At 45.0% G+C, this 122,072-nt stretch overlaps 1 protein-coding gene, 1 long non-coding RNA gene and 1 other non-coding gene across 6 annotated transcripts; 1 reads left to right on the forward strand and 2 right to left on the reverse strand.

The window, feature by feature from the left end:
• The first annotated feature begins 9,522 nt into the window (after nucleotides 1-9,522).
• LOC130600599 (uncharacterized) lies at nucleotides 9,523-19,772 on the forward strand. Its single transcript, XR_008972494.1, has 2 exons — nucleotides 9,523-10,022; nucleotides 19,111-19,772. It is a non-coding gene; the product is annotated as an uncharacterized LOC130600599 (long non-coding RNA).
• A 417-nt stretch (nucleotides 19,773-20,189) lies between these two features.
• On the reverse strand, nucleotides 20,190-121,107 carry LOC130600586 (AP-1 complex subunit gamma-1-like). Of its 4 annotated transcripts, none has more exons than XM_057412039.1 (23): nucleotides 120,968-121,107; nucleotides 94,089-94,292; nucleotides 83,141-83,265; nucleotides 80,473-80,614; nucleotides 77,477-77,573; nucleotides 73,931-74,007; nucleotides 70,714-70,809; nucleotides 70,143-70,223; nucleotides 62,894-62,992; nucleotides 53,426-53,481; nucleotides 52,685-52,798; nucleotides 48,298-48,438; nucleotides 46,639-46,693; nucleotides 45,686-45,808; nucleotides 45,269-45,358; nucleotides 44,635-44,762; nucleotides 43,890-43,964; nucleotides 33,775-33,916; nucleotides 26,361-26,487; nucleotides 25,824-25,919; nucleotides 25,421-25,581; nucleotides 23,721-23,819; nucleotides 20,190-21,412 (listed from the first exon to the last, which is right to left on the reverse strand). In XM_057412039.1, the coding sequence occupies exons 2-23, from the start codon at nucleotides 94,287-94,289 to the stop codon at nucleotides 21,311-21,313; spliced, it is 2,427 nt and encodes an 808-aa protein (XP_057268022.1). In that variant the 5' UTR covers nucleotides 94,290-94,292; nucleotides 120,968-121,107; the 3' UTR covers nucleotides 20,190-21,310. The 4 variants fall into 4 exon arrangements, with proteins under 4 accessions (XP_057268022.1, XP_057268013.1, XP_057268032.1 ...); XM_057412030.1 differs by having other exon boundaries at nucleotides 43,890-43,994; XM_057412049.1 differs by lacking the exon at nucleotides 70,714-70,809 and having other exon boundaries at nucleotides 43,890-43,994.
• On the reverse strand, nucleotides 50,553-50,635 carry LOC130600606 (small nucleolar RNA SNORD71). Its single transcript, XR_008972495.1, has one exon. It is a non-coding gene; the product is annotated as a small nucleolar RNA SNORD71 (small nucleolar RNA).
• Nucleotides 121,108-122,072: the final 965 nt, after the last annotated feature.

Below are 122,072 nucleotides of genomic sequence, written 5' to 3' on the forward strand. Positions count from 1 at the left end.
CAGTTTGTTTCGGTTGCTCAGTAGCCGCTACTGGCTCCCGAGTATCAGCTGGAGCTACTGCCGATAAAGGCGTTGTCGACACAGGATAGGGGAAAGGCGCAGGGTCCTCAATCTTTTGTACTGTACTGCATGCCGGTTTTTGACCAGAATGTTTTATGCCTGAAACAGACGACACTACCATGGCTGTAGCACCGGGTGCTGAATCTAATGTAGGTGCCGAGCCCTGCTGTTTTGAAAGAGAGAGCTCTAAAGGAGGATTTTGCCGCCTGTTTCTCAGCCTTCATTGCAGCCAGAGTCCCTTTTAGTAGTAACCAGGGGGCAGCAAGAGACTTCGCCTCCTTAAACCCACAAGTAACTTGAACCCACAGGCGTGCCCCAATTTTTTTACAAGTCCCGAGATCAAAAGCTTCATTAACCCCCTGGATCAGCTCTTTTTCTTTACTCCAGAGCAACAATCTTTTTAACAGATTATCATCATGTTCTGTCCCTCTCACTGAGAGGATATGCTGGAAGAGCTTAAGGATGACCATAATGTACCAATTATCCATTCTCCTGTGAGAACACTGTCTCCACACCACAGTATGTTTATACAGTTGCCATTTAAAGTCACTGGTATATCGCAAGTTATCATTCATCATTTGTGACTTCCTGCCTATTCTACCACCTATGTAAAATATATTAGTGTAAATCAGTTTTCTAACAGATATTAGTTGATTTTGCCTATTTTGGAGTGTCCAAGGAAGACACTTAACAGTCATTTTTAATGCCTTCAATCACAGGTGCCACCTTGCTGAAGTGGAGTAAATTTGAAAGCTTCTAAATATACGAGTATGCTCTCATTTAAAGTTTAGTAAACTTCAAGCTTTTTATTTTTTATTTGCCATGTGTGTTTTGGGGGGTTGTTTTTTGTGTTGTTTGTGGGGGTTTTTGTTGTTTTGTTTTGTGGTTTTTTTACTTTGGGGTGACTTGTATGATTTCTTGTGGGTTTATGTCCTTTTTTTTTATGTAAATTTGAATGTATCTATCTTGTTCTTTTTGCTGCTGTATTGCATTCCCTTACCTGCTCTCTTGTTGTTTCCTTCCTATATTCTCTTGTAAATTTTTTTTTTTTTACCTACTTCTATGGTGGTACCTTATCAGTTAAACATCAATATTGTAATGTTTCCATAAAACAGCTAGGAGTTTCTAAAAACGATGCTGACAGGGCATTTCCAGAACTGCAGATGAGTACATTGGAACATCTATGGAGATCAGCAGGGCTTTGCAGAACTAGGGAAGAATAAACATGCCTCTCAATTTCAGAGGCATAGCCTGTGGACCTTATTTATATGAGTAAGAGCATGCGGCTTATACTGCTGCAGTATTCAGAAATGTCAAGTGCAAAAGGGATTGAAAATTTCTTAACTGTATAAGGGTACTTCATAAGACTGAAGACACTCAGGTGTAATTCCTTAATCACTACTATGAAAACATTACAGCTGCTGATGTAGAAAAGATGAAGAAACATGGTGTAGATGAAGCATTGTCTGAAGACAATTGTATTGCTTCTCAAATAAGTTAATGTGCGTTTTTCTGCAGCTGCAGAGATGTGACTTTCTGAATTTCTGTTTATGATTTGCATTTAACATTTTCAGTACTTATGCAGTTTCTGCTAGACTTTTTAATTATTATATAAAATTTTTCTGTGGTAACTTCTTGCAGAGGTCAAGTGACTTTTGTCAGCACTAGTATGCTTTGATAGCTTTCTATAGAATTGGTTAGTATTTGTGTTAGAAAGAGGGTTTTAACATGGAAATACTTGGGCAATCCCCTCTAAAAATTTTGTCTTAAAGTGTTTATTGGAATAAAAACATTATCCATTGTCCCCAGTAGCTACCCAGAATACATAAAAGCTTAAGATTAGGTTTATGAATCATTTCATTCACTGTTAGTGGTACTATGTCATTCCAGGTTACTGTTGCCAATGAATGGGCATATGATGACTGTGCATTCCGTATAAATTTCCGCCACATGGGTCATGTACATTCGACTTCACCTGGATCAATGGGTACATCCCTGTTATTTGGCTTGATGTGATAGATCATCTCTACAATGGCTGATTCCCTCAGAGACTGGATGGCTTTCTCTAGAGTAGTCTACTTGGCCAAACGACTTATAACATCATCCTTGTATGGAAACCTTTCTTTCACAGCTGCCAAGAGCCACCTCCAAAGGCTGAGGGACTTCTCTCTTGCAATTGCTTTGTCAATTCCCCCTTCCCTAGCAAGTGATCCCAGCTGCTTGGCTTCCCTGCCATCTACTTTGTGACTGTCGGCCCTATTGTCCCAGCATCTAAGCAACCAGGTGATGATGTGCTCGCCTGGTTGACAGGTAAAATCTTTTTGCATATTCTGTAGCTCAGTTGAGGTCCGGGGTCAAGACGTCACATCTTCTTCATCTTCTTCCTCTGATTCACATACTAATAACGCCCGGTCAGATGCTGTCCCGGGTGGTGGGTACATTGTTTCTTCATCTTTCTTGCCTCTTTTTTGCTTTTCCCCTTGCATACAGGGGCAACTGATAGTGGCACGAATTGGTCCTCTGGTGTGGTTGATGTACTTGGAGTTGGATTAGCTGTGCTGTCTGCTGCGGTCGAAGTTTGGGTAGCTACTGTACTTGTCGCTGGGGCTGGTGTAGCTGCCATACTTGGAGTTGGAATAGCTGTGCTGTCTGTTGTGATCAAAGTTTGAGTAGCTACTGTACTTGTTGCTGGGGCTGGTGCAGCTGCTGTATTTGGAGCTGGAGTAGCTGCGCTCTCTGTTGTGTTGCCATCAGATCCAGGGATGTTTTTTTTATTTTGAAGGTGCTGGATAGCATTGAACAGGGATCTGTAAGCATAGGCCAAGCCCCAGCATGTTGCTATGATTTGTCCTTCCCTGGTATGACCAGTATGATAACACACCTCATTTAAGTGTTTTACTAGCTTTTCTGGATTGTGCACTTGTTCAGTGGTGAAGTTCCAAAGCACTGCAGGGGCCCACTGGCCTAGATACTTGGCCATACTATCCACACACCCTGCCACTCCTGACGGTCCAGCCTCAGGGAATATCTCTTGGACCTCCTATATCATCATCTAACCCTAGACAAGACCCAAACTTGACTCAGCTTAACTTTTGAGATCAGACAAAATGGTCGTGGCTAAAACACACTCTGCATGTGTGCAAACATGGTGATCCCCATCACAATCAGCAGGCAGGTCTCAAAGGCCATTCAAAACATTCTGAACTCTCAAATGATGCTGTAAATAGTCTGTTGGGGGAGCTGGGAGTGTAAGGGAATGCCTCCTTCATAGGTTGACCACTCAAGGAGGGAAAAAAAAGATGTGTAATTGCTAAAAACTTCCATTATAAATCTCCCAAAGTAAAGAGGTGATGACCACCCTGGGAACGCAAGCCAAATCACTTTCATGATCAATGAGTCTATTGTATTAAAAGTCATTACTATAAAGTACAGTGAAACAACAACCTTAGCCCAAGGCCTCCAGCCGATAAAGACTAACACAGAAAATACCGGCTGTAAGAAAGGTATGACATACTGGAACTGTAAGATCAAGAGCAACAACTTTGAGAGCCAATAAATCAGCATTGTGACGAGTGACTATTAATCCAAAACAATAAATGCTTATCACAAATACGATTACGCACACTCCAGTCAGATCTGGCGTTATCTCAACCCTTCGTGACCCATGTTGGGTTCCAAAAAGAACTGTTGTGGTTTAATGTCAGACAGTAACTCAGAACCATGCAGTCTCTCTCACTCCCTTCCTTCTTCCCCCCACTCCCGGAGGGATGGGGAGTGTAATGAGTAAATTCCTGTTTGTTAATCAAATCTTGCTTGCTTAAGAGTTACTGGAAAATTACGACACTTTGACATTTTGCTTATAGACCACAGGTGTCCGGTAAAGTAAACGATGTATGGGGGAAGGAGATAAGGAGCCTTCCTCCCCACACCCACCGGGAGGCAGAATGAGACTCCTTATCAACAGGCCAGAGCCTTCCTCCCCACACCCACCGGGAGGCAGAATGAGACTCCTTATCAACAGGTCACACAGACGCAGAGTACGCCAGGAAGTGACACGTATATCGGATGAAGAAGAGTATAAAACCAGTGACTTTGGGGAAGTGGGTTGCGCGCCGTTGGCGGAGCAGAGACTCCCCGGCCGCCCAGCGCTGTTTTGCTTGATGTCACTTGCTCAATAAACCGATTTGATTCATTGGTCTGGCTCTCGTCAATTTATTTGAGCCACATTCTATAACAGGGAGGGGAATCGAAAGAATGTTACTCCCACGGGCTGAAATAAGAGCAGTCCAGTAACTAAAGTATAACAAAAAACTGTGGGTGACAGATAGAAATAGTTAACGAAATGGATGTGCATCTCAAAGACAGACCAAACAGTGTGAATATTTGTAACCCTTAGTAGTTTTGCTAAAGCAGGATGATAAGGGAGTAAAAGAGTGGAAAGTTACTGCTTAGCATTTAGTAGACTATAAAAGGATGGGAGGTGACCAATCAAGGAATGTGTGATCGTGTGTAAAGGAAGTAGAACGATATAAATATGTGCTTGTCACACAATAAAGGATCTTATGCTGGATTCACATTGGATCGTGCATAGTCCATTTCTTTGTTCCCTCACAAAACCACTATTGTTACCATTGAGACAAGGAGGCACAAAAGTACAAAATGTAATCAGTTCTAAGTAATGTTAAGTTTGATGGCTTTGTAATGGAAAATAACCGCGGTACTTGAAAGTAGTTGACGTAGTTTCAGGGCCTCAGGGCCTCAATACAAAAGGTGTGAGAAAAGCAGAATAGAAGGACAGGACCTGGGATGGGGAGTATCCCAGACTAGCAGATGTCCAGGATGAGAGCAGTTAAACTAACTGAGAAGTAGAAGGCCAGGATGATTGCTATGTCTGTAATGTTAATTTAGCTTGTTGGGAAAAGTAAACGACCCTTAAAGACCACCACATTTTTGTATGCATGCTGGAAACTTTTTGGAAAATGATGTAATATGCTCAGCGACCATATAAGGATGACCTGTATAGCAATTCGGGGACACACGTTAGGAGGAGCTATCCCCTGTGTCTCCCGGCGCCGCAATAAAGAATACCTGCTTGTCAGCTTGAAACTCTGCTGGCAAGTTTGTTCCTGGAGTTTTCTCCGAATCAATTTGGCACCCCAGATGGGTCCCTCTCTGCTCGGCTGCAGGACCCGCTGAGGACAGGGCTCCCTAGGGCCCTCGAGAGTTTTTCCTGGAGGGACCCCTCGACTCATTCAGATCGCTGCGGGAGCAGACAAGGACCATCTCATAAAAGGTATTCTTTTCCTTTGTATAGTCTGTAAGGTACAGGGGGCATCTCGGTTTGGTAAATCGGTTTGGTAAGCCTACGCAAGGTTTGGAAGCCTTCTGTATATCAAGATAGGAAATCTCGTGGGTAAAGGCGTATACCCTGCTGCTAGCGTCCGTTTGGTATACGCCTACAAGAAGCAGTGGGCATCTTGTGGTTTGGGTCCGACAAGACGCAGTGGGCGTCTTGCACTACGTTTTATTATACGCACAAGAAGCAGAGGGCATCTTGTGGTTTGGGTCCAACGAGACGCAGTGGTCGCCTTGCACTAAAGGTTTTACGTTTTATTACACGCACAAGAAGCAGCGGGCATCTTGTGTTTTGGGTCCGACAAGATGCAGTGGGCGTCTTGCACTAAAGTGATACAGAGGGTTGACCAATGTACAGGGGGGTAGTACAGGGGGTTGTACAAGGGGGTTAGAGGAATTTGCTTGTCCATCTGTTGTAAATGCCTGCTAAGCAGGACAGAGACCTCCGGTCCTATTGATAAGGATCTATCTGCTTTAGATACCTGGTCCTGGAATTTGCTTGCTTAAACAAAAGGACTATCTGTTGTAAATGCCTGCTAAGCAGAACAGAGACCTCGGGTCCTGTCTGTTGATAACCAGACGCCTGAATCTACTGATAAAGGGGAGAAGCAGAGGATTTACGGCTGGGACACTGACCAAACTCTAAGGCCACACGTGAAGACTAAAAAGGTGAGAAGTGCAAGAAGAGGAAGACTCATTCATCTTGAAGACCCCTACCCACAGGAGGAAGACTCATTTACTTCATCTTGAGACCCCTGCCCATGACCAGAGGGGGCACTGCGCAGACGCAGAGGACCTTCTGGCTCATTATAATATGAAGCGGGGATAGGACATGAATATGTATAGGTGTGTTGTGCAACCTTGAATAAATGTAGAGGGAAACAACACTGAGGCACGCATGACTGAGGAATTATCCCCGTGCGTCTCAGCGCTGAATAAAAAGCATACCTACTTTACAACTTTAACGAGTTGTGGAGTCAATCCGCGCATCAAAAGGTTCTAGGTTTTATTATATGCACAAGAAGCAGAGGTCATCGTGTGGTTTGAGTCCGACAAGACGCAGTGGGCATCTTGCACTAAAGGTTTTATATGCACAAGAAGCAGAGGGCATCTTGTGGCTTGGGTCCGACAAGATGCAGTGGGCGTCTTGGACTAAATGTTTTACGTTTTATTGGTATATATGCACAAGAAGCAGAGGGCATCTTGTGGTTTGGGTCCTGCAAGAAGCAGTGGGCGTCTTGTAGAAAAAGTTTTGGATTTTACTGGTATGTGACTTGTGTTGTGACTTGTTATATTTATGATTTTGGTCTTGTGATTTTGGTATTGGTGACAGACTGTTATAAATGCATATTAATTGTTGTCTTTGTTTCAAGTATGTTCTTGTGATTTTGATGATGGTGATAGAACTGTTAATTGTTAGTTTGATACAATGTTAGTCTCTGTCTCGAGTGCTGCAACTGTGTGGAGTGTGTCTGTGGGATCTCCTGTGTGTGTGAGAATGCGAGACTGATACCAGGAAATCAGCAGAGTGGAGAGATCTTGAAAAAGAGTCCTTTAGAGTTCATTTTGGCACACTGAAAAGAACTGGGTTTCCTTGGGGGCTCGGTACATGAGATAACATTGATAAAATATTGTAACCAATGATGGCCTTTGTATACTTTGGAAGATCAGGAAAAATAGCCTAAAAATGAGATTTTGAACTATGATACAGTTACAATTAACGTTGTTTTTGAGGGGGCAAGGAAAATGGAAAAGGACAGAAAAAAAAACCACCAAAAACCTGAAAGCTAAGCTGGAGAGATGTTCAGATTGTGGTACCGGGGAAAGATGCTTAAAGTGAAGGAAAACCAAGGGGGAAAGGAGGGGAAGTCAGGCAGCTCCTGTGTTTGAGCATGGGATGAGTGCTGGGGAGGCAGAGATGGAGGGATGTCGGGCGGAGGGGGAGTGGGTTCTTCTCCTATGGGACCGAATCGGTGTGTGTGTGTGCTGTGGGGAGTTTTGGACATTGGAAGTGAGACTGCCCTGGGGGGGAGAGTGCCATGGGGTGGCTCCGGTGGCTGAACTGGAACTAGACTGACAAGGGACCTGGGGAATCTACCCTAGCAGATCCACTGGTTAAATTAAAACTAGGGACTAGAGAGAATAAAGTGGAATTTTAGTGGATACAGGAGCAACTTATTCAGCGTTAATTCAGAGGGAAAAGAATTTGTTACAGATGTGGGAGCTACTGGCCACCAAAGAAAAAGAAAAAAAAAAAACGGGGAAAAAAGAGGCATTTTTTCTGAAACTCTTAAAGTACAAATTGTGAAAACAAATAGGAATGCTTAAAATTTTTATGCATGCTAAATTCTCAAAAATCTTTATTAGGGCAAGAAGCAACATTTAAAGAAGGCAAAATGGAATTAAGAGTTAAAAATCAATTAATTGCAGTTTTCAGTTTATCTTTAATTCAACAGAAAAGCGAACAGGAGGACCTGCCTGAAATAGAAGAAATCCTTAATCCAGGTATATCTGGGAGTATGGGCACCTGAAGTTCCAGGTAAGGCAAAAAATACTTTGCCTGTTAAAGTAGAAAGAAAAAAGGGGGGGGGGGGGGCTGCCCAATTAGAATAAAACAATATCCCCTAAAATTGCAGGAAAGGGAATTAAAAAATAATTGATAAATTTTAAAATATAAATTCTTAATTAAATGTGAATTGGAATATAGTATTCCTATCTTGCCAGTAAAGAAAAGTTGCAGATTGGTTCAAGATCTCAGGAATCAACAAATTTGTAGAGGATATTCAGTAATAGCTAATCCGTATACCTTATTGACTAAATTGAATCAGAAACGGTTTGCCGTCTTGGATTTAAAGGACACTTTCTTTTGCTTACCATTGGCCAAAGAAAAACAGAATTTATTTGCTTTCGAATGGGAACAGATTAGTAAAATATGTCAAGATATTGATACTAAGCTTTACCACTGGCTCTATTGAGAATTTGAACTAAACCTCAGTCGGAAGAAGAGGCTATCCCATGTAAAATTTTATATGGAAGACCATATCAGTCCCAGTTTAAAGGAGAAAGTCTTCTGGAAGTGGGAGAAGGTTATCTCCTGAGTTTCTGATCAATCTGGGAAAGCAGTTAGAAGAAATAAGAGAATACTGGGGACAAGAGCGAGAGCCATGGATTATCCGACTCACCCTTTTAGATCCAGAGACTGGGTTTATGTTAAGAATTTTTTAGGAGAAACCTCTACAGGAGAAGTGGAGCGGACTGTACCAGATAATATTGACCACCTTTACAGCAGTGAAGATAAAGGAACAACCCTTCTTCAAAAATGAAGACAGCACCAGAACCAGAGAAGACATGGCGGATCAAACCTTCAGGACCTTCACATATGAAATTGTATCAGTCGCAATTTGGATTTACGTGATAACTGATATACCAGCTTGGGACCAATACTTACCTGAAATTAATGCAGAATGTTACTAAAGTTGTTAACTGTAGTGACTGTTGGGTGTGTGCACAGTTGCCTAAATCAGGAGAAGATCAGGGCCTTCCATTAATTAGCGTTCCAATTTCCAACACTATCTCATGGAGACAAATTTAAGATTTGGAATAGTGAATCCTAATCGAGGTAAAGGATATTATACCTGTGTACAAAGATGTGTTACACCAGGAACCAGAGTATGAGGCTTGTTTAAATGCCACAGGTGTAAGTCACTATTCAAATTGCAATCACACTATTAATATAGATGGTATCGTAGTTCAGTGGTAGCCCATTCCTGAAGGGAAAAAATGGTACTTTTTATGTGGGAAAAATACTTACAAGACCGTACCCCCCAGCTGGAAGGGGGCATGCACCTTAGGTGTTGTGATACCAAATCTTACTATTATTGACATGCATCCTCCTGGAACCTGGGTTAGAAGTTTTGCTAAATGGATTGAGGGTTTAACCCCATCGCTGAATGAAACACTGCATTTCATAGTTTTGTGAGATGGCTAATTCCATCTTTGGGAGTAAGTGAATTAAAGAAGGCAGTTGTAAATATCTCAGCAACTAAGAGGAAATAGAAAAGAGGACCATTGATATAACCCAAGCTGAACAAGAATAGATAACTAGCCTATCTAAAATGTTATTGCAGAACCAAATGGCCCTAGACATGTTATTGGCTTCACAAGGAGGGGTCTGTTCCATAATCAATGAAAGTTGCTGTTCCTATATAGATCAAAGTGGAAGGATTGAAACGGATCTGGAGGAAATTTGGAAACAAACTAAGATATTTCATGAAATGGCCAAGGCTGATACCTCCTGGGGGTTTGAAGAGATATGGAAAAAGTTAACCTCATGGTTACCTAATCTCTCCTGGTTAAGGCAACTGGTTGCAGGAATATTAATATTAATTGTTTTAATATTGATTACTTGTGCTATGATACAATTTTCTGGTATTGTAAACTATCTATGATAAGTTATGAAGATTGGAAAAGAAATGAAATCAAGCATCAAGTAGAAACAGGAAACTATTTCAGAAAGACTCTAGATGGTAATGGTAGTATAAAATGTTGCAAAAGAATTTGCAAAAGGACAGAAAAAAAGGGGGGATTTGAGACAAGGAGGCACAAAAGTACAAAATGTAATCAGTTCTAAGTAATGTTAAGTTTGATGGCTTTGTAATGGAAAATAACCGCGGTACTTGAAAGTAGTTGACTTAGTAGTTTGACTTAGTAGTTTTAGGGCCTCAGGGCCTCAATACAAAAGGTGTGAGAAAAGCAGAATAGAAGGACAGGACCTGGGATGGGGAGTATCCCAGACTAGCAGATGTCCAGGATGAGACCAGTTAAACTAACTGATAAGTAGAAGGCCAGGATGATTGCTATGTCTGTAAGCTTGTTGGGGAAAAGTAAACGACCCTTAAGGACCACCACATTTTTTGTATGCATGCTGGAAACTTTTTGGAAAATGATGTAATATGCTCAGTGACCATATAAGGATGACCTGTGTAGCAATTCGGGGACACACGTTAGGAGGAGCTATCCCCTGTGTCTCCCGGCGCCACAATAAAGAATACCTGCTTGTCAACTTGAAACTCTGCTGGCAAGTCTGTTCCTGGAGTTTTCTCTGAATCACCATGAATAATAATGATAAGGGAAATAACAAGGGAAAAGAATACAACCGCTCACCACCCGCCGACCAACATGCTGCATCCTGTCATCATCACAGTTCTTTCTTGCTGCACCAGTTCCTGGTCTCAACTCAGCACTATAGTCCAGACATACTTTCCAATAATTACTGCGCCAAACACTTCCAGTTCTATCACGTGTTTCCTTTAATCAGCTATAGACTTTCCCCTGTGTGGAGGCAGTGTTCTCTCAGGAGAATGAAAAATTGGTACATAAACTCTGAATAATCTTGAAAGATACAGCAAGGCCATGAGAGGCCTGAGGAAGCTTAAGCAAGCAAGATAAGAAGAAGCTGGAATTCACTGATGTAATGAGAACTGTGGACTGTTGGCAAGCTTTTGAGGTCAAGTTCCCACACCTGTGCTTAACCAATTATATGCTAGTTGCAAAGGGTCTTCAAGACATGTATCCAATCATAATATGCCAAATCACTGTAAGTGCATGTAAGAAATAGTATTTAAGGGGTTAAGGCTTTGTAATAAATGGCTTTTGTCTGATCATATTGATCTCTGACTGAGTCCATATATTTTCTGCGGCAATTGGTGCCCGAACAGTGACCCTCCATATTTTCCATATTGAAACTGAAGGAATTAAAGCGCGTGGCACCGAAGAAAGTGGAAAACGCGGAGCTGCAGGGACATCGGCTGGGTTCGATCCGGCAGGACCAGGATCAGGAGGTAGACGCCTCAGAACGGAGCCTTGTGAGCCCGGAACACACTGCACAGTGCAAATAAGGTAACAGCCGACGGGGTCTGGAAGAGGGTTAGGATGGGGAATCAATTAAGTAAAGAAAAAATGGTCATCCTTAAGCTCTTCCAGCATATCCTCTCAGTGAGAGGGATAGGATATGACAATAATCTGTTAAAAAGATTGTTGCTCTGGAGTAAAGAAAAAGAGCTCATCAAGGGGGTTAATGAAGTTTTTGATCTCGGGACCTGGAAAAAAATTGGGGCACGCCTGTGGGATCAAGTTACTTGTGGGTTTAAGGAGGCTGCTCCCTGGTTACTACTAAGAGGGACTCTAGCCACAATGAAGGCTGAGAAACAGGTGTCAAAATCTGTTTTTACAGCTCTCTCTGACTCGCCTTCACAACAGCAGGGCTCAGTACCTACATTAGATTCAGCACCCGGTGCTACAGCCATGGTAGTGTCATCTGTTTCAGGCATAAAACATTCCAGTCAAAAACCGGCGTGCAGTACAGTACGAAAGTTTGAGGACCCTGCGCCTTTCCCCTATCCTGTGTCGACAACGCCTTTATCGGCAGTAGCTCCAGCTGATACTAAGGAGCCAGTAGAGGCTACTGAGCAACCAAAACAAACTGATGTTAACCCTTTTCATGCTGCTACTGCCCCTAAACTTAATCTCCAAGAATTTTTGCCAGGGTGGGAGTCTCCTAAGGAGGAGAATGTAACTCCAAATAAATACCCACCTCCGCCACATACACCACCGCTTGCATTGCTCCCACTGGAGCTGCAAAATGAGTGGAACTGGGGACAATGGACAAAATCCTTAGATAAGCAATTGCAGGACTTGCGGGACCGCCTGGACAAGTTGGGGGAGGAGAGGGAGCAAGCTCCAGAAAAAACGGGAAAAAACAGATAAGATCAGTCCGTGTGATGTGTCGTTACCACGGACTCCTACATCTAATAAAGCCAATCCGAGTGCCATGAGATGGCGAGGCTGCATTCAGGATGCAATCATAGGCAGTACTATTTTACCGATAGATGTTCCCGCTGCATTCCCTGTTATTATAAATTCTCAGGGACAGTCTGTCTGGACTCCTATGGACTGGAAAGCTACAAAAGAAATTAAGGGAGCAATTACTCAGTATGGGTTGTCTTCCTCATATACACAGCAAATGTTATCTGCTTTCTTTTCTAGTAATGTTACTCCAAATGATTGTCTCAGAGTGGCTGCAATTTTATTAACTCCTTCACAGCTCCTATATTTTAAAAGTGGGTTTGAGGAGCTTGCTGCAAGGGCTGCAGATGAGAATTTAGAGTGTAATCCTCATCACCCTTTGCACGGTGTTTCATCTGAAATGTTATTGGGAAAGGTACAAGCTTGTATGAAAACTGAAGTTTTACAGCAAGCACAGCAATTGGCTTTAGCTGCTCTGAAAGCTGTGCCGGAAGCGGGAAAACCTAATCCTTCATATACATCAGTAAAGCAGGGACCTACTGAGCCATATATGCAATTTATTGACAGATTGACAGAGGCTATCGAAAAGAATATTGATCTGGCATCTAATGCTAAAGAATCGATGCTTATGTCTCTGGCTATGGAAAATGCTAACCCAGCTTGTAAGCGTATTTTGCATGATGGATGCATGTTCTAAAGTGGGCACAGCAGAGGAAAAGGCTGGATACATGGCTACTGCCTTCACCGCTGCTGTTAAACCCCTTCTACAACAAGGTCAGGGTGATCGTGGGGGTACTAAAGGACAAACTATTATTGAACGAACACATCAAACTTTGAAACAACTGTTGGAAAAAACAAAAAAAACAGGGGAAGAAGGAGGTACACCAGTAGCAAGGATACAGAAAGCTGTATATGTTATGATTTTTTTTGCGATTGACAGGAGACTTTAATGACCCCCCTGCCATAATACATGCTCAGGCATTAGGTTCAGGTTATATGACTAAAACTCAGGGTATTCGGGTCCAGTATAAGGACTTGGAAACTGGCATTTGGAAAGGTCCTGCAGAAGTAAAACTAACTGGTCAAGGTTATATGTGTATAATTACAGATTCTGGTCTGCGGTGGGTGCCAGCACGATGGGTGAAACCCTGGAAAGAACCAGCACCACCCCGGAACAACCCCCCTTGTCAGTGATTGAATTAATTGAAATGTCAGCTTAGGACTTCTGTTTTATGGATGTTTTTCAGTCCTTCTTATAGTGAAGAGAGCAAACAATTTTACGTTAAAGTAAAAAAAAAACAAACAAACAAACAAAAAAACCCAAACAAACAAAAACATCCACCACCCCCCACCCACCCACCCGAATCTACAGCGAGACAAACATGGGATACAGGGGTATTGTGTGTGTTTTCGCTGGTGGGAAGGTCTTACATATGTTCTTATCAGGGGTATTGGGCAAACTGTGACTCATTTAATACAGTCTCTCTGTCATACTTATGAACCAGAAGTTGGTAAAAATGAATATGTCCAGGTTTCTATCAACCTTTGGAGACCTTTGTAGATATTGCTGGCCACTTCTTCCAGCACAGGCTGGCCACCTGTGTCGGAATGAGTGTGCATTTTGGTCAGTATAAAAGCCCAAGCCTCATGCGCTGTGGGGGAGGCAGAGCCTCTGCAGGGACACCCGCTAAGGTTGAGCCTGCCACCTCGCCCTGCAATGATGCTTCTCGGAGCTGTTTCTTTGTTAGTCTCCACGGGGTCCTTGTGCCACATTCTGTACATGGGACTGTGTAGTGGGAATAATAATTGTCTTTTTGTGTTTCAAATATTGTACTTGTGTGGAGTGTGCTTGTGGAATCCCACATGTGTGTGTGTGTTGAGGGCAATCAGTGTTTTGTGTATTGTTGAGTTCATGTAAACGTTTTTAATGGGTAACTGTTTAACATTTCGGGCGTGAAATAGTTAATGTAAAAGTGCGGCTCCCAGCAGGTATTTATAGTTGCTGCTGAAGCAGGCAGGCGGATGTAGCTGCTGCCGAGCACGCCGACTTTTGCAGGAATAAAAAAAAAAAAAAAAAGGGGGGGGGGGGGGGGGGGAAGAGTTGATGCAGCAAACTCCACGACAGTTAACAATGTGCAGTTTAACCTGTCTGCTTCTCAAGAACTGATAACATGTGGGAGGGGGTATATCTGTGTCCTCCTGCCTACAGGTCCGTGATGACTGCCTGCAAAGTTTGTCAGGCCTTGCCATGAGCTGGACAGACGAATGGAAAAATCTGATGCCTCAGCTACAGGAGCTGACCGTGAATACCCCAAGCAGAATGAGATAGAGGAAGAGAAAAAACAAATACCTGCAAAACATCACTTGGGGGCAACTGAAAAGTAACATCCTGAATATGTGTGCTTGTAAAGTAGCTATTATTAGAGGCTGTGATTTTGTGTATAAAATCACCTGTATTTACCAGCTAGTTGCTTATTCGCAATTAGAAACTACACCTTGTATTGTATAGATTTGTCACTTGTAAAAGAGATGTTAGAGTTTGGAAATTTGCAGTAGCTGCTAGAAAATGCTAAGGCAAAAGCTGGGAAGATTTTAATACAATGGTAGTGTTATAAAGCAGATGATGGAACAAATTAAGAGGGTGGGAGAATTCCACTGGTAAGAAATTTCTTTGGCTAGTCCCTCACTGCCATCAGCATCTTCAACATGCTGCTGCACCCTGTAATAGTTACTCTGCTAATGTAAATGTGTGTTCCTTCCTGTAGTAGTGACTTGTTACTGGATGAAGCAGGTGAAACTCTGCATTGACAACAAGGTGCAAGGACTGAGGCTGACAAAATGCCTGCTACCACAATCAGGGGCAAGACTGGGTTGGCCTCTGTGTTTGCCACCAAGAAGAACCTTTAGCTCCGATGTTGGCTGCAACCCAGCAGGCGTGGAGCGGTGGGGACACATGCCATGCCAGACCTTGATGTGAAGGATGGCCTCCCCTGCTATCAGAGAGCCATACAGGAGAAAAAAGGGGCAGGCCCAGCAGCCTGTAGTTGGCATATATTGGAGATATGATCTAGGCCAAATCCCCTGCTCAAGTAGAGTCATCCAAAACATATATAAAACAAAAAGGGGGAGATGTGGAGGCAGTGTTCTCTCAGGAGAATGGATAATTGGTACATAAACTCTGAAAATCCTGAAAGATACAGCAAGGCCCTGAGAGGCCAGAGGAAGCTTACGCAAGCAAGATAAGAAGAAGCTGGAATTCACTGATGTAATGAGAACTGTGGACTGTTGGCAAGCTTTTGAGGTCAAGTTCCCACACCTGTGCTTAACCAATTATATGCTAGTTGCAAAGGGTCTTCAAGACGTGTATCCAATCATAATATGCCAAATCACTGTAAGTGCATGTAAGAAATAGTATTTAAGGGGTTAAGGCTTTGTAATAAATGGCTTTTGTCTGATCATATTGATCTCTGACTGAGTCCATATATTTTCTGCGGCACCCCTGGTCTGAGCGCTTTGCTGTGCAGCACTGCGGATCCACTACTGGACATACGATGTGCTGCCAGGATGGTCCATGAGGAACACCAAGAGAAGTTCCCAGCAGCCTGTCCTACTCCAGAACCAGGGCTGACGACTGAACTTCCTGCCATGCAGACTGGCAGTTCCTGATGCCATTTCTGAATTCCCCAGTATCTGGAAGGCTCTTCTATTTAAAAACAGGGAACGCATAGACAACTTGTCTTAGCAGCAAGGTTAAAAGTGCTCCCCAGCAATCTGTACTCATTCATGCCATTAAACCAAGGCAGTCCCAGGAAAGGACACCTAGTTCTTAACACTTCCAGATGATACAAGATGAGACAACTTTAAACATAAATCAAGTTTCTATTGAGTTTCGCCTACAGAAAGGTCTGATTACAGTGCACATCTGGCTGCAGCTTTGGAGTTCTGTAACTACTTGCCCTGAAGAGAATTTCCATAAGGAAGGATATGTGGCAATACAGAGGAGATAGTACCTGGCAAAGAGAAGTGCAGTTATGTGCTAGAAAACAGGAAAAGTTATCTAATACAACATGCCTGTGACAAGAAAACACAAGGAGGAACCATTCAGCAGGCACATGCACTGCTCTGACAGGCAAACGAGGTTACAACAGGCCTTGTCACAGGAATGTGGAGTATGGAATGGGGCTTATTAAGCAGCATGCGAATTGTAACCAGATCCAAGGGCAGGCTGCAGAGGCCAAGGGAAAACACTTATCCCACTCAGATGTCATCATACCCTTCTACCACCTAACAAGTACTGCTGCTGTGGATGGACCAGCTCTCCTTCAGGGTGGCAGTTCATATTCACCTGGGTTCAGCAGTAGCAATCATTTTTCTCCTTAGTAGCTGGTGCAGCGCTGTGGTTTTGACTTTCAGGCTGGGAACAGCGCTGATAACACCAATATTTTTAGCTGTTGCTAAGTAACGTTTACTCCGACAAAGGACTTTCTGAGTCTCATGCTCTGCCAGGGAGGAGGGGAAGCTGGGAGGAAGCAGAGACAGGACACCTGACCCAAACTAGCCAAAGGGGTATTCCACACCACAGCATGTCATGCCCACTATATAAACTGAGAGCAGTTATCCAGAAGGGCTAGATCACTGCTCGGGTTGGGCTGGGTATTGGTCGGCAGGTGGTGAGTGGTTGTATTCTCTTCCTTTGTTATTTCCCTTATCATTATTAATATTGGTGGTAGCAGTAGTGGTTTTGTGTTATACCTCAGTTACTGGACTGTTCTTATCTCAACCGTGGGAGTTACATTCTTTCGATTCTCCTTCCCATCCCTCCAGGAGCAGGGGGAGGAAGAAGTGGGGGGAAGGAGCAAGCAGCTTCGTGGTTCTGAGTTACCAGCTGGGCTTAAACCATGACACACATAAACTGCTCAAGTGTCCTGTAATTGTCTACTCTGTTTTCAAAAATTTCCTGGAAAATTTTTCAAATTCTGTCATTTCACATCATCTGTCACACCCAAACATTAAGAATCAGTAAGTCCTATCCCACTGCACTTGCAAAAAGCAACAAGGCACAGTTTAAAGTCATTGAATATTGACTAATTTTATTAGTCACTTCATAATTTGTTCAACCAAAAGACAATACACACAGCAGAGGTCTAATGAATCCCATGGAAATGTTTACATCTGTTATGCTCCTCACTCACCTAAGACTCAGCATTTAGTGTTTTCAAGTCACAAAGATAGACCTATAAAAGTTGGAATGCCACAAGGCTCCCTGCTCAAATGGCATGGCTTCACTTGGAATTTGTTTGGGTTTGCTGAGGTTTTTGTGTTTTGTTGGTTTTTTGTTGTTTTTTTTTTGTTTGTTTTTAGCTTGCTTCCCCTCCCACTATACTGTCTAAAATGTGGGATGAGCTCTATGTAAATTACAACATCAGAAAAGTGAATATACAGAAGGGTGAAAGTTCAGAGGGAAGTAGTCCAGCAGCCCCTTCCCTCACAGCCCCCAAGTAGAAAATAAACACACAGAAAGCACACCAGCAAGCCATCTTTGCTGCTCCATCTTGCAGCTAGTCCCAGCCTTAGGGAAGCACAAAGTCACCTTCCCCAGCTGTTTCATTATCTTCTGCATTTCAAACCCAAGGTACTGTATAGGTGCCAGTACCCTCACTCTTATTGCTTCAAAAGGTTATTCAAGGTCATATTTTGCCACATCAAAACCTGAACAAAGTTGAATTTTAGGACCTTCCCATGTCTCCTCCCCCTTCAGGCCCATTATGGACGCTATTCTCTCTGTCATTTTTTGACTCAAAATACATTCACTTGAAAAAACCCAGATGTTCAATCTCTCCCAGTTCCAAAATTTCCAATGCAGATATGAGTGAGATTAGCCATGAAGTCTGTATCTTGCTCCCTTTACATTCCCCTTAAACTGAAGCAAGGAAGATGTTGACCAGACCTGTAAGAACTGTTGCAGTAAACTAGTGGAAAAAAGACTTGCCCTATCTATCCTCAGAGTGCCTCAGACATGGACACACAAATACTCCACAGCAAGAAAACAAAGCAGCACAGAGCTTGAAATGCAGTTCGGGGTCAAGGAACAAGCAATGGTATCTAGCACTGCAGACAGGGGAACATATAAAACCCACCTGCGTGCCTGCACAAAGTTAGCACCCAGCCCTTAGCAGGAAAGGGAAAAAGCTCGGAGGATTATAGGAATGTTCAGCTGCTACAAAGCAGTACTTCACAGCCAAGTGATGGCTTCAAGCAAAAATCATTTCAGGTACATGCACTGTCTCCTCCAGCTCCACTCAGAAATTCTGGGGCCAGCACCCATTTCCCTGAACACATACACTGTGACAGAAGCTGAAGGAGCCAAGAACATAGCATGAAATTACACACTTACCAGACAGAGACCAACAACAAGCCTCAGCTGCTCTAGGAGATGGAAAACAAGTGCATTAAGAGGGACATGGTAAGCTGTTCCCAACTATGCTACAACAAAGAGGCCATTTGTTGAGAGACAAACAGTGAGAGACCATTTACTTCCTTCTCCCTATCTAATCTGCAGCAGTGCTCTACTTGCTCTACTACACAGACCAGCACTTAAGTCAGTGACAGTCAGTCCTATGCGATATTATTTAATGCAGTTAAAACCAAATTTAACAACCTTTAGTGGCCTCCTGCTCCCAGTTCAAGGGCAGAAGAAGTCTTAAATTTTCCAAGTACACTGTGCACCACACTTGCGGTGGTTTTGGCTGCAGAGGCAAAAAGCTGTGTCTAAGCTTGCCATCAGAGCACTGAATGTTCACTATCTGAAAAGCACTAGAACAGAAATAAAGCAAATGTGTCATTTCTTTTGAGCAAGCACTGGGTTGGAAGGTGAAGTACTGAGACAAGGAGGCACAAAATGAAATACAAACCTTTGTAAATAAGCATAATCAGTTCTAAGTAACGTTAAGTTTGATGGTTTTGTAACAGTAGCAATGGAAAATAACTGAGGTACATGTTTCACAGAAAAAAAATAGAGTGCAGCTAGAGAACATAATGAGAATCCTTGTATAAGATAAACCACTGTAGCTGGCATAGTTTTAGGTCCTTAGGACCTTAGTACAAAAGCAGGCGTAAGAAAAGCAGGATAGAAAAACAGGACGTGTAGATAAAGAGTAGCTGAAACTAGCAGATGTCCAGGATGGGCTGCAGCTAAGCTAAATGATAAGTGGAAGGACAAGATGATTATGTCTGCAGTGTTACCAAACCAATTAAGCTAGTGTAAGCATTATCTACAGCACATGCTTCAAAGACTGCCAGAAGTGATGAAGATTGTTGGAAGAAGTAAACAACCCCCAAAGACCACCACTGCATTTTTGTATGCATGAGGGGAAACTTTCTAGAAGAATCTTGTAATACATAAGTAGCCTCATGAATATGCATGTATGTACATAACGAATATGCATGCTTAGTGACTATATAAGGATGGTTTGTTTAGCAATTTGGAGAGACACACTAGGAGGACCTATCCCCTGTGTCTCTTGGCGCTGCAATAAAGAATACCTGCTTGTCAATTTAAAATTTGTTAGCAAGTTCCCGGAGATTTCTCCAAATCAGTACCTTCAGCTTGCCAGCACACTCATGGATGAAGATCCAAGATACATCCTCCTCTCTTCCTCCCTGAAGAGGGCTCAACATCTGAACAGTTTTGTCACACCATGCTTTATGTCCTACACATCACCTCCATGAGAACTCACAGAGCTGTACTACATCGATAACAGTTCACCCTAGGAAGCAGAACTGAACTCAGCTTTCTGTAAGCTTGGAAGAGTAGTGGACCTCACATCTTTGGATCCAAATACTCCAACAACTGGCTTCCATTCAAAATACAGTTTAGTGACTTTCAGTCTGAACCTGAATTAGCACATTTCTCTGAAAGGGGAACAAGGAGCAAACTACAAAGATCAATTAAGTAACAAAATGGGAAAAGGTCTCTTTAAACCACATGGTCTTTATTTCAGTGCCAATATTACAGATACAACACAAATATCCCAGTCAGAAGTAACTCAAACAGAATCCAGGGGGTCTACAACAGGTTCTGGAAATTAAATTGCAGAGAATGTCTGGAATAACTGGGAAGAGCAACTTTGCAGCACAGTCTCTGATGAGTCTCCCAGCAGGAACAGAGCCCTTGCTCAAAGACTGATCTACAAAACTGAATGTCTTTTCTACCCATAAATCGCAACTAATGGGTTAAAAAGGCTTTGAAACCATCTTTGGTAAAAAAACAGCTGCTCCTTGGATCTCTACATCTCATACATCACCACACTTTTTGGGAACGCTTGTCTGAATCTGCATGGCTGTAGCTATTGATGTAAAGAAAGAAAATTCAGGTGTAAGGTCTTAATTCCCAAGTACAGCACCAAAGCAATTTTATCAACTCTCACCAACACCTCTTTTCCTGCACTGTTTTAGGTCTGCAGATGAACTCCCGATGCCTAACTTGCTCTTGATATGTATCACATAACTAAGAGGTGGGTGTATACAACAATGCATTGAATAGGCCATAAGCAGTCCCCAGTCCCTTCAGACATAGGGGATACAAGAATAAAGAGGCAGGGCAGCCTGGTGTTCCCCAAGTCCCCAATCTGAGCCCCAGATGAAAGTGCCTGAAGGAATCCAGCTAGTAATGAAGGACAACACGCCTTGCCCATCCCAGGGGAAAGAGACAGCAGAAAGAAGGGGCAGCTGTTCACTTGCTGCAGACAAGAAAGTTTCCCTGCTAGAAATTCCAGACTTCTCTTCCAACCAGGCTGTGTTTCTTTGCAGGGGGCAGAGATAAGGGGAGAAGGGAATGTTGCTTCTGGCTGTGAATGCATGTGTGAGGGAATGCACAGTAGCCTCCACAAGCCGCCAGCCTCATCAGCAGAGGAAAGGAGATTAGTCTTAACAGATATGCTTCAAAGTCAGCCATCACTTCAGGAAAATTCCTCCTCATCAGCAGGTCTCATCTGTTCCCCATGCCCATGGTGCAGTTTGGGGGATTGCCAAGGATCACAACCTTCTTCCCAGAGTTCTTTTGATTGGGTGGGGTGAGAATAAGAATGGAGCCTCACTGCCAAGACTGAGGGGGGAAGTTGTTGACTTCTGCTAGATCTTGTATCGCTGAGCCCTTGTGATTATATGTCAACTTGATCCGCATACGTAGTTGTTGCTACAAGAGAAAAGGAAAAAAAAAACCAAAACAAACAAACAAACCAAAACAAAAAACAAATTCAGGTCTTTATTAATGACATCAATGAATCCCCCTACATCTAGCTTCCCTCCCTTACCCCATGAATACAAAACATGTACCTTTCCTCACCACAAGAGCTTGCTGGAAGGATGTGCAGGATAAGCTATGACACTGCAGATTAATGCTTAATCAGACAGGATGTTGATTGATCACTGTAGTTCTCAGATAGGTACAAACTCTCATAAAAGCTATAGCACAGCTCCTACCCACATCTGTCTCTGCACTGGCCCTGTTCTCACAAGCACTGAAGTCCTTAAATACAAAAATAGCTGCCTTAAAATCCCACTTAACAATGGAAGAAAGCACGAGGCAGATCCAGACTCTGCTGCTCTGCACTCAGGCTTTCAGGGAAAGGTGTCATTTCCCATACTAGCTGTTCATTCAAAACAGTGGTCTGGGAACTTTGCTCCATAGCACTGTGAAGGAAATAACCTAAGAAAGACTGAAAACAGAGTCTCTAGGAATATTTCCTCCTGCTGTTAAAGATGGAATAGCTCAGAAGTTTGTCATTTGGCTGTCATCCAGATACTAGGTGGCCCTTAATAATAGCTATAGGACAGCATGCTCCAGTTAAGCTCCCTATTCTCCTCACTCAAAAAAACCTGTTTCCCCAAAACCCTAAAAGCAAAAAGTTGGCTATTTCTGTCTCTTTTTCATATTGTCCTGTAGGTATAGGGAAAAGGGACAGCAGAGGGAGGAAAGGAGGACAATGACTGTTCCAACCAGCCTTAGGATAAAGAAACTATGCCTTATCACTGATAGATCAATATGATCAATAGCAGTTTTTGCTATATTTAGTGTTGCTTTGGAAAACTGGCCATCACTTTTGATCCAGCAGTCCATGTCCAGGTGAACAGACTTTTTTTACAATACTGACAGCTACCTCCTAAGTAGCAAAGCAACATTCCAAAGTTGCCTCCTCTGGAGTATTCCAGGCAAATACATTATCTCATGGAGAGGGCTCTTGCGAAGCTGTACTTTCAGGCAGTAGCAACTGAAAAGACAGTAAGAGATGCATATGTGCCTGAAGTGGAAGAGTTAGAAAAGAGTAGGCAAGAGAAGAGGGTAGGAAAATAATATTTTTCACCTCTGTGTTCTGAAGTGTTCTGGTGTTCCAACAAGAAAGCACCCCATTATCTGCGGGTACTTCACCTTGTGGGTCCTACCCAAGGTGGATATACTGTGACTTCTGCCACCCTACAGGAAAGCTCATAAACTCTCTGACATTCAGAAAATAACTTTCAAGGTGATCTTTGAAAGGTTCTCTACAGCACCACAAATAAATTCTTATCAGTTGCATAAAAGACAAAGAGAATATTCTTCTGCCTTTTAGGGAGAGGGGAGCACACTACACAGAGATAAGGGGAGATGCATGGAAGCCACAAAAGCTATGTACTAAAACCCAGCCATTTCAGTAAAATCTTAGGCTGAGATTTGAGAATTTTTCTGATCTGCACATCAGCCCAGCAGCAACACTTAGCATCTACAACAGTACATAAATGTTGACCTACAAAAAACTTAAGATGTCTTAAGTTCTTAAAGATATTGAAAATCTTAAGAGCTTTCCACAAAGCAAGAAATAAGTGATCACAATTTTATTTTTCTTTCTGATGCTATCTGAACACTTGCAAAGCCTCTTAAGGAGGACATGTGGGCCACCCCTCACACTCCCCTCAAGTCTGTTGTATCCCAGTCTTGAAGCCCATCTATGAAGGCTGTAAAACAAATGGAATTATGATTAAATCACACCTAAAGAATCTTTCCATCTGCTGTTTAAAAATACACTAATCACATTAAAAACAAGTAACACCACTGGAGAAACAGACAATTTTGTTAAGATTATGGATCAAACATTTCAACTAACACCACTGCAGACAGCAAGAATGAACGTTGTTACAACACAAACACCAGGTTGAGCTCCTCTAGAAAGGCCATCTAAAAACTTGTTTAACAACCATTCCAACGCAAAAGACGTTCATGAATTCAAGAAGCTACCAAAGCTGTGAATCTGTTTTATCAGTATAACCCAATAGAAGGCCAAACCTGTGCCCAGTACTTCATGTCTTTTTCATAACTTTTTCCTAAACCTAACCAAGATGGCTGCCATTAAAAACACATAATTCACTACCATCACTCCCTACCTCTCAGAGATGCATCCCTAACTAACTGCCACTAAATGCCCAATTCCAAGACAATATCTTTAATAACTGTTCCTGGAATCACTTACCTTTTGTGGATTCAGGACTTTAATGACCTGTGTGATGGTCCCCGAATTAAATGCAGGGATGACACTGCTACTGGGAGACAGGAGCTGCAGCTGGAATGTCTGAAGAAAGAGCAGAGAAAACAATTTCACGCTTAATCACGTAAGAACATGAAGTGATTTGTTTGCACTGAGTGAAAGCAAGGAAACATTAAGAGTTCAATTCCCAGCTCTGAATAATCAGTTCTTTCAATTCCCTACCTGTAAATAACAAAACATTCATTGGTCCACCTGCTTTCTACATAAATAAGATCCAGGTAGCACAAATACTATGGGGTGAGGGCTTACTGTAGTGTACCAAAATAGCAAAGATGCATTGTTTCCAGTGTCACACACAGAGGAACAAGTGCCCTGGGTTCAGCTGTAACAGTTACTTTTCTCTTTCCCAGTAGCTGATGAAGTGCTGTGTTCCAGCTTTAGCCTGAGAACAATGCTGATAACACACCAATGTTTTAGTTGTTGCTAAGTAATGCTTAATCTGATCAAGGACTTTTCATTCTCAGGCTCTGCCAGTGAGGAAGGTCACAGGAAGCCAGGAGGAAGCAGAGACAGGACACCTGACCCAAACCAGCCAAAGACAGCATGTCGTGCCCAGTATATAAACTAAGGGAAGCTACCCAGAAGGCCCAGATCACTGCTCAGGTCGGGCTGGGTATCAGTTGGTGGGTGGTGAGCAATTATATTGTGCATCACTTGTGTTTATTGTTTTTTTTTCCCCCCTTCCCTTTTTAATTTTATATTCTCTCCCCTTGTTATTTCCCTTATCATCATTATTACTGGTGGTAGCAGTAGTGATTTTGCGTTATACCTTAGCTACTGGACTGTTCTTATCTCAACCTGTGGGATTTACATTCTTTTGATTCTCCTCCCTGCTGGGGGGGGTGAGTGTGTGTGTGTGTGAACAGCTGCATGGTCAACCAAGAGGGCCAAGAGGGTCAACCATGACAATCAAAACTGTTCAGCACATTTGCAACTTCGCAGGAGGTCCATTCTTTCCTCAATTCCCTCCTATGGCAGGTATGAAACCAACCCCAATTAGAGCATTACCAATTCCTAGAGGTGAATCTCCCAGAAGTGAATCTATTTTCCCAAACTTGAAGAACAGTCTAATCACACCCTGCTTAAATGGTCTGCTCTACTATGAACTAGTCAATATCTGTCTCCCATATTTTGTGCTGCAGGTAAGTGCAAGGGGAGATGATTCACTGCTTAAAGGAGGACCATCACTGATCATGTGGGGACTCATTTAAACTTTTATAAGCAGCTAAGGGCTTCAAAGGATTTTTTTTTTCCAAGTATTTAGAACTGCAAAGAGCATGGTATATTTCTTAGAAACTAAGAATAAAGGGAAAGATTAGTGCCTTCACTTTTATTTTGACTTAACATTTTTCTGCATATGGTTTAACAACTTTCCTAGGAAGTGGTGATTTTAAAACAAGATTTTGTCCAAGCAGAAGTAGCCCAATCTGATAGGAATCAGTGTTCTACTGCATATATAACGTTTACTTTCAGACTAGAGATGACCAAACTGAGCACTAGGAGAAACTATTAATAGCTTTTATCCTTGTTTACCTTGCCAATTTCTGTCTACATGAAAGCACCAATCAGGAAGTATTTGCAGCTGGCCCTCAACCTATCCCTGTAGTTGCCCTAAGTGGCTCTACCTTTGGTACTGCAGCTTGGAAAACAAAATCTGTCATATCCAGCTCTGTGCTGTTGGAGGCCTGTATTGTGATTACAGTGACACTAGGGTTGGTGTTTGACCTCTCAAAGGTGAAGTCAATCTTCATCCCGTTCTTGTTGTACGCAGTAATTGAGGGGATTCCTGTAGAGAACAAACCAGCATGGAATCCATGAATCTCCAGAATCTGGAGATAATTCCCAACATCATAGAGTGCATTTACTTTACCCCAGACATGAACTCTTCTGAAAATAAAACACACCCCCTCCTCCTGGCTCCAGTGTCTGTGCCACACTTCCAAATCCCCCCCTTTTTTTACTACCCCTTGTTTACTCTTTTAGTTGGCTGCTGTGTCACCTTAGGCTAAGGATTTACATGTCCCTAACCTGCAGCAATATCACTGAAGAGAGGCTGTGCTGGAAGTCCATCAAGCAGGAACGGAGGCTGTGCTATCTGGGGCACAGAGGCAGATACTGGAGAACCTACAAGAAACATTGAAGGATTATTAATTAGCTGTCATGAATAGTAATTACTCCTTCTCCAAAGACTGCTGCATATCATATTCCTTTACATGAAGCTCTACAAATCATCTGTGCTGACATCCTCCCCTTTTCTGCTTTCACTAATAAGGACTGGCTCCTCTTGAGCTAGGAGGCATTCAGATGGAATTCATTCCTCACATCTCCCTGTCCTCCCTGGAAAGGCTCACAGCATTCCCAAGCTGGAGTGTGAAAATGCTCAAGTCTCACCAGCTAATCACACAGAGTCAACCTGTGACTTCATTCCCTGACTCCCACTTGTATGCTATTATGGACCTTGGTAAAAATAAGCATGAAGTCTAGGATTTTGTAGAAAGTGAACAAGCCAGCTCATCCCACCCCAGGACTGAGAACACAGACTTTTAAGAGATGCAGCCTGCTCACCTGTCAGGTTGAGGTCTCCCAGGAGGTCAAGGAGCTCCCCACCGGTAGAATCTGGCTTGCTTGTAGGTGCAGTGGGGATTACAGGTGTTATATCACTTCCCCCCAACAGGTCCAATAAATCATTTGCCTAATAAGAGAGTAGATGTAATAGTTACATATTCAGCTTCCTGCTGCTTTCCCTTACAAATGGAATGGATTCTACTTGCTCTTGGATTGAAGACCAACACAGCTGCTGGCCAGTCAGAGAGGTTCTTAGTTTGTCTATGGTCCCATGCCCCAGAAGAGATCCAGTTTTCATGCTCTTGGGACCACAGAGATAGTGAAGGACTAAGTTTGTGCACACCAAGACAGGTTGGGAGATATATGGCTTTACCTCACCCTGCTCTTGCCCTTCCCACAGTAATCACTCCCACACACCTGTTCTTGACACTAGAGTCATCAGAGTAGAGATGATGCAGCCATCACCATGCCAGAACAAGCAAAGAGATAGAGAAGAAGGAGGGAGACTGTCTCAAGCTTACTGTTGGCAGTGGTTAGTAAAATGGTCTGATAGGCAGTTGTCCTGGGTTCAGCAGTAGCAGTCATGTTTTTTTTTTTCCTTTGTGCTAGCTGGTGCAGTGCTGTGTTTTGACTTCCAGCCTGAGAACAGTGTTGGTGAAGTCGATGTTTTCAGTTGTTGCTAAGTGATGTTTGCCCTGACCAAGGACTTTGTGAGGCTCATGCTCTGCCAGGGAGGAGGGGAAGCCAGGAGGAAGCAGAGATGGGGCGCCTGACTCGGGCTAGCCAGGGAGGTATTCCATACCACAGCACGTCATGGCCGGGGTGGGGGGTGACTGGAAGTTACCCGGAAAGACACGGGGCTTCCGGGTGGAACTCGTCTTCTTGGCCGGTGGTATCGTATTCTCTTCCCTTGTTATTTTCCCTTATCATTGTTGTAGTTGATAGTAGCGGTGGTGATTTGTGTTGTACATTGGTTGCTGGACTGTTCTTGTCTCAACCCGTGGGAGTTGCACTCTTTCGATCCTCCTCCCCATTCCTCTGGGAGTGGGGGAGAACCCCGGTGGGGGGGGGGACACGGACCTCGATTGTTGTCAGCTCGGCACCACTCACTGGGAGTGAGTGAACAAGTTACCTGACTGGGTTTAAACCACAACGGTTCTTTTTGGCGCCCAACGTGGGGCACGAGGGGTTGAGATAAGAACAGATCTGACTGGATTGGTAGTCACTCGTCACAATGCTGATTTATTGGCTCTCAAGGTTGTTCCTCTTGATCTCACAGTTTCAGTATATCGTATCTTACGTCCATCCGGTATTTGCTGTATTAGTGTTTTTCAAGTGTGGGGCTTGGGCTAAGGTTTTTGTCCCATTGTACTTTATGGTAATGACTTGTAATACAATAGAATCATTGATCATGAAACTGATCTGGCTTATGTTCCCAGTGTGGTCACCACCTTTATACTTTGGGAGGTATACGATGGAGGTGCTTAGCAATTACACATCTTTTTTCTCCTTCTCAGGTGCTCAACCTGTGAAGGAGACATTCTTTTATCCTCCCAGTCGTCCCCCCAGACCATTTACATTTGAGAGTTTTGAATTTTTTGAATGGCATTTTAATGCTGTTGAGACTTGTTTGCTGATGGTGATGGGAATCACCATGCTAACACGCATACAGAGTGTGTTTTGCCCACTACTGATTTCAAGCAGAGTCAGCTTTGGGTCTTGTCTGGGGTCAAACGACGATGTAGGAGGACCGAGAGATTTTCCCTGAGGCTGGACAACCATGAGTGGCAGGGTGTGTGGGATAGTATGGGCAAGTATCTAGGTCAGTGGGCCCCTCCAGTACTTTGGAATTTCACTACCGAACAACTGCAAAATCCAGAAGAATTAGTAAAACACTTAAATGAGGTGTGTGGTCATTCTGGCCATACCAGAGATGGACAAATCACGGCAACGTGCTGGGGCTTAGCCTATGCTTACAGGGCCTTGTTCAACACTATCCAGCACCTTCAAAAGGAAAAGAATGTCGGCGGATTTGAGGGCAAAGCAACAGTCGCTACTCAAACTTTGGCCTCAATGAACAGAGCAGCTACCCCGGTGGCAAGTACAGCAGCTGCTCAAACTTCAACTGCAACAGACAGCGCGGTTACCCCAGCTCCAAGTACAGCAGCTACACCACCCCCAGCAACAAGTACAGTTGCTACTCAAACCACAGTGATAATCACTGCAGCCAAACCAGAGGACCAATTCGTACCAATATCGGTTGCCCCTGTACGCAAGAGAACAAGCAAAAAGGAGGCAAAAAGGGTGAAGCGAGATGAAGAACCAATGAATTCACCACCCGGTCCAGAATCTGATCAGGAGTCATCATCACATGACGAAGAAGAAGAAGAAGAGGTAACTTCTCGACCTCGGACCTCAACCGAGCTGCGGAATATGCGAAAAGATTTTACCTGTCAACCAGGGGAGCACATCATCACCTGGTTACTCCGATGCTGGGACAATGGGGCCGATGGTCACGAACTAGAAGGTACAGAAGCCAAGCAGCTGGGATCACTTGCTAGAGAAGGGGGAATTGACAAAGCAATCGCAAGAGAGAAAACGTCCCCCAGCCTTTGGAGGCGGCTCTTGGCAGCTGTGAAAGAAAGGTTTCCGTACAAGGACGATGTTACAAGTCGTTCGGCCAAGTGGACTACTATAGACAAAGGCATCCAGTCTCTGAGGGAATCGGCCATCGGAGAGATGATCTATCACATCAAGCCGAATAACGGGGATACACCTATAGATCCAGATGAAGTTGAATGTACACGACCCATGTGGCGAAAACTTACACGGAATGCACCGTCATCATATGCCCATTCATTGGCAACAGTGACCTGGAATGACATAGTACCACTAACAGTGGATGAAATGGTTCATAAACTCCGAGAGTTCGAAGACAACCTCACCCCTTCCATCATCTCAGCTGTGAAAAAACTGTCCCAGGACCTCAAACAATTGAGGGACGATCTATCTGATTTATCCAGCTCCTCACGTGTACCAACACACGTCTCAGCTATTAACAAAAGGTGTCCTATTGTTCAAGAGAGGAGATACAGGAGGTATACGCCACGGGGTACCCTATGGTTTTACCTGCTGGATCACGGAGAAGACATGACAAAGTGGGATGGAAAACCTACTTCAGCTTTGGAGGAACGGGTGAGTGAACTGAAGAGGGGAGCAAGGGCCAAGACTGATCGTCCCATGAGAGCTACGGCTTCAGTCTCTGGTGAGCAGTTTCCCAGATGGAATGGAAGAGCTGATTTTACTCCAGCTCCTGTGAAGAATAATCCCTTTCACCACGACTTAAGTGTCCAAAGCTGTGACGACCATTAGAGGGGCCCTGCCTCCAGCCAGGTGGAGGTAGGGGGCAATCGGATTTACTGGACTGTGTGGATCAGATGGCCTGGCACATCAGTCCCACAGAAGTATAAGGCTCTAGTAGATAGCGGTGCACAGTGTACCCTGATGCCATCAAGCTGTCAAGGGGTGGAACCCATCTATATTTCTGGAGTAACAGGAGGATCCCAAGAGTTGACTGTGCTGGAGGCTGAAATCAGCCTGACTGGGAGGGAGTGGCAAAAGCACCCTATTGTGACTGGTCCAGAGGCTCCATGCATCCTCGGCATAGACTACCTCAAGAGAGGGTACTTCAAAGACCCAAAAGGGTACCGGTGGGCTTTTGGTATTGCTGCTTTGGAGACTGAGGAAATTGAGCAGCTGTCCACCTTGCCTGGTCTCTCAGAAGATCCCTCTGCTGTGGGGTTGCTGAAAGTTGAAGAACAACAAGTGCCAATTGCGACCACAAGAGTGCACCGGCGGCAATATCGCACCAACCGAGACTCCCTGATTCCCATCCATCAGCTGATCCGTAGACTGGAGAGTCAGGGGGTGATCAGCAGGACCCGCTCACCCTTCAATAGCCCCATATGGCCAGTGCGAAAGTCTAATGGAGAATGGAGACTAACAGTAGACTATCGTGGCCTGAATGAAGTCACACAACCCTTGAGTGCTGCCGTACTGGACATGCTAGAACTTCAGTATGAACTAGAGTCAAAGGCAGACAAGTGGTATGCCACAATTGATATTGCCAATGCATTTTTCTCCATTCCTTTGGCAGCAGAGTGCAGGCCACAGTTTGCTTTTACTTGGAGAGGTGTCCAGTTCACTTGGAACCGACTGCCCCAGGGGTGGAAACACAGCCCTACTATTTGCCACGGACTGATCCAGACTGCACTGGAACAGGGGCAAGCTCCAGAACACCTGCAATACATTGATGACATTATTGTGTGGGGTGATACAGCGGAAGAAGTCTTTGAGAAAGGGAGGAAAATAATCCAAATCCTGCTGAAAGCCGGTTTTGCCATAAAACGGAGTAAGGTCAAGGGACCTGCACAGGAGATTCAATTTTTGGGAATAAAATGGCAAGATGGACGTAGACAGATCCCCACAGATGTGATCAACAAGATAACAGCAATGTCTCCACCAACTAATAAGAAAGAAACGCAAGCTTTCTTGGGTGCAGTGGGGTTCTGGAGAATGCACATCCCAAATTACAGTTCGATTGTAAGCCCTCTCTATCATGTGACCCGGAAGAAAAATGATTTTAAATGGGGCCCTGAGCAGCAACAAGCCTTTGAACAAATTAAACGCGAGATAGTTCATGCAGTAGCCCTTGGACCAGTCCGGACCGGACCAGATGTAAAAAAAGTGCTGTACACTGCAGCTGAGGGAGAACGGTCCTACCTGGAGCCTCTGGCAGAAAGCTCCAGGGGAGACTCGAGGTCGACCCCTCGGCTTTTGGAGTCGGGGATATAAAGGATCTGAGGCCAGCTATACCCCAACTGAGAAAGAGATACTGGCAGCCTATGAAGGGGTTCGAGCTGCTTCAGAAGTGATTGGCACTGAAGCACAGCTCCTTCTGGCACCCCGGTTGCCTGTGCTGGGCTGGATGTTCAAAGGCAGGGTCTCCTCTACACATCATGCAACTGATGCTACATGGAGTAAATGGGCTGCACTAATTACACAACGAACTCGAATAGGAAATCTCAGTCATCCAGGCATTCTAGAAGTCATCATGGACTGGCCAGAGGGCAAAGATTTTGGAATGTCACCAAAGGAGGAGGTGGTGCGCGCTGAAGAGGCCCCACCATATAATAAACTGTCAGAAAGTGAAAAGCAGTATGCCTTGTTTACTGATGGCTCTTGCCGTATTGTGGGAAAGCATCGGAGATGGAAGGCAGCTGTATGGAGTCCTGGACGACAAGTTGCAGAAACTGCTGAAGGAGAGGGTGAATCGAGTCAATTTGCCGAGGTGAAAGCCATCCAGCTGGCCCTGGACATTGCTGAACGAGAAAAGTGGCCAGTACTTTATCTCTATACTGACTCATGGATGGTGGCAAATGCCCTGTGTGGGTGGTTGAAGCAATGGAAGCAGAGCAACTGGCAACGCAGAGGTAAACCCATCTGGGCTGCTGCACTGTGGAAAGATATTGCTGCCTGGGTGCAGAACCTGGTGGTGAAGGTACGTCATGTAGATGCCCATGTACCCAAGAGTCGGGCCACTGAGGAACACCAGAACAACCAACAAGTGGATAAAGCTGCTAAGATTGAAGTGGCTCAGATGGACTTAGATTGGCAACATAAAGGTGAATTATTTTTGTCCCGGTGGGCCCATGACACTTCAGGCCATCAGGGCAGAGATGCAACATATAGATGGGCCCGTGACCGAGGGGTGGACTTAACAATGGACACTATTGCCCAGGTTATTCATGAGTGTGAAACATGTGCTGCAATTAAACAAGCCAAGCGGTTAAAGCCTCTTTGGTATGGAGGACGATGGTTGAAGTATAAATATGGGGAGGCCTGGCAGATTGACTATATCACACTGCCACCAACCCGCCAAGGCAAGCGCCATGTGCTTACCATGGTGGAAGCAACCACCAGGTGGCTGGAAACATACGCTGTGCCCCATGCCACTGCCCGGAACACTATCCTGGGCCTTGAGAAACAGATTTTGTGGCGACACGGCACCCCAGAGAGAATTGAGTCAGACAATGGGACTCATTTCCGAAATAACCTTATAGATATTTGGGCCAAAGAGCATGGCATTGAGTGGGTATATCACATCCCCTACCATGCACCAGCCTCTGGGAAAATTGAACGGTACAATGGGCTGTTAAAAACTACACTGAGAGCAATGGGTGGGGGAACTTTCAAGCATTGGGATACACACTTACCAAAGGCCACCTGGTTGGTCAACACCAGAGGATCTGCCAACAGGGCTGGCCCAGCCCAGTCAGAACTTTTACATATTGTAGAGGGGGACAAAGTTCCCGTGGTGCATATGAAGAATTTGCTGGGGAAGACAGTCTGGGTAATTCCTGCTTCAGGTAAAGGCAAACCCACTCGTGGGATTGCTTTTGCTCAGGGACCTGGATATACTTGGTGGGTAATGCAGGAAGATGGGGAAGTCCGATGTATACCTCAAGGGGATTTGATTTTAGGGGAAAACAGCCAGTGAACTCAATTGTATGACGTTGCCTGCTGTGTAATGCTTTTATAGCCCATCAACTAGATGTCTCCAGGTCACCAGCGACTGGCCCTGACTTCCCTCCAGCCATCATCCCAACAGAGAATGAACTTTGAACATCATGGACCGAATGGACTCGGCAGCATTATAGGGATTGGTCCATGCACTAAGAAAATGATCTTTTCCTCTTGGTCTGTATGTATATGGATGTATATATATGGGAGAGCGATGGTGTATTGAAAATGTGGGATCTGAGCACGACGTGAATGGTATGGAATAAGGGGTGGATAATGTCCTGGGTTCAGCAGTAGCAGTCATGGTTTTTTTTTTCCTTTGTGCTAGCTGGTGCAGTGCTGTGTTTTGACTTCCAGCCTGAGAACAGTGTTGGTGAAGTCGATGTTTTCAGTTGTTGTTAAGTGATGTTTACCCTGACCAAGGACTTTGTGAGGCTCATGCTCTGCCAGGGAGGAGGGGAAGCCAGGAGGAAGCAGAGATGGGGCGCCTGACTCGGGCTAGCCAGGGAGGTATTCCATACCACAGCACGTCATGGCCGGGGTGACTGGGAGTTACCCGGAAGGACACGGGGCTTCCGGGTGGAACTCGTCTTCTTGGCCGGTGGTATCGTATTCTCTTCCCTTGTTATTTTCCCTTATCATTGTTGTAGTTGATAGTAGCGGTGGTGATTTGTGTACATTGGTTGCTGGACTGTTCTTGTCTCAACCCGTGGGAGTTGCACTCTTTCGATCCTCCTCCCCGTTCCTCCGGGAGTGGGGGAGAACCCCGGGGAGGGGGGGGGGGGGACACGGACCTGGATTGTTGTCAGCTCAGCACCACTCACTCCATTACCTGGCTAAGAGGCTGCAATCCAGAGGGTGGAGATTTGGTTTCTAGTCCCGCTGACTCTCTCTCTCCGTTGGACTGTACAATCTCAGTAGGGCCATTTATGGTGACTTTCTCCATTACTGGCATTCTCTCAAGCAGGGCTGGCCTGAAAGAAGCTGACATAGTTACACTGTGCCATCTTCCTGAATCCCAAACCAAATACTCAGACATTCAGGAGGCAAAATAAACAGGGCGACCTGCTTTTCCTTTTAGCACGGAAGCTGTAAAACTGTGACAGCTTGAGGTGGTCAGAAGCAATTGTGGCATTCTGTGCCAGTGCAAATACATTAGTTGACAACTGAAAAACAAACCAATCCTCTTGCCTCCCATTTTCCCCCAGTACCTGACACACTTTCCATTGTAGTGCTAGGATAACAAACCTAAGAGAAAGATTAAATAATTGAGCAAAAGTGGACAAACTGCAGACATGGGACACAACTGCTCTGTTCTGTATGCAGCTGAGTCAGTCAGCTCATTTGATTTGTCTCTGCAGAAGGGTTAACCACTTAGAACACACAACAAAGTTGGACAAGCAAATCACCATGCTCTCAAGTGGACAAATTAAGTTTGCAAAGACATTAAGTTCACCCCTTGAGAGTACCCTCCTGTCATGGGTTCAGCTCTAACAGTTATTTTTCTCCTTCTTAGTAGCTGGTGCAGTGCTGCATTTTGACTTTAATCGGAGAACAATACTTATAACACACTGATGTTTTTAGTTGTTGCTAAGTAATGCTTCATCTGATCAAGGACTTCTCAGTCTCAGGCTCTGCCAGTGAGAAGGGGCAGGGGAAGCCAGGAGGAAGCAGAGACAGGACACTTTAGCCAAACTAGCCAAAGGGGTATTCCATACCCCAGCACATCATGCCCAGTATATAAACTAAGAGAAGTTATACAGAAGTCCCAGATCGCTGCTCAGGTCAGGCTGAGTATTGGTCAGCAGGTGGTGAGCAATTGCACTGTGCATCACTTCTGTCCATTGTTTTCTTTTTCTTTCCCCCCTTTAGTTTTATGTTCTCTCCCCTTGTTTTTTTCCTTATTATTATTAGTGGTAGTAGTAGTAGTTTTGTATAGTACCTTAATTATTGGACTGTTGCTCTCAACCAGTGAGATTTACATTCTTTTGATTCTATTCTCCATCCCTCTGGTAGCAGGGGGAGATGAGGGAAAAAGGGGGGGAGTGATTGAGTGGCTGTGTGATGCTGAGTTACCAGCTGGGCTTAAACCACAACAGTCCTTTGCGATAGACAACACGGGGCACTAAGGGTTGAGATAACGACAGATCTGACCAGAGTGTGTCTAATCATATTTGTGATAAGCATTCACTGTTTCGGATTAATAGCCACTCATCACAGTGTTGATTTATTAGCTCTCGGAGCTGTGGTACTTGGTATCAGGGTTTCAGCATGTCACACCTTGCTTACAGCCAATATTTGCTGGTTTAGTGTTTATCTGCTTTGGGGCCCAGGCTAAAGTTCTCTTTTCGCTGTACTCCAGGGCAGTGACTTGTAACAGAATAGAATTGTTGATCATGAAACTGCTCTGGTATGCATTCTCAGCGTGGTCATCACCTCTATACTTCAGGAAGAATGTAATGGGAACTTTTAGCAATTACACATCTTCCCCCCCCCCCCCCCCTTCCCCGAGAGTCAACCTATGAAGGAGACATTCCCTCACACCCTCCGCTCTCCCACCAGGCTATTTACAGCAGCATTTGAGATTTCTAAAGGTTTTGAATATCATCTTAAAGCCCTTGAAACCTGCCTGCTTCTTTTGCTGGGAATCAGCACGTTGCTGCATATACTACATGTGCATTACCCACGGCCATGCCACCCTGAGAACGCCCAATAGCATCTGATCTGAGAAGCTAAGCAGGGTCAGGATCGGGTCTTCTCTAAAATTAAATAAGGATCTAAGAGGACCACCAAGAGATCTTCCCCGAGGCTGGACAGTCATGAGTGGCAAGCACTTAACCAGTGCTTTGGAACTTAACACTCCTGAACAAAATGTGGAACCCCCAAAAATTAGCAGAACACTTTGTTTAAGCGTGCTGTCGTTCTGGCAATAGCAAAGAGGGACAAGTCACTGCAACATGCTGGGGTTTCCCCTATGCCTACAGAACTGTGTTCTGCAAGGAGCAGGAAAAAGAAGTCTCTGGATCTGATGGCAAAGCAATAGACACAGCAGCTACTCAAACCCTGACAGACACTGACCCCACTCTAACCCCAGTGACAGACACTGCAGCTAAACCAAAGGACCAACCTGTGCCAATATCAGTTGCCCCTATAAGCAAGGGGAAAAGTAAACAAGAGCCATGAAGAGCAACTCGGGTAGTGAAGGGAGATGAAGACCCAATGTGCATACCAGAGGGGGTGACATCTGAACAAGAGGAATTAGTACAGAAATCAGAAGAAGACGTAACTTCTCGATCCCTGTCCTTGATTGAGCTGCAGAATATACGCAAACATTTCAGCCATCTTGCAAATGAGCACATCATCACCTGGATGCTCCAATGCTGGGAAAACAGGGCCAACATTCACAAACTAGAAGGTAGGGAAGCCAAGCAGCTGGGATCACTTGATAGGAAAGATGCACTGATAAAGCGAGTGCAAAACAGAAATGAAGCCTCAACCCCTGAAGGCAGCTCTCAAGAGCTGTGAAGAAAAGGTTTCCATACAAGGACGATGTTCTGTGTCACCCAGGCAAGTAGACCACAAATGAAAAAGGCCTCCAGTCCCTAAAGGAATCAGCCATTCTAGAGATGTTCTACCATAGGCCAGAGACCAGGAATGCATCTGTAGATCCAGAAAAAGTTGGATGTACACAACCCAATAGGTGGAAATTTACACAGAGTGCAACATCAACATGTGCCAACTCATTGGCAAGAATAAGCTAGAGGGAGGCAGCAGCACCAAAAGTGGATGAAGCGAGTCATCAGCTCTGAGAGTTTGAAGACAAAGCCATCCCTTCCATCATTTCAACTGTGGAAAAACTGTCCCAGGAGTTCAAACAATAGAGAGATGATCTATCCAGCTCCCCAAATGTACAGACCCACATATCGGCTATTAACAGAAGGTACACTATTGCCTGAAATGGAAGATATAGAAGGTACACACCATGGGCCACCATACGGTTTTACCTGCATGATCACAGAGAAGACATGAGAACAGGGGATGGAAAACCTACCTCGGTTCTGGAAGAATGGGTGTGTGAATGAAAAGGAAAAAAAACGGTCAATGATGCTCCTCCCAAGAAAGGTGCTGCTCCAATCTTTGGTGAGCAGCTTCAAAGACAGAGTGGAAGAGCTGATTTTATTTCAACTCCCATGGACAAGGAATTCTAATTTCTTTCTACAAGATGTAAGTAGAGAACCTAATGATAGCTATTAGAGAAGCCCTGCCTCAAGCCAGGGGGAAGGACAATCAGGTTTACTGGACTGTGTGGATCAGGTGGCCTGGCACATCAGTCCCACAGAAGTATAAGGCTCTTGTAGATACTGGTGCACAGGCTACAGTTCGCTTTTACATGGAGTGGCATCCAGTACACTTGGAATCAAAAGACCCAGGGGTGGAAACACAGCCCTACCATCTGCCATGGACTGATCCAGACTGTACTGGAACAGGGGCAAACTCCAGAACACTTGCAATACATTGATGACATCATTGTGTGGGGCAATACAGCGGAAGATGTTTTTGAGAAAGGTAAGAAAATAATCCAAATCCTGCTGAAAGCCTGTTTTGCATCAAGAAGAGAAAGGTCAAGGGACCTGCACAGGAGATTCAATTTTGGGGAATGACAAGACACACATGACTAGATCCCCATAGATGTGATCAACAAGATAACAGCAATGCCTCCACCAGCCAATAAGAAAAAAACACAAGCTTTCTTAGGTGTTGTGGGGCTCTGGAGAATGCACATCCCAAATTACAGTTTGATTGTAAGCCCTCTCTATCAGGTGACCTGGAAGAAGAATAATTTCACATGGGGCCCTGAGCAACAACAAGCCTTTGAACAAATTAAATGAGAGATAGTTCATGCAGTAGCCCTTGGACCAGTCCGGACAGGGACAGATGTGAAAAATCTGCTCTACACTGCAGCCGGGGAGAATGGTCCTACCTGGAGCCTCTGGCAATAAGCTTCAGGGGAGACTCGAGGTCGACCCCTTGGCTTTTGAAGTCAGGGTTACAGAGTACCTGAGGCCAGCTATACTTCCACTGTGTCCTGGGTTCAGCAGTAGCAGTCATGTTTCTCCTTCTTGGTAGCTGGTGCAGTGCAGTGTTTTGACTTTCAGCTTGGGAACAGAGCTGATAGCGATGTTTTGGTTTGGCCAAGGACTTTGTGAGCCTCACGCTCTGCCAGGGAGGAGGGGAAGGCGGGAGGAAGGCGGGGGAAGCAGCAGGGCGGGACGGACGTGGCCATGGACTTGTACCTGGCCGTCAGGCTGCTCTTCACCGTCCTGGCCCTCACCCTACTCTCCATCTTCGTGAGGATGCGGGGAGCCGAGGGGGAGCGGCCCCGGGAGCTGGCGGCAGCCGAAGCGGCCCGGGAGAGCGGCCCCGGGGACCAAGCGGCGGCGGGAGCGGGGCCTGAGGCCGCGAGGGGACGGCTGCCGGTGGAGGAGGTCGGGGCGGTTGAGGAGAGGAAGGAGGCGGCTGCCGAGCAGCGGGAGAAGGCGGCGGAGGAGCCGAGCCCCGCGGAAGAGCCGAGCCCCGCGACGGCCGAGAGCATCCCCCGGAAGCCGCCTGCCGAGCCCCAGGAGGATGCAGGAGACCACGCAGCATTTCCAAGCAAGGCAGAGGAGGAAGAGCTGGACTCAGGAAAAGAGAAGCTGGCGGTGGGAGAGCCGGCAAGCACAGCAGCTACACCAGCCCCAGTGACAAGTACAGCAGCATCAACTGAGAGTTCTGAAGGTTTTGAATGGCCTTTGGGTATCCTTGGGACCTGCCTGCTGATTGTGATGGGGATCAGCATGTTGGCACACACACAGACTGTGTTTTACCCACAACCATTTTGTCTGATCTCAAAAGTTAAGCAGAGTCAGGTTTGGGTCTTGTCTGGGGTTAGACGACAATGCAGGGGGACCAAGAGATTTTCCCCAAGGCTGGACAGTCATGAGTGGCAGGGTGTGTGGGACAGTATGGGCAAGTATCTAGTCCACTGGGCCCCTCCAGTGCTTTGGAAGCGTCGGAGATGGAAGGCAGCTGTATGGAGTCCCCAGCAGCAAGCTGCAGAAACTGCTAAAGGGGACAGTGAATTATTTTAAGCCTGGTGGGCCCATGGCACTTCAGGCCATCAGGGCAGAGATGCAACACAGAGATGGACTCATGATCGAGGGGTAGACTTAGCAATGGACATTATTGCCCAGGTTATTCATGAGTGTGAACACTGCACACAGTCCTGCTCTGGAAGACTGTTACAAGAGATGGAGCCTGACATCATGGACCAGATGGACACAGCAGCTTTATAGGGACTGGTCCGTGCACTAAGATAAGAGTGCACTGAGATAAGAGTGATGGCATATTGAAAACGTGGGATCTGAGCATGACGTGAATGGTATGGAATAAGGGTTGGATAATGTCCTGGGTTCAGCAGTAGCAGTTATGTTTCTCCTTCTTGGTATCTGGTGCAGTGCAGTGTTTTGACTTTCAGCTTGGGAACAGAGCTGATAGAGATGTTTTGGTTTGGCCAAGGACTTTGTGAGCCTCATGCTCTGCCAGGGAGGAGGGGAAGGCGGGAGGAAGCAGAGACAGGACACCTGACCCAAACTGACCAAAGAGGTATTCCATACCACAGCACGTCATGCCCAGGATGTAAGTGGGAGTTAGCCGGAAGGGCTGGGAGACTGCAGGGTTGGAGGAGGTATGGGTGGGTGCTTGGTCAGGCTGAGGGGGGCGAGTTATCGGTCAGCTGGTGCTGAGGTGTTGTATTCTCTTCCCTTGTTAATTCCTTTATCATTATTATCATTGGTGGTAGCAGTAGTGATCTGTGTTATACCTTAGTTACTAAACTGTTCTTATCTCAACCCGTGGGAGTTGCATTCTTTTCGATTCTCCTCTCCGTCCCTCCGGGAGTAGGGGGAGGGAAAGAAAGGGGGGGGGGGGGTGAGTTAACGAGTTACCTGACTGGGTTTAAACCACGACACACTGAAAAAGAAATTCTGGCAGGCTATGAAGGGGTTCGAGCTGCTTCAGAAGTGACTGGCACTGAAGGCACAGCTCCGCCTGGCACCCCCGCTGCACACACTGGGCTGGATATTCAAAGGCAGGATCTCCTCTACATGCCATGCAACCGATGCTACATGGAATAAGTGGGCTGCACTAATTACACAAGGAGCTAGAACAGGAAATCCCAATTGTCCAGGAATCCTAGAAGTCATCATGGACAGGCCAGAGGGCAGATTTTGGAATGTTCAAAATAGGAATGATGAAGGAGAGTGTAAACTGAGTCAGTTTTCAGAGGTGAAAGCCTTCTTGCTGGAAGAGAAAAACAGCTAGTACTTTACACTGACTCATGGATGGTGGCAAATGCCCTGTGGGGGTGGTTGAAGCAATGGCAGCAGAGCAACTGGCAACACAGAGGTAAACCCACCTTGCTGCTGCACTGTGGCAAGATACCGCTGCCCAGGTACAGAACCTGGTGTGGTGGTAATGTACACCAAGTAGATGCTCCTGTACCCAAGAGTCAGGCCACTGAGGAACACCAGAACAACCAACAAGTGGATAAAGCTGCTAAAAATGAAGTGGCTCACATGGATTTAGATAGGCAACATAAGGGTGAATGGATCAAAAGCAGATTAAAGGAGATGATCCTGCCCCTCTACTCTGCTCTTGTGAGACCCCCCCTTGAGTACTGTGTACAGTTCCAGTGTCCTCAACATAAAAAGGACATGGAACTGTTGGACCAAGTCCAGAAGAGGGCCACAAGGGTGATCAGGGAACTGGAGCAACTCCCATATGAAGACAGGCTGAGAAAGTTGGGGCTGTTCAGCCTGGAGAAGAGAAGGCTGCATGGAGACCTCATAGCAGCCTTCCAGTATCTGAAGGGGGCCTATAAGGATGCTGGGGAGGGACTCTTCATTAGGGACTGTAGTGATAGGACAAGGGATAATGGGTTCAAACTTAAACAGGGGAAGTTTAGATAGGATATAAGGAAGAAGTTCTTGACTGTAAGGGTGGTGAGGCACCGGAATGGGTTGCCCAGAGAAGTTGTGAATGCTCCATCCCTGGCAGTGTTCAAGGCCAGGTTGGACAGAGCCTTGGGTGACATGGTTTAGTGTGAGGTGGCCCTGCCCATGGCAGAGGGGTTAGAACTAGATGATCTTAAGGTCTTTTCCAACCCTAACTATTCTATGATTCTAATAAAGTCATGTGAAAAGCCAGCAGCAACAACAGGAGTCTACCAGAACTCTCCTCAGGTCAGCCACTGGCTGACCCTGACTTCCCTCCAATCATTACCCCAACAAAGAACGAACTTTGAGGAAACCAGGCGAGCTCAGCAGTGACCAGATGAGTTCAGCAGTTATGTCAGCAGGCAACAGTCCAACATTACACACCATCTCTCCTGCCCTCAAAGACTGTTACAACTTATGGAGCCTCACATCATGGGCTGAATGAACTAGGCAAACTTCATAGGGATGGTCTATGGATTAAGGAATGATATCTCTCTCTTTGTGTGTGTGTGTATGTATATATGTGTGTGTGTATACATATAAATATATATATATAGACAGAGACATAAAGCCATGGTATATCGAAAAAAATGTGGTATATGAACACGACTTGAAGGGTTTTGGCATACGGGGTGGCTACTGTCCTGGGTTCGGCTCTAACAGTTATTTTTCTCCTTCCCAGTAGCTCGGTGCAGTACTGTGTTTTCGATTTCAGTCTGAGAACAATGCTGATAACACACCAATGTTTTAGTTGTTGCTAAGTAATGCTTCATCTGATCAAGGACTTCTCAGTCTTTCATGCTCTGTCAGTGAGGAGGTGCACAAGAAGCCAGGAGGAAGCAGAGACAGGACACCTGACCCAAATCAGCCAAAGGGGTATTCCATACCACAGCACATCATGCCCAGTATAGAAACTGGTGGGAGTTACCCGGAAGGCCCAGACTGCTGCTCAGGTCAGGCTGGGTATTTGCTGGCGGGTAGTGAGCAATTGTTTTGTGCATCACTCATGTTGATTTCTTTTTCCTTTTCCCATTTTAGTTTTACATTCTCTCCCCTTTTTCCCCCCTTTTTCTTCTTATTATCGGTGGTGGCAGTAGTAGTTTTGCATTGTATCTTAGTTACCGGACTGTTCTTATCTCAAACTGTGGGATTTACATTCTTTCGATTCTCCTCCTCATCCCTCCGGGATCAGGGTAGAGGGAATAAGCGGGAAAGTGAGTGAGGGGCTGCGTGGTTCTGAGTTACCTGCTGGGCTTAAACCACTACACCTCCTGAAATGATACAGAGACTGAATATGAGGCATGGGATCCAGAATCCTGACATCAAACCAAAAAACAAGGAAAATCTGTATCGAGACAACTAGTCTGTAATACAAGAAAGGCCATATACCCTTGCAGATCAAGCTGTAGAGCACTGCATGCAATAGGCTTAAGCCACACTGTCTACAGATCTTTTGGGCTGAAAAAAGTGTTCCAGTACCAATAAACCTAACAGTGGGACACATTTTTGACCACGGACAAAGTCTTATTAAGCAGAAATTATTAAACATTGACCCTTACACTATAATGAACACCAGAATATATTGGAGGAAAATACAGGTGCTTACTTGTAAATTAAATGAAGTTACATGTTTTTCTTAACTGCACCACCTCCCAAAATAATTAATAGCATACACTGCCATGTAATCAAAAGCCAGCTGATCACCAGACACTGCTGTCTGCAATGGTCAACTCAGATCAAAATCTTCTATGCTAGATTTTTCTCAACCTTCTCATAAGGTTTTACATGAAGCCCTAAGCAGCTCACATGCCCATGCTCATTAACATGATGTATCCAAGAACAAATCTGAGTTGCTGCATGGATCCCATGGGAGGAGAGAAAAGTGGAAATCACAAGGATGTTGTGCTCTACACACAGTGAATAGGATGGTACCTACTGAAAAAGGGATTGTGAAGTCTTTGAAACAAGGCTTGGAGGCCCCTACAAACACAGGCAATATTTAGTCAAATGGCATCCATTTTATCTCTGTCCTCTCATCTAAACTCTAAAATGAATGCTCCTCCATCCAATGGAATTTCATGGAAAGTTTTCAAGAGTAGATGAAGTCAATCCCCACAAGATCTCCTCCAATCTTATGATCCACACTGAACAGATGAATCTGTGGTGCTCCTATGTATCAACAATTAACTACCACACATGGCAGATTAATGATTATTCTGCAAAGAATTATGGCTTTAGTTACTGCAATAAAACAGGGTTTTAATTTTCTCATAAAGAAACAATCACTTGAGCAAAGCAGTGATGAAGGGGGACCTCTCAATGATAAGGTGTAAGGAGATTAATATGCTCACAAATTGTAAAACACATATGCTGAGTGGTGCAGTGAAATAGCATGCCTTTGCATGCAAAATCTGAGATTTTAAGCAGATACTACAAGAAGATACAGTAAATTTAAGAGATATTCTGAAAAATGGAAACAATAACAATTGGTAGAATTGCCTCACATTCAGAGCACTTTAGAAGGACAGGTCAATAGACCTCGGCATGTTTATTCCAGACATTTTAAAACGAGACTGAACCCAACGACTGTGGCAATTCTAGAATAATAAAAGCTACCTGCAGACATTTACTCAGTTAGCAAATTTAAGATTCAACACTTAGGAGTAAACACTAGTCAAGTTCAAGCTCAAAGCAGGGCAACATTTTTGGCAGAGAAAGTCTCTGAGCACAGAATAATCTCCCAGGATATGCTGAATTCTTAAAGCATTCACTAACTCATCTACAGAGGGAGGGATTATAGTTCCTCTATAAACCTACTAAAATCACCAGACAAAGCTCTCAAAGCACAAAGTGCAGTACACACAGGAGATCAGAGTAGATTATAATGATCCTGTTCAAACTCATCAGCACTTACCTCATGTGATCATATTTCTTGAAAAGTGCATTATATTCCACTGCCCTCTGCTGTAGCTCCACATCGATGCTGCTGCTGTAAATGGAAACTATCTTCTTAACGCGACTGTGTGGGGACAAGGGGGAAACAAAAGAACACACCACACCATGGAATTAGCAGCAATAAGCAAGGGATTAACCTGTCATCCAGAAGACACTATATGTCCTCTGCTTAACAGGTGTTCTGTCTAACTCATTTAAAACAGTATTCTCTGCTGTTTTCCTGGACTATCTTTGCAACCCCATTTTTGAACTGTCCCTTTGTAACAGCATCAGTAGGTGATTAATATACCACCACAAGGTATAGCATAAGAAAGCTCAACTACCCACACCAAGAAGCCATCAGTAAGAAATAAGGCTATTTCCCTCTCCATCACCCACAAAAAGAACTGGAAAGGACAGTCCACTGAAAGTAATGACTTCTCTTCCCCAAAAGGAGTTTTCAAGCAACAGCAACAAGGATTAAGTCCCTACACAGTGGGGACACTGATATGTACTGTTTTCTCTGTGGATATCCACAGAGAAAACAGTACATATCAGCAGAAGTCTTCCACCCTGCAAGCAAAGGAGGACTGTAAAAGCCAACAAATAAGATGACTTTTCTAAACCATGGAAGCAGAGCATGTCTAAGGAATACTTCCACTGAAAACAACCAATGCCAACATGTTTGCAACAAAGCCCTGTGCAGTACATCAATTAGAACTCACTTGACATTGCAGGTAAACCTTGTGGAAAGCTTCATGATGGCAGTGAGAATATAGCCTCGTGTAACAGATGCAGACATATTAGACATCAGGATGCTTTCTAAAATATCAAGAACTTCATCCTCTGTTACCTGAAAAGGTACATAAAGGTTAGGCTGAGGCAGAGAGAAGCCTTGCAGCAAGCCTTGCAGGACCTACTGTAAAAACCTGTCTCTTGCTTAATGGCCGTGTTGTACCTCCTCTGCAACTTGATGAGCCTGTGACATTATGTTCAGAGCATACAAGACACATGCATCTATGTGGAGATCTTAAGAGATTAGTTTTAAAATACAGTTCCTGTTCTACACATGGAACAGCAGATTTATCATCAAAATACACAGCTAAGACCCTAGCAGCTCCCCTGCAAGCTAGGCTAGCACTGAAAGCACACTGCTCTGTCAGTTATAGCTGCACTTGACACAGTGAGTGTTTAGGCAGCCCATGCCTGTAGCATGGGAAGGAGACAACTCCTCACAGTCCATCACCATCATGGACACCAGTGCTAAGTAACTACTGCAAGCATTCCCCTCGCATAGGCAGCAGCAAGCAGCTCCAGCCTCAGCCAGGTGCACAGCTGCTGTTCTTTCTCAAGATATACCTGTATTGGTGGTTCCTCTTCACACTGGCCAGACACCAGAAGATCTCCATACTCTCCTATGCACCAAGAAGCCACTTGCACCAGGGGTTGCTGTTTGAAGAAGAAAAATCAGATACCCAAGATAAATGGATACCTGTATGACAAATTAAGCCATCACCATTTCCCAGAGCAAGCCTAGCCCTCCTTACAGCCAAGGAAGTTCTCAGCAGAACAAACAAGAATATTTGATTTGATCAAGAATTCTATAAGAGAATTAGACAAAATAAAAAGAATATTTATGAACTTATAGAAGACATGTCTCACCTGCAATCTGTCCCTTGGAGCTACACAATGTGATGTTGACATACCTTGAGATGCTTAGTAAACATGCTTATTGCAGTAAACAAGGAAACTGAAGCTGGTCAAGCTTGGTATTACCTGGGAGTAATCACCAAGGATGGCTTTGTAGAGTCTCTGCACAGTGTAGGCATGCATCTCCACACTATTAGTTATTAGCTGAATCAGATTGGGAACAGCATCATCACGAACATAACTTCCTGCCTGCAAGAACAGCTACTGTTAGGTTTCAATATCCAACTTCTCAGTAACACCCAGCATCTCCTGATAACCTTCACAAAGTCACCTGATGTGCATGGAAATAAAAATCAACCTCCTCATCCTCAAGCACTTTATGGTTGATTTTGAGCAGTCTCAGATGGACAGAAGCACAGGACAGTACATTTTCCCAATGAACTCAATTATACCCAGAGATATCCATACTACAGATACCCTGAAATTGTCAGGAGGACAGAGTATGGACATAAGGATCCTGTGCTACAGAAGGAACAAAAAGCAACACAGAAAACTCCTCTGTTAAATAGAAGGCTTTAAGTGAAAGATGCCCTGGGGGCAGAACGCAGCTTATTAACCACTTGGCTCAAAGACAGACTCTATGCCAAATAAGCACAGGATCCAGAATTTTGCCTGCATCTCACTCTTTGGTTAGAGGACAGGAATAATTCCAAGATATTGCTTAACCCCTTTCACTTTGCAAGTTACTTAAGGCTGTATTCAGTCTCCCCTGAAAACACAAAAGCTATCCAAACTTAGAAGCTAATATGATTACTGCATCAGAAAAACTGCTACACACTGTATTCTTGTTTGTTTCTGAAATCATATATTTCTTTAAAAAAAAAAACACTCAGTCATTTATTGAGTGTACATATTTCTGATTGTCTGCCTGGAGTCACTACCATCTAGGTATACTTCCCCTCTGTGTGGTAGCATTTGTTATCTGCCAGCCTTTATAGCCATGTCCAACTTGATGGTGAGTAACTTCCTACAGAAATAAGATTTTGTATATAGTCACAGACAAGAGAGGTAACACTTACCATTGTTAAGACTCTCATAATTGTGTCTATGTGCCAGCGTTTGGAAGGAGCATATCTGACAAGATTAAGAAAACAAGTTAGAGAAATAACTACTAGCCTTCAACACCAGCAAGAAACCCATCATCATCAGAACCTCCCAATTCAGTTATTCCTGGCCCACTGTTTCCTGGGGGGGACGGGACGATGGGACACACCCAAAACAGATACACACCCCCCCACACCCCCAACAAAACACATTTCACATTCTTAGACTTTTTTTTGTATTAATGCTGACATTGGAAAGATGAATAAATACACAAGGCTGTACAATATAGCACAGCCATACCTTGCACATAGAATCATAGAATAGTTAGGGTTGGAAAGGACCTTAAGATCATCTAGTTCTAACCCCTCTGCCATGGGCAGGGCCACCTCACACTAAACCATGTCACCCAAGGCTCTGTCCAACCTGGCCTTGAACACTGCCAGGGATGGAGCATTCACAACTTCTCTGGGCAACCCATTCCGGTGCCTCACCACCCTTACAGTCAAGAACTTCTTCCTTATATCCAATCTAAACTTCCCCTGTTTAAGTTTGAACCCATTACCCCTTGTCCTATCACTACAGTCCCTAATGAAGAGTCCCTCCCCAGCATCCTTATAGGCCCACCTTCTGTAGGAGAAGAGGAGCTTGAACTTGGTCAGAGTATGCTGAGTGACCTTAATTCTTTGGGGAATTATCTTTGAGTCAGACTCTGTAATTTTAGCTCTGTGGGGAACTAACCTCAAGCAAGAAAAGTAGAGCAAAAGAAACAGAACAAAAGGGGATGAAAACGAGAAGTAGAAGAAGGAACTGAGAAATGAGGAGAAGGTCGAAAGGATGGTGTTGAAAAAGCAGACTAATCAATTATAATTTTAGATTATGCGCATGGACAGCAGCAACTAACCAACTGTATTGTAGCTTTAAGCATGTGGATATGATCAAAAACATATATAAACCATGTAATCTAAAGTAAAAAGCTCTTTGACCAGCAATCGGAGTCCATGCCTTAAATCCCTTCATCCTTCAGATACTGGAAGGCTGCTATGAGGTCTCCACACAGTCTTCTCCAGGATGAACAGCCCCAACTTTCTCAGCCTGTCTTCATATGGGAGGTGCTCAAGCCCCTTTATCATCCTTGTGGACCTACTCTGGACTTGCTCCAACAGCTCCATGTCCTTCTTATGTTGAGGACACCAGAACTGCACACAGTACTCTAAGTGGGGTTGCACAAGAGCAGAGTAGAGTACACATACAGTACTTCAAAGTCAGGCTGATGTGGTTCAGCAGTAATGAGATCATCTTGGTTGTACAGCTAACCAGAGAAGTTGTGTGTGCGGAGAGGGGCAGGGAGGCAGGGCCAGGATGTCAGCGCAACATGTGTTCCAAAGTGCAGTACACAGTAGGCAGCAATCAGTACACTAGACTGATTTAGGAATAAGAGGACTATCCATATGGGACACACTAGTGTGACCTGTTCCTCAGAGTCAGTTAAAACTGACACACCACACAGATCAGCAAACAAGAAGACATGATCAACATCTTCTCTCCTGGGGGATGAGGAAGGGAAGCAGCAACACAAAATGCTCATAATTCTGAGAATATACAAAAAATTAATAGCAAATAAATTGGCCCCATACTTTTCAGATGCAAGAAATATTCCAGATGCACAGTCTGCTTTGAACTCTGGTTCACAGGAATCTAGGAAATACAGTAACTCCTTCATCATTCCACGGACATTATTCCCATTAACAAGAGCAAAACTCAGTTCCATTGCACGCCTAGGGCAAGAGACAAAAAACAGATCAAGTATCTTCCCCTAGTGAAGTAAAAAAAACAACCAACCCCCCTCCCCCCAACCAAAAACAACAAACCACAAGTCCAGCTACTTCAATGAACTTACATTTTCATTAGGAGAACAGTATTTATTATTCCTGTGAGAACAGCCTTCCACATGAAATGTACCAATGGTTTCCTGTTCATGGGCAGACAACAAATACCTAACCCCCAAAATACTAAGGGGGTGTGGGGTTATTTAGAAATACCTATCCAGATGTCCTAAGGGCTAGAAATATCTTCCACCCAGAGTCTATCAGTATTAAGGTCTGACTTCCCAAGTATTAGTACAAATTACTCGCATGGTAGTCATTTCTGACACACAACTGCAGGAAGTAATCCATCCTAAAACGCACTTTATCCAGCTTTAGGGATCCAGAAGAGACCTGTTTCAATCTCCATATAGTAGAGATTTGAATTCAGTAGAGACTTAAAATATTAACAGATAGGCTTTGTTGTATTCTGTCAGATAGACTACGTTAGACTTCTACAACCCCCAAATTACCCTGATGCTCTTAGAACCCACCTCCAAGTTGACACCACAACTAGACAGAGTACTGGCTCTTTGCTATTTCTTGTTATATTCATGGAGAAGTCAGAGTCTAGTCCTTAGCTCTTCTACTTAAAGCTTCTGCAGCCAATTCTAGCACAGTTCTCCCATTCTTCTGACTTTTTTGAATTCTTTGAAATATCTTCAAATGTGATTTGACTGTTGTACAATGCTGGCAATTAGTTATGTCAGAATGCATTAAAACAGCCTCACTAAAAAACCCTGACTGTTCTTTAAAATTGAGCATTTGGTGTAATCCAGAACCCAACCCTCCAAGTTGTGCCCTCTTCATACTATCAGGAACTTTATTCTCTGCCTGTCATTGAGATACCCTACCAGAAGGCTATAAAGACCCTCACAGCACATCAAAAAATTCCTCCCCCATTTCAGTTATCTTTTGAAATCATCTGGATAGTTGCTGAACTAATTTGTACAGTGATTTCATACTGCTTGTTTTCAACAAGTTACAGCCAAAATTATGCCAAAAGGCCTAAAGTCTGTTTTGTAATACATACTTTCTCAAGGTAGCTCAGACTTCAGTGTGTGTTTGACTCCAGCAGTTCTCATTAAAATCATAATGTTGAGATGTGCAAGTTTTGATGTCATCCTTTCACATATTTACTGGAAGGAACCCCATGATCCCAATGGTTCCCAATGGATCCCAATTGGGTTTCCCAATGTTTGTGAAACATCAACAACTCAGACCAGGCACATTACCCAATCCAATGGTATTGGGCTCAAGCTATTTGTTATCAAGAATCTGAAAGCAGCACTGCTTCTCAACATCTCCCTAGTTATTACTGTAATCATAGAATGATCAGGGTTGGAAAGGACCTTAAAGCTCATCTAGTTCCATTCCCCCCTCCCACAGGCAGGGACACCTTCCACTAGAAGAGGTTGCTCCAAGTCAATGTGTTATTTTGCTTTTTACCCAACTAATACCCAGGGACCTAGAAAACATGGAGGTGTTCAGAATTAAGGTGGAAATACATAACTAATTACCTTTTACCATCTAGATCTGTGCCTGGTTGAAGACCTATACCATTACTGGAATTGCTTTCATCCCTCCAATTAGTTCCCAACTCTTTACACCTAACCCTAACAGGCTACACGTTTTCCATGTTTAAGTTTAACTTTTCAATTGCATTAGAACAGATATCTCAATACTGCAGATGCACAGAGCTACTCTGCAATCTTAATACCAGACATTTATCTCAATACATATAGCTTACCTTCAGTCATATTACATGGCTCATTCCTGTCACGAAGTTCCTAATAATGTAGTTTGATCATATTAAACAGACAGACAAGAAGACTTGAACTAAATAGCAAAGACATTCTGGTTTATACCACATGGACCAAAGATGCACTGCAACAGTTAAATGATGGGAACAGACCATGCTTCAGGTAACCCAAACTAGGTACTGTCTCTTCCCCTCAAGTTCAAGTGCTTGAAACCTGGTAGCTGGGGACCCTGACATCCAGTCGATATACTGCTTCAATTAAGATAGTGCATTGTCAGCAGCATGAGCATCAGCATAGTAACATCATGCTCTGCCGATGGATGAAAGGCTTCATCCTCCAACAGCACTCAGACATGGAGCTCTGTCTTTCGTAGCTTACCTATGCTTTCCTAAGCAGGCACCAACAAAATGCTTTCGTTGCCTTCTACCCAAAACCTAGATGGAGTTCTGCTATTTCACAGCCTTGACTCAGTGCTGGCTCAGGCACTGAACAGCAACAGCAGCCTGACTTGCTCAGCATGTAAGATACAAGTTTATGTTTATGTTTTGATTGCAACTATAAAAACAGATTACACGATACCCACTACACAGCAGTTAAAACCAAGTTTCAGAAGTGAGAGAGATCCAATTTCTTTCCTATTCTGTACATATTAGACTGAGCAGTGCTGTTATAAATCTAGATGTGAATCAAAGATGGGCATATATTTGAAAAATGCCTATCAGAACAAGTATGTGGCATATCTAATCAGTTTCACAAGGGGGGGGGGAAATAGGTTGATCAGTTTTGAAAGTATGTTAATAATATTTGGCCTGCAGCAAACAAATTCCACAAGATGCAACAGGGATGTAACTGTCCCCATGACTGCCATGTCATATGCTGCACTGAGCTCAGACCATCAGTTATGAAAACAGTAACTATGAGGAAGAGAGTTTTGGCAGAAAGAGCAAGCAATTAACAGGCTGAACTCAATTTAGAAGAGCAGCATTCCATATAGGTTGGGCAAAAGTGAGATCAAGAATTCAAGAGTATCTATGAATGCCTGACTAATGAGAAGAAACAGAAGTAGTTTAAATTGTCTTCCTCTAGTGAGAAGTAAGGTTGCAAGCTCTCCCACTGCCCAGAGCAACAGCAACATACTGCTATTTAATTGACAAATCATAGAATTAGAATAGTTAGGGTTGGAAAGGACCACCTAGTTCCAACCCTCCTGCCATGGGCAGGGACACCTCACACACTAAGCCATGTCACCCAAGGCTCGGTCCAACCCGGTCTTGAACACCGCAAGGGATGGAGCATTTACCACTTCTTTGGGCAACATGCTCCAATGCCCACCACCTTTATAGTAAAGAACTTCTTCCTTATATCTAACCTGAACTTCCCCTGTTTAAGTTTGAACCCATTACCCCTTGTCATACCAGCACAGTACCTGATGAAGATTCCCTCCCCAGCATTCTTATAAGCCCCCTTCAGATACTGGAAGGCTGCTATGAGGTCTCTATGCAGCCTTCTCTTCTCAAGGCTGAACAGCCCCAACTTTCTCAGCCTGTCTTCATACAGGATCCCCCAATCATCATTGTGGCCCTCTTCTGGACTTGGTCCAACAGTTCCATGTCCTTGTTATGTTGAGGACACTGGAACTGTATACAATACTCCGAGTGAGGTCTCACGAGAGCAGAGAGGCAGGATCATCTCCTTTGACCTCTTGGTCATGCTCCTTTTGATGCTGCCCAGGATACGGTTGGCTTTCTGGGCTGCGAGCACACACTGCCGGCTCATGTTAAGTTTCTCATCGACCAACACCCCCAAGTCCTTCTCCACAGGGCTGCTCTGAATCTCTTCTTTGCCCAACCTGCAGATGTGCCTGGGACTGCTCTGACCAACACCAAAGAATGAACACCAAGAATGCATAACAGGACACAGATGTAAGCAAATTATTTGAACAATCAAGTCAAGTCTGAATTTTACCACTGCCTAATCAAATTTCATCTAGAATACATTATTTGGACAGCTTAGTGCTGCTTCAAGATAACATGGCACTGTCTGTTCATCTCAGAAGAGCAGCAATATGGAGCACGTCAGAGTATGATTAAGATCATACTTCATGAAGACTTTCCATCTTGTGAGCACACAACCTGATCTCCATTGAGACTCCATTTGGAAAAATTCAGGCAAACTTAATTTTTTTTCTCCAGTCCTAGATGCTCAAAATGTGCAGGCACCTTCTTTGGGAGGCTGCTTTTACATCTTCATTACTTTCTTTGAACTATGAACCATACAGTGCATTAATACTAGTCTCAGAGTTCCCCAAGCTTATTGCCATTTTCCCTCCCCTTTGTCCTGCTCACTTTCCATATGCTGTCAACCTTGAGAGTCTATGTCATGGATATTTCAATTACCTTTTAATGGAGACATCCAGATCCTTTAGGCAGTCAACAATAGTGCTTCTATGCCGCTGTACTGCATTATGGTCTGTCTGCACAGTTTTCAACAATGATGTCAAAGCTACATATCTGAGATAACGATATACAGGAATGAATCCTTGACAGGAGGCATTTAATTCCTATGCACAGAACTCACAGCCCCAGAACTTAATCTTATTTTGAAACAGAACAGGGTTCTCGTACTCAGTAATGGATGGGAATCTTCCAGGGGACTGCCTGGCCTATCTTCAAAGGTGAGTTACCACACTGAACTCTAACCAGCCCAACAACATCCTGCTGCCCAGACAAGCACCCATCCCAACTCCTGGGCTCACGTCAGTTGTCCAGTCTTCACTAAGATTTTGAAAAAACAAGGCAATTAAAGATTAGATCTCTGAAGATTAAGCAACTCATGCTAGTTTGAGTGTAATTCCCAAGGCTGGAGTCTTCTACCTATACCAGGATTTGCAATCAGAATACTAAGAGATGGGATGCCACACACCCAGACTCATCAACTTAGAATGGCAGGTCCACAGTGAAGATTTGCAGAGAAAACCATGCACCAAGAGAGAAGAAAGCTAGACAGTCACACTAACCCCAACAACAGTACTTGCCAAAGAGATCTCCTGAAAAGCTCTACTGCAGCATAATCTTTATGTAATGGCTTCTCATACATTTGAAAGTAGGTGTTGGTAAAACATACTTCATACAACTTACCTAATATTTTTGTCATTGTTTAATAAGAAACGGCCCAGGATGTTAATGGCCAAAACCTACAGAAAGAGTTAAGGAAGGTCAGTGATCAATAAAGGCTCCTAGTCATCTCCATGATTTCAAGATTATCTTAAAAATAATGTGTCCAATTTACCACTACAGTTCTTAGCCAAAAGCATAACAAAGAACTTAAGAGGCTACCTAAACAGAGAAAAAGCTAAGACAAACACAGCACAGGCTCTCTGCTGCTCTCAAAAGAACATAGTCTGCAGGAAGTTTTGCTTTTGTATTTTTTAATTAACAACAAAAAGAAAAAAAGACAAAAACCTACCAAAAACCAATTATCACTTTCTGAACAGGCTACAGTCTTATCTAGAAGCAACTACAGAGCTATGTGTCCCAAGTTGAGCTGTAGCAATGATTTTTCTTTCTTAGTAGCTAGCGCAGTGCTGTGTTTTCAACTTCAGTCTGAGAACAATGCTGATAACACACCAATGTTTTTATTTGTTGCTAAGTAATGTTTATTCCAATCGAGGACATTTTCAGTCTCATGCTCTGCCAGCGAGGAGAGGCACAGAAAGGTGGGAGGAAGGAGAGACAGGACACCTGACCCAAATCAGCCAAAGGGGTATTCCATACCACATCATGTCATGCTCAGCATAGAAACTCCATTATATAAAGCGGAGGGAGTTACCTGGAAGGCCTAGATCGCTGCTCAGGTCAGGCTGGGTCAGCAGGAGGTAAGCAATTGTATTGTGCATCACTTGTGTTAATTGTTTTCTTTTCCTTTTCCCCTTTTAGTTTCATTTTCTCTCCCCTTGTTATTTCCCTTATCATTATTATTATTATTGGTGGTAGTAGTAGTTTTGTATTATACCTTAGTTACTGGACAGTTCTTATCTCAACCCGTAGGATTTACATTCTTTTGATTCTCCTCCCCATCCCTCTGGGAGCAGGGGAAGGAAGGGGGGGAGTGAGTGAGTGGTTGCATGGTTCTGAATTACCGGCTGGGCTTAAATCATGACAGTTCTTTTTTTGCACCCAACGTGGGGCACGTGAAGGGTTGAGATTACAACAGATCTGACCAGAGTGTGTCTAACAGTATGTGTGATAAGCATTCACTGTTTAATAGTCACTCATCACAATGCTGATTGAGTTGCTCTTGGAGTTGTTGCACTTGGTCTCAGAGTTTCAGCATGTTGTACATTACTTGAAAGCCAGTATGAACCAGGGAATTACAGATCAGTCAGTCTCACCTCTGTGCCTGGCAAAATATTGGAGCAGATTCTCCTGGAAGGCATGCAAAGGCACATGAAAAACAACAAGGTGCTTGGCGACAGCCAGCATGGCTTCACTAAGGGGAAATACTGCCTGACCAATTTGGTGGCCTTCTATGATGGGGCTACAGAACTGATGGACAGGGGTAGAGCAGTTGACATCATCTGTCTGGACTTGTGCAAAGCATTCGACACTGTCCCAAACGACATCCTTGCCTCTAAATAGGAGAGACATCAATTTGATAGGTGGACCACTCGGTGGATAAAGAACTGGGTGGATGGCCTCATGCAAAGAGTTGTGGTCAATGGCTCAATGTCCAGATGGAGACCAGTAACGAGTGGCGCCCCTCAGGGATCGGTGTTGGGACCAGTCTTGTTCAACATCTTTGTCAGTGACATGGACAGTGGGATTGAGTGCGCCCTCAGGAAGTCTGCCGTTGACACCAAGCTGTGTGGGTTGGTTGATACGCTGGAGGGAATGAGGATGATCAAGGGACTGGAGCACCTCCCATATGAAGACAGTCTGAGAAAATTGGAGCTGTTCAGCCTGGAGAAGAGAAGGCTGCATGGAGACCTCCTAGCAGCCTTCCAGTATCTGAAGGGGGCCTACAAGGATGCTGGGGAGGGACTCTTCATCGGGGGCTGTGCTGATATGACAAGGGGTTATGGGTTCAAACTTAAACAGGGGAAGTTCAGGTTAGATATAAGGACGAAGTTCTTTACTATAAAGGTGGTGGGCATTGGAACAGGTTGCCTGAAGACGTGGTAAATGCTCCATCCCTGGTGGTGTTCAAGGCCAGGTTGGACAGAGCCTTGGTTGGCATGGTTTAGTGTGAGGTGTCCCTGACCATGGCAGGGGCGTTGGAACTAGATGATCTTAAGGTCTTTTCCAACCCTAAGTATTCTATGATTTGCTGTTTTAGTGTTTATCAGCTTTGGGGCCTGGGCTAAGGCTTTTGTTTTGATGTACTTTATGATAACGACTTGTAATACAATAGACTCATTGATCATGAAACTGGGCTGGCATCCATTCTCAGCATGGTCATCACCTCTATACCTTGGGAGGCATATAATGGAATTTTTTAGCAATTACACATCTTTGTTTTCCTCCTTGGGGGGGTCAAACTGCAGGCTTAAATTTTAAACTAACAATAGTGTGTGTGCCATTAACATAGTAGAACAGGCCAAACTGTTCCAACTTACTAACACCTAGAGAGAAAGGAATGTTTGCCTGATGGGGGAAGGAACATCATGGAACTGATAACAAGTAAGGAGACAATAAATAAGACCAAGGATGCCAGTTTTCAAGATAACAGAATGGTACCCAGCGTGGAATGAGACTGGAACAGGACAGAATCAAGGACATACCAGCTGCTAACTCTGCACTAGGACCTTGCGAGTGTATGCAAGCACTGAGGTCATTCGGTAAACACAGTGAGGAAGACTATTGGTGACCATCATAGACCCCCACTCAGCAAGAGAGCGCATGTGCCATTAGGATGCAAATATTAAAATTAGTTCCTGGAAATGCTCTGAATATGCATGAGTATGCTAAATATACAGCTGCTGCCAGCAACTAACGGGTAAACTCACCTGTGGAAAACAATTCACATGAGCGCCCAGCGCTACAATAAAGAATGCCTGCTTTCTAAAACTGCAAATTGAGTCTTAGAGAGTTTTTCCAACCGAATTTTACTGTAACAAACCTATGAAGGAGACGTTAACTCACACACTCCACTCCCTCACCAGGCTATTTACAGCAGCATTTGAGAATTCTAAAGGTTTATGGATGGCCTTTGAATACCCTTGAAACCTGCCTGCTGATTTTGACAGGAATCAGCATGTTGCCACAAACACTGCATGCATTCCACCCAGGGGATACCACCTTGAGAATGCCCTACTTCATCTGATTTCAAAAGCTAAGCAGGGTCAGCCTCAGGTCTTGCTTAGGGTTAAACAATGATAAAAGAGGACCACCAAGAGATATTCCCCAAGGCTTGACAGTCATGAGCGGCAGCGTATGTGGGACAGCATAGGCAAGTATCTAGGTCAGTGGGCCCCTCCAGTGCTTTGGAACTTCACCCCTGACCAAGTGCGAAAACCAGAAAAAACTAATAAAATACTTAAATGAGGTGTGCTGTCATCCTGGTAATACCAGAGAGGGACTAATCATGGCAACATACTGGGGTTTTGCCTATGCCTACAGAGCACCTCTGGAAAAAGATGCCTCTGGATCTGATGGCAAAGCAACAGAAAACACAGCTACTCAATCCCTAAGCACAGAAGCTACACCAACCCTGACAACAGACACTGCAGCCATTCCAACAACAGTGAAAGACACTGCAGATAAACCAAAGGACCAATCTGTGCCAATATCAGCTGCGCCTATAAGCAAGAGGAAAACAATAGCCCTAAAGAGCAACTCTAGCAGTGAAGAAAGATGAAGACCCAATGCACATACTACAGGGGACAGCATATGAACAATAATTATTAATACAGGAATCAGAGGAAGAAGAAGAGGTGACTTAATGATCCCAGACCTCAACCAAGCTGTGGAATATACAAAAAAGTTTTTGGCCATCTTCCAGGTGAAAACATCATCACCTGGTTGCTCCGATGCTGGGACAATGCAGCCGACAGTCATGAACTAGAAGGTAGGGAAGCCAAGCAGCTGGGATCAGTTGCTAGGAAAGGGGGGATTGAGAGATTGCAAAAGAGAAACCAGTCCTCAGCCTTGACAGCTCTTGGCAGCTGTGAAGGAAAGGTTTCCCTATAATGACAATGTTATGTGTGGCTGAGCCAAGTAGACCACGAGAGACAGAGGCAACCAGTCCCTGAGGAAATCAGCCATTCAAAGATACGATCTATCATAGGCCGGAGGCCAGGAATGCATCCGTAGATCCAGATGAAGTTGAATGTACAAAACCCATGTGGCGGAAATTTAAAGAGTGCGCCATCATCATATACCAACTCATTGGCAACAATGGGAGGGAGGGAGGCAGCACCACCGACAGTGGATGAAGAGAGTGCCCTGCATTCAGCAGTAGCAGTTATTTTTCTCCTTCTTAGTAGCTGGTGCAGTGCTGTGATTTTGACTTTCGGCCTGGGAAAAATGATGATAACACCAGTGTTTTTAGTTGTTGCTAAGTAACGTTTACTCTGACCAAGGACTTTCTGAGTCTCATGCTCTGCCAGGGAGGAGAGGAGGCCAGGAAGAAGCAGAGACAGGACACCTGACCCAAACTAGACAAACAAGTATTCCATATCAGAGCACGTCATGCCCACTATATAAACTGGGGGCAGTTACCTGGAAGGGCTAGATCACTGCTCGGGTCAGGCTGGGCATCGGTTGGCAAGTGGTGAGCGGTTGCATTCTCTTCCCATGTTATTTCCCTTATCATCATTATTATTACTATTAGTGGCAGCAGAAGTGGTTTTGTATTATACCTTAGTTACTGGACTGTTCTTATCTCAACCCATGGGAGTTACATTCTTTGGATTCTCCTCCCCATCCCTCTGGGAGTGGGAGAGGAAGGGGGGGAGTGAGCAAGCAGCTGCATGGTTCTCAGTTGCCAGCTGGGCTTGAACCATGACAGAGAGTCATCAACTCCAAAATTTCAAAGATAATCTCACCCCTTCCACCATTTCAGCTGTGGAAAAACTGTCCCAGGAGGTCAAACAACTGAGAGACAATCTATCTGATCTATCCAGCTTCCCACATGCACAGACTTGTCATAGCTATAAAGGGAAAGTGCCCTATTGCCCGAGAAGGAAGATATAAGATGTACACGCTAAAGGCCACCATACGGTTTTACCTGCGGGATCACAGAGAAAACATGAGAAAATAGGATGGAAAACCTACCTCAGTACTAAAGGAACAGATGCATGAATTGAAGAACAGTGGCCAAGTATGACCCTCCTAAGCTGTTGCTCCAGTCTTTGGTGAGCAGCTTCCCAGAAGGAGTGGAAGAGTTGATTTTATTCCAACTCCTATGAATAAGGAATTCTAATCCCTTTGTACAAGACTTAAGTAGAGAATCTTATGATCACTATTAGAGGAGCCCTGCCTCCAGTCAGGTGGAGGAGAAGGACAATCGGATTTACTGGACTGTGTGGATCAGATGGCCTGGCACATCAGTCCCACAGAAATATAAGGCTCTAGTAGATACCAGTGCACAGTGCACCCTGATGCCATTAAGCTATCAAGGGGTGGAACCCATTTATATTTCTGGAGTAACAGAAGGATCCCAAGAGCTGACTGTACTGGAGGCTGAAATCAGCCTAACTCAAAAGTAGTGGCAAAAGTACCCCACTGTGACTGGTCAGGAGGCTCCATGCATCCTTGGCATTGACTACATAAGGAGAGGGTACTTCAAAGACCCAAAAGGGTACCAATGGGCTTTTGGTATTGCTGTCTTGGAGACGGAGGAAACTGAGCAGCTGTCCACCTTGCCTGGTCTCTCAGAGGATCATTCTGTTGTGGGGTTGCTGAAGGTCAAAGAACAACAAGTGCCAATTGTGACCACAACAGTGCACTGATGGCAATGTCGCACAAACCGAGACTCCCCGATTCCCATCCATAAGCTGATTCACAGACTGGAGAGCCAAGGACTAAACAGCAGGACCAGTTCACCCTTTAATAGCCCCAAGTGGCCAGTGTGAAAGTCTAACAGAGAGAGTGGAGACTAACAGTAGACTATCATGGCCTGAATGAAGTCACACCGCAACTGAGCACTGCTGTACTGGACATGCTAGAACTTCAATATGAACTGGAGTCAAAGGCAGCCAAGTAGGATGCCACGACTGATACTGCCAATGCATTTTTCTCAATTCCTTTAGCAGCGGAGTGCAGGTCACAGTTATCTTTTACTTGGAGGGGCAACCAGTACACTTGGAACCGACTGCCCCAGGAGTGGAAACAGCCCTACGATCTGCCATGGACTGACCCAGAGTGCACTGGAACAGGAGCAAGCTCCAGAACACTTGCAATACATTCATGACATTATCATGTGAGGTGATACAGTGGAAAACTTTTTTGAGAAAGGTAAGAAAATAATCCAAATCCTGCTGAAAACCGGTTTTGCCATAAAACGGAGTAAGGTCAAGGGACCTGCACAGAAGATTCAAATTTGGGGAATAAAATGGCAAGATGGATGTCACCAGATTCCCACAGATGTGATCAACAAGATAACAGCCATGTCTCCAACTAATAAGAAAAAAACACAAGCTTTCTTAGGTGTTGTGGGGTTCTGGAGAATGCACATCCCAAATTACAGTTTGATTGTAAGCCCTCTCTATCAGGTGACCTGGAAGAAGAATAATTTCACATGGGGCCCTGAGCAACAACAAGCCTTTGAACAAATTAAATGAGAGATAGTTCATGCAGTAGCCCTTGGACAAGTCCAGACAGGGACAGATATGAAAAATGTGTTCTACACCTCAGCCAGGGAGAATGGTCCTACCTGGAGCCTCTGGCACAAAGCTTCAGGGGAGATGCGAGGTCAACCCCTCTGCTTTTGAAGTCAGGGATACAGAGGACCAAAGACAGCTACACTTCCACTGAAAAGGAGATACTGACAGCCTATGAAGGGGTTCGAGCTGCTTCAGAAGTGATTGGCACTGAAGCACAGCTCCTCCTGGCACCCCAGTTGCCTGTGCTGGGCTGGATGTTCAAAGGCAGGGTCCCGTCTACACATCATGAAACTGATGCCACAAAGAGTAAGTGGGCTGCACTAATTACACAATGAGCTTGAATAGGTAATCCTAATTGTCCAGGAATCCTAAACATCATCATGGACAGGCCAGAGGGCAAAGATTTTGGAATGTCACCAGACGAGGAGGTGATGTGTGCTGAATAGGCCCCACCATATAATAAACTGTCAGAAAGTGAAAAGCAATATGACTTGTTTACTGATGGGTTCTGCCGCATTGTGGGAAAGCATCAGAGATGGAAGGCAGCTGCACGGAGTCCCCGACAGCAAGTTGCAGAAACTGCTGAAGGAGAGGGTGAAATGAGTCACTTTGCAGAGGGGAAAGCCACCCAGCTGGTCTTGGACATTGCTTAATCAGAAAAGTGGCCAGTAGTTTACACTGATTCATGGATGGCAGCAAATGTCCTGTGTGGGTGGTTGCAGCAATGGAAGCAGAGCAACTGGCAACGCAGAGGTAAACCCATCTGGGCTGCTGCACTGTGGAAAGATATTGCTGCCAGGGTGCAGAACCTGATGGTGAAGGTACGTCATGTAGATGCCCATGTGCCCAAGAGTCGGGCCACTGAAGAACACCAGAACAACCACCAAGTGGATAAAGCTGCTAAGATTGAAGTGGCTCAGATGGACTTAGATTGGCAACATAAAGGTGAATTATTTTTGTCCCGGTGGGCCCATGACACTTCAGGCCATCAGGGCAGAGATGCAACATACAGGTGGGCCCGTGATCGAGGGGTGGACTTAACAATGGACACTATTGCCCAGGTTATTCATGAGTGTGAAACATGTGCTGCAATTAAACAAGCCAAGCGGTTAAAGCCTCTTTGGTATGGAGGACGATGGCTGAAGTATAAATATGGGGAGGCCTGGCAGATTGACTATATCACACTGCCACCAACCCGCCAAGGCAAGCGCCATGTGCTTACCATGGTGGAAGCAACCACCGGGTGGCTGGAAACATACGCTGTGCCCCATGCCACTGCCCGGAACACTATCCTGGGCCTTGAGAAACAGATTTTGTGGCGACACGGCACCCCAGAGAGTATAGAGGCATACAATGGGACTCATTTCTTGAGCAACCTTATCGACACTTGGGCCAAAGAGCATGGCATTGAGTGGGTATATCACATCCCCTGCCATGCACCAGCTTCTGGGAAAATCAAATGGTACAACGGGCTGTTATAAAAACAGTCACTGAAAGCCATGTGTAGTGGGACTTGCCAACAGTGGGATACACATTTACCAAAGGCCACATTGTTGGTCAACACTAGGGGATCTGTCAACAGGGCTGGCCCAGCCCAGTCAGAACTTTCACATACTGTAGAGAGGGATAAAGTTCCTGTGGTGCACATAAAGAATTTGCTGGGGAAGACAGTCTCGGTTATTCCTGCTTCAGGTGAAGGCAAACCCACTTGTGGGACTGCTTTTGCTCAGGGACCTGTATATATTTGGTGGATAATATGGGAGGATGGGGAAGTCCAGTGTATTCCTTCAAGGGGATTTAATCTTGGGGGTAAACAGCCAATGACCTCATTTATATGCTGTTGCCTGCTATATAACACTTCTATAGCCCATCAGCTAGATGCCCATCTCCACCACTCTGGCCTTTGAAAAGGAGAGATGTGCTGTCATGATCATGAGCGGAAAATAAAGTAATGGGAAAAGCCAGCAGCAGCAGAACTGTCCTCAGGTCACCATCGACTGACCCTGCCTTTCCTCCAATCATCACCCCAACAAAGAAGGAACTTTGATGAAACCAGATGAGCTCAGCAGTGACCAGATGAGCTCAGCAGTGTCATCAGCAGGCAACAATCCAACATTACACACCATCTCTCCTGCCCTCAAAGACTGCTACAAGAGATGGAGCCTAATATGGACTGGATGAATTCAGCGGTTTTATAGGTATTGGTCCATGGACTAAGGAATGATATCCGTCTCTTTGTGTGTGGGTGTATGTATATGTGTGTGTATATATATATATATATATATACACCCACACGAGACAAAAAGTAATGGTATATTGAAAAATACGGGATCTGAGCATGATGCGAATGGTATGGAATTAGAGGTGGATATTGTCCTTTGGTTCAGGTGTAGCAGTCATTTTTCTCCGTCTTCATAGCTTTGTTTTTGGTTTGGTTTGTTTTCGGCTTTAGTCCGAGAACAGTGCTGAATAACACATCAATATTTTCAGTTGTTGCTAAGTAATGTTTACCCCAGTCAAGGACTTTTTCAGTCTCATGCTCTGTCAATCATTTACATTCTTTCGATTGTCCTCCCTGTCCCTCTGGGAGTGGGGAGAGGGGAAGAAGAGGGGGGAGTGAGCGAGCGGCTGCATGGTTCTGAGTTAAAGGCTGGGCTTAAACCACAACACTATGTTTGGCAAAACAACTTTGTTTCATGTCCTCTACACAGATTATTCTAATGTAAGCCTGAGGGGTGGGTGGGGGGTGGGGTGGTGGATGTGCATAGTAAAGTCAACTTACTCGGAGCCCACTTTCAGATTTTATGTCCATAATCGTCAGCACAGTTTCATAGAGAATGGCATTTCCAACGTTTTTACTTGTTTCTGTATTGGTGGCAACCTGGAGAAAATAAACAGTATCAGTAACTCCAATGAATCCAAAGCAGATCCCCTTTGTGCTGTTCCGCAGATCATGTGGTGAAATTAACCAACCCCTAGCAACAAGCTTCACACCTATGAACATGTGTATCTTACAGCAAAATTCCACCCAACACAACAAGCCATTGTATCCTCGCCAGTTGTCCTGGGTTCAGCAGTAGCAGTCATGTTTTTTCCTTTGTGTTAACTGGTGCAGTGCTGTGTTTTGACTTCTAGTTTGAGAACAGTGTTGGTGAAGCCGATGTTGTCGGTTGTTGCTAAGTGATGTTTACCCTGACCAAGGACTTTGTGAGGCTCATGCTCTGCCAGGGAGGAGGGGAAGCTGTGAGGAAGCAGAGACGGGGCGCCTGACCCGGGCTAGCCGGGGAGGTATTCCATACCACAGCACGTCATGCCCGGGGTGGGGGGTAACTGGGAGTTACCCAGAAGGACAGGAGCTTCCGGGTGGAACTCGTTTTCTTGGCCGGTGGTATCGTATTCTCTTCCCTTGTTATTTTCCCTTATCATTGTTTTAGCTGATAGTAGCGGTGGTGATTTGTTGCTGGACTGTTCTTGTCTCAACCCGTAGGAGTTGCACTCTCTCGATCCTCCTCCCCGTTCCTCCGGGAGCGGGGAAGGGGAGAGACCCGTTGCAGGGGGGGGGGAGACGGACACGGACCTTGATTGTTGTCAGCTCGGCACCACTCACTGGGAGTGAGTGAACAAGTTACCTGACTGGGTTTAAACCACGACAGTTCTTTTTGGCGCCCAACGTGGGGCACGAGGGGTTGAGATAAGAACAGATCTGACTGGATTGATAGTCACTCGTCACAATGCTGATTTATTGGCTCTCAAGGTTTTTCCTCTTGATCTCACAGTTTCAGTATACCATATCTTACGTCCATCCGGTATTGGCTGTATTAGTGTTTTTCAAGTGTGGGGCTTGGGCTAAGGTTTTTATCCCATTGTACTTTATGGTAATGACTTGTAATACAATAGAATCATTGATCATGAAACTGATCTGGCTTATGTTCCCAGTGTGGTCACCACCTTTATACTTTGGGAGGTATATGATGGAGGTGCTTAGCAATTACACATCTTTTTTCTCCTTCTCAGGTGCTCAACCTGTGAAGGAGACATCCTTTTACCCTCCTAGTTGTCCCCCCAGACCATTTACATTTGAGAGTTTTGAATTTTTTGAATGGCCTTTTAATGCTGTTGAGACTTGTTTGCTGATGGTGATGGGAATCACCATGCTAACACGCATACAGAGTGTGTTTTGCCCACTACTGATTTCAAGAGTTAAGCAGATTCAGGTTTGGGTCTTGTCTGGGGTCAAACGACGATGTAGGAGGACCGAGAGATTTTCCCTGACGCTGGACAGCCATGAGTGGCAGGGTGTGTGGGATAGTATGGGCAAGTATCTAGGTCAGTGGGCCCCTCCAGTATTTTGGAATTTCACTACCGAACAACTGCAAAATCCAGAAGAATTAGTAAAACACTTAAATGAGGTGTGTGGTCATTCTGGCCATACCAGAGATGGACAAATCACGGCAACGTGCTGGGGCTTGGCCTATGCTTACAGGGCCTTGTTCAACACTATCCAGCACCTTCAAAAGGAAAAGAATGTCGGTGGATTTGAGGGCAAAGTGACAGTCGCTACTCAAACTTTGGCTGCAATGAACTGCGCAGCTACCCCAGTGGCAAGTACAGCAGCTGCTCAAACTTCAACTGCAACAGACAGCGCGGTTACCCCAGCTCCAAGCACGGTAGCTACACCACCCCCAGCAACAAGTACAGTCACTACTCAAACCACAGTGATAATCACTGCAGCCAAACCAGAGGACCAATTCGTACCAATATCAGTTGCCCCTGTACGCAAGAGAACAAGCAAAAAGGAGGCAAAAAGGGTGAAGCGAGATGAAGAACCAATGAATTCACCACCCGGTCCAGAATCTGATCAGGAGTCATCATCACATGACGAAGAAGAAGAAGAAGAAGTAACTTCTCGACCTCGGACCTCAACCGAGCTGCGGAATATGCGAAAAGATTTTACCCGTCAACCAGGGGAGCACATCATCACCTGGTTACTCCGATGCTGGGACAATGGGGCCGATGGTCACGAACTAGAAGGTACAGAAGCCAAGCAGCTGGGATCACTTGCTAAGGAAGGGGGAATTGACAAAGCAATTGCAAGAGAGAAAAAGTCCCTCAGCCTTTGGAGGAGGCTCTTGGCAGCTGTGAAAGAAAGGTTTCCGTACAAGGACGATGTTACGAGTCGTTTGGCCAAGTGGACTACTATAGACAAAGGCATCCAGTCTCTGAGGGAATCGGCCATCGGAGAGATGATCTATCACATCAAGCCGAATAACGGGGATACACCTATAGATCCAAATGAAGTTGAATGTACACGACCCATGTGGCGAAAACTGACACGGAATGCACCGTCATCATATGCCCATTCATTGGCAACAGTGACCTGGAATGACATAGTACCACTAACAGTGGATGAAATGGTTCATAAACTCCAAGAGTTCGAAGACAATCTCACTCCTTCCATCATCTCAGCTGTGAAAAAACTGTCCCAGGACCTCGACAAATTGAGGGACGATGTATCTGATTTATCCAGCTCCTCACGTGTACCAACACACGTCTCAGCTATTAACAAAAGACGTCCTATTGTTCGAGAGAGGAGATACAGAAGGTATACGCCACGGGGTACCCTATGGTTTTACCTGCTGGATCACGGAGAAGACATGACAAAGTGGGATGGAAAACCTACTTCAGCTTTGGAGGAACGGGTGAGTGAACTGAAGAGGGGAGCAAGGGCCAAGACTGATCGTCCCATGAGAGCTACGGCTTCAGTCTCTGGTGAGCAGTTTCCCAGATGGAGTGGAAGAGCTGATTTTACTCCAGCTCCTGTGATAATGAAGAATAATCCCTTTCAACACGACTTAAGTGTCCAAAGCTGTGACGACCATTAGAGGGGCCCTGCCTCCAGCCAGGTGGAGGTAGGGGACAATCGGATTTACTGGACTGTGTGGATCAGATGGCCTGGCACATCAGTCCCACAGAAGTATAAGGCTCTAGTAGATAGCGGTGCACAGTGTACCCTGATGCCATCAAGCTGTCAAGGGGTGGAACCCATCTATATTTCTGGAGTAACAGGAGGATCCCAAGAGTTGACTGTGCTGGAGGCTGAAATCAGCCTGACTGGGAGGGAGTGGCAAAAGCACCCTATTGTGACTGGTCCAGAGGCTCCATGCATCCTCGGCATAGACTACCTCAAGAGAGGGTACTTCAAAGACCCAAAAGGGTACCGGTGGGCTTTTGGTATTGCTGCTTTGGAGACTGAGGAAATTGAGCAGCTGTCCACCTTGCCTGGTCTCTCAGAAGATCCCTCTGCTGTGGGGTTGCTGAAAGTTGAAGAACAACAAGTGCCAATTGCGACCACAACAGTGCACCGGCGGCAATATCGCACCAACCGAGACTCCCTGATTCCCATCCATCAGCTGATCCGTAGACTGGAGAGTCAGGGGGTGATCAGCAGGACCCGCTCACCCTTCAATAGCCCCATATGGCCAGTGCGAAAGTCTAATGGAGAATGGAGACTAACAGTAGACTATCGTGGCCTGAATGAAGTCACACCACCATTGAGTGCTGCCGTACCGGACATGCTAGAACTTCAGTATGAACTAGAGTCAAAGGCAGACAAGTGGTATGCCACGATTGATATTGCCAATGCATTTTTCTCCATTCCTTTGGCAGCCGAGTGCAGGCCACAGTTTGCTTTTACTTGGAGGGGTGTCCAGTTCACTTGGAACCGACTGCCCCAGGGGTGGAAACACAGTCCATTTGCCATGGACTGATCCAGACTGCACTGGAACAGGGGCAAGCTCCAGAACACCTGCAATACATTGATGACATTATTGTGTGGGGCAATACAGCCGAAGAAGTCTTTGAGAAAGGGAGGAAAATAATCCAAACCCTGCTGAAAGCTGGTTTTGCCATAAAACGGAGTAAGGTCAAGGGACCTGCACAGGAGATTCAATTTTTGGGAATAAAATGGCAAGATGGACGTAGACAGATCCCCACAGATGTGATCAACAAGATAACAGCAATGTCTCCACCAACTAATAAGAAAGAAACGCAAGCTTTCTTGGGTGCAGTGGGGTTCTGGAGAATGCACATCCCAAATTACAGTTCGATTGTAAGCCCTCTCTGTCATGTGACCCGGAAGAAGAATGATTTTAAATGGGGCCCTGAGCAGCAACAAGCCTTTGAGCAAATTAAACGGGAGATAGTTCATGCAGTAGCCCTTGGACCAGTCCGGACCGGGCCAGATGTAAAAAATGTGCTGTACACTGCAGCTGGGGAGAACGGTCCTACCTGGAGCCTCTGGCAGAAAGCTCCAGGGGAGACTCGAGGTCGACCCCTCGGCTTTTGGAGTCGGGGATACAAAGGATCTGAGGCCAGCTATACCCCAACTGAGAAAGAGATACTGGCAGCGTAAGAAGGGGTTCGAGCTGCTTCGGAAGTGATTGGCACTGAAGCACAGCTCCTCCTGGCACCCCGGTTGCCTGTGCTGGGCTGGATGTTCAAAGGCAGGGTCTCCTCTACACATCATGCAACTGATGCTACATGGAGTAAATGGGCTGCACTAATTACACAACGAACTCGAATAGGAAATCCCAGTCGTCCAGGCATTCTAGAAGTCATCATGGACTGGCCAGAGGGCAAAGATTTTGGAATGTCACCAGAGGAGGAGGTGGTGCGTGCTGAAGAGGCCCCACCATATAATAAACTGTCAGAAAGTGAAAAGCAGTATGCCTTGTTTACTGATGGCTCTTGCCGTATTGTGGGAAAGCATCGGAGATGGAAGGCAGCTGTATGGAGTCCTGGACGACAAGTTGCAGAAACTGCTGAAGGAGAGGGTGAATCGAGTCAATTTGCCGAGGTGAAAGCCATCCAGCTGGCCCTGGACATTGCTGAACGAGAAAAGTGGCCAGTACTTTATCTCTATACTGACTCATGGATGGTGGCAAATGCCCTGTGGGGGTGGTTGAAGCAATGGAAGCAGAGCAACTGGCAACGCAGAGGTAAACCCATCTGGGCTGCTGCACTGTGGAAAGATATTGCTGCCCGGGTGCAGAACCTGGTGGTGAAGGTACGTCATGTAGATGCCCATGTACCCAAGAGTCGGGCCACTGAGGAACACCAGAACAACCAACAAGTGGATAAAGCGGCTAAGATTGAAGTGGCTCAGATGGACTTAGATTGGCAACATAAAGGTGAATTATTTTTGGCCCGGTGGGCCCATGACACTTCAGGCCATCAGGGCAGAGATGCAACATATAGATGGGCCCGTGATCGAGGGGTGGACTTAACAATGGACACTATTGCCCAGGTTATTCATGAGTGTGAAACATGTGCTGCAATTAAACAAGCCAAGCGGTTAAAGCCTCTTTGGTATGGAGGACGATGGTTGAAGTATAAATATGGGGAGGCCTGGCAGATTGACTATATCACACTGCCACCAACCCGCCAAGGCAAGCGCCATGTGCTTACCATGGTGGAAGCAACCACCGGGTGGCTGGAAACATACGCTGTGCCCCATGCCACTGCCTGGAACACCATCCTGGGCCTTGAGAAACAGATTTTGTGGCGACACGGCACCCCAGAGAGAATTGAGTCAGACAATGGGACTCATTTCCGGAATAACCTTATAGATATTTGGGCCAAAGAGCATGGCATTGAGTGGGTATATCACATCCCCTACCACGCACCAGCCTCTGGGAAAATCGAACGGCACAATGGGCTGTTAAAAACTACACTGAGAGCGATGGGTGGGGGAACTTTCAAGCATTGGGATACACATTTACCAAAGGCCACCTGGTTGGTCAACACCAGAGGATCTGCCAACAGGGCTGGCCCAGCCCAGTCAGAACTTTTACATATTGTAGAGGGGGACAAAGTTCCCGTGGTGCATATGAAGAATTTGCTGGGGAAGACAGTCTGGGTTATTCCTGCTTCAGGTAAAGGCAAACCCACTCGTGGGATTGCTTTTGCTCAGGGGCCTGGATATACTTGGTGGGTAAATGCGGGAAGATGGGGAAGTCCGATGTATACCTCAAGGGGATTTGATTTTAGGGGAAAACAGCCAGTGAACTCAATTGTATGCCGTTGCCTGCTGTGTAATGCTTTTATAGCCCATCAACTTGATGTCTCCAGGTCACCAGCGACTGGCCCTGACTTCCCTCCAGCCATCATCCCAACAGAGAATGAACTTGGAACATCATGGACCGAATGGACTCAGCAGCATTATAGGGATTGGTCCATGCACTAAGAAAATGATTTTTTCCTCTTGGTCTGTATGTATATGGATGTATATATGTGGGAGAGCGATGGTGTATTGAAAATGTGGGAACTGAGCACGACGTGAATGGTATGGAATAAGGGGTGGATAATGTCCTGGGTTCAGCAGTAGCAGTCATGTTTTTTCCTTTGTGTTAACTGGTGCAGTGCTGTGTTTTGACTTCTAGTTTGAGAACAGTGTTGGTGAAGCCGATGTTTTCGGTTGTTGCTAAGTGATGTTTACCCTGACCAAGGACTCTGTGAGGCTCATGCTCTGCCAGGGAGGAGGGGAAGCTGTGAGGAAGCAGAGACGGGGCGCCTGACCCGGGCTAGCCGGGGAGGTATTCCATACCACAGCACGTCATGCCCGGGGTGGGGGGTAACTGGGAGTTACCCGGAAGGACAGGAGCTTCCGGGTGGAACTCGTTTTCTTGGCCGGTGGTATCGTATTCTCTTCCCTTGTTATTTTCCCTTATCATTGTTTTAGCTGATAGTAGCGGTGGTGATTTGTTGCTGGACTGTTCTTGTCTCAACCCGTAGGAGTTGCACTCTCTCGATCCTCCTCCCTGTTCCTCCGGGAGCGGGGAAGGGAGAGCCCCGGTGCAGGGGGGGGGAGACGGACACGGACCTTGATTGTTGTCAGCTCGGCACCACTCACTGGGAGTGAGTGAACAAGTTACCTGACTGGGTTTAAACCACGACACCAGTGCTCCTCAATCTGAAGTACTAAGAAACCAAAAGAGAAAGTTTAAGCTGCTCATCGACCTTGCAGACCTCACCTGTGCAAGTATATCATTCATTGCTTCACTAGAATCATCATCATTTCGTCCTAAAATTCTTAGTAACCGCAGGATTCGTACCTGTTTGACAAAATAAAGCAAAACAATTTTCACTGGATAGCAGTGTTTTACCTAGGGGCCATGAAATGCCCAGGACACTTCCTGAGGAGTGGCAAATCAGCAAAATAAGCTGCTGATTTCCATTCCTAAGCAAAACGCTTATCCTTAATATGACCCTTACCAACAAGAACAGTCTTATGCTGTGCTTATTTCCTTCCCAGCAGCCAGAACTGCTGAGTACCCCCACTACCCACTTGGCACAGCCTTGCAAGACAAACATAGGTTGCTGCTTCCCCCCTTATCACAACTTCACATAATATAAGGCACTACAACTGCTGATTAAAGCAGGTGTCTTTCACTAAGGTAGATGAAGAGCATCTGTACAATCAGCTCTAACAAAGACACAAAAATATTAAAATCAACACAGCTGCCCTGAGTTACCCACCTCATCGTACCTAAGCCTCAAAACACAGTGCTAGAATTAAAGCTATCGGTTTGTATCAGTTCTTACCTGCAAAAAGGGGTCACTGATCCCAGACACATCATGCTCTGGTGAATATCCAGACATTATAAGGTTCTTCAGAATACGAACTAATTGAGGAACAAGCTGTTAAGCAGAGAGTTGTACTATTAGGGTGCTGTTTCTTCCCTCACCCCAGCTTTTAAGTACAGGTCCAAGAACAAATCTTATATTTGAAATCAAGTGAGTCTAGGGATTTCTCCACAAAGTTCAACCTGTACACCTAGAGCTGATGTTACATAAATGCCTACAGCTTAGCTAGGGCACAAGAAACAGTTAAGCTGGGTCCTGAGCACCATGTTGTATCTTTAAAGTACTAAATCTGCCAGAGCTTGGCAGTTGAGACCAACTGGGGATCAACTGGGACTATAAAAATGGTATAATTCCAGAACTTTGCCTGGGGGCTCTACATTAGCTCCTGATTAATTCTTAGCATGCATCTCCATGGAAGCATCAGGCATAGTCAAGTGTTTTGATCTTTTCAAGTACTGTTATGATTAAATTACTAATAATTACTTTATTTGACACTCCATCCAACTTAGCTTCTAGAAAGAAAAGCTTTGTGAACTGCTTGCTCTCAAAGAGTTTCCAAAAAGGGCAGAGAATGGATTTCCCTCCAGCCTTCCCCCAGGGCTCTATTGTTAGACCCCCCCAAGTAGTTCCAGGGTCTATTCTCCCTTCTCTTCATCACAAACTTCTTGGCAAGAGCAGCAACACTAAAGTGACCAAATTCTTTGCTTCACTGCTGTTAGATGGGTTCTGCATAGCAACAGAGAAACTGATGGAAGCACTGCTATTGTGCCAGATTTGGGAGCACAAAATTGTATCAACTTACACTGTTCATAAAGTTTCTTTCCAACTGTGTGTTCTCTACAAAACCCTTTCCAATGATTTACCTTTAAGACTTCACCAACTTTCCCATCCTTGAGATGGGCTGCTTCTGCATTCTTGTATGCCTACAAGTCAGGAATTACATTCAGTCTAAATTGTTACCAGATCAGAGATTGCTTATAGTAAAGTGCCACTTCTGACAACATCAAATCACAAAGGTGCTTCAGATTCAGGACAAATAGTAGCAGAAGGTGCCAAAAGCACAATGTGACTTAAAGAGCACAACAGCTGCATGTGGAAATACTAAATAGGCAATGTTTTCTGGGCTGAATTCCTGTATGTTTGAGGTACAGTGCAAGAAGAAAACCAGCAGAATTCCCCCATCATCTCTTTTTATTCCTACCTTCACTGTTCAGGAATTACATACCCCTCTATAAACAAGCATTTCATAAAATACACAAACAGAAAGGAACCATACATTTCTTATTATCTGCCTTAAAGAGGAAACCAAAGGGTGATGCAACATCTTTCCTCAAGAAAAAGACAAATGGAGTGACATGGTAAACATTCCTGGAACCCTGATTAACTTTTTTTTTTTTTTTTTGCCTTCTAACATGCAAGAGTTACCAGGACTGAGGACAGAACAAAGAGAAACATTACAGCCATGGAGACAGGTTGAGGGCCACTCCTCCCCATCTTCTGCTGTCAAATTCCACCCATGAAAAATACCAACAGTGCAGCTGTACTTGGTAGCTCTTTGCAACACAGTAAGCCCACTTACAGGTGGCCAAGTCTCTCCTGCTCCCTTTTGGGAATCACACAAAGTTTCCCCATGATTCAGGCAAAACACAAAGCTCAGGTTTTGATAAGAAAAAAGCCCAGGGCTCCAGTTGGCTTAGGCACAAAAAAAAATTCCTAAAGAAGTTCTCAAATGACAGTGAGCTTGAGGAAAACAAAGTCATGTTTGGAAAAGGCCACAACTGCGAATCATATCTGCCATGGGCATAGAAGTTTAGTGACAAGACCAGTACAAAAAAAGCATTACACAAATAGAGTCAACCTGAGCATATGGCAGTCAATCACAAATGTGGCACTAAGAGGCATTGCCTCAAGTGACAAGCATCTACAGATTCAATGCAAGCATGCATCATCTAGAAGAATTAATTCTTACCTTTTCATTCTACACACAGCAGGATTCCAAACAGACAAGAGACAAAACAGATGAAGCAGGCATTAGGGAGAGATCCATGTAATACCATTCACAGCATAAACAACTAGAAGGGAGAACTAGAAAAGAATGTACCTAGTACCTAAATTTTGTGGACCCAGCTCTTCTCTCTTTTCCCATCACTATCATAACTGAGCAATTAGAAGGCAGTTAGAAGCTACCTTCAAGATGACCCTAGTCCCACCTCCAGTCCTGCTTTGACATATGCAATCAGGGCAAGGGAAGATGCATGCCAAAACGCTAAGATGCATCAATATGTACTGTTTGAGATCCCTAACGATACAGACAAGCCAAGGAAGAAGAATAAACTGGGCATGCAAATAAATAAGCACCTTTAAGACTTTTCAGAGGAGCAAACAGCCAGTTCTGTTGTACCAGCTTTGTTAAATTTCTCCTTCTTTGATCAAGAAGTCAGAATGACAATGCAATTTTCAGAAATTTTGATACAGCAATAATACTGCACAGCAAACTACAGCAAACAACACAAGGAAGCTCAGGGGTGGGGAGGAGAAGCAAACACTCCTAACCAAAGGAGGAAGAGTGACACTGATTATCAAAACCCTTACGTTAGATTGATAAATGATGCAATATAGCATGCACCACAGGTGAGTTACCTACACAACTAGAACTTTCAGTAGTATTTTTGACCTGAGTTTATAAAATTGCATGCCTGTGGTTAAGGTATTCAGGTGTCAGCACAAGCCTCAGTTTTTTATCTTTGCCTCTTTATGTTTAATACATGTGTGATGCCAATGTCACTATGCAATTAGCTACAAAGAGTGGAAAAAAACCTAAGGGAACATAGAGGACATTTTAAATCTAACTTTAGGATGAGCATCATACTGCATAGTCTTAAGACTGATGTTTTGTAACTTACCCAACTTACTGAAGGGGATTAGGACTAGATACACACAAAATAGCTAAATTTAATTATTTTTATTTTTTTTTTAATTCTGATAACAAGCAGACTTCTTCAACCCAAAGAGTTGCAAGAATTTCATTAAAAGACATGCACACTAGGGAGACTAAGAGAACACATTGGCAAAAATGAAACAAAACAAACACCCCCACCCCCAAAAAAAAAATCCTCAACACACCACAAACAAATCCATAAATATTGACTTTACAGTATTATCAGTTCACAATTACCTTTCTAAAGTGTGCAAGCATGTCTGGGCTTCTCTCACACATCTCTGTGAGGAGGACAACTGATGTGTGAAGAACACCTAAAGGTGAAGGGGGGGGAAAAAAGAAAAAAGTATCTCCATTTAAGATAATTTCATTGGCTCCAGATATATTTCAAAGATCATAAGGAAACAACAGGAAATCACAAAAAAAAAAAAAAATTCTTGAATCCAATGTATCCATATTTGGGCTTGCCACTGTGCCAAATGGAAAGCAGATACCAACATGCCAGTGTCTTAAAGCTGCAGGTAAAAGCCAAATGAAAAGAGGAGTGGAACTTTGTCTGCAGAAACCTGAATGCTAAATATACAGTCATATGGTCAGACATAGTTTGACTAGATGATCTTTAAGGTCCCTTCCAACCCTAACCCTTCTATGATTCTATATAAACACAGAAGACTACAAGGACATGTTAATTAGAAACATAAAATGGTTAGGATTGGAAAGGACCTTAAGATCATCTAGTTCCAAACCCCCTGCCTCACATTAGAGGATTCCTCACACTAAGCCATGTCACCCAAGGCTCTGTACAACCCGGCCTTGAACACTGCCTGGGATGGAGCATTTACCACATCTTCGGGCAACCTGTTCCAATGCCCACCACCTTTATAGTAAAGAACTTCGTCCTTATATCTAACCTGAACTTCCCCTGTTTAAGTTTGAACCCATAACCCCTTGTCATATCAGCACAGCCCCCGATGAAGAGTCCCTCCCCAGCATCCTTGTAGGCCCCCTTCAGATACTGGAAGGCTGCTAGGAGGTCTATGCAGCCTTCTCTTCTCCAGGCTGAACAGCTCCAACTTTCTCAGCCTGTCTTCATAAGGGAGGTGCTCCAGCGCCCTGATCATCCTTGTGGCCCTTCTCTGGACTTGTTCCAACAGTTCCATGTCCTTCTTCTGTTGAGGACACCAGAACTGGACACAGTACTCCGAGTGAGGTCTCATGAGAGCAGAGGGGCAGGATCACCTCCTTTGACCTGCTTGTCATGTTCCTTTTGATGCTGCCCAGGATACGGTTGGCTTTCTGGGCTGAGAGCACACACTGAAGCTGGCTTATGTTCATTTTCTCATCAACCAACACCCCCAAGTCCTTCTCCACAGGGCTGCTCTGAATCTCTTCTCTGACCAACCTGTACCTGTTCCTGGGATTGCTCCAATCCAGGTGTAGGACCTTGCACTTTGTATTGTTGAACTTCATGAGGTTGGCATTGGCCACCTCTCAAGCATGTCAAGGTCCCTCTGAACGGCATCCCTTCCCTCCAGCATATCAATTGAACCACACAGCTTGATGTCATCGGCAAACTTGCTGAGGGCACGCTCAATCCCACTGTCCATGTGACCAACACCGATGTTGAACAAGACCGGTCCCAACACTGATCCCTGAGGGACACCATGCGTTACTGGTCTCCAGCTGGACACTGAGCCATTGACCTCTCTGTGTGCAGCCATCCAGCCAATTTTTTATCCACTGAGTGGTCCATCCATCAAGTTTATGTCTTTCCAGTTTAGAGACACGGATGTCATGCAGGACAGTGTTGAACGCTTTGCACAAATCCTGACAGATGATGTCAACTGCTTTGCTACTGTCCATCAGTTCCATAGCCCCATCATAGAAGGCCACCAAACTGGTGTGGCAGGATTTCCCCTTAGTGAAGCCATGCTGGCTGTCACCAAGCACCTCATTGTTTTTCATGTGCCTTAGCATGCCTTCCAGGAGAATCTGCTCCATGATCCTGCCAGGCACAGAGGTGAGACTGACTGGTCTGTAGTTTCCCAAGTCTTCCATTTTCCCCTTTTTGAAAATAAGTTTTATATTTCTCTTTTTCCAGTCATTGGGAACTTCACCTGACTGCCATGATTTTTCAAATATGATGGACAGTGGCTTAGCAACTTCATTTGCCAGCATACAATTGTGTTGTATGTGTTGAGCTTCTGACTCAGAAAGATACCAGAAGCTTGCTTAGTAAGCAACATTTTCTACAGAGATAACAACATTTATATTCCACAAGTTATGCAGCTTTCCAACCTATTACAGGTCCTATTAAAAAATCCGTTTTGAAGTACATAAGTATCTACCTATAAAGCTTATGTCACAGCTTTCTTCACACTGACACTGTTTACTTATCACAAAGACCTCCCAAAAGTCTGCTGAAAGGGTTTCACATATATTATGTTTCGGAGAAAGCTCAACACAAAGCCCATGGCTAAAACCACTGGAAAGGAGATGCTGATTTTTAAGGATGAGGAAAGCAGAAAGGATGATCCAGGTCTTGAATGCAGGTGAACCTAGACTCAATTCTCTGCTTGCCCAAGGCTTGAAGAAGAGCATTCCCATCTTTAAAGGGGGAACAGAAGGAACAGAACAGCTTTAAGCTTTTCAGAGTTGCATAAGACAGAGGACCTCATGCTACCACAAGATGAATCACGTAGGCATCACTTACTGACAAAGAGTCTTACAGACACTGCCTATTTGAAGTAGTGCCTGGTCTAAATGTTCTGATCATCATGTTTTAAACCAAGGTAAACTACCTGCACCACACAAGTCACATTCCACATGCAAACTATCCTGTACCTCAAAGGTTTAGAAGACATTGGGGGGGGGGGGGGGGGGGAGAGAAGAGAGAAAAAAAACCAAAAAACAATAGCTTCTCAGAAAGCTACTGTGGCACATTAGCACTGTTGGCATTTACAACTACCCTGTCTTGAGACAGAACTTCTCCCTGTAGTGGGTTTTCAGCACTGCAAACATCTACTGTACACCCAACTACTTTTTTTAAGGCACATGCTCATTGCATATGTGCCACAGGAGTAAGACTTTGGGACTTTGGGAAGTGAGCATTAGGCTTGATACAAATTAGTCAAGGTGTTAATATTAGAATTTCTCTTTAATATTAGAATTTATCTTTAAATAATCTTCTAGAAACACTTATACAAGAAAATGCATTAAAACAGAATAAACTCACAAAGGAACACTGAAGTGAGAATCTATTTTCTGATGTAGTTCTGATGGAAAACAGCATCAAAGAAAGACTCTTTCTTGACAGTGACAAAGGTATCTCAGTCCTGGGAATGCCTGCTAAAATGATGTCAAAGAATCCAACTGTCCTATGCTAACAGAACATAGATAAAAACACCCCAATCCTAAAAAGTGCACTTTAAAGTCACTTTAGGGAGAGAATTTGATTTAAAAGAAAATAAATAAATAAATAAAAACAAATAAAAATCACAAACTTTCCCATTCCACCTACTCTGAAGTTTATCAAAAAATATTTGAGTGAAAAAGTTCCTTTTGTCACTTATGCCACGTAAGAGTCCTGCTGACTAGTAGTCATACACATCCTTTCCTTCTGAATGATATTTGCTTTCACTGCACAGAAATGGGAAGAAACAAATCATACAAATACACCTCAAAAGTTCCTTCCAAAGACTTAGGTAGCAAGCGCGCCATTCCATAAAGAATGGCATAGCCTGGCTAATGTATTAGCCAGGTATATATAAGCTCAGGTATTACCATGGTTCTTCTCATTCAGCAAGTTTTTGGTGGCTGGCAGGAACATCTCCATGAGTTCAGGAACCTTTCTAATAACATGAACAGCACACAATGCTGCCTGTATAGGAAAAATAGCTCTATTAGTACATACTGTAATGACAATGATACATGCTTTGAGAACATCTAGCACAGTGGGATCTATCACAAATTTCATGATACACAAAGTCCTGGAAAGTTTATGGTACATTTTCCCATCTCTCTACCACAAGAGATACTAAAGAGCATCACAGAGTTCAGTAAAACTGCCATGAGTGAGGGAGGGAAGGCACGGAGCTACAAAGCAATACTCTCACTAGCAATGTCTCATTTTTATATTATTCACTTCAGAAGTGATATCAACTGCAAAGCAGCTCTGCCTTTTAAGGTTACTTCAGTCTCTCTTCCTGTAATGCATTGGAAGCAACCAATTAAATTTATATCAAATTATAGCTCATTTTCTTTCCCTTGAATATCATCTCCTTCCCCACAAAATAACTACAACTTCCTCCTGCAAGTGATGTGACATGTGAAAAACAAAGTATGCTGCAAAAAAATGTGCCTACTTCTTCTAGGGTACAGAAACAACAGGAGTCATTGTGCTTTGCTGCTGCTTGAGGGTCAAGTGCACTGAGGTCCTAGCACTGCTTTCCCTCCAATCTCTCTCTAGATCCAGCAGTATCACAGTATGCTAGAGATTGGAAGGGACCTCAAAAGATCATCTAGTCCAATCCCCCTGCCGGAGCAGGAACACCTAGATAAGGTTACACAGGAATGTGTCCAGGCGGGTTTTGAATGTCTCCAGGGAAGGAGACTCCACAACCTCCCTGGGCAGCCTGTTCCAGTGTTCTGTCACCCGCACTGAGAAGAAGTTTCTTCTCAAGTTTAAGTGGAACCTCTTGTGTTCCAGTTTGTACCCATTACCCCTTGTCCTATCATTGTTTGCCACTGAGTAGAGCCTGGCTTCATCCTCGTGACACTCCCCCTTTATATATTTATAGACACTTATAAGGTCACCCCTCAGTCTCCTCTTCTCCAAACTATAGAGACCCAGCTCCCTCAGTCTTTCCTCATAAGGGAGATGCTCCACTCCCTTAATCATCTTCGTTGCCCTGCGCTGGACTCTCTCCAGCAGCTCCCTGTCCTTCTTGAACTGAGGGGCCCAGAACTGGACACAATATTCCAGATGTGGTCTCACCAGGGCAGAGTAGAGGGGAAGGAGGACCTCTCTCGACCTACTAACCACCCCCTTCTAATACACCCCAGGATGCCATTGGCCTTCTTGGCCACAAGGGCACAGTGTTGGCTCATGGTCATCCTGTCGTCCACTAGGACCCCCAGGTCCCTCTCCCCTACACTGCTCTCTAACAGGTCGTTCCCCAACCTATACTGGAACCTGGGGTTGTTCCTGCCCAGATGCAGGACTCTACACTTTCCCTTGTTATATTTCATCAAGTTATTCCCTGCCCAACTCTCCAGCCTGTCCAGGTCTCGCTGGATGGCAGCACAGCCTTCTGGCATGTCAGCTACTCCTCCCAGCTTAGTGTCATCAGCAAACTTGCTGACAGTACACACAATTCCCTCATCTAAATCGTTGATGAATATATTAAATAATACTGGTCCCAGTACTGACCCTTGAAGCACTCCACTAGATACAGGCCTCCAACTAGACTCCGCCCCATAGACTACAACTCTGGCTTCTCTCCTTCAGCCAGTTCACAGTCCACCTCACTACCTGATCATCCAGACCACACTTCCTCAATTTAGTTGTGAGGATGCTGTGGGAGACTGTCAAATGCTTTGCTGAAGTCAAGGTAGACCACATCCACCGCTCTGCCATCATCCATCCACCATGTTATTTCCTCATAAAAGGCTAAGAGATTGGTCAAGCATGATTTCCCCTTGGTGAAGCCATGTTGACTGCCCCTCATAACCCTCTTATCCTTGATATGCCTTAAGATGGCACCAAGGATAAGGTGTTCCATCACTTTCCCAGGGATGGAGGTGAGGCTGACCAGTCTATAGTTACCCGGGTCCTCCTTCTTGCCCTTTTTGAAGACTGGAGTGACATTTGCTTTCCTCCAGTCCTCAGGCACCTCTCCCGTTTCCCAAGACTTGGTAAAGATGATGGAGAGTGGTCTAGCAATGACTTCCGCCAGTTCCCTCAGCACCCGCGGGTGCATCCCATCTGGACCCATGGATTTATGGATGTCCAGATTGCTCAACTGGTCTCTAACCCATTCCTCATCGACTAAAGCAAACCGCTCCGTTGACCTGACTTCATCTGAGGTCTCAGGGGTAAAGGACTCTTCAGGACTGCCTGCAGCAGAGTAGACAGAGACAAGGCATTCAGTAACTCTGCCATCTCTGTATCTTCTGTCACCAGGGCACCCATCCCATTCATCAGTGGGCCTACATTGCCTCTGGTGTTAGTTTTGTCTGCCATGTATTTGAAAAAGCTCTTTCTTCTGTCCTTGACCCCTCTTGCCAGATTTAATTCTAAGGATGCCTTAGTCATCCTAGCTGCCTTCCTACATCCTCTAGCAGCAGCAGCAGTAGACAAAGAAGTAACATGCATGCAGCTTTTCTTAAATTGTACTGATCCTCACCCTCCCCAAAACTGAACAATTAAATTTAAAAGAACAAGGGTGATTATGCTTTGCAGATGCTATGGCACACTTGCTATGGAAACAAGACAACTTGCAATCATTTGCCTGTTTCAAGCCCTTAACCTTTCTCTCTCACATACTACTGGTAGAGACTATCCAAACAGAAACAACTGCCTCTCCTGTTGGAGGCTTGTCTTTTAGAGACTTACGCATGTTCCTGCTATATATAGACAAGGAGCTTTGACCTCTGTCTTGCACACTGGGAAAATAGTCAGTGTGATCAAAGCCATCTAGTATTCCAGATATTCACAAGGCATCCAATCAACCTTGAGTTTAACCCATAACAAAGTATTTAAAAGTTCCCTGATGTACCTTCTTCCTAAGATAGGAGTTGGACGTTTTGAGGAGCTTTTCCACCTCTCCTGCAAGGTCTCTGCACATTTCTGAGGAGCCCATGCAGCCAAGAGTGCAGAGTGCCAGCCCCTGTACATACTGCGTGCTGTGATTAAGGTCACTGTAAAAGGAAAAAGAAATAAAAAAAAGCCAATGAGCATGCACAGAGAACCTGAACACACAGGAAAAGGCATCTGTATCTGCAGTCATCTAACTGGCTGCACACCTTGCCTAGAACTCTCCAGATTCTCAGTTATGTTGGAGCATGACTTAGGAGTAATAGCGACTTTGAGTGCATGTATCACAGGGTTTGCTACCACTTCTACTTGGAAACCCCAGTTATAAAGACACTTGGTTAAAACCATCAGGCGGGTATCTAGGGACTGAGCTGAGAAGAAGAAAGACCACACAATTCTATTAAAACTTCTAAAGACAAAATGCTGTATTTTGGAACTTGCATGCAAAAAGGAACCTACCATGAAGTACAGTCCTGCAGTGACCCTGCAGGTTGTCCCAGTTTAAACATGTTCTAGGACAGACTTTACCTTCTGCATTTACAAACCTAACAGTGTACAAAATCTATGTAAAAATATCCTGTCATGAGTAAAGAAACAAAATCCACCACTCACACACCTTGAAAATAATCCATGCAGGAACCTTTCTTAGCAATCCTAACCATTCCTATGCTTAAGGAAGCTGCAAAAAGTAGTCAATGAGAAGTTAAACCACCTAACAGTAGATGCTATTCATGAGGCCAGCTACCAATGTCACACTAAGTGCCAGACAATACAGCTTCCACATGGCAATCCCAACAGCCTTTAAAACCAATTTCTACACTACATTTCCATCTGACTATTCGGTATTTGTGTTGCCACAGTATCCAGGATCAGTGCTGAAGAAAGTAAGAAGTATGGTTCCTGGTTTGGAAGAAGCTGGGGAAATGAGTGCTATGCAACCAAATGCTCACAGCATGCAGAAAAGCCAGACAGTATTCTGGTTGTAACACCAAGCAGTTATGACAACATGCAGACAAAAGAACAGGTAGCACAAGCCACTAAATGGGGGTTTTGTTTCCTTCCTTTAATAGATTTTTGGCAGCTATATAAAACTGTGTATATAGCAAGTATGTGCTTCACAAGGGTGTTTGCTTTTTTCTACCAAAAATCTAGGTTGCGATCTAAATAACGAAAGAAAATGCCATAAATCAAATAACTTAATGTCTAGATAAAAGTAAGAGAAAGGAGTAGGTACAGAAGCCAAAGGAGAAAGCAATAAACAATCCACTGAGGTGGTGGGAAGCTGTCCACCCATTTTGCTCAGCTTCAGTCTGACCCATTTCCAGTTCGAACTCTCTACATCCTTACCACACAAATTCATTTTCACAAAAATAATCAAAAGAAGTGTTAACCTAGCAGCCTGCTTCTAATAGAAGAACCTCACGGGTAGGACACTTCAATGAAAAATCTTTAGCCAAATGAGTCTTCTCTCCTGGACACTAGGTGCAAAGTTAGCAGATCCTCGGGCCTGCAGTTTTCTCAAGTTTTTTTTTACAAGCACTTTGAGGCCACAGTCCAACTGAAGATCAAAACTTCACTTGCTAATACCTGTAAGGCTTATGCTTTAAAAGTAAATAATAAAAACAGACACACCACACCCAACCAATCAAGCCTCCAGTTAAATCAACTAGAATCCACTTATTCCACTCTTACTTCCATCCATCTTGAAAAGGAATGTTATTGGAAATGCACTAATCAGCTACTAAACTATAACGTAAAACAGTCCCAGTTAAACAGCATTCTGCCGAGAGAAAGAAAAAAAAAAGTTAGTTATGTAGCATCCTCTCATCTGATTTTAGCACGATGCCAAGCAGATGGCAAATCCCAAGTTGCCACCTTGCTTCCAAAGAAAACTATTCATCAAGACCATTAGGCCAACCTTAAAAAGAAAGCAGGATAAATTGCCTTGATCCCGAAAGTCAGACAACTCTTCAGAGCTCATCATCAGAAGCCAAGTAAACAAACCCAGGCCAACATGGCTGCAGCAATATATGCGACTATGACATACAATGGCCAGTCCAGCCCACAAAGTTTTAAGTTATAAGAACAACCTGATTCAATCATATTTAGAAGGTGCATGGACCTTTATTGATACTTTACTGCATTACTGCTCACATGGTTCTCTCTCACTGCAAAGCGGGAGAGAACTAATTTACAGAAACAGAAAAGAGTTCTTTGCGACAATTAGAGGTCTTCTGCACTGGCACAGCAGCTTACTGGGGTCATTTCATTTTCCTAATTTTCTTTATCTTAACATGACCTCCAGAAACACGCACTACCATGCTGCAACAGTAGTTCCATGAAGTGTTGTTTGCCACATACACCTCTTCAGGACCAATGCAATTCTATACTCTCTTCCCTCAAAGGAAGCTAAACATCCTATCATCCAATACAGTACAATACTAGAATGGTCTTGTATGGTCAACAGCATGCAACAAAACAAAGATACCAGTTTTCTAAAACAGAAGAGGGGAAAAAAAAGAAACAAAAACAAAAAAACAAACCACCAAACCCAAAAACAAAGCAGTCAAAATATCATTTCAAATCCTGAAACCTCAAAGCATGTGCTGATGGACAGCTAGCACCCTTACTTCTTGATGCAATTGGTCATAAGAAGATGGACATCCTGTCTCTCATCCAGCAGCAACATGGCACCTAAATACCCAATGCGCTTGTCTGTGAATTTCTGAGAGGCAATGAGCTTGAGGCACTCCAACTGGAAAACAAACAAACAAAAAAACAAGTGAGACAAGGAGGCATAAAATGAAATATAAACCTTAGTAAATAAGCATAATCAGTTCTACCTAACGTTAAGTTTGATGGCTTTGTAACAGTAGCAATGGAAAATAACTGAGGTACATGTTTCACAGAAAAAAAAATAGAGTGCAGCTAGAGAACATAATGAGAATCCTTGTATAAGATAAACCATTGTAGATGGCATAGTTTTAGGTCCTTAAGACCTAAGTACAAAAACAAGCGTAAGAAAAACAGGATAGAAAAACAGGATGTGTAGATAAAGAGTAGCTGAAATTAACAGGTGTCCAGGATGGGCTGCAGCTAAACTAACTGATAAGTAGAAGGACAAGATAATTATGTCTGCAGTGTTACCAAACCAATTAAGCTGGTGTAAGCATTATCTACAGCACATTCTTCAAAGACTGCCAGAAGTGATGAAGACTGTTGGAAGAAGTAAACAACCCCCAAAGACCACCACCACATTTTTGTATGCATGAGGGGAAACTTTCTAGAAGAATGATGTAATACATAAGTGGCCTCATGAATATGCATGTATGTACCTAACGAATATGCATGCTTAGTGACTATATAAGGATGGTTTGTTTAGCAATTCGGAGAGACACACTAGGAGGACCTATCTCCTGTGTCTCCTGGCACTGCATTAAAGAATACCTGCTTGTCAACTTAAAGTTTGTTGGCAAGTTCCTGGATATTTCTCCAAATCACAACCAATCAAAAAAAAGCAAACAAAAACCCACACACACAAACAAAAAGAAAAAAAAAAACAAAACCACAAAAAAAACCCAAAACAAAACAACAAAAAAAGGCCCAAAACACACACACAAAAACTACCAGAAAGACAGAATTAGCTTAAACTACTTCTTAGCTAGAGGAGAAACAGTTTGAATTTTCATGTGTATTCATTTAGGACTCAATGCATTTTTTAAAGTATATTTTATTCCCATTTTGGTGACATGGAAAGCAAAGAAAGGTTAAACAACCTGCCCAAAGCTCTCAGCAAGCCATCAGGAAAGTCATTAACAGCTCCTCCATCCTGAAGTAGCCAGACACTGTTGGTCTTCCATGATTGACCTCAGATATACCAGATATGTGGGTTTATGTCCAATCATGTCCCCGGTTCAGCAGTAGCAGTCATTTTTTCTCCTTCTTAGTAGCTGGTGCAGCACTATGTTTTTGACTTTCAGCCTGGGAACAGCACTGATAACACCGATGGCTTTAGTTACTGCTGAAATGTTTAGTGTGACCAAGGACTTTCTGAGCCTCATGCTCTGCCAGGGAGTAGAGGAAGCCAGGAGGAAGCAAAGACAGGACACCTGACCCAAACTAGCCAAAGAGGTATTCCATACCACAGCACATCATGCCCAGGATGTAAACTGAGACATACCCAGAAGGGCTAGATCACTGCTTGGTTGGGCCGGGTATCAGTCGGCAGGTGGTATTGTATTCTCTGCCTTGTTATTTCCCTTATCATTATTATTATTATTGGTAGCAGTAGTGGTTTGTGTTATACCTTAGTTACTGGACTGCTCTTATCTCAACCTGTAGGAGTTACAGTCTTTCGATTCTCCTCCCCATCCCTCTGGGAGTGGAGGGAGGAAAAGGGGGGGAGTGAGCGAAGACTTCGTGGCTGATTTACACCTGAGCTTAAACCACAACAAATCAGAAAAGTAAAAGATAACTTTGATATAAAACAAGAGATCCATCATTAAAAACAAAATAGTAAAGATCTGAAAATCTAGATTATATGTCATATTTGATATGCACTGGAAACTTCTGAACCAGGCTTAAATGGTATATACCTACCAGAGAGAGGATCATGCTAAGTTGTCCTAACAAGGGCATGTAGTGATAGGACAAGGGATAACAGCTTTAAGGGGTAGAAAGAGGGTAGATTTAGATGAGATCTTAGGAAGTTGTTCCCTGTGAGGGTGATGAGGCCCTAGCATGGGCTGCCCAGAGCAGCTGTGGCTGCCCCATCCCTGGCAGTGTTCAAGGCCAGGCCAGATGGAATTTGGAGCAACCTGGTCTAGTGGAAGATGTCCTTGCCCATAGCAGGGGGTTGGAACTGGATGAGCTTTAAGGTCCCTTCCAACCCAAACCATTCTGTGATTCTATGATTCTAAAACTAGTTTTTGTTTGCTAGGATCTGTAACTAACTTGCTAGCTAGGCAAAACAGGATACAGAGATAGCTAAGTTTTTGTGTTGCCCTGTAATGTCTAGCTGAGCCCCTAAAGTCTGACTAAAACCATATGCACTGTAGCCACTAAAAGCTTCCCTTTAACAATGTAGAAACATCAACTGTGTTTAATAGCATGAAGGAGATCCCCAAGATAAATTAATCAGCTGAGTGCAAGTGGTAACTATGTGTCTTAATTGGTAACCCATTTTTAAACTTAACACTTTCTACCTGCAAAAAGACATCAACCACAGTACTACACACTCAAATATTTTTCTCTAACAGATAACAGAGTATAATCAATATCTACTTTCCAGGCGGGAAATCATCCTGATCATCCTCGTGGCCCTTCTCTGGACTTGTTCCAACAGTTCCATGTCCTTTTTATGTTGAGGACACCAGAACTGCACACAATACTCCAGGGGAGGTCTCACAAGAGCAGAGTAGAGGGGCAGGATCACCTCCTTCAACCTGCTGGTCATGCCCCTCTTGATGCAGCCCAGGATAAGGTTGGCTTTCTGGGCTGCAAGTGCACACTGCCGGCTCATGTTCATTTTCTCATCAACCAACACCCCAAAGTCCTTCTCCACAGGGCTGCTCTGAATTTCTTCTCTGACCAACCTGTAGCTGTGCCTGGGAATGCTCCGACCCAGGTGTAGGACCTTGCACTTGGCATGGTTAAACCTCATGAGTTGGCATCAGCCCACCTCACAAGCGTGTCAAGGTCCCTCTGGATGGCATTCCTACCCTCCAGGGTATCAACTGAACCACACATCTTGGTGTCATCGGCAAACTTGCTGAGGGCGCACTCAATCCCACTGTCCATGTCAGCGACGAAGATGTTAAACAAGACCGGTCGCAACACCCATCCCTGAGGGACACCACTCGTTACTGGTCTCCAGCTGGACATTGAGCCACTGACCACAACTCTTTGCATGCGGCCATCTAGCCAGTTCTTTATCCACTGAGTGGCCCATCCATCAAATTCATGTCGCTCCAATTTAGAGACAAAGATGTTGTGTGGGACAGTGTCAAATCCTTTACAAAAGTCCAGGTAGATAACATCAACTGCTCTACCCCTGTCCATCAGTTCTGTAGTCCCATCATAGAAGGCCACCAAATTGGTCAGGCAGTATTTCCCCTTAGTGAAGCCATGCTGGCTGTCACCAAGCACTTTGTTGGTCTGTAATTCCCTGGGTCATCCATTTTCCCCTTCTTGAAAATGGGGGTTATATTACCCTTTTTCCAGTCATCAGGAACTTCACCTGACTGCCATGATTTCTCAAATATGATGGCCAGCGGCTTCCCAACTTCATTCACCAGCTCCTTCAGGACCCGCGGATGGATCTCACCAGGACCCATGGACTTGTGCACATTCAGATTTTTAAGATGGTCTCGAACCAGTTCCTCTCCTACAGTGGGTGCAAGGTCTTCATTCTCACAGTCCCTGCATTTGCCTTCCAAGACTTGGGTGGTTCTGTCAGAGCCTTTGGCAGTGAAGATCAAGGCAAAGAAGTCATTCAGAACCTCAGCCTTCTCCAAATCCTGTGTAGCCAGTTCTCCTGAGAGCTTCCTGAGGGGGCCTACATTCTCCCTAGTCTGTTTTTTATTTGCTACATACCTGTAGAATCCCTTCCTGTTATCTTTAATACCTCTAGCTAAGTTTAATTCTAACTGGGCCTTTGCTTTCCTAACCTGGTCCCTAGCTTCCCAGACAACATCCCTGTACTCTTCCCATGCCACCTGTCCTTGCTTCCACTTATTATAAGCCTCTTTTTTCATTTGAATTTTCCTCAGGAGCTCCTTATCCATCCAAGGAGGTCTCCTGGCCCTCCTGCTGCACTTCCTTCTGGTTGGGATGCAACACTCCTGAGCTTGCAGCAGGTGATCCTTGAATATCAACCAACAGTCTTGGGCCCCTCTGTCCTCTAGGGCTTTATCTCATTGAACCTTACTAAGCAGGTTCCTGAAGAGGCCAAAGTCTGCTCTTTTGAAGTCCAGGGCAGTGAGCTTGATGCACGCTCTTCTCACTGTCCTGAGGATCTCAAATTCGAGCATCTCATGATCGCTGCATCCAAGGCTGCCCTGGAGAGTCACATTTCCAACGAGACCTTCCCTGTTGGTGAGCACGAGGTCAAGCATGGCACCTCTCCTTGTCAGCTCCTCTATTACTTGCAGAAGGAAGTTGTCTTCTACACAATCGAGGAACCTCCTGGATTGCTTGTGTCGGGCCGTACCGTCCTTCCAACAGATGTCAGGGTGGTTGAAGTCACCCATGAGAACAAGGGCCTGCGAGCGTGAGACTTTTCCTATCCATCTATGGAGTTCTTCATCCGCAGGTTCTCCTTGATCAGGCGGTCTGTAACAGATCCCCTCAGTAATGTCTCCCATAGCTATATTCCCTTTAACCCTGACCCACAAACTCTCTGTGGACTGCTCACCTGTCCCCAGACAGAGTTCCATACTCTCCAGCCTATCCCTAACATAAAGGGCAACTCCCCCTCCCTGCCTGCCAGGCCTGTCTTTTCTAAAGAGCCTGTAACCTTCCATTCCAACACTCCAGACACAGGAGCCATCCCACCATGTTTCTGCGATGCCTATTACATCATACCCCCGTAGACGTACACACATCTCTAATTCCTCTTGTTTGTTCCCCATGCTACAGGCATTTAGAATCATAGAATCATAGAATCGTTACAGTTGGAAAGGACCTTAAGATCACCTAGTTCCAACCCCCTGTCATGGCCAGGGACACCTAACGCTAAATCATATCACCCAAGGCCTCGTCCAACCTGGCCTTGAACACTGCCTGGGATGGAGCATTCACAACCTCCCTGGGCAACACATTCCAGTGCCTCACCACCCTAACAGGAAAGAATTTCCTTCTTATATCCAACCTAAACTTCCCCTGTTTAAGTTTTAACCCATTACCCCTTGTCCTGTCACTACAGTCTCTAATGAAGAGTCCCTCGCCAGCATCCCTATAGGCCTCCTTCAGATACTGGAAGGTTGCTATGAGGTCTCCACGCAGCCTTCTCTTCTCCAGGCTGAACAGCTCCAACTTCCTCAGCCTGTCCTCATATGGGAGGTGCTCCAGTCCCCTCATCATCCTCGTGGCCCTTCTCTGGACTTGTTCCAACAGTTCCATGTCCTTTTTATGTTGAGGACACCAGAACTGCACACAATACACCAGGTGAGGTCTCACAAGAGCAGAGTAGAGGGGCAGGATCACCTCTTCCCACCTGCTGGTCACGCTCCTTTTAATGCAGCCCAGGATACGGTTGGCTTTATGGGCTGCAAGCGCACACTGCCTGCTCATGTTCATTTTCTCATCGACCAACACCCCCAAGTCCTTCTCCACAGGGCTCCTCTAAATCTCTTCTCTGACCAACCTGTAGCTGTGCCTGGGATTGCTCCGACCCAGGTGTAGGACCTTGCACTTGGCATGGTTAAACCTCATAAGGCTGGCATCAGCCCACCTCACAAGCGTGCCAAGGTCTCTCTGGATGGCATCCCTTCCCTCCAGCGTATCAACCGAACCACACAGCTTGGTGTCATCAGCAAACTTGCTGAGGGCACACTCAATCCCACTGTCCATGTCAGCGACGAAGATGTTAAAAAAAATCGGTCCCAACACCGATCCCTGAGGGACACCACTCGTTACTGGTCTCCAGCTGGACATTGAGCCATTGACCACAACTCTGCGTGCGGCCATCCAGCCAGTTCTTTATCCACCGAGTGGTCCATCCATCAAATTGATGTCCCTCCAATTTAGAGACAAGGATGTCGTGTGGGACAGTGTCGAACGCTTTGCACAAGCATTTGTATAGAGGCATCTGAGCCGAGCTCCAAATGAAGCCGGCTCATTGGCTGGAGTGGCTGGGATATCTCTACATTGCTCCAAGCATTTATTATAAGTGCTGGCAACTGACTGGGTGTGTTGGAATGGAATGATGCCCCCCTCCCCCAACACATCTAGTTTAAAGCCTCCTTGACCAGTCTGGCAAGCCTCCTACCAAAACTGCTCTTTCCCTTCTTTATCAGACCAGCTCCACCAGCCCCCACTAGACCTGGCCTACAAACTTGAGTCCCGTGTTCAAGACACCCAAACCCCTGAATATGACACCACCCTTTTAACCAGTTATTAACCTGGCTAATCCTCCTCGCTTTTTTTAGGTTCTCCCCCGTACCCTGGAGAATTGATGAAAAGACTATCTGAACTCCAGAGCCCTTAACCATCTCCCCCAGCGCTCTGTAGTCCTTCTTTATGTTCCACAGGCTACTACTATCTATATCCCTAGCACCCACATGTATCACCAGGAGTGGGTAATAGTCCGTGGGACTTACTAGAGCAGGCAGCCTCTCTGCCACATCCCTGATCCGTGCCCCTGGTAGGCAACACACATCCCTTGAGACAAGGTCTGGCCGGCAGACGAGTGCTTCTGTCCCTTTCAATGTAGAGTCCCCTACTACTATGACCCGCCGCTTTTTCCTAGCAGCACCAGTAGAGATCTTCTTTACCAGGGCATCAGCCGGCTGTTTCTGGCTCAAGTGCGCTTCCTCATTAGCCCCCTGCAGGACAGCAAAGCGGTTCTGCAGGGTGACAGGGGATTTAGGGGGAAGCCCCTTGCTTTTGGTTGTCCTTTTTCTTCTTTTTTTTGTTGTTTTTTTTGTCACTAATTCCCAGCTTCCCAGGTTAACAGCCTCCTTCTTTCCTTCAGGAGGTAGAGGTGAAGCTGGAGGCCCCTGCACAGTTTGGGCCGGGAGCAAGCATTCCTGCTTCCTCTCAGCTTCCCTGACATCTTGCAGCCTATTAACAGCATCCCGCAGCTCAGCCACCTGCTGCAGGAGGACCTCCACCAGGGAGCACCAAGTGCAGCCCTGCCCATTGTGCACCCTCCCCTCAGGAGACCAGTGCAGGCAATCTCTACACTCACAGCTCTGCACTGCAGCCTCCCCTCTCATCGGCTCTGTCTGGGTGCCTACGCTGGCCACCACCGGGTCAGCCACAGCAGAGCTCCCAGACCGGGCCCTGATCATATGACGAGTGCTCACCATCCTGCTCGCCTACCCGTGCGACCTGCTGTGCAAACTGCCTCGACACCCTCTGTTTGCTGTGCTCCCTGGGTCAGGTTTTTAACCAGTCAGGGGTGGTGCCGCTGCTTCAGGCTCCGCCCCGTGTGAGTCAGCTGCTCGGGTCAGCGGAGCTGCCGGCTCCTGGGCAGGTCCTGTCGAGGACTTGAGGCTCCCTCGGTGGCTCTTGTCGCTCTGCATTGTGGCTCCTGGACGCTGATCTCCCCCCCCTCCGGTGTTGAAGGTGTCCTCTCTCGAGCTACTCACCTCAGCAATTGACCCAACTGAAGTGCCAGAGAAAGTAATGCTATGGTATAGCCACTGACAATACACCTACATGGCATCAGAACATACAACTCAACTATGCAAGGAGTTTTCACATATGAGAACACTCAGCTAGTGCAGGGTGACAAACTGGTAAATAAAAAAAAAAAAAAGCTTGAAAAAAAGAGAGTTTAGTTTGTTAGGTTTAAAGGAGCTGAAAATATAGAATAAAGAAACACCTCTGAACAGTAAGATCACAAGGATAACTGAGTTTGCACAATGGGCAAGATCAACCAGGGATAAGGTACAGAACACTAGACCTCTCTTTCTAGTGTATCTGGAAAATTATCTTAAAGTTAGCTGTCTGTAAGAGAATAACGCACCTCTGAATCAACTTTCTGCCCCACATTTACAAGACACTTTCTTATACAAGCCCCTGCAAAACCAGTGTAGAACTGATGACATCTAAGCTACAGTGCAAGAGCCAAAGGCAGAAGACAAATGACTAAGAAAAAGCAGAAGGAAATTAATGACTGCAACAGATAATGCAAGATATATTTCTAGTACTTTTGAATTTGAAAGATATTACTGAAATTTACTCAATGAAAGGCTGGTGAGTTCTCTTCCAAATGGATCCTTTCTGCAAGTAGAAATAATGACAATACTAATAAAGTTATTTCACCATTTGCCCAGACTGCCTGACAACTTCTAAGCTTGTACAAATGGCTCCAGACAGTCTGCCATCCAGTGCACCTCAGCATGCACTGACTAAACATGGTGCTCATGCTCAGATTTCTGTACAACATAACCTGGGTCAAAGTTGAGGGTTCCTGGCATGGAAAGAAGTAGATCAACCATTCACTACTTCTGACACCTTCTCTAAATTCTCTTCTATTACTGGCTACACCATCCACACTCTTAGCTGAAGTCAGCTCTGCTTACATCTTTAAGAGAGGCTGTCTAACACAGCCTGTGGCACTCTTTTGTTTTTTCACCAAAACATATTTCCTGCATATTTATCCTGTCCCTCTCAGAAACCTCCTGTCTACAATGTTGACTTATCTACAAGACTTCACTGATGGAACCACAAGCGTCTTCAACAGGTCCTCAACTCATGCAAATTATAGTCTATCTACACGAATTAGCACTTTGAAAGATTTCTTCCAGTTATAAGCATTGAGGACATACAAAGGTGTGCAACTTACTTTGAGAATACTTGTTAAAATCTCTTTCAGCCTTGGGCCCTACACCTTCCTGAAAGCATAGCTGATAAACTACATGAGAACAAGGCCATCAAATGAAGTATCCCATTCCCAAAACAGTTAGCATTTATGATTCTGAGATGTAGCAACCCTGGGAACAAGTATTAAATAACGTGATTTATACTTCATCCACTGAGAGTAAAGAGGTAATTTACCATTACTGACCAAAGCAGAAACTGAAAAATTATTAGATATCTGGTCTAACCTTTCATATGAGATTAAATACTCAAGTAACAAGATAAAATAATCCCAATAAAATTGAAACATGCTCCTAGCATAAGTCAAATGTAGAAATTCTAGATGACACTTATTTAACGTTGTTCATTCTTCTTGAAGCTCTTAACATACTTAGTCTTAATTCTTGTGACAGGAAGTTTCTCTCTTGGACCAGGGAGCCTGGCTACGTGAAGTGTTAAGAACAGGATAAACCACAAATTCACTTGCTCTTACTCAGTAAGTTGTTATCCTGAGAGAACAATCCAATGATGTAGAAGATGATGCACTTCATATGCAACAGCACAGCCCAGACTCATTCCCTAACACTAAGACTACTTGGAATTTGATATCAGTGGATTGAGTTTCCTGTTTCAGTAAAACACCAGGATTGATAAATCCAATCCTGAATGGAGAAACTCCCAAGACAGGAAGCTACTTTAAGGAATACAACAATCTAATTGACTTTTTTTCTTTGGCTTTATGGAAGGCCTAGATTAGATTACTACTAACAGGATACTTTAACTGACTTCTAAGCAAAACAGACTATACCCCAAAGACTAAGCAAAGCTCAACCTGAAGAACATCTTGTAGATCAAGAACTCTCATCTTCCTGTCTCTCTTTTCCACAATCTACCTGTGTCGAAAATAGCATGTCAAAAATAAGCAGAGAGATGGAAAACTCATACCAGCATTCTCCAAGTTACCTCACTGAGATGGTGCCCTGAGTTCAGCAGTAGCAGTCATTTTTTCTCCTTCTTGGTAGCTGGTGCAGCGCTGTGTTTTTGACTTTCAGCCTGGGAACAGTGCTGATAGCACCAATGTTTTTAGTTACTGCTCAAATGTTTGGTCTGGCCAAGGACTTTCTGAGCCTCATGCAATGCCAGGGAGGAGGGGAAGCCGGGAGGAAACAGAGACAGGACACCTGACCCAAACTGACCAAAGAAGTATTCCATACCACAGCACATCATGCCCAGGATGTAACTGAGAGTTACCCAGAAGGGCTAGGGCACTGTGGGGTTGGACGAGGTATCGGTCAGTGCTTGGTCGGGTGGGGTGGGGCAAGTTATCAGTCTGCTGGTGGCGAGCGGTTGTATTCTCTTCCCTTGTTATTTCCTTTATCATTATTATTATTATTGGTGGTAGCAGTAGTGATTTGTGTTATAACTTAGTTACTAAACTGTTCTTATCTCAACCCCTGGGAGTTGCATTCTTTCAATTCTCCTTCTCATCCCTCCAGGAGCAGGGGGAGGGCAAGAAGGGGAGGAGTGAGTGAATGAGCTGCGTGGCTGGGTTTAAACCATGACAGATGGGGATAAGGAACACCAATTCCTTATTGCTGGGAACAGACCAGCTCTTATCTGCCTAAAACAGATTGCTATAGAAAGAAAAGGGTATAGAACCTCCTTTGAAGCATCTGGCATTTTCCATCAGAGCAAGATGTTCCCACATGGTATCTGAACCCATCTAAAAAATATCCATATGTACTGGACTGTGGTTCAGGAACTACTGATCTGCAGAAACATGGCTGGTGAGGAGCAGTCAGTTTGGCAAAAGCTGACAAACCCCAAGTTTCATAACAAAATATGTAAGTCTCCAAACAGCAGATCTCACTAAAAGTCAAAACTAACCAATGTAGGTTCAGAATATATATGAAGACAGATCTCAAAATATCTCAAAGAGCAGACAGCAAAACTGTAGCTGGAAATGCTCCAAACAAGTCAATGTGCCTAAAACACACAAAGCAGACTGGCATATGCACATAGCACAGCAAGCACGGAACTCTGACCTACCTGTCCAAAATGTGCAGGGTATCCCAGCATGTGCATATACAGCAGCTTTGCCACATTTCTGCACCGGTATGTGTTATCTTCCTCTCGGAAAGATGACCGGATAGCAGCACACTCCTTCTGGATCATCTCACGCTCTTCTGCCTGGGTTCTTGCTGTCCGGATGGTCCGGATCAACTCCCGCAGTCTGATAGGGGCTGGCATCCTCTGGGAGAAGAAAGAGACCTGTAACCTTTGTATTGCACCTAAAGGCTTTGTAATGGGCTCACACTTCAGCATATTTTTTTTCTTTCTTATCCTACAATTAGATAAGTAGAAGAATTAAGAAAACACAGACTGTTTCAGTAGCATGGCTAAAAGTAAACTTGAAACCCAGAGGAATTCACTGTACCCCACAATTGCATTTCCAGAATATAAGAAACAGGAATTGCTATGCTTTGAGCTGTCAGGTGAATGTAACATGACTCCACACCTGAAACAAGCAGAAATGGCATCCTGCAAGGTATGCTTCTCATATTCATATCATCTGCCTCTTTCCAGAAAAGTCAGGCTCCAAAGAGAGTTGATCCCAAAGCCATGACAACTTGGGACAGAAATCCTTCACAAAAAGCAATGTGTTTAAGAATGTGCACAAGATTTCATACAAGTACTTCAAATAACCATACTTCAAAAATCCTGCAAACTTATGCCATACATACTTCCTTCTTAAAGGTATGGAAGTCATCAGAAAAAGCAGATGGAAGAGCAGCCCTAGATGCATGGGTATTTCAGAGAATCTTCTTCTGAAGATCAATCAAGTTGACACCATTCTTATTACATCCCTAACAGCACAATCCTTTCTGAATAAAACAAGCCTGTAGCATTACCATCTGGTGGCACTGGCATGAAAAAGTGTGCAAGAAAAGTGTCTTCTAAATGAACTCCAAGTATTTTCACTTTGCCAGATGGAATACTGATGAAGCCATCTGACCTAGAAAGCAATTTATCCTTCCAAGTATCCTTCAAGGGGAGAATGGCTCTCAAAAGCCAAACTTCAGAATCACGTTCAACAGTTGAACCTTAAGTTCATGGTTGCCAAAGCTGACTTTTTACTTTCTGGGAGATCAGGCTATACAAGCATCTCCACAGTCTCTTTCCACCCACACTAGACTGCAAATATAATTAAGCCATTCTGATAAGAGGTAATGTCACACCAATTTGTAAGTTGCCATGGCAGTCTGCTACAGGTTTTGTCTGGGTCACTGTCTTCCCAGTGACAGTGTCTCATGTATTTTAAGCACTGCCATATCAGAGAAAGTTGAGCATTCAGATGCTGTACTAACTGGCTTGCATGACACCACAGAACAGACAGGCTGGGAAGCATACAGAAGTAGCAAGGAACTTGTTTGCTGCAGAAAAGCGGAGATACACATCCAGTAACAGTGGATTCACTGTAAGACAGCTGAATACAGCTTTGTAGGTCTGGATTAAAAATCTAGCCTCCTACAGAATCCATACATAACGTTAAGTCTTTTCAGTCAAACCATGTAGACCCCTCACGTTCCAGTTACCCATCTTCATACCTAGAAAGTATAAATTTACAGAGACACAAAACATTCCATTTTGAAAATGGAAGATATGTCCTTCCTGCATAAGGAAATTGTGCCTCAAAATGCTGACATATGTAGGATAAGCATTACTGGACACATGAATCCTTAGACTTGGCTCAATCCCCATGTGAAGTTACAACTCTTAATCACATTACAGCAATATGAATAAATTAATGCTTACTATGCATTCAGATGTTGCACTAATAAGCATCACAGAAACAGCCAAGGAGAAGTAAGAAAACCATCTCCAGAAAAACACCTGAACATGCAATAAAGTCTTCGAACAGGGCAGTCATGTTCTTTCCACACAGCGTGTAATGTTCCTACACTGAAAAATCTTGGCTCAGCATTATATATACATGCTGCACCATGTACCCAAAAGGGTACCAATGGGCTTTCAGTACATTTGCCTTGGATACATAGCAAATTGATCAACTGTGCACCTTGCCTGGTCTCTCAGAGGATCATTCTGTTGTGGGGTTGCTGAAGATCAAAGAATAAGTGCTAATCCCGACCACAACAGTGCACCAGCGGCAATATCACACCAACCGAAACTCCCCGATTCACATTCACAGGCTAATCCGTAGACTGGAGAGTCAAGGACTGAACAGCAGAACCCACTCACCCTTCAATATCCCTATATGGCCAGTGCAAAGTCTAACAGAGAGGGGAGACTAACAGTAGACTAACATGGCCTGAATGAAGTCACACCACCATTGAGTACTGCAGTACAAGACATGCCAGAAATTCAATGTGAACTGGAGTCAAAGGCAGCCAAGTGGGATGTCACAATTGATACTGCCAATGCATTTTTCTCAATTCCTCTGGCAGCAGAGTGCAGGCAACAGTTCGCTTTTACTTGGAGGGGCGTCCAGTACTTGGAACCAACTGCCACAAGGGGTGGAATCTGCCAGGGATGGATCCAGAGTGCACTGGAACAGGGGCAAGCTCCAGAACACCGAAAATACATGGATGACATTATCATGTCAGGTGATACAGTGGAAAGCATTTTTGAGAAAGGAAAGAAAATTCAGTCAGCTGATCGGAGCTAGCCTAGCTAGAGCCACAGCCAGCACGCTTCAGCGACCGCGAGGGTCAACGGAGATTAGGAAAATCAGAGGGGATAGCGCAGAGACATCGCGATTCCCGACATCTCCCGATCCCCGAAGCCCCAGCAGACCTTGCGAGAGAGAGGCTGACGTGGCGGGGGGCGTTCCCACGGTGACGGTGACCACTCCCCTGCTGCTTGCCTTGAAAAAGCCTTTGAGAGGGCAGCAATCGGTCGCTGCCCACCGGGCGCAGGGAGGAACAAGCAGGTCGTGTTGCTGGTGTCCCAGACTGCTGACCAATATGATTGCCTCCAGAAAGAGAGCTTGCAGTAAGGTGACTACAGCAACTCAGACAGAGACCCCGTCCCAGACCGTGGCTGTTCAGGTCTCTGGGTGCAGGGAGTGCCAGAGCCTGCTGCTGCCGGGGGAGGGAGGACAGCATTCCACCTGTGTGAGGTGTGAGCAGGTAGAAGATCTGCTTAGCCTGGTGGCAAGACTTAAGGAGGAGGTTGAGACGCTGAGGACTATCAGGGAGTGTGAAAGGGAGATCGACTGGTGGAGTAACTCCCTGGCGGGCCAGTCGAAACGGTTCCAGGGAGATACCCCCCAAAAGGGGAAGGACCCCCTGCCTTCTCACACAGAGGGGGATGGCCCGAGGCAGCCCCTGCCCTGTAGATGTTGCCCAGAGGTAGGGGACCAAAAAGATGACGAGGGTTGGAAGCGAGTTCCAGTTCGATGTCGTGGGAAACCCTCCCCCCTTCCTGCCCTGCTTCCCCAGGTGTCCCTCCATAATAGGTTCGAGGCCCTGGATCTTGAAGGAGAGGTAGGTGAGAATGTGGGGCAAGGCCAGCCCACAAGGCCACATAGGAAAAGGGGGTCGACTTTGCACCTCAAGACTGCCTCTGTTAAGAAAGAAAGAAGGGTCATTGTAGTAGGGGATTCCCTTCTGAGAGGAACAGAGGGCCCAATATGCAGAGTTGACCCTCATCATAGGGAAGTGTGGAGTCTGCCTGGAGCCCGGATCAGGGATATCACCAGGGAGCTCCCCAACCTGGTGCACCTGACAGACTACTACCCACTGCTGGTCTTCCAGACAGGTGGGGAGGAAGCTGCTTCCCCCAGTCTGAGGGGGATGAAGAAAGACTACAGGGCCTTGGGGCGGATGGTGAAAGAGTCTGGGGCTCAAGTGATCTTCTCCTCACTCCTTCCATCTTCCACTGATGATGTGGGGAGGAATGGGAAGATTCAGTTCATGAACAATTGGCTTCGAGACTGGTGCTACAGGCAGGGCTTTGGATTCTTTGATAACAGCTGGTTTTATAGGGCACCAGTCTGGACAATGACAAGTGAGAAAGGTTTGTCTCACAGAGGCAAAAGGATGCTGGGGCACGAATTAGCAGGGCTCATTTGGAGAGCTTTAAACTAGATTCGAAGGGGGATGGGCTTGTAGCTGGGCTTGCCCCAGTGGGGCAGCTCTCCAGAATTAATGAAGACTGGGAGGCCTCCTATAATCCTAGGGTGAAATCGGTGTGCTCAGCTCGCTCCCTGAAATGCCTGTACACCAATGCGCGCAGCATGGGAAATAAGCAGGAGGAGTTGGAAACCTGTGTTAAGTCAGGAGACTATGATCTGGTGGCAATTACAGAGACATGGTGGGACAGCTCACATGACTGGAATATAGTCATGGAGGGCTATGTGCTTTTCAGGAAAGACAGGCCAGCCAGGAAGGGTGGTGGGGTTGCTCTTTATGTGCGGGAGGAACTACAATGCACCGAGTTCTGTCCAGGGACAGATGATGAGCGAGTTGAGAGTCTGTGGGTGACAATTAAGGGGCAGGCTGGCAGGGGGGATACTGTTGTAGGTGTCTGTTACAGACCACCAGATCAGGGTGAGGAAGTTGACAAGGCCTTCTACAGGCAGCTGAGAGCGGCCTCACAGTCACAGGCCATAGTCGTCGTGGGGGATTTTAACTTCCCTGATGTTTGCTGGAAGGACCCCCAGCCACAGTCCAGGAGGTACCTTCAGTGTATGGATGATAACTTCCTCCTGCAAATGGTGGATGAGCCAACCAGGAGAGGAGCGCTGCTGGATCTCATCCTCACTAACAAGGAGGATCTGGTTGAAGCAGTAAGGGTTGAGGGCTGCCTTGGTTGCAGCGACCACGAGATGGTTGAGTTCAGGATCTTGTGTGGTAGGACTAGTAGAATACCAAGTAGAATTGCAACCCTGGACTTTAGCAGGGCAAACTTTGGCCTTTTCAAGCAATTGCTAGGGGAAATCCCATGGGCAAGGCTGCTTGAAGGTAAAGGGGCCCAAGATAGTTGGTTGACATTCAAGGACTGCTTTTTCCGTGCTCAAGATCGGAGCATCCCGACACGTAGGAAGTCAAGGAAGAGGGCCAAGAGACCTGCGTGGCTAAATAGGGAATTGCTGGGTATGCTCAAGTGGAAGAGGAGAGTTTACAGGTCATGGAAGGAGGGGCTGGCCACTTGGGAGGAATATAAGGCTGCTGCTAGAGGATGTAGGAAGGCAGCTAGGAGGACTAAGGCATCCTTAGAATTAAATCTGGCAAGAAGGGTCAAGGACAGAAGAAAGAGCTTTTTCAAATACATGGCAGATAAAACTAACACCAGAGGCAATGTAGGCCCACTGATGAACGGGATGGGTGCCCTGGTGACAGAAGATACAGAGATGGCAGAGTTACTGAATGCCTTCTTTGTCTCTGTCTACTCTGCTGCAGGCAGTCCTGAAGAGCCCTGTACCCCTGAGACCTTAGATGAAGTCAGGTCAACGGAGTGGTTTACCTTAGTCGATGAGGAATGGGCTAGAGATCAGTTGAGCAATCTGGACATCCATAAATCCATGGGTCCAGATGGGATGCACCCGTGGGTGCTGAGGGAACTGGCGGAAGTCATTGCTAGACCACTCTCCATCATCTTTACCAAGTCTTGGGAAATGGGAGAGGTGCCCGAGGACTGGTGGAAAGCAAATGTCACTCCAGTCTTCAAAAAGGGCAAGAAGGAGGACCCAGGTAACTATAGACTGGTCAGCCTCACCTCCATCCCTGGGAAAGTGATGGAACACCTTATCCTTGGTGCCATCTTAAGGCATATCAAGGATAAGAGGGTTATGAGGGGCAGTCAACATGGCTTCACCAGGGGGAAATCATGTTTGACCAATCTCTTAGCCTTTTATGAGGAAATAACATGGTGGATGGATGATGGCAGAGCGGTGGATGTGGTCTACCTTGACTTCAGCAAAGCATTTGACACAGTCTCCCACAGCATCCTCACAGCTAAATGGAGGAAGTGTGGTCTGGATGATCAGGTAGTGAGGTGGACTGTGAACTGGCTGAAGGAGAGAAGCCAGAGAGTTGTAGTCTATGGGGCTGAGTCTAGTTGGAGGCCTGTAACTAGTGGAGTGCCTCAAGGGTCAGTACTGGGACCAGTATTATTTAATATATTCATCAATGATTTAGATGAGGGAATTGAGTGTACTATCAGCAAGTTTGCTGATGACACTAAGCTGGGAGGAGTGGCTGACATGCCAGAAGGCTGTGCTGCCATCCAGCGAGACCTGGACAGGCTGGAGAGTTGGGCAGGGAATAACTTGATGAAATATAACAAGGGAAAGTGTAGAGTCCTGCATCTGGGCAGGAACAACCCCAGGTTCCAGTATAGGTTGGGGAATGACCTGTTAGAGAGCAGTGTAGGGGAGAGGGACCTGGGGGTCCTAGTGGACGACAGGATGACTATGAGCCAACACTGTGCCCTTGTGGCCAAGAAGGCCAATGGCATCCTGGGGTGTATTAGACGGGGGGTGGTTAGTAGGTCGAGAGAGGTCCTCCTTCCCCTCTACTCTGCCCTGGTGAGACCACATCTGGAATATTGTGTCCAGTTCTGGGCCCCTCAGTTCAAGAAGGACAGGGACCTGCTGGAGAGAGTCCAGCGCAGGGCAACGAAGATGATTAAGGGAGTGGAGCATCTCCCTTATGAGGAAAGATTGAGGGAGCTGGGTCTCTATAGTTTGGAGAAGAGGAGACTGAGGGGTGATCTTATAAGTGTCTATAAATATATAAAGGGGGAGTGTCACGAGGATGAAGCCAGACTCTACTCAGTGGCAAACAATGATAGGACAAGGGGTAATGGGTACAAACTGGAACACAAGAGGTTCCACTTAAACTTGAGAAGAAACTTCTTCACAGTGAGGGTGACAGAACACTGGAACAGGCTGCCCAGGGAGGTTGTGGAGTCTCCTTCCCTGGAGACATTCAAAACCCGCCTGGACACATTCCTGTGTAACATTATCTAGGTGTTCCTGCTCCGGCAGGGGGATTGGACTAGATGATCTTTCGAGGTCCCTTCCAATCTCTAGCATACTGTGATACTGTGAAAATAATCCAAATCCTTCTGAAGGCAGGTTTTGCCATTGTCATGGCTTAAGCACAGCCCAGAACCATGCAGCTGCTCCCTCACTCCCCCCCTTCTACCCCTACTCCCAGAGGGATGGGGAGGAGAAAAGAAAGAATGTAACTCCCATGGGTTGAGATAAGAACAGTCCATTAACTAAGGCATAACACAAAACCACTACGGCTACCACCAATAATAATAATAAGGGAAATAACAAGGGAAGAGAATACAGCTTCTCACCACCTGCCAACCGATACCCAGCCCAACCCAAGCAGCGATTTGCCCTTCCGGGTAATTGCCCACAGTTTATATACTGGGCATGATGTGCTGTGGTATGGAATACTTCTTTGGTCAGTTTGGGTCAGGTGTCCTGTCTCTGCTTTCTCCCGGCTACCCCTCCTCCCTGGCAGAGCATAAGACTCAGAAAGTGCTTGGTAAGAATAAACATTACTGAGCAACAACTAGAAACATCAGTATTATCAGCCCTGTTCCCAGTCCAAAAGTCAAAATCACAGCACTGCACCAGCTACTAAGAAGGAGAAAAATGACTGCTACTGCTGCACCCAGGACAGCCATCAACCACAGTAAGGTCAAGGGACCTGCACAGGAGATACCATTATTGGGAAAAAATCAGCAAGACACATATCACTAGATACCTACATATGTGATCAACAAGATGACAGCAATATCTCCACCAGCTAAAAAAGCTTGTGCTTCTTTATTACGTGATGTGGAGGTCTGGAGAATGCACAACCCAAATTACAGTCTAATTGTAAGCCCTATCTATCATGTGACCCAGAAGAAGAATGATTTCAAATGGGGCCCTGAGCAACAACAAGCCTTTGAGCAAATTAAACAAGAGATAGTTCATGCAGTAGCCCCTGGACCAGTCCAGACCAGGACAGATACGAAACACATGCTCTACACTGCAGCCAGGAAGAACGGTCCTACCTGGAGCCTCTAGCACAAAGCTTCAGGGGAGACACGAGGTCAACCCCTCTGCTTTTGAAGTCAGGGATACAGAGGACCAAAGACAGCTACACGCCCACTGAAAAGGAGATGCTGGCAGCCTATGAAGGGGTTCAAGCTGCTTCAGAAGTGATTGGCACTGAAGCACAGATCCCCCTGGCACCCCAGTTGCCTGTGATGTCCTGGATGTTCAAAGGCAGGGTCCCATCTACACGTAATGCAACCAATGCCACAAAGAGTAAGTGGGCTGCACTAAATACACAACGAGCACAAACAGGAAATCCCAGTTTTCCAAGAATTCCAGAAGTCATCATGGACTGGCCATGGACTTTGGAACATCACCAGAGCAGCAGGTGATACATGCTGAAGAGGCCCTACCCTATAATGAACTGACAGAAAGTGAAAAGCAATATGACTTGTCCTGCTGTATTGTGGGAAAGCATCAGACGGAAGGCAACTGTATGGAGTCCCTGACGACAAGCTGCAGAAACTGCTGAAGGAAAGGGTGAAATGAGTCACTTTGCAGAGGGGAAAGCCATCCAGCTGGTCTTGGACATTCCTGAACAAGAAAAGTGGCCAGCAGTTTACACTGACTCATGGATGGTGGCATATGCCCTGTGGAGGAGGTTGCAACAATGGAAGCAGAGCAACTGGCAACACAGAGGTAAACCCACCTTGCTGCTGCACTGTGGCAAGATACCACTGCCCAGGTGCAGAACCTGGTGGTGAAGGTACGCCACGTAGATAGATGCCCATGTACCCAAGAGTCGGGCCACTGAAGAACACCAGAACAAGCAACAAGTGGATAAAGCTGCTAAGATTGAAGTGGCTTAGATGGATTTAGATTGGCAAAATAAGGGTGAATTATTTTTGGCCCAGTGGGCCCATGACACTTCAGGCCATCAGGGCAGAGATGCAACATACAGATGGGCTCATGATCGAGGGGTTTATTTAACAATGGACACTACTGCCTAGACCATTCACAACTGTGAAACTTGTGCTGCAATTAAACAAGCCAAACAGTTAAAGCCTCTTTGGTATGGAGGACGATGGCTGAAGTACAAATATGGGGAGGCCTGGCAGATTAACTACATCACACTCCCACCAAAGCAAGCGCAATGTGCTTACCATGGTGGAAGCAACCACCGAATGGCTGGAAACATACGATGTGCCCCATGCCACTGCCCAGAACACTATCTGGGGCCTTGAGAAACAAGTTTTTAGTGACAAGGAACCCCAGACAGAACTGAGTCAGACAACGGGACTCATATCTAGATCATCCTTATAGACACCTGGACCAAAGAGCATGGCACTGAGAGGGTATGATGCGTGGGTAGGCTCCACAACTCGTTAAAGTTGTAAAATAGGTATGCTTTTTATTCAGTTCTGAGTCTCACGGGGGATAACTCCTCCAAAAGCACCTCAGCCTTGCTTCCCCTTTACATTTATCCTCTAAAGTTATACATATGCATGAGGTTGCACAACACGCCTATACATATTCATGTCCTATTCCCGCTTCGTATTATAATGACCTAAGAAGTCCTTTGTGCCTGCGCAGTGCCTCCTAGTGGTCGTGAGCGTGGGTCTCAAGATGAAGTAAATGAGTCTTCCTCGAGCCTGAATTTTTCACCTCTGGTCGTTATGCATGCTCTCTGGAGGCTTGGTCTTTGTCCAAAGCGCAGAGCCAATTTCAGCCGGCCTAAGTGTCCAAAGGACTGGAATTAAGTTACGGTCCCTACTTCTTAACAATAGCTATGTCCTTATATCTAGTTCTAGCATACACGGAGGTGTCCAAAGGACAGGAATCAAGACACGGTCCCTACTTCTTGACAATAGCTATGTCCTTATATCTTGTCCTAGCATAATCATGAGTGAGCAATGATATTGTTAAGCAAGTGTCCTGATCCATCCCCTTGTACACTGCAAGTACGATAAGCATGAGCAAGCAGTAACATTGTTAAGTATGCGGTTTGACCTATCCCCTTGTACATTGCAAATACCATGTACGATAAGCATGAGCAAGCAGTAACGTTGTTAAGCAAGTGGCTCAACCCTAGCCCCCCCTGTACATTTGTTAATCCTTTGCATCAGGTATATCACATCCCCTACCATGCACCAGCCTCTGGGAAAATCTAACAGTACAACGGGCTGTTAAAGACTACACTGAGAGCAGTGGGTGGTGGGACTTGCCAACAGTGGGATACACATTTACCAAAGGCCACATTGTTGGTCAACACTAGGGGATCTGCCAACAGGGCTGGCCCAGCTCAATCAGAACTTTTATATACTGTAGAGAGGGATAAAGTTCCTGTGGTGCACATAAAGAATTTGCTGGGGAAGACAGTCTGGGTTATTCCTGCTTCAGGTGAAGGCAAACCCACTTGTGGGACTGCTTTTGCTCAGGGACTTGGATATACTTGGTGGATAATATGGGAGGATGGGGAACTCCAGTGTATGCCTCAAGGGGATTTAATCTTGGGGGTAACCAGCCAGTGACCTCATTTATATGCTGCTGCCTGCTCTATAACACTTAAATAGCCCATCAGCTATGTGATAAACACATAAATGCACTGGCTTTTGCAAATCATAGGTGTGGTTATGTGGATATAACTGTAGGAGTTTACAATAACAGAAACAAAACTCCCTAAAGACACAAGAATAGACAACAAGTTAAAAAGGGACAGAACTCTTGAGCAAAACGGAGTCGCATAGCAAAAGAATTTGTAAAGGTAAAAGGGGGGAGGGACTTGATATGAGGAAAGCTAGTGCCTGGAAAACATGGACTTAAAGCACTTTTTAGCTTAACTTAGGTTGTAGAAAGAGAACAGTGTTTATGTTGCAAGTCTCTGGAATGTAGTGGCCCCACTAAACATGAGTTAATTGTTTCACACTAGTCTTCTAAAGTACCTTTAGCTTTAAAGAACAATGTTTATGTTGTAAGTCTGTGGTGAGATAACAGGATTTAGTGGCCCCACTAAACATAAATAAGTTATTTCACACCATCCTTCCACTTATCAGTTAGTTTAGAGATAGAGCCTCCCAAACATCTGCTAGCTTGGGATACTCCTTGACTGTCCATCCTGCAAGAAATTTTACAGGAAGGTCACACTGTTTTAAATCTTTGCTAGTTATCAGAAGAATTACAGATATGGCTGGTTTCATCTAGTTGTGTGATTACTGGGGCACCCAACTGTGCCAAAAGTGAAAAGTACACTGTGAGGAAGACTGCTTACTTCATCTTGAAAACCCCTACTCACAAGAGGAAGACTGCTTACTTCATCCTCAAGACCCCTGCCCACAACCACAGCAGAGCAGTGCGCAGACGCCAAAGGGAGGGGACTTATAAGTTCCAGGAGTTAGTTATAATATTCCCTGCCTATACACGGGAATTATGAATATGTATGTGACTAATGCAATAGTGAAAGTATATAAAGCTGTAAGAAATACCAATCACTTGCGCCTCTGGCTACGGTCATGCGCCCAGCGCTGTTGCTTTTGCTTTATTGACTTTGTCCCTCAATAAAACCTTGTTATCTTGTTTAGAGGAGTGAGTTCTTATTTCACAGCTAGATGTCCATCTCCACCACTCTGGCCTTTGAAAATGAGAGATGTGCTGTCATGATCATGAGCAGAAAACAAAGTCATGGGAAAAGCCAGCAGCAGCAGAACTGTCCTCAGGTCACCAGCGACTGACCCTGTCTTTCCTCCAATCATCACTCCAACAAAGAAGGAACTTTGATGAAACCAGACATGCTCAGCAGTGGCCAGATGAGTTCAGCAGTGTCTTCAACAGGCAACATTCAAACACTACACACCATCTCTCCTGCCCTCAGACTGTTACAACAGATGGAGCCTGACTTAACAGACTGGATGAATTCAGCAACTTTATAGGTATTGGTCCATGGACTAAGGAATGATATCTCTCTCTTTGTGTGTGGATATATATATATATACACACACACATACATACGTGAGACAAAAAGCAATGGTATATTGAAAAATACAGGATCTGAGCAGGACGTGAATGATATCAAGTAAGGGTTGAATTCTGCTCTGGATTCAGCTACAACAGTTATTTTTCTCCTTCTTAGTAGCTGGTGCAGTGCACTGTTTTCGACTTTAATCTGAAAACAATGCTGATGACACACTGATGTTTTCAGTTGTTGCTAAGTAACGCTAACCCAAATCAAGGACTTTTCAGTCTCATGCTCTGCCAGTGAGGAGGGACACAGGAAGCTGGGAGGAAGCAGAGACAGGACACCTGACCCAAACTAGCTAAAGGGGCATCCTGTACCACAGCATGTCATGCCTAGTATAGAAAATGGGAGGAGTTACCTGGAAGGCCCAGATTGCTGCTCAGGTCAGGCTGGGTATTGGCCAGCAGGTGGTGAGCAACTGTATTGTGCATCATTTGTGCTTACTGTTTTCTTTTCCTTTTCCCCTTTTAGTTTTATATTCTCTCTCCTTGTTATTCCCCTTACCATTATTATTATTGGTGGTAGCAGTAGTGGTTTTGTATTATACCTTAGTTACTGGACTGTTCTTACCTCAACCCGTGGGATTTACATTCTTTCAATTCTCCTCCCCTTCCCTCTGGGAGTGGGGGGGGCAGAGGGAGGGTGAGCGAGTGAGTGGCTCCGCGGTTCTGAGTTACCAGCTGGGCTTAAACCACAATACTGCATATGAGGAAGCCTATAGTTAGATGAAGTCTTTAAACTGCAATAGGGTAGGATACAACCCCCTCTCAAATTCTATAAAACCATATAACATCTGCTTAAGTTCATGTTTCTATTTTGCATCTGTCATATTGGAAGTCGTCTCAATCTCCAAGAAAAGCTATTCTTAACTAATACAAGTTGACCCCCATATACACCAAAAACATGCCCTGCCAACCCTTCACTGTCCTAACTGAGCAGTCAAAGGCAGCAGAAAGTAGATCAGAAATGGCATACCCAGGTCTGATCAAAGCTCCACTTTCTCCAGTACCCCATTACCTGACCACAGCAGATGCCTAGGGAAGAGCATAAGAACAGGTCAAGCATGTAGCAGTAATTCCTCATAATCGTCTTGCAGTCTTCAACAATTTGTGGCCCAAGAGCTTCCAAAGCCAGAAATAAAAGACACTCCGGTTTTATCTGAAACCCAGGTAAATTTCTAGAATCAACTATATTCTGCAGGACACAACTTGAGTTCCACACAGCTTCACTGCATGACATATGGAGACCCAGCTACTTCTTCCAGTCTGCATTGCCAATTACTTGTTTCCATTGATGCTCCCAATTATTCTACACTCTTCCATTTGTTATCCTTCCCAGTACAAAAAACAGTCTCACATCCAAGCCCTTCCATGACTGATTTCCTTCGTTGCCTTCTCTGTGTTCTTTCTTAAGGGGGAGAGAAGCAATATGCTGCACCCAATAGCTAAGAGGTAAATGTGCCACTGATTTATTTGTATAAAATGTCTTTTATTTTGGTCCCTATTATTTTCCTAAAAATTGTTTGGGGATCAGATTGCTACAAAGTGCTCTGTTTGTGTTTTTCACATAACAGATGTCCTTGGTTCAGCAGTAGCACTCATTTTTCTCCTTCTTAGTGGCAGGTGCAGTGCCATGATTTTGACTTTCAGCCTGGGAACAGGGCTGATAACACTGATGTTTTCATTTGTTGCTAAGTAATGTTTACTCTGACCAAGGACTTCCTGAGCCTCATGCTCTGCCAGGGAGTAGGGGAAGCCAGGAGGAAGCAGACAGGACACCTGACCCAAACTAGACAAAGAGGTATTCCATACCACAGCACATCATGCCCAGTAGATAAACTGGGGATAGTTACCTGGACGTGAGATCACTGCTTGGGCTGGGCTGGGTATCGGTCGGCAGGTGGTGAGCAGCTGTATTCTCTTCCCTTCTTATTTCCCTTGTCATTATTAATATTGGTGGCAGCAGTAGCGGTTTTGTGTTATACTTTAGTTACTGGACTGCTCTTATCTCAACCTGTGGCAGTTACATTCTTTCAATTTGCCTCCCCATCCCTCCAGGAGTGGGGGGATGTCCTGGGTTTAGCAGTAGCAGTCAATTTTTCTCCTTCTTGGTAGCTGGTGCAGCGTTGTGTTTTGACTCTCAGCCTGGGAACAGTGCTGATAATACCCATGTTTTCAGTTGTTGCTAAGTAATGTTTACCCTGACCAAGGACTTTGTGAGGCTCATGCTCTGCCAGGGAGGAGGGGAAGCCATGAGGAAGCAGAGACAGGACACCTGACACAAGCTAGCCAAAGAAATATTCCATACCACAGCACATCATGCCCAGGGTGGGGGGTAACTGGGAGTTACCTGGAAGGACACGGGGTCTTCTGGTTTGGACTCGTTTTCCAGCGGGTGGTATTGTATTCTCTTCCCTTGTTATTTTCTCTTATCATTGTTGTCGTTAGTGGTAGCAGTGGCGATTTGTGTTATACATTGTTTGTTGGACTGTTCTTGTCTCAACCTGTGGGAGTTGCACTCCTTCGATTCTCCTCCCCATCCCTCCAGAAGCAGGGAAGGGGAGAGCCCCCGGGGGGGGGTGCCTCAATTGCTTCCAGCCCAGCACCACTCACTGGGAGTGAGTGAACAAGCTGTCTGGCTAGGGTTTAAACCATGACAGGGGAGGAAGGGGGGGAGGGTTAGCGAGTGGCTGCATGGTTCTGGGTTGCTGACTGGGCTTAAACCACGACATAGTAATTAACCCAAAAATCTCTTTTGTGTGCTTAAAGCCCTTAACTTTTAAGCCTTGACTCACCTAGTACACACACATATCACATAGTTCTGAACTGACTTCCATAAGCCACGCTACTGTTGGGAAGTTTAAAAAAATAAGTAAATAAATAAAAGCACCACTGCAGGAATATTCCTCTGCAGCCGATGAGTAACATTTTCACAATGACTAAGATTTTCCGCGCACAGGCTCATGCAGAAAGAAGTGGTTCCAGCCCTTCCTTTGCTCTAACACTGGCATTCCTGGGATGGTGTCCAGGTTGCCTCATGTGGCACATCTGAACACCAGCTTACTGTTTTACTCCCAAGCAGAGTCGTCTTGAGACACCTCAGTTTGGCTTGTGCAGACATGAAGGCAGCAGCGAGAACACAGCTTTGGGAGACCCAAGGGGGAGTGGGAAAGAGAAGAAGCATTCCCTCCAGCAGTAAACTACACTTACACCATTGTTCTGCACCCTAGTTAACTGATGTTGAACTTTAATGTTCCTGAGAAGATAGGCAGTAGTTATTACAAGTTAAAACCATAACTGACTTTCTTAAAGACAGAATTCTTCAGAAACTTTTTGAAATACCAATACATAGTCTGCAAACAAAACAAAGTTTGGCAGTAACTTGCTTTGATATCACAAGTCCTTTTGCTCCCATTCTATATTTGAAGAGTTTTTAAACTGCTGAACACTGATATCTTCAGCCCATGACTTGTACAATCACACTGCTTTCTTGCCATAGGACCAAAGCATGCTGCAAGTATGCTCACAGAGGGCTTCAGCAGGTTAAGTTTGGCACTGGGCAACAGAAAGGACAGACTGCTGTTCTAGGTTCATCAGTAGCAGTCGTTTTTTTCTCCTTCTTAGTAGCTGGTGCAGCACTGTGTTTTTGACTTTCAGCCTGGGAACAGCGCTGATAACACCAATGTTTTTAGTTACTGCTCAAATGTTTAGTGTGACCAAGGACTTTCTGAGCCTCATGCTCTGCCAGGGAGGAGGGGAAGCCAGGAGGAAGCAGAGACAGGATGCCTGACCCAAACTAGCCAAAGAGGTATTCCATAAAACAGCACATCATGCCCAGTATATAAACTGGGGGCAGTTACCCAGAAGGGCTAGATCACTGCTCAGTTGTGCCGGCTATCGGTTGGCCAGTGGTGTTGTATTCTCTTCCCTTGTTATTCCCCTTACTATTATTACTGGCGGTAGCAGTAGTGGTTTGTTATACCTTAGTTACTGGACTGTTCTTCTCTCAACCCGCGGGAGTTGCACTCCTTCGATTCTCCTCCCCGTCCCTCTGGGAGCTCGGGGGGGGGGGGGGGGGGGGGGGGGAAGTAGACTGCATGCTTCTGATTTACAGCTGAGCTTAAACCATGACAACTGCCTAAATAGTTTTAATCAATAGGGAAAACCACATTGAACAAAGTTACCATACAGCTTTTTATGAACATTTATTTTTCATCCTTCACCGGTTCTCAGGCAGGACTTCCCACCTCACTGAGAAGGCAGGTAAAATGGAAACAAACATTGAAAACCTAATATGATTTCACCCAAACATCATTCAAGCACTGAATAAAAGGAACAGTCTATATTTACAAATGTCCTTGCATAAATAAACAATCAGCAAGCCAGCTTGTAACCACAACCACTGGAAAACAAGTAGAAACTAGCATTTTGGAAAATGCAAAGAATTAAGGACTTCTAATCAGATGATAGCCAAATTATTAAGCTACCTCCTAGTTTCATCTGTGTAACACACCAACATGCAGTTACTACAGACATAGTCCAATCTGAACTACTTCTTAAGAGCAACTGTATCTTACACACGCTTCCTGCCTGATAAGGAGAGAACAAATTAGAACTGCTGAGGACTAAAGGCAAAAGACAAAGCTATGATTTATTTTCCAACATTCAGAACTTCCATCCTTGTACTGCAACTCCATGCTCCATTTCCTTTTTAGTTTCTATTAAATCATTCAGTTTTATTTAAAAATAAAAAATAATCCACACACACAAAAAAACAAACAAAAAAAAACAACAAACCCAAAAACACACCCAAAACCTTTGAATTCTTCCCATAAAAAAATAAAAAAAAAATCACATGTCTATATAAAATACTTATCACCTATTCACTGACTTTGTCATCTGTGATTTTACAGCCTATCTACCCCTCAGCCAGCTCCCTTTCTAAGCAGTAGAGTCCTACTCCAATTTCTATGGAGCCATGGAACAATTCCTTCAGATTGCTTTGTACCTCTCAGAATTCCACTATATAAAAAGTATTCAAGCAACGTATGCACCAAGAGTTCACATAGATTTTTCTTTTCTCTGCACTTAGAAAGTTAGAAGTGTTTAAATTCACTCTGCCCATTTGGCTGCTGGGGAACTGACATTTCTAGTAAAGATCTTACAGATAGCTCTAAGACCTCATGCTTGAGTGACAAAGCCTTTCCCTGTGTATTTATCTTAACAGTTATCTTAATGGCTTTTCAGGTAGGCACTGCTCTGCATTTACTGACAAGGAATGCATTTTACCATAGTATCACAAAATCCTTCCACAGCTTTAGGATGAAACTATCACCTCACTAATCACTCCTCCAGAGTTCATTAGGAACACACTGACTGGCAGTTTCACAGAACACCTTTCCATAACCACCTCCTACTACAAAAGCAGACAGATTTTCTGTCATTGTCTGGACACTTTTCTTTCTTCCTTGGTTATTAACTTGCAATAAGAACTCTCTTGAAAAAAACTGTGCTGTAAAAACCTTTGGTTAGAAGCTCTGTCAAGATTTCTGACAAATCCAAGTGTTTTATAATCTAGACAACCTGCATCCATTTCCTAGGAACTTGTCAAGAACCATGCAGTTCCTGGGTCCTCTCTTGGAGAGTCCTTTAAAAAAAAAAAAAAAAAAAAAAGCATCACACAAACTACCACTTATTATTATTGTAAATAAAGCATTCATTAAGATAGCTACATACCAGATTTACAAGTTGAACAGTTTTGCATTCCTTCAGAGATATTGTGAACTTCACTTCCTATTGGCAATTTAATACTAATTTTACCTATTTGTTCCAAGAGTTGGTCTTATGACATTACAGTTTGAGAGTATTTATCAGATTGCAACATGAGTTTTTCCATATAAAGCACTGATGTAAATAAAGTGGATATTTATTTTTGCTATGAATTTGTTTTCTTCACACACTGGTTATCAGTCATCCGTCTAGCATATGTCTCTGCTATGTATCATATTCTTATACTGGGCAACAAAATAGAATCCTATCCAGGCACATGGTATTTTGGTGTCACTAGAACACTAAAAAAAAAAAAAAAACCAGAAAAATGCATCTCATCCATACTCAGGTACTAAGGAATTATGAACACCAGTTGAGAAGAATAAGGACAAGAAAGTAGATCAAGAAGCTTGCTTAGGAACACAAACACCCCATCCCCAAGAACTTCAAACAAATATTAAGTAGTTCTTCCTTTTTACTGGATCTCTCAGACACTTAGTCACATCTGAAAGGCAGTCAGACACAACTTCCACATAACCACCAGGAAATCAGTTCTCAGAATACCTCATGGTCTCAGTTCCCACCTATACAGTACAGATAATACCAGCCTCTCTGGGATTCTGCAGGCATAAAAGCTTAAGTGACCTGCTACTGCAGCAACTATCCCAAGCAGCAGCCTGGTGAAACAAATACAGTCAGCTTTGCTACACCCCGCAGAATGGCTTCCTACTACAGTTATCTGCAGAAAACATACACCTGGAAGAGCCACTGGTTGCTCACAAATACTTTAATTGTAGCTCTTAGCTCCCTGACTACATCAGGTGGCAAGCATCAAGATGGTATTGAGACAGGGCTACTGAGAAAATAACAGAACTGGGGGAGACCAAGCCAGCAGGGACTACTCAGGCAGAAACTACTACTTCTATAAAAATACAGCTAAATATGCAGCTCAGGCATCTGAATGAACAACAGATTACTGATGAGAGTAAAAACAAAAACAATACAAAAGAATTACAAAAGCAAAACACAAATAGGATTAAACAATTCAGAGCTCAGAAGACTTAAAACACTTAAATTATATAGTCAAAATTAGATGATCACTTGTCTTAAAATGGGACATAATTTTGAAATTCACACTCTGAACCATGTGAAACCTTAACAAAAGTCAGTTTCAGGTGAAAACCACAAAGTTATCAGACAGCAAACTGCCATGAAGAATTAAATTTTACAGACTTTCTATATTATAGAAATGCATTTTACTGCACAAGATGATGAACAGAAAGATAACAACCATATTGTCTAGTAATAGCAGACCTGAAGTTTAACTTCAGCTGGCTAAATGCTGCTTAGAACTTCCTTCAAAGTAGCAAGCCTTGATCTTCATGACTAGTGAACATTTTTCCCCCCAATACAGGCAAATGTATTTATTCTTTGCATATTAAAATAAATTACAAGGCAATTTTTCAAAGTAGTTACCACTTCCCTTATTTTATTTCCAGCAGCAGTTTCACTCTGCTAACAACAAGCTCTAGACATCAGGGATGATCCCTGAACACCAGTTAATATTTACAGTGTCAGGTAGGACTGAATCATGAGCTCTTCCACCTTATCAAGTCTGTCTTTCCCTTCTCTCTGAAAGAGTTAGTTACCAGACTCAGATTAGTTCCACCAGTACAGGTGGCTAGTGTCTAAATTCTAATTAAAAAATTAAAAAAAATACAAAAAAAAATTCCAGCTTTTTTCAGAAAAAAAGTCTCTGGACTGCTTGAAAGGCAGCATTAGCTCAGTGATTCTCTTCCTTCTACTATTAATTCTTCCCCTGAACCAATTAAAAAAAAAAAAGCCTTCTAAACCACTATTTTCACCCCTTTTATGGTCTTTTACTACTTAAGCTTGTTGTGTTTCAAAGTTAAAAGACTTAATTCAGCATACCATTATGCCAAAAGTATTTAAGTATAGAACCTTACTAATAATCTCGCTTAGAATACAATCATATTCAAATATGAACGTTCATCAAATAACTTTTTATATCTTGTCCTGGGTACAATGGGCTGTTAAAAACTACACTGAGAGCAATGGGTGGGGGAACTTTCAAGCATTGGGATACACACTTACCAAAGGCCACCTGGTTGGTCAACACCAGAGGATCTGCCAACAGGGCCGGCCCAGCCCAGTCAGAACTTTTACATATTGTAGAGGGGGACAAAGTCCCCGTGGTGCATATGAAGAATTTGCTGGGGAAGACAGTCTGGGTTATTCCTGCGTCAGGTAAAGGCAAACCCACTCGTGGGATTGCTTTTGCTCAGGGACCTGGATATACTTGGTGGGTAATGCGGGAAGATGGGGAAGTCCGATGTATACCTCAAGGGGATTTGATTTTAGGGGAAAACAGCCAGTGAACTCAATTGTATGCTGTTGCCTGCTGTGTAATGCTTTTATAGCCCATCAACTAGATGTCTCCAGGTCACCAGCGACTGGCCCTGACTTCCCTCCAGCCATCATCCCAACAGAGAATGAACTTGGAACATCATGGACCGAATGGACTCGGCAGCATTATAGGGATTGGTCCATGCACTAAGAAAATGATTTTTTCCTCTTGGTCTGTATGTATATGGATGTATATATATGGGAGAGCAATGGTGTATTGAAAATGTGGGATCTGAGCACGACGTGAATGGTATGGAATAAGGGGTGGATAATGTCCTGGGTTCAGCAGTAGCAGTCATGTTTTTCCTTTGTGTTAACTGGTGCAGTGCTGTGTTTTGACTTCTAGCTTGAGAACAGTGTTGGTGAAGCCGATGTTTTCGGTTGTTGCTAAGTGATGTTTACCCTGACCAAGGACTCTGTGAGGCTCATGCTCTGCCACGGAGGAGGGGAAGCTGTGAGGAAGCAGAGATGGGGCGCCTGACCCGGGCTAGCCAGGGAGGTATTCCATACCACAGCACGTCATGGCCGGGGTGGGGGGTAACTGGGAGTTACCCGGAAGGACAGGGGCTTCCGGGTGGAACTCGCTTTCTTGGCCGGTGGTATCATATTCTCTTCCCTTGTTATTTTCCCTTATCATTGTTTTAGCTGATAGTAGCGGTGGTGATTTGTTTCTGGACTGTTCTTGTCTCAACCCGTAGGAGTTGCACTCTCGCGATCCTCCTCCCTGTTCCTCCGGGAGCGGGGAAGGGGAGAGCCCCGGTGCAGGGGGGGGGGAGACGGACACGGACCTCGATTGTTGTCAGCTTGGCACCACTCACTGGGAGTGAGTGAACAAGTTACCTGACTGGGTTTAAACCACGACATATCTACAAGAAGCACCTAATACTACCAAAACCCACATGCAAAATGCTCATGCACTTCAACCAAGTTATATTTCACGACCAGGAATTGCAGCATAAAGAAAAAACAAATTACTATCCTTAAACATGTAACTGAGTTGAGATCCTCCCCTCTGTAAACTATTCAGAAATGTTGGCTTGTGTCTAAAACACCCCAAACAACCAACAACAAACCAAGTAAACAGAACTTCAACAATCACTCTTCCACTGTATTAATGAAAAGAGAAAAAGCTGATTAACTTGTTTAGAACAAGATATCAAATTAGCAGATGTTTTAAAATTCCATTATCATTTAGCCTTGAATTCTTGAAACATTAAGACATAAACCCCATCAAGGCACACAGAATTATTCACAGAAGAGCTTTACTGTTTGGGGAACTGTCTGAATTTTTAACTCAATAAGTTACATACCCAGTTATAGCTTTTCCTGTAAACAGTATTTCTGGATTTGATTCACCCTAGAGAGCAACCCAAGACTGAGGAAGCATTCATTTCAAATACATCTGAACTACACAGCTTCAGTTGCTCCACCCCAGTGTGTGCACAGGTAATCACATTCCTTGGTTGAAAACAGCATTTGAGAAGTTACACAATTAAAGCCTGACCCAACTCCCAACCGAAACCAGTAGCAGAACGCCCTACTTGCTTCAGCATACCTCAATCAGGCCTCCTGTACACAAAAGCAGATGATGTCTGGACTACATGAAAGGAATAACTGCAATAGTTATCTACAAAATACCAAGGGATTCAACTCCAAACCATCAGTGGGCTTCACGCTTTATCAAAAAAAAAAAAAAAAAAGCAAACCACCCCAAAGAAAACCAACAAAAAACCCCACACCACAGTAAAACCAGAAATACACACTGCAGATAAGAGATAAAGCTGTGAACAAAAGAAGAGATATTGGTGTATGATCTAGTATTATCAATATTTACACAAAAAAAAAAACAGAGTAAACACCTAAGCAAGGAGCACCACCATCACCAAGAAGGGCAAAGGCAACACAAAAGAGCCGAGAGAAAAAGCAACCAAGCATATAACATTCCAAGCAGAAAAATAGTCTTTCTTAGAAAAAGCTATGCAATACAACTGGGAACTAGAAAGTAATATCAGAAAATAAAAAAAAAGGCACCAGAGAGCTTTAAACTACAGTCTCACAGAAGAAGTGATGGCCCAATTTTTCCAGTTTCAGTTAAAACCCCAGAGTATTCAGGAAGCAAGCCACCATGCTGTTCAAAAGCTGAGAGGACAAGAACCAGGTTAGTGACAGAGGATATTGCATTGTTCTTCTCTAAAGACCTATGAGTCGAGCAGATCCTATTAGCCTGCCAAATTGATCAGAGTCCTACCTCTCTCCTCTCTTGGCTTCCTAGTGCTGCAGCCCCATTGTCATGGTTTAAGCCCAGCCAGTAACAGTCACGCAGCCGCCTGCTCACTCCCCCCTTCTTCCTCCCTCTGCTCCCAGAGGGATGGGGACAGCACTGCACCAGCTACTAAGAAGGAGAAAAAAAATAAAAGACTGAGACTGCTACAGCTGAATCCAGGACACCAACAAAAGCAGTCAGTGAGAAAAGACAAGCACTTCTAATGAGGTTCCCACTCCCACGAGCAATACGTGTACACCAAACTTCTGCTGAACTGGCTTCAAAAGATGCACTGAGCTTGCAACTGTTAAAAACATTAACCTCAACATGTACCGGGGGGGAATTCCCTTTCTTTAGAAGCTAAAAAATTGTCCTGGGTTCAGCAGTGGCAGTCATTTTTCTCCTTCTCAGTAGCTGGTGGGGTGCAATGCTGTGATTTTGACTTTCAGCCTGGGAACAATGATGATAACACCAATGCTTTCATTTATTGCTAAGTAATGTTTACTCTGACCAAGGACTTCCTGAGCCTCATGCTCTGCCAGGGAGGAGGGGAAGCCATGAGGAAGCAGAGACAGGACACCTGACCCAAACTAGCCAAAGAGATATGCCATACCACAGCATGTCATGCCCAGTATATAAACTGTGGGCAGTTACCTGGAAGGGCTAGATCACTGCTCTGGTCGGGCTGGGTATCAGTCGGCAGGTGGTGAGCAGTTGTATTCTCTTCCCATGTTATTTTCCTTGTCATTATTATTATTGGTGGTAGCAGTAGTGGTTTTGTGTTATACTTTAGTTACTGGACTCTTCTTATCTCAACCTGTGGGAGTTACATTCTTTCGATTCTCCTCCCCATCCCTCTGGGAGGGGGGGAGGAAGGGGGGGGGGGGAGTGAGCAAGCAGCTGCATGGTTCTGAGTTACCAGCTGGGCTTAAACCACAACACCTTTGTATTTCTCACCTGCTTCCAGTTTCCCAAGTATTTTGGATCTGTAAGGGAATCTGGGTATTTTACTTCCTGTTCACTTTCCTGCACAGCAAAAATAAACAAACAAAAAAACAAAAAAAAAACAAAAACCCAACAAAAAACAACAACAAAACAACACAAGAGGAACTATTACTTTGCAACCAAACCCACCCACTTTTCTTTACACCTTTGTTAATGCCAGATAGCAGATGAGATGCCACATTTTTTGTTTATTAAAAGAAACTTAACAATACACCATTTAACTTCAGCTATGCCCTAGGAAGTTCTAATCATAGATTTTACCCATAACACCTCTGCCAAACAAGACAAAAGCTACTACTATTTGTGATATTAGCAGTCTCTTGTACTCGCATTACTGTAACGTTTCTCATGTTACGGTCTCATCATATATTGCCTTATTAAGTCCAAAACTCTCATCTAATGAAGTACTACTGCTGCCAAGGCAGAGCAGACCCCTTTCCTCAGAGAATAGCAGAGTATCACTTAGAAGAAAATAACATCACTTTCAGTCAGAGAAGTTTGCTGTTACTGTGAGGGTGATGAGGCACTGGCACAGGCTGCCCCATTCCTGGCAGTGTTCAAGGCAGGGGTTTGGAAATGGATGAGCTTTAAGGCGCCCTGCAACCCAAACCATTGTGCAGTTAAAAAACAAAAAGAAATCAAACTACACATACACTGCCAACTCAAAAATAAAACAAATATTCACGCTGAAGAGGCACAAGAAGTTTTACTGAATGAATGTTATCAACTTCAGAATCAGTTAAATTTTTAAGAGCCCTTTCACTTCAAAAGGTTCAATCTTGAACTACACTAACCAGTGCAGTCTGCTTGCATGCCTAAGAACAGACAACTTCAGTTCCTTTGCTGCTGTTCACAACCTTTTTACACAATTACCTGACAAACTCACTGTCCTGGGTTCAGCAGTAGCAGTCATGTTTTTTCCTTTGTGGTAGCTGGTGCAGTGCTGTGTTTTGACTTCCAACCTGGGAACAGTCTTGGTGAAGCCGATGTTTTCAGTTGTTGCTAAGTGATGTTTACCCTGACCAAGGACTCTGTGAGGCTCATGCTCTGCCAGGGAGGAGGGGAAGCTGTGAGGAAGCAGGGACGGGGCGCCTGACCCGGGCTAGCCAGGGAGGTATTCCATACCACAGCACGTCATGCCCGGGGTGAGGGGTAACTGGGAGTTACCCGGAAGGACAGGGGCTTCCGGGTGGAACTCGTTTTCTTGGCCGGTGGTATCGTATTCTCTTCCCTTGTTATTTTCCTTTATCATTGTTGTAGTTGATAGTAGCGGTGGTGATTTGTTTCTGGACTGTTCTTGTCTCAACCCGTAGGAGTTGCACTCTCTCGATCCTCCTCCCTGTTCCTCCGGGAGCGGGGAAGGGGAGAGCCCCGGTGCGGGGGGGGGGGGGGGGGGGGGGGGGGGAGGGACACGGACCTCGATTGTTGTCAGCTCGGCACCACTCACTGGGAGTGAGTGAACAAGTTACCTGACTGGGTTTAAACCACGACACTCACTAATTTCATTGTAGCCTACAACAATGCCACTGCAAAATTCTACATACAAAGGAGTTATAAAGAATCAGAACCTTTTTGTATCTCTTCTTCTCTCACCAGGGCACTGCAACAAAGTACTGCAGGACCCCTCTGTTCCCATCATACCACCTTTAGGAAAAACATCAGATCAGTAGTCACAGGAACTGGGGTGAGGGAGCCTTTTTATCAAAAAAACAAAGAAATCTGAAAGTTTTCTTACACACTAGAAACAGAAAAACTGGATCCCGTCACAAAACAATTACCAGACTTAGCTTCCCCTTCTCAACTCACGGGAATTTAGAAGTCTTCCTTCTCCTTTTCCCACCATAGAAGAACTAAGGAGCTCACACTGAATCCCTCACGGAAAAATCAAACAAAACAACCCTGTGGGGGGGGGGGAGAAACAAAAAAAAAGAACAAAAAACCCCAAACCAAACAAAAAAAACCACAACCAAAAAACCATCCCACAAAACCAAACACACCACCAACAAAAAAAAAAAAAAACACAACCAAAACAAAAAAAAAACACAACACACCATACTCAAAAATCTCTCTGCTTCACTGAGCTCTTGGGTCCCCAGTGAAGTTTTTAAATACTGGGCCAAATGCCAGAGTGCACATAAGTAGGAGAAAGAAAAAATTTGACAATAGAATGGGACATGCAAGCAAACACAGGAAAAATAACATATTTTAGAGAAGGGGGGGTGGATGGAATAGGCACACAAAATCCTGCTATGCATTGTCATATAGAAGCGGAACAGGAGAAAAAGAAAACAAAAGAAAACAAAAAAAATCTCTGCTAATTTAAATCTAAGATACTGGGATACTTATGCAGAGGGAAATACATATTTTACTTTAAGCCAATACGGGCCAAACGTACTTACTGCTCACGCGTGTGAAATGTCACTCTTCCAAAGGCATTCCATACTGTTCCATTAACATTTCAAGCATCAAAAACTAAAACGTACCACTAACATTTTTAAGCATCACTTACAATGTAATAAACCACATAACCGTTCTATCTGCAATTAAAAAAAAACACGTGCAAGCTTTTAAAACAATGCTTACTACAAAAAACTTGCAATTTGTCTATAGCTAGTGAGAGAACTTGACCAGCTTTGAAGGACGAACTTGGAACCGTCTTTACAGATGGATTCTCAAGCAGTAGCCCCTCACTTAACACAAACCCTATACGCAGCGTAATGCAAATGCCTGTGTCCAAAGATCACAAGAGTTTTTTGCTTCCATTAAAATCCATGCAACCGTAAGACAACGCCCAAACAGCTGCAAGTCTTGGAGAAACACCGGCTGTCCCGCTCTGAGCGGCTGCAGCACAAGCCCTCACACACCCGAAGGAAGGATGGACGCACAAGCCCAAGCTACTGCTCGGGCGCCCGGGGCCTCTTGCACCACGAGCAAAGTCACGCCGCAACCCGCACCACAGGGCTCCGCGATCTACGCCTTCAGCTGCCAGGAGCGCTGCGGAAGATCAGCCGACTCTCACCACAAGGGAGAAAGAATCCGCCAGCAGGGCCGCTCCAGGGGTAACAGCCGACGCTCTACCACGCCCCAGGAAGCCTGGAGCAGAGGCCGAGCAGGCCCGAACGCCTGACGGGGGACACAGGCCGCGGCCGAGGACTGAGCGAGGACAGATAGCCCACAGGAAGCCGCACCAGCAGAGACGGCGGAAGGACACCGCGAAGCCTCCTCCGCAGCAAAGCCCGCGGCACGGTGGCGGAGGCCCGGCGGCTAGCAGAGGCAGCCGACGGCACAGAGGGGACCCAGGGTGGTCGAGACGTCGCAGGCCGTTGCAGCGAAGACCCAGCGTGGTTGCCAACGAGAAAGAATCAGGAAAGCAAAGAGCACCCGCTGTGGGGCGAACTATAACGACGAGACCACTACCCCACTCACCGGACTGGTCCCTGAAGGGGAGAAAGCGGCGGCAGCCGGAGCCAGGCATTCAAAATGGCAGCTTGCGCGGCCGTAGCACCAATACCGCAGGCGGAAGGATCCGCGCTCCGGAGCGCTCCCCTCGATCTCCCGGCCCTTGCCAGCCACAGAGGCGAGGCGCGACGGCAGCGACCTCAGCGGGGACAGTGCGGGTGGGGCGGGGCGGGCCGTGGCGTGGCGCGGCAAAGGCAGCTCGCACTACTTTTCTTAGTGGAAGCACCCGTGATACCAGTCCTACGAATGGTAATATGCCTGCACCGTTGCAGTCAGTGATGACGTCACGCGCAGGGCGGCCCTCCCCGAAGCGCGTGCCCGTGGTGGGGCCGGGTGGAATGTGTCGTCCGCAACCACGGTTCCGGGGTCTACGCTGCCAGCGCCGCTTCTGCCGAGCGGTCACTGCGGCTGCAAGCACAGCGACGCACTTTGCTGACGCCAGAGGGTCCGCCCGGCGCTTTCCCTGCGGCTGGTGTTGGAAGCGGCCGTGAGGCGGGCCCGGCGGCAGCGCCCGACCGGCGGAGGGTGCACGGGCCTAGGAGGAGGATCGAGGGCAGCGGCTGCGCAGCCGGCCCCCGCCCCGCGCGGCTTTTCTCTCTGCACTCCCCGGACCTTTCGTCACCTCGAACAGCAGCGAGTGCCCAGAGCTTATCCGTAGGGCCCGCTCACATTCTAGACGAGGTCGCCGATGCCCCGCAGCAGGGAGCAGGTCCCGCCCTGAGCCCTGGGAGCAGGTCCACCGGGTGTGGCTGGTTGCCATGGCAACCGGCGAGGGTGCCCTCGATCGACGGGTGAGGCATTTCCTCTGCGCGGGGTGGTACGTCGCGTTATCGTTGTGTGCTGCGTAGAGGCGCGGGGAGGGGTCGGGCTGGGCCAGGCCGGGCCAGGCCGTAGGTGGCCGCGGGCACTACTGGGGCTGATGCGGGCCGCGGAGGAGGAGCTGGCTGATGGCGGGTGAGGCGCGAGCTGGGGCGCCTCGAGATGCCGCGGGCTCGGCTTGGTGGGGCGGGCCGCGGCCTGGGTTCCAGGGCCTGTGACCGGACTCGGGCGCCCTCCCATCTCTGGGATCCTG

The sequence above is a fragment of the Pezoporus wallicus genome, unplaced genomic scaffold, assembly GCF_028554395.1.
Source record: "Pezoporus wallicus isolate ANWC-B61680 ecotype Strahan unplaced genomic scaffold, APGP_CSIRO_Pwel_v1 contig_2999, whole genome shotgun sequence".
NCBI lineage: Eukaryota > Metazoa > Chordata > Aves > Psittaciformes > Psittacidae > Pezoporus > Pezoporus wallicus.

Coding starts and splice junctions, on each gene's coding strand:
- LOC130600586 (XM_057412030.1), bottom strand. CDS start 94,289: ATGCCAGCCCCTATCAGACTGCGGGAGTTGATCCGGACCATCCGGACA. Junction 83,266..94,088: donor ACCCTGCACATTTTGGACAG/GTAGGTCAGAGT, acceptor TTTGTTTTCCAG/TTGGAGTGCCTCAAGCTCAT. Junction 70,224..70,713: donor TCAGTGACCCCTTTTTGCAG/GTAAGAACTGAT, acceptor TTTGTCAAACAG/GTACGAATCCTGCGGTTACT.